General features: G+C 41.1%; 2 protein-coding genes across 3 annotated transcripts in view; both read left to right on the top strand.

The window, feature by feature from the left end:
- Positions 1-46,160: 46,160 nt before the first annotated feature.
- Positions 46,161-93,057, top strand: LRRC9 (leucine rich repeat containing 9). Its single transcript, XM_067295647.1, is given in 32 exon segments — positions 46,161-46,229; positions 47,692-47,910; positions 48,483-48,623; positions 50,021-50,084; positions 50,739-50,809; positions 51,812-51,994; positions 53,457-53,612; positions 55,619-55,827; positions 56,796-56,924; positions 58,487-58,663; positions 61,165-61,282; positions 62,655-62,790; positions 63,972-64,118; positions 65,116-65,237; positions 66,224-66,433; positions 67,840-67,959; positions 69,428-69,581; positions 69,584-69,618; positions 71,395-71,520; positions 72,416-72,553; positions 77,322-77,499; positions 78,570-78,790; positions 79,510-79,632; positions 80,150-80,280; positions 81,940-82,048; positions 82,438-82,577; positions 85,477-85,613; positions 86,201-86,418; positions 86,610-86,678; positions 88,340-88,438; positions 92,080-92,248; positions 92,882-93,057. Coding segments are annotated over 32 exon segments (4,479 nt in total). The 5' UTR covers positions 46,161-46,175.
- Positions 93,058-130,191: 37,134 nt separating this feature from the next.
- The window catches only part of PCNX4 (pecanex 4), a 15,965-nt gene continuing 1,977 nt past the window's right edge, over positions 130,192-144,179 (top strand). The window contains exons 1-11 of one of the 2 annotated variants that reach the window (XM_067295098.1): positions 130,192-130,425; positions 132,994-133,048; positions 133,751-134,477; positions 136,096-136,275; positions 136,367-136,881; positions 137,694-137,794; positions 137,950-138,072; positions 138,336-138,699; positions 141,427-141,530; positions 142,000-143,036; positions 143,601-143,787. In XM_067295098.1, coding sequence (XP_067151199.1) covers positions 133,789-134,477; positions 136,096-136,275; positions 136,367-136,881; positions 137,694-137,794; positions 137,950-138,072; positions 138,336-138,699; positions 141,427-141,530; positions 142,000-143,036; positions 143,601-143,787 — 3,300 coding nt within the window. In that variant the 5' untranslated portion in view covers positions 130,192-130,425; positions 132,994-133,048; positions 133,751-133,788. Of the gene's footprint in view, positions 130,426-130,974; positions 131,027-132,993; positions 133,049-133,750; positions 134,478-136,095; positions 136,276-136,366; positions 136,882-137,693; positions 137,795-137,949; positions 138,073-138,335; positions 138,700-141,426; positions 141,531-141,999; positions 143,037-143,600; positions 143,788-144,179 lie in introns of those variants that run through there. The other variant, XM_067295099.1, reaches the window with a different exon arrangement.

Here is a 144,179-nt window from a genome sequence, read left to right as displayed (position 1 = left end):
CCAGGGCAAATCCCCGGTGCACAGCAAGGTTTTAGAGAGGCAACGGCAAAATCAAGCCCTTGCTGTCACATGTTCAGTGGGGCCAGACCAATGACACTTTGAGGGCTGTGGCCCCTCTCCATTTGGTGAGCAGCTTCCTGAGAGTCTGGAAACAGGGAGCACAGGGGGGAATATGGGACCTCCCTGCTTCACTGCCAGAACTAGAGATGGGAGAAATTTGGGGGCTACATCGCTCATTTGTTGAAGAGCTCAGGCTTGATCGATCCAAATATTTGGAAGCTTCTGCCGTAGCTGGCAAATTATTTTAGCTGAGAGGAAAGGTTTTGTTGAAAAGGTCTGCCTTTGCTGTTCTGTGGTTGTGGCAAATGGCACAGTACTTTGTTTGTGTTCACACAGTGTTATTTGCCAAAACTGACTTCATTAAAACAGTAAAAGATTTCCAAACAGAAGTAAAAGGGAAATGGTGTGTTCAGCTGGGAGGGGGGATAATAAAACCCTGGGACTTACTCAAAACAACTTTTTTTCCTTTGTTTTCCTGAGAAAACTGAAAATGCTTTGTCTCAGGTCGACATTCAAAAATAGTATTTTCGTTATTTTCATTAATAATGAAATAACATAATAATATTTTCATTAATTCAGTTTGTGAACCAGAAGGAGACAAGGGATCTGCTCGGCAGAGCAACAAAACACTCAGCTTTGCTTGAGAAGCAACCCAAGTTCTTGGTTGGTGCAGAAACACCTGGAGGACCAGCAGCCAGCTTTTAAACTGGCACAATTACCTTTAGATTTATAACAGGAAAACAGGTAGAAGTGGTCCAGAAGAGTGGGTAGAAGCACAGCAGAGAAAAGACAGTATAGCAGAGTCTTAAAAGTCACAGAATAATTCAGGCTGGAGGGCATCTCTGGAGGTCTCCAGCTCTACTCCTGCTCAAAGCAGGTTACTTCAAAGTTAGTTTAGAGCCATGTCCAGGCGAGCTTTGAATATCCCTGAGGATGGCAATTCCCCAGCCTCCCTGGGTAGTGCTGGACCACCCTCTTGTGAGTATTTTTTTCTTCCTTCTATCTGCTCAGATAGATATAATCATTGCTGTTTGTGACTGCTGCCTCCTGTCCTCCAGCTGTGCCTATCCAAGGGGGCTAGCATCCCCTACTCCATCAGCATCCACCAGGCAGCAGCTGCCCCCTTGTCCTTCTCCTCTCCCGGCCAAAAAAGCCCGGTGCCCTCAGCAGCCCCTCGCACCTTGGGCCCCCTGCACCCCCCACTTTGGCTTATCCAGTTTGTCACCCTCTCTTACACCTCTTTGGGGCCCCACGCAGGACACAGCGCACCAGACACGTCTTGCTAAAACGAGGTCCAGTTGTGAGGAGGAGTATGGAGCGTCAGCTACATGGACCATGGAGCTGCATGGAGCGTGCGCATGAGCAGGAGCGTGAGCTGATTATGAGCTGGAGAGACGTGGGAGGCCACAGGTAGTAAATGGCAGAAGAACTTCTTCATACTCCTCAGAAATCATGTTTTTGCCCCACGGGATAATGTTTTTGACTGCAAGTCCCACACATATCCAAGCATTTACATTTCAAATTGGATGGAAGTGCTCCTCAATCTTGCAGGCAATGAGATAAAAAATACCCCCTGCTCAACACAGATTCAATGACATGCCTTATAAGCATCCTAAGAAGTCTAAAAGCATTGATTTGTGAAAGGAAATCCAAACATTAGGTAAAAAATACATTCATGGCTAATTGCTGCTTTTCAAGGTTTTACAAAATGGATATGTTCCCTTATGAGTGTAGAAAGCAATGTTACCTCAAAGCCATGTAATAAAAATCTAGGGAGCTATTAAAAAAATGGATTTTCTCTTGGGCTTATCATAGTGGTTGATGGGGGAAAGTAAATGTTTGCAGTTGCAAACATTTAATAATAAAATATTCCATACAGGCCAGCTTTTATACCCTTTTTCTCTTCTTTTCCCCCTTATTTTCCTCTGAGCTTTTCCCTACTCTGCAATATCACACAGGAACCCAAAACTGAGTAGCAAAGCTCTCACTGCATCATCAGGAACAAGCAGAAACCGAGAAGGCTGATCACAGTCAATGTCACCCTGCTACCAAATCAGCCAGATTTTGCTGCAGTGGGAACATAAGGTAAAATTTTCTCTTCGTGGGTGCTTGGAGAGTTTGCCCCACTAAACAAAACCTTGTCTGTAAGAGATGTATAGCATTCTCAGCTTCCAGCAACTGAAAAAGGATTTAGGCGTTCCCAGCCCTTCAAAATATCAGGCCACTTTGGTTGAGTCAGCAAAGCACAGAAAATTGAGCTTATTTTAAGCATGCACAGAGTGCTATTTGAGACCTTATTTTCCTACTTGCATACAGACTGAGATCCGTAAATATTGACAAACATGGAAATCGGGTCTTCATATTTTATGAAAAAAATACTAGTCTTACCAAATGGAAATAACCATCTGGCACAGCTTCTTCCAGCTGTTTTCCTAAACATTCTCCATTATTTATTCCCAAATGTATCTTATCTGCATGCTCAAAGGACTGACATGATACCATCCCGTGTATCAATGCCCAGCTTCAGATTTCCAAGCCTTTATTTCTTTCCCTTTCTTCTTCCTTGATCTATAATTCCTTTGGTCAGTAAGTGGAATCCATTCAACAAAAAGGATTGTGTTTTCGCAAAGAATTTGCCTTTTATTGTGTTTGCAGTTTGAGGAGTTGTGGCTGGCTTGGCAGCTTAGTTTGAAAGGACAGCTTGTTAATAATTTAAGTCAGCCAGTGAAAGGCAGAGATAAAGGACTTCTGGAAATACCCACATCACCAAGATGAATTTGCAACAATTCACTTGAGTTGGAAGACAATCACCAATGTTGGGTGGAATATCTGCTGGGATAGAAAATGAGCATGCTTACCTAGGGTTTTGTTATCCAAACAGATGAAGGAGATAAACCCTAGCCTTTGTACCAGATGGAAAAATATCTGTAACCTCGGGGATCAAGTAGATCAGATAACCTGGACTGTTGAGGCTGTACTAACCTTTATGATGTGAAAAGTGTCGCTCATTCTTCAATCCCAGCAGCTCACTCTGTACTATCTTACATCAGCAAAAGCCTGGGCTGCCAAGCAAAAGGAAGATCACACATGTCTTGCTTTATATTCATAAAACAGAGTTTTAAATTCAATTACAATGTGCTTCAGAGAAGCCTCTTCTGAACTCTGCCGTAGCTGAATACTTTAATGAAATCTTGAGAACAGACAGAGTCTTTCTTTCTCAAACTTCATAAATAAACTTCTGTTGAAAAATTGTTGCAACATGTAGTGTACCACGAATGCTAAAACTACCAGTATCCCCATGCTCTAATCTTTTGTGGATCTTGTTATTCCCCATCACTGCAGTACTAAAGAAGAGATCCAGAAAACAGCAAAAGACGTGGCATTGGACCAGCTGTATCAGAACCGCAACACCCGCTCTTGCTTGGCAGTGACAATTACAGCACCCCAATGCCCAGGAGGAAGCTAAATGTGCAAGAATCACACAAATAAAACCAAACCTGAGACTTATAACGGACATAAGAAAGCAATCAACCTTTCCTGAAGCTGATTCTGACTTCAGCTAATAAAACTTTCATAGATGGACACATACAATGCTGCCACCCAAATGTATCTTAGAGGTGAATCTTAGTATTATTTTCTAAAATTTGGTACAGAGAGGATGATAGGAACGTTTTTCAGTGGATATTACACATCTTTAAATGATTTTCTATCAGCCAAATCCATACCTCATTTTTCATCAGTGCTTGAGAAATGGTTTTCCTGGAAGATATGTTTGTCAATGACAAACTTGCATGCATCAGTATCAAGAGAAAATAAGCACCAAAACTGGTACAAACAAGCATTTATAAAAGATGTGTTTGCTCATCCATCCAATGAAAGATCCTCGTTAAATAATCATGTGACTCTCATAAGAGGCTACAATTAGAGCAGTACAACTCGCATTTCAAATATTCATGATCATTTCACCGAGCCCAAATATAAAGAGAATCATTTCCAAATTTGGTTAACAAGCTTATCTGAGGAAATGCTATTTTATTAACACCATATTTCTCAAAACTACTTTCATTGGTTATTTCCTTATCCTCAGAAGGGGTTGGAAAATTTTCATTGAAAGAGTTGGCTGGAAAAGGTCATTTCAGTAAAACTGGACTTTTTTTGGGGGGGGGCAAATTAGAGCTATTGCAAAGCAAATGTACTTCTGTTTTGGAAAATGTTGAAACTGAATGTCAAATATTCAGTATTTCATTTCAGGGTTTTTTGTGGGGGGAGCTTATTTTGCTTGGGGGGGGGGTTATGTTGTTCCTGTTGCTTTCCCCATTTCATCTGAGGTCCGTAGTGTCTTCAGAGCGTAGCAGGATGGGACTAACCCCAGCGCTGAATGGCACTGGTGGTCCTGAGGCCAAAGCCTGGCTTTTGGTGCCAAACATTCAACAGAGACGTTTAAGAAGACAGGCCCCAGGACTGAGTGAGGAACCCTGCCAGCAGCGCCCGCGCTACCTGCTCATTTTCCTTTCAGCCTGAGCTGCCTGTCTGCTCTTTCGGCAACACCCAGCGCGCCGCAGCTATATCACCCTCCATCGTCTCCAGCCCAGCCAGCAATTTTCCATGTAGTACTGTATTTTTTACACTTGACTGAAGGCCAGACAGAAAAAAATCAGGATCTTACTGAAGTAAACCATCACGTTTGTCTGTCACAGCCCACATTTACAAATCAATGAGGAATTTTCTCCCATTTTCCATTTACCTTAATGTTTTTAACAATACCAATGGGATCAAATTAATAAGCTTGTATTAGCCTGTATCATTTTCCCATTCCTGCTTCCTTGGATGTAGGCACTATGCTGTTAATCTCCAAGTATCCCTGCACACTTAGTTTTCTGTCATTTCTTCCTGCCAGGTCTGCATTTATTAAAAATCCTTGTTATTACTGTTTCAAGCTGAAGATATTGCTTTGTTCATTTCTCTTAAATCCATTGAATGCTATGTTTAGTTTTGTCTGCAGCAGTCAATTCACCCGCCCCCCGCCCCCCCAGGAAAACAGGGGTTTTCCTGCCAAACAAGCAAAAAGCCACTAAAAAAAATATTATCAAGAAAAGCCACAACACAAACACACAATGAAACACAAAAATATCAGCCATTCCCACTTTTCTGAGCCCCTTGGCTGGTGCACATTTTCAGAGCAAAAGTTGCTAGCTTGAACAATATGGGGACCAAACGAAAATGGGAAAAGGAGAAATTATTTCCTGCTGCCGTGACTCACCTCAGCTCATAGACTCCTGGAAAAATAGGGTTGGAAGTGCCTGAAGGGCATCAGCTAGCTCCATCACTGGCCCTGCACCACAGCAGTACTTGCGATGGCATCGGGGCAGGTGTCCCCTGCACCGCCCGTAAAGATCTCCAGCGATGGAGACTCAGCCATCTCCCCGGCAAGCCTTTTCAGGGCTTCTCTATCCTTTATCTTTTACGGTCTCCTATTTTTTTTTTTTTCCTAAATGACTGATCTGAACCTTTCTTGCTGCAACTGAAGCCACATCCATTCCTGCTCACCATGGGCCTGGAGATCAGACTAACTCAGGCTCTTTGCAGTAGGCTTTCATGTAATTTAAGACTGTTCTTGTTCTGTCCCCTGGTGAATCTCTTCTTTAGCTTAAACTGTTCTTTCAGTCTTTCCTCCTACATTATATTTCCCAGGCATCTGATCATCCTGGCTGCTCTCTTCTGGACTTCCTTCACCTATGTGCATTGCCCCTGAAGCACTGTACTCTGGACCGGACACCACACTGCTCCTGAGCCCATTTGCCGTTATCTTGCATGCAAAACCCACATTGCCATATCTCTGTGCGGTATCTGCTGTTTAGCAGCAGGAAAACAACACAAACTTTGCAGCATACGCTGGCTCACGTTCAGCTTGTGACCATCACCACCCCCAGTCCTTCCCTGATGGACCTTGTCTGCGGTTTCCCATCCTGTACTTGTGCAGTTGGCTGTTTCCGCTGAGATGCCTTGACCCTGCTGCGTGACTTAACTATTCATTCAGACCATTTCTCCAGTTGGCCAAGATCTTTCTGAGTTTTCACGGTCTCCATTGTACTTCCCTTGGGCAAGCTGTAGGAGCTTGGAGAGGTTGGCCAGCCTCAAGGGCTCTGGAGAGCAAGGTTGGCCCACAAGGTCCTGCTGCCGCATGGCACTCCTCTTCACAGTACTTGCACTGCCAAAGGTTTGTACAAACTCCTCTCTGCCTTGGAGAATGGAGATTTTATGACCTTCCAGTTAAGTAAAAGAAATAAATGAAAAAGTATAAAACATTCAAAAGCTTTTTTAAAAGTAATTATGTTAATGGCTTCAATTAAACAACGGGTATAAGGGGGATGGTTTTGCTAGGAAAGAATGTTTCTGAAGCTCGTGAACACAGGAGAAGCAGACCAGAAGGCACCTGCTGAGTTTTCCAAACCTAACCCCCTACCACTGCAGGCATCACATTACCTAATTCCCTCCATAAACTGATTGGGCACTTCTTGAAAGCAGTTTGGATTTTTCCGTCTTGCTACTCTGTTTTCTCTCTACCCTCACCTCTTCCCTTCCCCAGCCTCAAATCCAAGGACTCTGGGCAGCTGCTAGACCCAGGAACACCAAGGACTTCATACCATCTGCACCACTTCAGTGGCAAAGTCATTTGCAATAAAGAAGAAAGAACCTGCTTGGTATTAAAGCTCAGCAGCCATTAGATGGTCTGGACCAGGGGCGACTTCATTTCCTCTAGCGCACAGAGAACCAAGGTCACATTCATGTTGAGTGTGCTAAATAGGTGCTAACAAATCATACTTGTTAGTGCACTAGCTCTCAGATTTAATGGACATTTTCAAGCCGAGAGTAAAGTGTGTTGGTGTCTTTGCTCTTCAGACAGCATTGACAAAGAATAAGTCTTAAATGCAGGGTTGAAATTAAGCATCCTGACTGCGGTTGTTTGTGGTTTTTTCCTGACATTTGCTGGAAACTGGAGCTATTGCAAAAGAAATGCCATCCTGTGGGAAAATTTCATCTTATTTTCAATTTTATTTTCATCTCAAAACAAACAGCAAACCTTTCTGCAGAATAGAAAGCTCCACAGGAAAAATGTTTGGAAAGGTTGAAACACGTTGCTTCAGCAAATTGAGCTATGACAGTACAAGTGGCAAACAATGCATGGTACTTACAGGATTCCCTCTATGTTGTTCAGCTAGAAGGGTGAATGCATTTGCAAAACATAACTAAGGAGCCTTAATATGAGTTAAAAAAAAAAAACAGGTGGAAAAATTATCTTCATGCATCTAAGTAAAAATAGCTGACCTACATTTTTCAGGAGAGAGAAATGACTTTTTGGAGTCTCGGTCTGTGAGGCTTGCCAATCTGAGATGCTGGTGAAGAAGCTGAGACCCCTCTGGAGCAGCCTGGCCCTGCCTGGGACTTGGCGGACCTGGTTCAAGTTCAGCTTCAGCTGCTGGGGACCCTCTGTAAAATCTCACTGTGCCCCGGACGTCCCATTGGCAAAATAGCAGTAAAGATATTTACCTCCTTTTCAAAGTAATTTTAGATTTACAAAAAATCATGCACTGGTAAAGAAGCTTGATCTTAAAACATCTCAAAGAGCCCTGACATTTAAACCAAACACAAAAGAGAGTCTTTTTTGGAAGCGTAAGCCTTGATTTCCAAAGTGCCCAGGCAGCTCCTGCAGCTGATGGATGCTCAGACTTTGCTTTCATGGGCTTTGGGGGCACACTTGGATGGTTTAATAAAGCAAACCCCCATTCGTGAAGGCCCTAACTTTATTCTAGGGAACCATGATGTGACCTGCCTAGAGAATGACCCCTAGCCCAGGCGCTGCCGTCTTTGGGAAGGCGGCTGGGAATGCCCAAAGAGCAGCCCTCGGCCAGAGCCGACTCAGGGAGATCTCTCCCGGACACCCACATTTATGTTCCCCAAGAAAGCAATCCAAAAAATACTTGCTTCATCTTGCATTCTGCGTTTTTCACCCTCACTTGGAAAGCAAGGGATGATGTTGGCAGAAAGCTGGCTGAGAAAGCAAATGGAAACACGGAGACATTATAAAAGCTCCAAAACATTGCAGTCTTGCTAAACTCCTGGTTTCAGTAAATACCAAAGAATCCAGTGGGTTTTGGAGCTGGGGAAGGGGAAAACTGACTCCTAAGGAAAGTGCTGAAGGACATGACATTGCTATTTTTATCCCCAAGATGATGTTGATAAGCAGAAACCCCCTTTTCTGCACATTTGGAACAGCTGGACCTTTGCTAGAAGCAAACCCTCCCTGTCAAATATTTCTGTACAAATCAGCACATTTTGCAGCGCATTTTTCTCCCCTTGGCAGGGAGGGAGGCATCAGAAGTTACCACCCCTTTGTAATAACACCTAGCGGGAACAGCCAGAAGGAATTCCTGAAATCCTTATTCCTGTAGCCCAGGCTTTTCCTGACCTAGCAGAGGGACCGTGCCCACTAGCAGCTAGCAGCTGTAGGCAATTAGCTGCAGACTGAGGAAAGAAAACATAACATATTTTATATGAAGGTTAGAATAAGAGACAAGTAGTACAAAAGGGAGCAACCAAAGCCGTACTTTTGGGACCAGGAGGAAATCACAGAACTGTCTAGAAACAGATCCGGGCTCCTTCTGTGCAGATAGCATTAGAAATTATTGTGATGACAAAGGCAAAAGGAAATAGGATATTCTGTAAAAGAAAAGTAGCTGTTCTGCTATTCTGCATCTTCCTACTCTTGAGGGTGTAATCAGAACACATCTTCAGCATCGCTGTTAGCTTTCTTCCAGACCAAAGAAATCTCAGTGTAGCATTGAGCTCAAATTCTTAAAGATGATTCTGGAAAGCTTCCCAGATTATATATTTTCTGCTTTAATTTATACCTCTGAGGATAACGCTAATCAAGAAGGTAGTGAAAGCAGTGAAATACTCTTGGACCAGGGTTGATTTATTAGAGGCGGTTGCATTATTCTCACATTGAGAATGACGCTAGCATCCCCGCCTTGCAGAAAAAATCGTGTGTGCTGGTAGGTTATCAAATACAAGCTGACAATGTACTTGCACAGCAGATATGCCTAAGTGCATTGCACAGTATGTTTCATCTGCAAAACATCTAGCATGCTAGATGCTCAATTTAAAGTAGGTTAGAAGAACAATTCATTAAAAAGCAACAGCGGGGGGGGGGGGGCGGGGGGGGGCAAGGAAGCCCAAACTCCAAAATCTCCTGCTGTGAAATGATAAATTTCCTTCTCACTCTTTGTTCAGCCTTCCCTCCTCAGGTTGCTTTTGAATAGAGTTTGGATGTCATAGGGATGGACAACCATGGAAAAATATATGTAGATAGACAAAAATTACAAATGCCATCTTTATGGCCTGGCAAATCTACTAAATATTCCAGGGATTATACATGGTCTGTTTACCATGTTCAAAGTGAAAGCATATTGCATATATTTTACAGAGCATAAATCCCCAAGCCTCTCTCCTTAGCTCTGGCCTGTATTTCTACTGTACAGCAACTGAATTATAAAGGCTAATGTCAGAACGACTTTGAAGAAAAAAAAAGTCCCCCAAATGGCGACTGGCTTTTACAGTGACGGCTGCTCAGAAGATCCTCTGTGATCTCCAATGTTCAATGTTATTTTTTAAAGGAAAAAAAAATGGAAAAAAAAAATGCATGATATGGCAGTTGAAAGCAGAGAGTTTTACAGGCCATAATTAAAATTAATGCTCTTGAAGTATAATTAAGGTGTATTTGGAATAAACATCTTCCTATAAAACCAAAAGTAGATAAGGTACATTTCTAAACACTGCTGGCAGCCAAATCAGGTAAAACATGCTAATTAATTTGAGGAAAAATTGAAAAATATATACCCCGATTTCTATAATAATAACCCTAATCTTTTTTTTTTTTTAATCCCTTTATCTCTTGTTGAAAGATTTTTTGTAGAATGACGAGATGCTCCTGGCATCAGCAGAGACAGGCATACATTTTCAAAGTCAGACTTCCTATTTCACACGAGTAAAAATAACCCAGTTTTTACTCAGTGACTCCGCATTTGTGCACGCAAACTATTATTCACTTGCTTAGCTTCTCAGTCCTGCACACAATGCACCCAAAGAAACCCACAGGAAACTTTTTGAGTAGAGAATTAGATACCACCTATTAAAGATCGACTCCACATTGTCCAGCGATGTAAAAATCCCTATTTTGCCTGTAATGAAGACGCCACTTACCAGCCATTTTAATTCAAGGATTTCGGACTAGTGAAAGCGCTGAACAGAGCTGCTGCCTGGAACCTCCAGATCCCTATTTTCTTTCATGCACAAAGCTTTTGGAGGAGGTTGACTCCCCTGGGACCTCTCCTTCCTCCAGCACATCTTGGAGCTTCTCCTTCCATCCCTGAACCTTTCCTACAAATTAAGTACAGCCTGCAAATCCCAAATTATATGCACAGACATTCAGGATTACCAGGAAGTCATGAGAAATCAGTTCTACCTTCAACTGAAGTAGTGCTTTTGCTAGAGCAGTGGGGAAAAACAACAACAGCATGAAGGCTCCATCATGATATCTTAAAAGAACTGCAAAAGTTGCAAAAGAGAGGAACCGTGTTCAGCTTTCAGGCAGTCCCACATCACAGGCAATTATGTCAACTAAAGTATAGTGCTTAGCAATGTTCTAGTTTAGAGCTATTTGGTCAATGAAGTTTACTGAAGATACAAACTTTGTGATACCGGGGGGGAAAAAAAATGGTGAGCTTATGAACATGGCAAATTCTAAGACAGAGCTGAGCGCTAGCCAGAAGATGAATAAAATGACGAACTAAATCAGGATGTACACTGTTATGGCTATTCAGGGGGGCTGGGATGGAAGATATTTCAGACCTCTCCCTTTTTACTACAATTAGCTGCAAATGTCCATGGGTGCAGGGTATACCGTATAGCTACGCCTCTGTAGAGGGCAGTGAAGCCACCAGGGCAGCTGATGCACATCTTTAATTTCCAGCATGTTGCATCGCATGCCGTTGCTGAAGTCTATAGCAATGAAAATACCCTGAAATGCAAATCCTTCCTTATGCACACAATCAGCCAGTGCGTCTCTTTCGGCTCTAAATTAAGGACATCAGGGGAACAACCTAATTAAGGCTTAAGGAAATTCAGATGCCCAGCGCATCAATATTCACTGGAGAGACACTCTCCTGCAAAACCTCCTTACAGCCGCACAGGGAGTGGGTGGGGACATCACGGGGTGGACCAGCGCTGGGCTCCGGGGTCTCAGTTGGGATCCGGCCCTTCAGCTGGGACCTGTGTGGGGGCCGTGAAGTCAGTGGCAAAACCCCCATCCCGGTTGCAAGCCCCCAGTGCGACCGCTCGCTCCACTGCTTCCTTTCGAAGCACCTCCAAGAGCTTTCAAAGCCCAGCTCAGAGCAGCGTGCCAGGGGCCGGGCTCAGCAGAGGAAAACCAGAACAAACTCGGATGCCTCCGGCTGCCTGCAGACCCTTCCCTGCATCGGCACTGCCAGAAATCGAGGATGTAACTCACACCTTGGAAGACACGACGGAGCCCGGAGCTGAGATAACACCGCGGGCTGTGGAGCTACCCCGGTGCAGAGAGCCCCTTTCCCCGAACCTCCGGAGCTCGTTCCACACCCAGCGTCCAGCAAACGCACCGGGCTGTGGCACAGTCCTCAGGCTGGGAGTCCCTGTGCACGGAGGCAAGGGGGAGAAACCAATAACAGCAACTGTGTCAAGCTAATCCCAGAACGAACGGCTCCCTTTTATTATAGAACATCTCCTGATAATTGAAAGCTCTATCAAGGGCAGGTGTCTCATTACAGCAATGAAAGAAATACTCAGGGAGCTCTTTTAGCAGCTGTTATTTAAGTAAAGGTGCAAAAGCCTCAGTTTTGAGAGATATTAAGGGATAAAGCCCATATTCACTAGATAGCACCTGAATATTTGAAAGGGACAGGCTTATGAAGGCTGTAGTCATTTCCAACTGTTTTTAATCTCACCTGGGTTCATATGGTAGATTAAATTAAACAACAACATTATAATGATTTTCATCCAATGTCTTCTGCGAATGATAATTTTCACAATGTTGTATTGAGGTGGGTAAGTGCTGGTACCTCCATTTTACACAAAAGTGGCCTGCAGCACTCTGGTCTAATGGGGAATAATGCCACATTATCCACGATACATCTCGTACATCATTTAGCCCTAAATTCATCACAGCACATGCTTACCTTTAGGTATATGCTTAAGACCATCCTTATTTTTCAAAGCAGATAAGAATATGCTTATGTCCCATAAAATTAGCCAGGCTCTTATATACTTTAGTGAAACAAGGTGGACTGAAATCTGTGATCAAGGTCAGTCCCACACTATTCAGAGCCTTGTTTTGCAGGTAAGTGCCAAGAATTTGGCACTTGTCTCACTGTCAAATGCACCAGGTGAGAGAATTAGGCTGACCATGAATTAGAAAAGTCTCTAGAAACAAGAATCCTGTATGTTGGGCATGTTCCTGGGTGCTGAATCATGCCAAGTATACAGCAGCACGTATATTTACTTCCCCTAAATCAAAAAACTCATTGCAAATGGTGCTTCGTTACATGAAATGTTTGCTATGTCATGGCCTTCTTTTCTTTTGGAAACAACAACAGAAAAAAAAACCAAGAAACCCCAAACATTTGTAAGCAGCTCTGATGTGGTAGTAAGAGGATGCAACAGGAAAAACAGACACGAGGGTGTAAATGCCATATTAAAAATGAAAAGGCTCAGTGCGTTCTTAGCCTGTTTTGGAAATGCAAACTATTCAATAGGGAGAGCAAAGCAGGTTCCTGGGTCACCCATGTGAAAACATCCAGTCTCCTCTAGCAGTCCCGCCATACCCTGTCGATGACGCTAGACACCGGATCTTGGGCGTTTTGCAAGTCAGGACGGTTAATGCCCGCTGTTGGTCCCATTTGTCCCCATTTAGGTGCAGGGTGGTGGTTCTCGCAGGGCTGGCGCCTGGGCTCGTTCCCACAGGTCCGTCCCAGTGCGACTGCGCACCACCACGATGTCCCATGCAGGGCATGCATGGTCACGTCACAACCCACCCCTGAGTGGCTGCAGCATGGCCCTCGAGCATTTCATGGACTTTGTGTGAAAAGAAAGAAAAAAAACAGAGGCAGATGTGCCATCCTGGTCCTTACACCAGTGAGGCCTCCTGAGCTGCCCAGGAAGGCGGCCAAGGAGGTGGGAACCACAGCCAGGGCAAGGCTGCAACCTGCAAACCCCAGCGGTGACTGCTGCTGGGGCATCCACCGCCGCTCCCCTCCATGCTGTTCCTTTCCTCCCCGGCCCCTTGCCTATATATAAAACATTTAATTCCTGAGTGATTAAGATTAAAATAAGGCAGGTGAGTCACCCTCCCTGGTGCCGCTTGCCTCTTTCATCTGCCTCATCATCTTCCTCAACCCATCTGCAGCCCCACAGGAACGAAATCCGCCAGGGCAGAAATCAAAGCGGGGGATGGAGCCACTTTTGTCACTGCAGGGAAGAGGGCAAAGGCAGTGGCGTTTTGATCGGCGTGGATCTGAGAAACTATGTTGCTGTGCAGATTTTATGCCGGGAGAGTTTATGCTCCTCCAATAGCACTTTTCACCCCCAGATCGCAGAGCACCAGCTGGAGGAGCCCAACAGGAGTCGTTGCTCCCACTTTACAGAGGGGGGGGTGAAGGATGGCATTTCAGTTGGGAATTCTTTTTTTAGATGACCGATTGTGGGCTCTAATGAAAGGGCCACTCTGTCAAGCTTCGTGAGGATTATAGGAACAGAAGGATCCAAAAGGAAATCTGCTGTATTTCTCACCCTTTCTGCAAAATCTATTTCCAGGCACAGAGCGCCAGGGGTTAGAGGGAACTTCCACCAAATGATCTTGATCACCCTCACTCCAGCAGTACTTCAGAGGTTTTGAGGGACCAGTCCAGGAAATAGAGTAAAAAATAACAAATTCAGTTCCCTAAATCAGGAAGGAGTGAAATGTCAATTATAGAATTGGCATAAATATACATGAGTCCTTTGAAAGCATTCTTCCAAAGTGAGATTAAATTTGGCCTTAGTCGGCTAAATTTGAGCAAGATTGTCTGGCAATTGCGGACATATTTCTGAGCGGCTGCTTAGGCTCCCCAGTGAGTACGCTTAGCTCAGTGAATCCTGCCTAGCAAGGCTCTTTCTACTGTAACTTAAAAAATCAGGCTTTGGATCTCAGCCTTTACAGTACAGACGGCCTCGAACATCCTTGAATATGTCTCCCCACCCTGATGCCAAGTGTCATCTAGACAACTCAGGGGATGCCCACCCGGCTGCCATTCCAGAAGTGTTCCCATAGGCCCCATGCCGTATTTGCCAACCCCACAGAGATGTTCAAGATATCTAATGGTTTGTCATGTGGCACCAGACACCTCTCCTTTGGGCAACTGGATCCCACCTGCGACCTTTCTGAGGAGGCAGCTACGAGATGGGGAAGGATTGCTAGGGATGCCTGGACCAGCCTGAAGATCAAGAGCATCCTGGAGTGAGCAACAGCAGGCAGGACTCGCTGCCAGCCCTCGTAACCTCACCTATGGGGATGTAGGGACATGCCACCGCTGCATTTAAATCACTCTGCAGATATCCACCGGCGCACAAGACTGTGTCCAACTCTCTTGCCAGATCCTGCCACAGGAATCAGCATGTGAACGAGCTCCTGCTCTTTTTCTCACCAAACACACCTGCACCAAGGAGGTAAAGTCCACTCTAATCATTTGCCATTTCTCTGAAGGAAAGCATATGTATTTATCCTGGGAAATGCCTGATAGCCTGTGTCATATTTTTGGAAATAATTCTTTTCAAGGAATTTTAATCACTGTTGGTGTATAAAAATAAATAACAGAATCTGTGACCAGATGGTGTGTTGGGTGACATGGGGCTCTCCTCACAAACATGCAACTGCTCACCAGCCTTTCAGGACTGCCTATGTCTCCTGTCTTTGCAAGAGCTGCCTGCAAGCTCCTCTCATCCTGAACCAAATTCATCTTTGAGAAGGAGTAATTGGAGAGAGAGGAACATTTTCAGCAAAACCCAAGGGCCAAGTATAAATACAAGAGGAATCCTGCTTTCTCATCTTGCCCCTGTGCAGAAGCTGCTGGAGTCAATCTTCATCCAACAGGGCAGCTGCATAGGAGACAGAGAAGGTGTGGGATCTGTAGCTCCTTATCCCCTGTCTGATATGTCTGATATCTGAGCTTTCCTCAGCTTGGTGGGGATTTTTTTTCTTCAGTTCCAGTCATTACTGATTTTGGTTGACCTGAAGAAGAGGGATTGAAGTCCATTGCTTTTCATCGTTCAAAAACCACTCACAAGGTTTTGACACAAAGCCAGTTTGGTTCAAAGCTGGGCCTAAGGCCAGCTTGAAAATATCCCTGAACCTTTCAACAATCACTGGCTGTTTTTCACATTTAAAACAAAAAGCCAGATCAGGCAAAGTCTGAAGATTTTTAGGTTGCATGAAAAAACTTCTGTACAACTTGCAATGAATTCTCACTATTTGTTTTTAGTTATTTTCATGCTGGGACTTTCAGTATTCAAGTCCTGGTCTTGCACCAAAGAGTATAACAATATTTCTCACAGAAAGAAATGGTCCAAAAAGTGTGGAGGAAGATATGGGATGTGTCAGGAAGCTAGCTGGAAAACATACCAACTAGTCCACTCTTGTCTGGATGCCTCGTTCCTTGTCTAAAGCATCCCCAGCTGTCTCCCTGTACAGGGAGTATTGTAAGTCTATGATACTTGCTGGGGCCATGGATCTCTCACTTGGTCCATTCCTACAGCTTGGGAACATGCAGGAGTCACCCTCTGAGACGCAGAATTAAATAGTTTTCTGAAATACATGACAGTTTTAGGTATTCAGCAATATGTCACAGCTTCTTATTCAGCAATTCAGGAATAGTTAATTGCACAGAAAGGACAGAAAAGTGATTGCTTTGCCCAGTGAAGGGAGAGGGCAGCTGTACCAATTTAGGTAATCTAGAACAGAATCTACAGGTACTGCAGGCATGGATGGAAACGGAGACTGTGGGCATGGGGGCTTCTCTGGCTGCGAAACTGCTCTGCCTGGCATCGTCAGTAGACACGCATGCAAAAACACAGCATTTACTTTGTTAAACAGTGAAAACGTAACGTAAAATGTTTAAAACGTTGCTACTCTCATGATGTTGCTAATCAGACATCCTGTCAACCTGCAGCTAGTAAACACCAGAAAAGGTCTGTATTGCTCAGCTTATCTCCACCTCACCACAGTTTGACATGGGCAAACATGTCCAAAGCCCCTTTGCGGAGGATTCCAAAAGCAGAAAACTGTTTTCTGTCCTTCTCTTTCCCTTTTCCTTTTTTTTCTTTCTCTATTTTTCTTTTTCCTTTCTTTTTCTTTCCTTCTTTCTTTCCTTCTTTCTATCTTTCTTTCTTTCTCTCCTTCTCTCACTCCCCCATTCTGTTCTTCATTCTGGAAGTCTGAATCTCAGATGAGTTCAAGCCTGAAGACACTTTCATTAAATGTAAGCAATATCACAGTCATTCAACCTACCGGGCATTTATGCTGTTTCAGAGACCACCCCTCTTTGTTCTATACACTAAGATTCAGCATGGCCATATTTTTATCCACCAGCAAACAACAAAAGCTCTCAAGATCTTTCCTCCCTTCCTGATGCCATCACAGCAATGAGGCAACCCTACCTAGGGAGCCCGTCCCTGCCCTTCTTTACGCAAACAGCCTGCACAGAGAATGGTCTCGCAACACGAGCCATCTGCCTCCCGCTCCCGCAGAAAGCCACGTTTCACAACCTGCCACTCAGATCAGTGAGCGAGCAGCACAGCAGCAGATTTGCTGCCTGCCCAGAGCTACATGGCAGCAAAACGTTTCCCCCAGCAGCCGATGGGCGTTAGATCCCATTTTACTAACGAGCTCGGCGGCATCAAGCAGCCAGAGAGGCACCGGCGAAACATCCATGTTGAGAGCGCCCGCCCGCCCAGATGCACACGCATACCCTGAAAAAGCCACACAGCTGCGTGTCAGCAGAATAATACGCATAGTCATGCAGACGGGGCTGTTACTGGCCAGCTACTCTTTGTGCTGATTGACTGTAGGGGATTAGGGAGGACTCAGCCCAAAAACGCAGCTCCTAACGCTCCTGCAGCTATTGCATAACCGAGACTGAATCCCGTCCCAAGCCCTGACCCTCAACTTAGTCAACACAAGTTTAACGCTGTCAGGTTGCATAAGGGGAACATCTACTTCCCAGTGAAGAGCAGTCGAGATGGGATCACCGGCTTCCCAAAGGCATGGTTATTTGGATTCACTGATGGACAGGAAGCAGAAGAGGAAATGGGGAGATGTCATCAAGAAGGAAATAGAGCCACTTCCCCCCAAATATTTCTACCAGAAGCTGAAGCCTTCTGGGGCTCATTAATAGATGCGCACCTGGCATTAATACATGCGCTACAGAAATGAATCCTAAACCAAGGGAAAACAAATACATCCCAAAAGTAAACTGAAAATCACTGAACCTGAAAGCCTAGTTAAACTACATGCACCTTGAGTTGAATACACTTAAAAAGCAGAGGAAAACACTGCAACCAAAAAAACTATCATTCTTAAATGATGTGTCTCAAAACCATGCAGAAAACACACAAACACTTCAAAATAGTCCCTCCATTAAACTCCATATGTTGAAATAAAACAGGGGGCCATGCAGGAATTTCAGGCAAACAGGGAATAACCAGGCTAACTCCTTTGAATTCGGTCACTCCAGATGTGTGCAGGTGTAAGGCAAATGAGGACAGAGCCCCACCAGATCAGGCAGAAATCAAATGCCCTCCAGCATTTAACAGCAATCTGGATGTCCTGTGCCTGGCAAACTGCAAAGAGCTTCAGGGAACTTGGCTGGGTCCTGCACTCGCCCTCCCCCACCCCAGCAAATGCGATTATTTGCAAAGGCCGAAATGCTGGTTATTTTCTGTTTTCCTCCACGCGCTCGCTAACTCCTTAGCAATGTTTCCGAGGAGCCCAGCTGGGCGAGGAGCCGGGGCAGGGCCGCGGCCGAGCCAAGCGAGGGCTGCTGCCGCCGCGGCCCCTTTGTTGAGCATCCCCGGGTACCGCTGGCCTCTTACCTGGGGATGCAGTCGCCATGGCAACGGGCGGGTGTTCCCTGGCGGAGCCGAAAACCAGCTGCTCCCGCTGCTGAGCCCCAGCGCCATCCCCATCCCGCGGCGGAGCCCCAGCCGCGAACTGGTCCGCCCCGGGCGCAGCCCAGTGCCCGCCGGCGCCCGCCAGCAGCAGGTCCTGGGGGTCCGGCGGGGCTGACATGCTGCCTGCGAGGCGCCCGCGGGGCTCCGGCTCTCGGCTGCAGCGGGAGCCGCAGGAAGCTGCGGTGGCCACCGAGGGCTGGGTGCTGCCGCCGCCGCCGCCGCGCTGGAGCCTGGCCGGCTGCGGGGGACTCGGAGCCGCCGCCGCCGCTGCCGCTGTATCTCCGCTAGCGCTTGTTACGCAGGTGAAAATGGCTTGTTTAGTTGGAGCCTTGCAGCCCTTGCGTCACCCTGTGGCTGGCATATCACAGGGCAGGAATCTGCCCGCCCGGCTGCAACTCTCCCCCACTCAACTGCGCCGGCAGGGCAGGCAGCGGCTTGTGGGCGCAGGGGAGCCCCGCGCGCGCTTCCCTCCCCTCCTGCGCTCCCTCACGGCCTCGCATCCCATCCTCCGCATCCCCCTCGCTAAAGCATCCCACGGAGCGCCGGGGCGCAGCGCGGCAACGCGCCTGCTGCGGGAGCGCCGCTGAGTCCCCCGGCACCTCCAGGCTTCAGCGGAGAGGGGGAAGAGAGCCCCTGGCAAAGCGCTTCCGAAAAGCTTTCCGAGCCCCCTGCTCTCTCCAGCAGCCCCGCGGCCGGCAGGAGAAGCCGCGCTCTGCTCCCAAGCACTTGGGTTTGTTTACAATGTTGCCTCCTGTCTGTTTGCAGCCACGCAGGGGAGAGATGATCACAGCTCATTACAGCTAAATGACACTTGTCAAAATAAACTCACAGCAGGTGTCTGTGTGCTTTTCTCCCCCCCCCCTTTTCTTTTTATTTTTTGCACCATTGTATTTGCTTGCTTCCTGATTCACAGAAGTCAAACATGCTTACAAAGGTGGTGTGAACTGCCAGGGATCCCTCTTACTAGCAATAGTGACAGTGGCACCAGATGCAACAGAGTGCTGGAAGTGCAGGACAGGATCTGTGACACTTCCCAGGTCCACTGGGAACCAGTATCCTCACCGTCCTTTCACAGATGATGAAACAGAGTCAGGTAGATGTTATGGGCCCATTCTTACATAGCATGGAGCTCTGGCACCGACAGGTGAATGTAAGAGGTACTTACTGCCATGCAGAAGACACTGACCACCTTGCAGAAGGGAACTCTCCCTGACCTGTCTCCTGTGGCGTGACAAGTCAAGTTGCAAAGTGGAGAGTAATTGCCCCAGCCAGAGCAGTGAATCCCAGTCTGGTTCTGGGGCACAAACTTAAACACAGACAATTCCATCTGAACATGAGGACATACTTTTTCACTGTGAGGGTGACAGAGCACTGGAACAGGTTGCCCAGAGAAGTTGTGGAGTCTCCTTCTCTGGAGATATTCAAAACGCGCCTGGATGCAATCCTGTGCAATGTGCTCTAGGTGACCCTGCTTGAGCAGGGGGGTTGGACTAGATGATCTCCAGAGGTCCCTTCCAACCTCAGTGATTCTGTGATTCTGTGATTCTGTGATTCTTTGCCTGTCGGGGCAACAGATGTCCAGCTGTGACCTTGATGTCACTGGCATCCCTAGACATGCTAAAGACATTCTCCAGCTTCAGGAACCCATGCTCATGCTTGGGTTTGAGAACTTAACGCATTTCTGCTCTCCCCAGGCAAAGGGGAAGGAAATTCAGAGTGAGCCCATTTTGCAGGATGAAGAGCCTTAGAAGTAGTCTCAGGCCTTTCCATCTGTGTTATCTTTGTGGGGCATCTCCCCTCTTCTCTTGACTCAAGTCCAGGACTTATTTTTTGGAGCCATTGTGCAGCTGATGGAGTCAGTGCTGTTCAGTATCAGCTCCCCAGGAAAAAGCTTCATATATGTGCTCCTCAGCAAGGTGGGATGGACCAGGGACAGGGGGGCATTTTGGAGTTTTGCAACTGAAGTACCAAGGGGCCAGTGTGAGCAACATGCTCAAGATTAGTCAAATCACACTACAAGTAAAGTGACTGCTGTGTAATTTGAATAAACTCCATGGTGTAGAACTACGTGTGCCAAGTGTGACTGTAAACAACAGGGCATATTATCCTAGTTGGGGTTCCCTGCTTTAATTCTAGTGTGGAGATACTGCAGATTAAGACCAGCAAGATTTGGCTTTAAAAGGGAAATCGCATGATTATATCTATATTGCTCTGAAAAAGCACCTCTAGAGCAGGTATAAACATTTTATTATGTCTTCCATTTGCCCTCCAAGTGCTGCTGCCTTATGGGACAGCTTGTGCAAACATGACTCGTGGCACACGATTATTGAGTGTGCTTGTACGCACAAGGTCCCGTGGGCTCTCGAGGTGCTGCCTGGCCCTGTAGCCACGCTCGCAAACTCATGGTATAGGCTGGTGAACTTAGTACTTGAGGCAGGTCTCAACAAACAGTGTGGACCTAACCACCAATAACTTCTTTCTCGTTTTGAGCTCCTGAATGCATTTAATTACTGAATAGCAAAGACATCAAACCCACTTCTGTTTTTGCTCTGCTTTACGCACTATTTCTAGATCAGCAATTATTATATAGGTCACTTTAGTTTCAGGGCAACATATGCTTTAACACAGCATACAATACCATCTGGGCTAGAAGAAAACTGGTCCAAACCACTTGGCTGAAATATGGCTATACAAAGGGTAAAGACTGTCAGGGAATCTCCCTATGAGATACTGCTTTGTTAAAGCAATTACAGAGGTAAATGTCATGCAACGTAGTCTACCACATTCAGCCTTATTTTGAGTTACCTTCCAGGTAATCTTTACCCCAAAGTTACCTGAGACAGAAAATGCATGTTTGATACCAGCTTCAAGATATTCATTGCAGTAGAGGACAAGATAGGATATGGAAAGATTACTCATTGCCTGCATTCTTGCAGCATGCAGTGGCTTCCTTACCAACTTCCACCAGACACAGAGGCTGCAGATATGGAAGACGCTGCCTGATCCACTCCTCCTCGCAAACACTGATTCTCCTGTAATTCACACATAAAGCACTGAGTAACACATGCATCTCCATGGAACAATGGTGAAAATATGTGCCTCTAGTGTGATTAAGCTGCCTTATATGCACAGGCTCACTAGAATTTCTTCTGTTTTGTTTACATTGAGATAGGGTAGTGTTTGCTGCAGTTTGGTAACACATGATTTTAGTTATCATGTTCTTATTGCCAAATCCCAAATCTAAAGTTCACCACGAGCACTGGAGATAAATTTACCTAATACGTGGTTCCCCTTTGACATATACCATGTCATGCATGGCCTGTTCTCTGATCCTGGCGACTGTGATTCTGGCAAGATTCTGGTGACTTCAAAATTACTATTATTAATGTTAAGGATATACAATAGGTTTTCAAAAAGATGTCTTCCCCTAGAGCTTAATACACATCCTTGTTCAGACTCCCGTTCTCTATCACGTCGATGACTCTGGGGTGGGCCTATGATGCTATTTGTTTGATTCAGTAATGGACTAGGGGGCTCAGGAAAAACCTTGTAAGAGCACAGAGTCCCTGACAGCTTTGCTGTGTGAGCAATATGCGGTCACAAAGGTCTTACGACAATGCAGAATCATCAGAATTGTGCGTGCACACACACACACACACACACACACACACACACGGAATGATCCATTTCTACAGACTAAAAAGATTATCATGATCTGAGGGCTGCTGGCGCAAACATAGACATTGCTGTTATAGCAGGAGAATTAGAGGAAAAAGTATGGACTCTGTGCTCTGCTTATTGAAGAGAGATGGGGACAAGGAGGGATGTGTATGTAAATAAAGCAAGAAGGTGGTTTTTGCTTCAGGGTTCCCAACTGTAGTGCAACACAGGACTTCATTTCCACAGCTCCTGCACAGTCCTCAGGTGACCTGGAACAGTCTCATGCAATAGAGTCAGCCCAGCTCCAGTACCACTTAATATGGACTGGGGCATTGCAGGTCTGATTTCAAACCTTGGGTACAAACCCTGGGCTCCCACTGACTGTCACAGGTGTGGAACACATATTTCTGACAGCAAAGTTCAGGTCTGACAGTATGACTGAAAAAAAAATCATCAGGAACAACTGAACAGATACTCAGAAAGCCTGACTGAGCTATTTGGTATATTTGTAGACAAAATGTGTAACTCTGCACAACACTGGCTGTGGTGTATAAGGTTAGGTCACTAGAGCATTTACAGATCTTTTTTAAGATCCTTGCAGGAAGATTGTGCTGGATGAAGATTCAATCAAATGTGTGCGTCAGCTAGAGAATTTTGAGTTTAACTAATAGCTGCCACAAAGGAACAAAGCTGATTTTTTCCCATTTTCAGTGAGTTTACAAAAAGCTCCTGATAATTTGTATTGTATTATGTTGAAAACTGACCTACACAGGGCTCATCTATGTCTGTTCATTGGTATTTAATTATCTCACTCTTCCCTTTGGACATTATAAGTCTTTGAATGTATGAAGTCTGAAAACATACACATAAATTGCTTCTCCTTCCATTATAGCCCTTTGTGCTCTGGGGCTGATGTACGCTGCTGGGCCAAAGTGACTTTGAACCTCAAGGGGGTTTTTGGTCTCTGATGTAACATTACTGGCAAAGAGTATAGGACCTGGCAGGGTATATCAACTGATTCAGCAAGAGAAAAAACCATCTCCTCTTCCTTGAGGATTTATCTTGAGGTTTTAGAATAAATGGGTTGCAATGTGAAAAAGCAAAACAAAAAAGAAAAGAGGCTTCTGACACAACTAACAAACAAACAAAACAACCCTCCCCTACCCAAAAAAAAGACTCCAGCAGTCTGAACTAAGGTCAGCATTCAGTTCACGGTGTCTACACCACAGAGCAGCTGGTTTCTGTGTGTGTCCCATACCCCCACCCTGCAATCAGGCACACCTATGGGAGCGTCCAACAGCTCTGTCCAGGCCTGCATGCATGAATATCCCTCCCAGGCATGAAGGTCTGCAGTCAGATCTCCTTCAAACGCAGCCAGGCACCAACCCCAGGACCCATGCTGTGGGGTATATCAGGCACGCTCCTGCCCTGCAGGGACCAGAAAGCGATAGGGACTCCCAAGACAAGGCTGGATTCCTGATGAGAATAATGACTTTTTCTGGGCAAGACAAACTACTCAGGACTCTCACTGTGGAGAGGCAAAGAGCTTGGGAGAAAAGCTGACCTATGATGTGGCCTCTTCCTGCACCCGGGTGTAACTGCATGCTCCCATGCCAGAAGCTATCATCTTTCAGTCTGCCAAGCAGCTCTTACACAGTGTCCCTCCCCATGCAGCTCCTTGGACCTTTGGTTTTTATACCTTTTCCATCTTCAACACTACAAGGTCTGTGTGGAGAGCTCATTTACTGGAAATGATGTATGGCCAGGCAGCCTCTCCAGCACCCTTTTCATTTGCTCCTCCTGCAGCAATATCTGGAGATACCTGATCTAGATATATACCTCCTGCAGAGCTTCCAGGTATCCCCTGTCGCTGCTTCCCCCACAGCTCTGCTGAGTCCCACCACACAGGTTCAGATCCCAGCTCTGCTTTGTAACCTGGAGCAAGGCAACACTTTTCTCATTCCCTCATCTATTTAGGATATCTGTACACAGCAGTGTCTGCAGCTCATTTGAATGTATTTGAGCTCACCTTAAAATCCCTAGATTCCAGGAGTCCTGCAAACATATCTTCATTATTGCAGCATTCAGCCTGAGCAACCAAAGCCTGCCTGAGAAGCTAAATAGATGCTCCACTACATCACTCTCCCTAAGCTCCAGTGGGCAGTGCCTGCACCAATGTCTGTACAGCAGCTGGTGCAAACCTCTGCACGCTGCAGTCACAGCAGTGTCATGTGGAGATGCCCAAGCTATCTTCAGCCCAAATAGACTAGATGCTGCAATGACACAGGGTTGAGCATGTGCCAGTCTGCCCTGCTGAGACACAAACATTTTCCGTATCAGCCCCTGGATGTTAGATCAAATTTTCTCCTGAAATCAGAAGCATCCCAGTGCCAGGAAGGGAGCAGCAAAACTGGTCAACCCCAGGAAAGACAGAAGTTTAGAATAACAGCCTTTCCAGACAAAGGCCACAAACAGCTGTGTAGCGTGTTTGTTTGTGATGAATGATCACAGAGATGAGAAAAGTAGTGAGTCCAAAAACGCAGTGCCTAATATGATCTCCTGGGCAGGGCCATCTCTCATCACATGCTAAATGAGGAGACCCATACCAAATGAGGAGACTGGGTCACCTGGGGCCTCCAGTAACTGCAATACAGCAAATACCAGACTCCAAATACCAGCATATTGTACAATTTAACTTTCCTTCATTTTCAAAGCCCATATTCGTGGTCCTTAGCAGACAGCACAGTATTCCCACTCTGAGTTTTGCCTAGCTATAGCCATACCACAGCAGACTATAAAGGCCCTACCTGGCCCTTTAACTCCCACATCATACGAGAGCTTTCAGCATCTGTAGCTCTCCAGTTGTAATGAAATGTGATTAAAGGTGGTGCCTTCCCCGGGTAAGCCTGACTGACTGTTCAGTCCTTCAGCCCCTCCATACCAACAGCCGCCCCAGGAGTAGTGAGGATTACCTCTGCTTCTCTGAAAGGGGAATTTTACAAGCAAACCCAGTGACAGGAGCTTAAAAAACAAAACTGTTGACCATGTGAGCAGGCACAGCCATATGATGTGAATATATCAGGTGTTAGAGAGCAGAATATCCACCAGGCCTCTGGTAAACAGCGCCTGTTTCCCCCTTCTTCCCAGCTTCAATCTCTTGGTAGGGAAGGAGAGCTCAGCAGAGTAGAGGGGTGAGTAGGAGGGGGAGCTCTGCATATACAAGATACATTCTGTAGTGTCCTAGTTTCAGCAGTGTTTGGTAGCTGAATTCCCATCCAACAGCTATGTCTGAAAGGCTCTGCACTCACCTCTAGAATTTATTTATATTGAAATAACTCCCTGTCCTGAAGGACACTGGACCAGGAGCCTGCACCCGAATCTTTGAGCACAGCTGGTAGCATTATTTGCAAGTACATCCTCTGTGCGAGAGTAGCATCTCTGCTATTGCAAGTGTTGCTCACAAGCACCTCTAGAACAGTGAACTTGTTCTCTTTTTACAGTGCTTGTCCTAATCCTGGGAGCCTAGCTCACGGTTACTAAAAGAAGCAGCACTAGAACTGGGCCTGTCGGAGATCCTGAGCTGCATGTAACAGGACTTCCTTCTTCAAACCCGGGCAGAGCAGTTCCCAAGGCCAGTTATCACAGATAAAAATGATCAGTCTGACACCAGTGGGTCTGGTGCTAATTAGTGTCACTGTTAATGATCCCGTTGAAAAGAAAGGATTAGACAAGATATGTGAGCTCTGAACTAATCACAAAGTGACCAGAAGTTTATATGGGCAATAGTGCTGATACTGGGAAGATGCAAAAGTAGAACAAAAATAACAACAAAAATATTGACAGATCTGCTTTTAGGAGAAGCTGAAGAAAGTGAGACAAAAGTCTAGCCAGAATTGATTGACTTATACTGCTCTGAGCCAAGGTTTGTAGAAGAAACATATGAGCTTTGTATAAATGTCTGCCAGGTGAAACATTCAACTTACTTAAGGGGGCTGCCCCTCTGTAATCTTTGCAGAAGGCAACTATGCCTGCAAACAGATGTTTTGCTCTTCTGAACAGAAACTGTGGAGTTGATCCAAAAAAAGTCTCAGACTCATCTTCCATCACTGGATAGTTAGGTTGGTACCCAAAAGATAGTACTAGCTGCCAGAGAAGCAGAAACAGTTTTATGTATTCTCACCTCCTTGCATTTACATCAGGGTATTTGTCTGTGTGCAGAGGGCTCTGTGCACTTACAAAGCTCCACAGCAAGTCCATTATAGGTTAGCATTTGAGTCCTGATTTATGCTAATACAGTACATGCATTTATGAAACTCTGTGTGTTGATTACTTACCATTTTCATGTTTCTGGAAGTTCACAGATGTTGAATATTAGAGCTTGCATGCTGGAGAAAACAGAGAAATGTCCTGATAAACTTCCATTTAGAATTTGGCATGGCACAGGAGTTATAAGAGAATCAGCCTGTGAAGATAAGAACCACATCACTTTTAAAACACACAGGAGATTACACTTTTTTGTGTAACTGAGAGGAGCATTAGTCATCCCTAAGACCCAGAACTACTGCAATATGCAAATATTGACAAAACTGCAGTGAAAGGGAATGCATTCTTGATAGACATGACGCTTTGTCCCTAGAAATGCCTCTAAATGATTGTCAGCTGGTGGAGAACAGCAGAGTTTCTAATAGTTGCTATGAGGATACTACGTGTATGTGTATGCCATTGGTTCATCTAAAGATATGGTGCTAATAGGTAACAAGAGATCAAGCCTCATGTATAAGGTTGAGGACAAGTAAGACTGCTCCTGATAAAACTGAACACTGCAATAGTTGCCTCAATGTAAACCTTGATAGCTGGGTCATATATGCCCCTAATGAACAATAGGCTTGACTTTTCTTCCATTTTTTATAGCATAGACCTACTTTTCCTGGTTTGTATACAAATAAGAACCTAGAGCATCTTTACATAAGTCACAGGAACAAAACCTCTGCAGAGTCAAACTGTAAATCAAAATCAGACTCAGAACTTCCTGGATCTAATCACTCATTAAAAATTCCTTATTTGTGAGAAGGAGAGGTTTTCTGAGCAAGAGGCCATCACCTGTTCATTAGCTGGCTCATAACTAGCCAACCTGGAGCACTGCTACTCTGTCCCAAATCCTTCCTTGACCACAAATGCTGGACGTGTCTAGCTGCCCTTTTGAGGTGGCCCTACCTGCCTAAAAGTTAGGTTTTATAATACTCTTCACTATAGTGCCTAACTCTGTTATCAACTTAGCCTTTGCTGGTTGGTGCCACACACCTCATCTATGATAAGAGAATTGTCCCCTCTGTCTTGCAAGGTTAAACACAGTTATGAGGCATTTGGATGCTAGAGCCACACAGATACCTGAGGGAGGCAGGGACTTCATTCACCACTGCAAAGGCAAGCTGGAGCTGTTCTGAGACCTTTAGGGTTTTTTTATTTAAATTTATGAAAATTAAACTCCTGTTAACAGAAGTGCTATAGAACCAGGCTCTATTTTATACTTGTAATTAGTCCCGTTGACTTCAAAGAAGCTGGTTTTGTGTAGTATTTGCAGGGCTGGGATTTGTTTTTGCATTTAAATGATATATCATTTAGCACTTGATATCAGAACTTCAAAGGGAACATTATTGCTTTACATTTCAAAATCACTTTGTAGTGCATTCTGTATATCGCATTATTCAAACTGGAAACAACAGCCTGCAAATTCTTACCGACTCTACTCATCTGTGTCTTTATTTTGCGAATTAAATGTTTGCAATGAACACAAGCCTACATTCCCCAAACTCTGGCTGATGTCAGTGCTGAAAAAGCAAAACCATGCAGGATTAATACCTGATATAAATAACCCTTAAAATCATCATTTTTATTCTCAGCATTTTGCAGTGGAGTGGGTAGATAAGTAAATAAGTCTGACTACATGCTTTTATAACTTGTGGCCTGCTTATTTCTTAATATAATTGAATACTTTCAAAAATCAAAACCCCAGGTGAAAGAAGGGCTCTGCTGGTTTCCACAGCCATTGTGTAATTTAAGACACATTTTGCCAAAACGATGAAATCATGTACAGGGCCCTCTGCTGGACTGTGAAGAAAATGTTTCCTTCCCCAAAATGCACAGGTGAATCACTGCCTTGGAAAGTTCATAGGATGTGAAGTATCTAAGCCTTTGACCATCGACACTATGTTTATGAAAATAGGCAGCCACTGTCTTTGCAATAACAAAGAATATTTTGCCACTCACAAGCAACATTACAGGAAAGGTTTTCCAGAGTAAAACATAAAGAATTGGTCCCCCTTGTGCCCAGAAAGAAAAAACAATGTCCTATTCATTGTAATTTCCCTATCTAATTCTGATCACCTCATTATGATTAAACATAGTAGAATAATGGATAAGAAAACAAAACCTCTATAAGAGCCAGTGAAAACTGCTGTAGGAGGAAATGAGCTTTTGCCTGTCACACAGCTCAGGGAGTTGGGAAAAAAAATCCAAGGAATTGAAATTAGTACAATATTTGCCATGCTTTAGATTGGGAAGTGTTATAAACCCTTTCTAAGGATTGCACAGCCTTCAAGTGGTGAAAGGATCGGCTGTTCCCATAATCCTGCCATCTAGCTTGGGCCACATTAGCTTTGTGAGCTCTAAGACTTCAGTCAACAAGGGTCATCCTGGAAGTCAGGGGGAAAAAAAAGTAAAGTAACTGGGTTCCCAGGATGGCATGAAAAAGACTAACTGAACAGAAGGAGGACCATGATACTAACAGAAAGCATTTCTGGTCAGCAGTGTCTGTTCAGCTATTAGTAGAAGAAGTTTCACAACACCGTTCTGGACAAAATTAACCTTGGAGACACAATTGGTTCTTCTGTAACTTCTTGTGAAGTTCCTAAAGAGGCCTCAGAAAATGAGGGGAAACTTTGAGACTCTCCGGTCTATAAAGGCAGAAATTAGAAATCAAAATGAGCTGAAAACATAATGAGTGACCAGATGATTCAATATAGACTCGAAGACATAAAAGCTGTGAAAAGACTGCTTGAGATTTACCTTGTGGAAACAGTGGGGAATCATTCCCGATTCTGTTTTTTCTGACTTCTCAGAACTTTCTTAGCATCTTCTACTTGCAGCTGTTCTCTACCCTAATTGCCTTTGTGCTCACTAATGGTGGATATATGTATTCTTTTTCTGCATTTTCAACTGTTTACCATTTTTTATCAAATAAGTTTTAAAATAGTTCTGACTAATATGGGAACTGTGAAATTTTAATGTTTTAAACAGCACTGTTTCAAAATAGTGTTTTGGATTCTGGATTTGTATTTCCATCTCCTCAGCTGAAACAAATCAGCAGAATCAATAGTAGGTAATTTATGATTCTGAACCTGCATTTTTAGGGGGAAAAGTATTGCTGACAGTGTTTTGTCCAGTTTGTGTATTCTCAATATTGAAAGTTACAATGAGTGAGTACATGAAAAAGAAAAGTGAGAACTTGAAGCGGTTTTTACCTTAATTATTCATCCATAGCTCTTGGACAGAGCCCAAAATATCAGTGCTTTTAACAGTTTGGTTGTATATTAAGAAAAAAGGGTAACAGCTTGAGATCTGTTGTGTAATTGGGCATGGTCAGAAACAAAATGCCCTCCCTAGGGCATCCTCCTAGGATGAGACCTTACTAATATGGAAACTTGACTCCACTTGCTTGCAAGTTGAGATGAACAGATAGGAGTCTCGAGCCTAAAAACTTTGACTTTTGGTCAGTTTCTTCCTTTTTAGCAGCTACTGAAGAGAATCTGTTTCCCTGTTTATCTTTATTTGTCACTGGGCTCCAGGGGTTGAACCTGCAGGGTCCCGTTACATGACTCATGATGAAGACAGGCCAAATAAGATTGCCTTGTTCATTACACTCACCACTGCAGGACACATCATGACAGTATCTTGATTACTACTTTATTCAATCTTATTTTAGACAATCAAAATGATGAGTCATCCACAAGTTCCTTTGAGCAAATATGGCATAGCCACTTCACTCTCAGGAAGTTTGTGAAGAAAGTAAGTATTTCTTCTCCCTGGAACTTTTCTGTCCTTCAGATGTTTATGTTCTCAAATCTATATTCATCCAATAATACATAACTGCTTGAAATACAAAAATATAAGGGACTTTATGGCTTGCCAGGTACAGTCCTTTTCTATTTGAGGCAACAATATCATATAAACTATTCACTGTCATTTTAAAATAAGGTAGAGTGTTCTGTCCCTCTTATTCCTACTGGAAGGCTGTTCCAAAACTTCACTCCTCTTGGGGCAAGACAAATTCTTCTAATTTCCAGCCTAAATTTATTCATGGCCAGTTTACAGCCATTTGTTCTTGTGCCAACAGTGTACTTTACCTTAAACAACTCTTCTCCCTCCCTGGTGTTTTCCTTGCTGATGTATTCATAGCTTCCCATAAGTCACTCTCTATTTTCATTTTTCTACAAGTTTTAAACTCTGTGTAATTTGTTCTGTTCTTTTTATTAAAAGTCTTCTGAAACTAGATGTAATACTGTAGATGTGCTTTTACCACGTTTATATCAAAAGCGACTTCATGACATAATGCCTCTGCATACGCAGATTAAATTGACCCTCCCTGTTTCTGTTTCAACATACCATTGCCATTTCTTTTCCCAGATGCTGTTCACTTAACCTCTGGCTTTCTATGTACCCACTTGAATTTCTACCTCCTATTGAGAACAGAAATTTGGATGGAGGGGTACCAAGGTGTATCAACTTACAATAGAAAACAGATCTTTTAAAACTCATATCCAGCTTCCTTTTCGTGGTTGCTCTTCTTTCTCCCAGCTGGTGTTGGCTCCTGTTCTACAGCTGGATCATTTACACATTTCATAATGGTGTCTTTAATTGCTCATTTAGATAATGTAAACTCATTTATGAAGACTAGCTCTAATACAGATTTTTTCAACCTAACTCATCCTAACCATTGTCACACTGCATTATCCTTGTCATTCCCAGGAAACGCATCACCAGTAAGTATAACTCTGCCTTGTTATAGGCCTCGGTTGACTGTCCATACCTGCCTAGCAGTGTCTTTAAAAACTTCTCACAGGTATCAGCACACAAAAAATCATACTTCAGATGTTCCTTCAATAGCTTTTTGCCTCAGTGGTTCTCTCAGAGGAAAATCCCATGCCTGATGCCCTATGCTTCCCTTCCTAACCTACAGAAATAAAGTAAGAATTATAAATGGTCGTGATGGGTCAGGCCAAAGGTCTGTACTGCTCAGGATCCTGCCTGTGAAACTCTCCAGCTGCAGATGATTAAGGAAAGCGCATACAAACAGGGAAAGCATGCAGTGAAATTCTCTGCCCTCCTTCCTCAGTATATCTTTGCAGGTTTCCTGCAATCTGTGCTGAAAGACTTCCCGAGTCAGATATTGAAACCACATCTTTCTGCTTAACAGTCCTTAATGGAGGTATATCCACAAACTTGTCTAATCACATTTTTAATTCATTTATGCTTTCAGCTTCCATGACATCCTATAGCAACGAGCTCCACAATTTAATTATAGGCTGTTTGAAGAAATACTTCCTTTTGTTTGTTCTGAATGATTTTGTGATGTGCTCCAGATCTTGTATTGTAAGAAATAATGGCTATTGTTCCCTATTTACATCTTCATGCTGCTTGTGGTTTTATATACCTCTGTCATTTATCCATATATTTTCCAAGGTGAACACTTTATTTAAGCTTTCCTCATATGGAGATCATGTTAATTACTCTTCTCTGCATATTTTCCAGCTCTATGTAGATTTTTTTGCCACGGGGGAACTGGGGAGAGCCCAAGCTGCATGCACAATTTAAAGTGTGGATACACAGGGGATTTACTGCTGCAGTATGATGTTATGTTTTGTTGTCTACCCCACCTCTAGTGATTTCTAACCTTTTGCCTGCCTTTCGATTGCTCCCAAACACAGAACTGATATTTTCATTGGATTATCCATAATAACTGTGAGATCTTTTTTCCTGAGATATGATAGCTAATTTAGAGCTCATTAGTGTATAGCTGCAATCATGGCTGTTTCTCCTCATATGCAGCAGTCTGCAGTTATCAACATGGAGTTTCTTCTACTGTTTCACCACCCAGTGCCTCAAATTTTAAGAGGTCCCTTTTGCAACTCTTTGCAGTTAGCTTCTGTTTTTACCACCCTGAGTAATTCTGCATCATCTGTAAACTTTGTCACACTGTTTTTCACCGTATTTTCCACATCATTTGTGAGTATGTTGAGTTGCACATACCAGTACAAGTACCCCTTAGCCATTACCGGGAGGATCCATCCACTGAACAGTGTCCCCTCTTTTCAGCCATCATTTCCCTTTCTCCACTCTCCTGTCCCTCAGCTTGCTAAGCTTCCCCTCCCATTTCCCCTCCTCATACTCAGCTTGCTAGATGCTCCTCACAACACTAAATACCACCTCCAGCCCTTTGTTGCAACAAAAGTAATAGCCATCTGTGTCCTGTTGTTTTGGAGACTGTGCACTTCAGGGAGGATGGTGATACCAGCCTGCCTCTGACCCCAACTTTCCTGCAAGGGAGCATATCTGGATTTGCTGCGCTCACTGCTCCTGCACAGTAAGGACACTGGTATGTCTGGAGAAGGGCCGTGCGGTTGTGTAGAGACCGCACTGCACATGTGCAGCAGATGAGCATACAGTGCACACAAACCCTACGTGCACAAGGTGGCTCCATGTTTGTTAACTCCACCCAGATGCATTCATCTGTCTTGGGCAGTGTGGCGACTGAGAGGACTCCTTTGGTGCCAAAGGGTGAAGGCCATCTCTCATTGACTCTCTGGTGAGGCCTGGGTTTTGAGAGAGCAGCTGCAGAATGTGGTTCCCAGCTTTCTTTCTGGACTGGCTTGCAGGCAGGTCCCAACAGCTAGAGAGTCCTGCTGGAGTGGTTGCAAAACTCATTGCAGAAATTTGGCCCATCTCCTCCTCTTCTGGTGGAACAGTAGACAGAGGGGACACAGGCTTTACCCTCTGTAACCACCTTTTCAGTCTAGTTGCAATCCCTGAAATCTTCCTACAGACTATGAACTGCGTATAAACCCAAATGCAAAAAGAAGCTATTGCCTTCTGCCTCTCTTTCACCAACTAGGAGCTGTGATTTCTTTTTTGGTGACTGAATGTCTAGAGGCATCAGAAAGGGACAGAAAGAAGAAATTGGTCCTGCCAAGACTACTGCCAGTGCCGATCCCCAGTGCCATCAGAGAGCAGTGAATATTTTAACCACTGAACCAGAATATGAGAGCATGTTGCAGGCTGTTCGCTGCTTCTCCACCCAAACATCACCAACTTCTGGTTTTGTCTCTTACACCATAATCTCACAAAAGACCTCTCTAATTCTCAGGGAAATGTGTCATGCTTATCTTCCAGGCAGATGACTTCTATCATAACTCTAAGTGGAACAGATCAAGACAGCATGGACTATGTTTGGTATTTCCTCCCACAGGATGTTATATGGGTAGGAGGATCAGTATGGCCATTTCTTCCCCTGGAGTAGAAGTAGCATCCATCTGCATACTCCTGCATTCTCAGTAACTGATTTGCTTGAGGTTACATTGCATTATACTTTCTATACTATGTGTCAGAACAATAAGCCAGAGATTTCCTTGTTTTATCTGAAAGCTGAAGATTTCTCTTCACTTGATGAAAGGCCACTTTTGTTACAAGGTCTAATAAAGTGTTACTCCTCTGCCAGTGACAGTCCCCCCCACCCGAATCCATTTGAATTAAGTTTTGAGAGGTATCTGTTTCAAATACATGTTCCTTCAAATACAAGGAAGATCCTGGATTCTCACTTTCCATTACATTTTATAATTCTATTAAAAAAGCATTCAAATCTGCCCGGCAAGAGAGGATTAGTCTAACTTGATTCAGCTAGTTCAGTCCTCAGAGTTTCATTATCATCCCCATATCTAACATCTTCAGCAGTTTTTCCACCATATTTTATTCCATATTTCCCTACAAATGTAAACTAGCCTTGAAGGAGAAGAATCACTGCCTGAGCCTGTTTTTATTATCTCTGTGGCAGCACAGTCCTAGATCTGTCACACTGCAAGATGCTGTTAGTGTGTTGGGTGACCTTTTCAAAGCATCCTTTGTGGTTGACCAGTACCAAAGCCAAGTAACAGTAACAAATTAATTAACCTTTGCCCTTTCCTTTTGTGGTCTTGAGGCTGAGAACTTGTTTTTCAGACATGCTAAGACAGTTTCTTAAGGCATTATTCACTACATGCTACCACATTTAGTTTAGTACTAAGTTCATTGATGCCATGAGTCAGCAAACATTTTGGCATACACTTAGCTTTAAATATCTGAGCATTTTAAAGTCAGACTTGTTCTGAAATTTAGTGCAAATCTGGTTCTGAAGTAGCACTTTAGCCTCCTTCATGCTTTTCTTATTATTATTTCTTCTTATTATTTTCTTATTATTATAATTATTTTCAAACATCTTTGTTGACCACAAATTGCAGCCTGAAACCTGGGAAGAATTTACCTGCCATCAATGCTTAGAATTTTTAAACATATATGTCCCATGGTATGAAGTCCAGGGAGTAGAGCTGGGAACAGTGCAGAGTGTTAGTTCTCAGTTTCTTCCAGAATAACTATTTATCTTATGCTCATAGCCAATTTAATCTCACCAGATAAACTCCTTTATATATTTTTCTCTAGATTTCTCTTTTTCTTTCATTCTTGTTTTCCATTAAATATTTTCTGTTTTCTTTCTTCAAGACATGAACTCCAGGCAAAGCAATTTATCTTGGCTATTTCTCTTGTTTTTCTCCTCTTTTTATGTTCCCCTGAACTCCTCCTATTCTGTTCCGTCTCCCTCCATTTCTTGTCTCACAACCACGACTGTTCCCCATCACTCTGGTATAATGGCCTCACCTGTGATTTTCAATTCTATCTTTTCCCTTACTTTCTCTTTCTTTGTATAATTTCTTGTGCTGAATACCTGCCCAGAGCTGGGCTGGGGAGCATTTTAATACTGTGACTTCTTTCAGGATGTTTTTTCTCATCTGCAGAGAACTAAACCAAAGCCTTCCATAGTTTTACATGAAAGCAAGTGATCTCTTCTCAGTAGGACCATGAGGGTAGGTAAAACACTAATCTCAGAAAGAGAGGTAACGCTCCAGAGAAGTGTCAAAGCAGAACATCTTCAACCCCAAATCCAAAACACTGGGCTTGAACCAATAGTCTGGTAGTCAGGACTACCTAAGACTTAGCTTCAAATGCTGACAGGCGCCACACAGGCAAGAGTGGGACTCCAGACGGTGCAGCCCACAGAAGAAGGCTTTGCTCTGGGGTGCTCCCCAAGAGCTAACGAACCCGGCTGCACCACGGCCAGAGCCACCACACTGTGAGGTTGCTGTAGCCTAGGGGCACACCCTCTAACGACCTCATGATTGACAAGTCCAGACAAAGGAGAAGTGACACCGCAGACCCACACCATAAACATCTGGGTGCTGCGCAGTCCCCCAGAGAACGACCTGTTAATGGGCATATTGTTACCAACTGAGCAGTGTGGTGGGCTGAGCGCTAGGTTACCTATAGATATGCATATTGTCATTGACTAGAGCCATATGGCTTTTGTATAACTGTGAGCTGGCATCATTTTGACTGGCTATAAAAGAGAGTAAGCCACACACTTTTGTTGTGGACTCGGACCAATCGTCAGCAGCTGGCCTGTGGACCCGAGGATCCACCCCTGATGGCAACAGCATGGTGGGGAGAAACCGGGGAAAGCTGCACCAGAAGGGTGGCCCATAAGCGGCGAAAGTGGTCATAGTACCATACACCCATTGCTTGAGAATCCGGGGAAAACTATACCGGAGGGGTGGCCAGTCATTGTGCTGTGCACCCATGATTTAACTGTAGAGCTCTGATATGTATATATATTCTCAGTTCTATTATATTTCTAGCTTTACTATACTTTTAGCTTTGTTATAACCTCTTATCTCTAATAAATTCTCATACTTGACAAATGATGATCTCTCAAGTTCAGTGCAACTAACCCTGGAATCCAAAAGAATCTTGGACGCCCCTCTATTGGCGCATCACAAACGCCCACCTAGTCTAATTCATGGGCCTTTCAGCTAAAGTCTCCTACATCCTGGAATGTCCTTGCTATTGGAATACAGATTGTAATGAAACAGGGCTTTCATCATCTAAGGGCATGTATGGTCTATATAAATAAATATTCACAGGTTTCATAGATTAATGGGATGCAGCTCACTTCAAATACTGGAAATACATGAATGTGACCCTTGTGTTGGAAAAATGGTAACTTGGCCACCATTACCTCTGAGAGCATAGACAACACTGAGGCTTGTCTAGACAGCTAATTAGATCTTGAAATATAGAACTGGTTTATAATGAAGCATGTCTTTCCATCTTTCACTCATCTCTTGGAATTAATTTGGTCTGTGGTAAGCACAGTCAAGAAGCAAGTCTCATGTTCTGTCTTCGTTAGGTCTCCTCTCCCTTTTAATCCTGGAAGGTGCTGTTCCTGCCCACCTGTGTATGTTGCTGTTGATAACAAGCCAGCCTTTGCTACTGTTGCTCCACTTTCTTGCAGGGAGTTTGGTTTAGTAAAAGAAGTATCTCTTCCTGGATATACTGGCTGGAAATCCTCCCGGAGATCCACACCCATGATTTAGCCTACTCTTGGAATGAGTGTTGAAGGGCATTGGGCCATGTGGCCTTCATGTGTGTTTTCTGTTTTTTTTCTGGGGGGAGCAGTTGCATTGCTTTGTTTTTGTGGGTTTGTTTGTTTGTTTTCTTCCTACTCTTTTTCCAGTTGCATTTAAAAGACCAAAGAGCACCAGTTTCAGGTATGAATCTTGCAAATGGTTACAGAGATGGTAAGATGAAAGTCTGGGAATAGTGTGTATCTAAAATTCTCAACATCAGATGTCACAGAGACAATAGAAGCATCAGGGCAAAGACACATTCTTCACTCCAAAAAGACAGAGTCTTCTGAGACTTCTGACTCTTCCTCTAGTTTCCATATTCATCTCAGGAAGACTGGTATATTATACTGTTAAAGCAAATTTTCAGAAATATGAATGAAGTTTTTCAAATGCATTTCAGAAATTGTAATCCCTTGCTGTGAACAGAGGAAAGGCAGTTGTCAGGTCTCTTAATACTCAGGTGCACCACAGACCTGGCATGTCTACTGACAGAATCATTGTACGTTTCAGATGGATTCCGTCACTTGGGCTTCTGGAAATTCTCCTTTGCTTTGGCAATATCAGTAGCTTGACACATGTCATAGCACAGTTACTTCCATAACAGAAATTCATAGCAATCTTTCTGCCCTAGAATATTTTTATGTATGCAGAGAAGAATGAAAGATACATTTTTGCTAGATGTTTTCAAAAGAAATACATCAGTTGTGGTTCTCAGAACAAGGCATGAATTCTTCAATTTTTTTTGATTATATCATAAACAGAGCACCTGAAATCCTGAAGCCCTTTTCCAAAAAGTAGATTGTTTTATAGCAATAGAGGTTAATCATTCCTCAGCTTTCCCTTCCCAAAGTATAAAAATGTTTAGCAGCCTTTGGGATTTTTAGAAGGGTGTTTCAGTAACTTCTTCAGAATATTAACTTCGTGTTTTTAATAATTTTGAGTCACATCCTTCAGACTGTGTTATGATATAACATTTTTACAGCATGAACCTAGTGATAGATGAATGATTATGGGAAAAAACAGGTTGATGATTCCCTGTCAGATGATTTCAAAAATGGCTTTATGATTTGGAGGTTTTAGATACATTAACATGTTCAAAATTATATTTTTTTCTCTGTCACAATAATAAGTCAAGAGCATATTTATTCCATTTCCTGCTATCAATCTCCAATTCAGGCATCTGAACAAGAAAATGGATGCTTAATACAGCATAAAGGTCCATGAATTCATACTAAGAGTTCAGAGAAATGATGGAAACTCCTGACTTAAGTAGAGCATTAGAAACTTCCAGGTTCTCTCCTACAGCAAAATCTAAAAAGCAATGTAAAAATCAAAGTGCCATTGGACATACTGCTGTTTTCTCTTCCACTCACTAACTTTCTCTGCTAATCGGGATCAACCTTTGCCATTTGTCTTTGGTTTTGGAATTTCATTACTGGAGGCTTTTAGAAACAGGTTAAAAAATAAAAATATTAGTCAGGGAAAGTTTGGAAAGAGTCAGTTCTGCCTTGGAGCAAAGGAGTGAATTACGTAACTTATCAAGGTGCTTGCTAGTCTTGTTTCTATGACAGAGGAAAAAAGTTTGATGAAAAAAGAAATACAACAGAAAAGAAAATATTTTTTAAGATTTCCTTAAGCTGACTGTATAGGAAGACCATTACAAACTCAAATCCATGTTTTGATACATAAGTCTTGCAATATCTTTGTTCTATGAATTATGTTACCAGGTTTCTTCATCACAAGATGCAAATAGCTCAGTGAGGATCTTGAGGATTTTATAATATCAGATCTAGGATGCTTTTTTCATCATATCTCTCAGCCTGGGTGAGAGATCCATGCAGACAGACCAATTAAGGTATTATTTCATCCTGGAAAGCTGAACACACTTGTTCCAGTCCAGCAGGTTTTCAATTTCCACTGTGCCTCAGAGACAAAGAGATATGCCAGTCACTATGGAAAATGTGAGAGAAGAAAAACAGGTGGAAAATTCCTCATTGCTTTTCATTGCTGCTTTTGAATGCAAATCTTTTGCCCCAGATGTTAGACAAAATGTTGTAATGTTGCTTCTGAGGTGTTCTGGGAGTTCATGCTTCTTAGATACCTCTGGTGACAGGCATTACAGCGTGAATGCAGAATATAGTATAACAGCTTAAGAACTTTCTTGAATACTTTTGTTTGCTTCTCCATACAAAATTGTGGTCTTGATCTCTGTGTAACCAAGCTCTGGAAAAAGAATACTCGTAAGTATGCCGCTAAGGCCAGACTGAAATGATTCTTCCACAGCTTATCTGGTGTGTGAGGTTTCAAAAATTTTGATTCCCTGTGTGTAGAATAAACCCATCATGAGGTAAAAATATGACCAGAAAACAGTTCTGGCCTTCAGTAACCACAAAACTGGTCTCATTCCACTGGATTCAGTGGAGCTAGAGGAGTACACACGGTCTGGAACTTAGAGCCAAAATTACTTCCTTTGACACTTTGTGAGCTTATAATGAATGACAATCTATGTCTCCTGCAAGATTTACATTTGTTTCAATGGAGTTTGTTCAGGCCCTTGATGAATATAGGGAAGAGAAAGAGGAAAAGGATGGACACAGAAAAAGGTACTGTTCTCAAACTACTGGTGCAAGCAGAGTTTGTTCCCTTATAAAAATTGGAAATATTCACCACTAAGAGGAGAAGCCCACTCACATTTATTTACCAGGAGATCCTCTTTAGAAAGGATGAAGAATTTGACCCCCCTATTGGAGAAATGGTTTACTTCATCATTTATAAGCATTGAAAAATATATATTTTAAGCTTTAAAGAGCTTAATAGCTTTGGATTTTATGGATAGATTATAAGGAAGGATAGCATTAAAGACAATAAAACGTAAATCTTGAAATTTCTTTTTAAGGATTACCCATGAAAATATCCAGAAGGAGCTTCACAGGTGCTGATTTCGAACCTAACTCAGATCCCACTGAGATTAATGGCACAGAAGAATTCAGCATTGACACAGCACTACCCCCGCTAACGCTGACAATGCATGTTACAATACTTTGTTCAACCTCAATTTTCAGTGACTTGATCTCATTGTACCTTTCCCTGACAGACTCAAAAGCACTCTGCTGTCAGTTGTATTTTTCCATGTGTATCCATGTACAGTCATTCGGTTCAGCCTTAACCTTCCCTTCATTCGTTAGGGTCTGTTAGTGGTATATCATCAGGTTTGGTTTCCAGTTCTTGGATAAGTTTTGTGGACTCCTTGCCTGGAGTGAAGTCATGAAATGAATACGCTGCTGAAGGAGCTGTCTTACCAATGCCGTATATGAAAGAAAGATCCCTTCCCTGTGTTATTCAGTGTTCACCTACTTTATTAATTCATGGATCACGCTGCTCAGTTTAACCAGAGCACTACACTGGGAGCTCAGGCTGAAGCAGTTTGCTATGATGACCCCATATTCTTTTCCTGAGTCAGAGCACTTCAAGACGCGGTTTTTCATCCTATAGCTATTGCCCATATAGCCCCAGTGTATTAGCTTGCATTTAGCTGTATTGCTGGACTGTGACCATTTAATTAGGTGATTCGGACCATTTTGTAAGTGTAACTTCATTATTTACTACTCAACAACCCTGTGCCATCTGCAAATTTAACTGGCAAAGACCTATATTACCATTTAGATGGCCAATAAAATGATTAAATAGCTTCATTAAATTGATTAATAATCATTATAATGATTTTTCCCAAGAGATCTGCTTTTAAGCCAATTTCTAATCCATTAATACGTGCCCTGCTAATTCTATTTTATGCTACATTGCTTATTTTAAAATATTTTGAACAAGATTTTTTTTTTTGCTGTTTTTATGGTAATATTCCTTTGTAGGTACCTACCCTGCTTTCATTAACATTTCCTATTTTCAAGTTATGCTCCCTGTCGTTTACGCCAAATATTCCTATAAGCTCTGGGACAGTGACCCTGCCAAAAAATTGGCATACATCCATTACTGCGTAGTGCTATTTTTTGTTTGCATAAACTAAGTGTGCCAGGATCATGAGTCACTAGGCAACTGCTAATTTATAGATCAATGCTGAGCTCATTTCTGTCTGTTAGCATGACGTCCAGTCCTGAGCTGGCTCAAGGAGTTACTGCAATAACAAAAGATTGTGCAAGTAGTATCTTATCTATTGTTTTTACAAGCACTAAGGAAGTTTTATTGGTTTGGTTTTGGTTTTTTATCTCCCTTCATGGGACTTCCAACAACTATCCCCAAGTCAAAGTCATCAGAGATAACTCAGGTTTTCCTCCTGCATGTTATCAACAGATACATAAGTAGCTTGCCTTGTACCACAGGGAAATTTCATATAGATGCCCAATGCCCATGTCAGTTTTTATGGCCTGTCATCCAGAGCAGTGAGAAAGTGCTACAATCCAGATGCTCTAGAAATAAGCAAAATACAAAGCACAGACATACATATTCTGCTATATGCCCCTATTTACTTCATTTACCTTAGAAAAATGGTGAACAGTTTCCTGTAAAATCAGAGGAGCTTTAAATGCAGCAGAGAAAGCAGAGCGCCATAGCAGTGACATCTGTTCTGCAGCATGTGCTCTGTGGCATGGGGATGCAGCCAGGGCTGCTGTGGAAGGGCCTTGTCCACCCACAATTCGCAGTCAGGAGCTGGTTCTAGATAAAAATAATAAATATTATTATATTAATTATTCTATTGATTATTCTATTAAAAATATTATTGTAAATAAATATGAATATGCATTTAAAGAGATAATTCTGGATTGTCTGTGACCATTGCCTATCTCCAGTGACACACTTGAAACAACATGCTTTTATCCCATTCTGTCCTACGGGTCAAGCTGTAGCTACCCAGGGATACATGCCAAAACGCTCCCCAAACAACACCCATGAATGGCAGCGCCAAAAGCAAGCAAGCAAGTGCTCTTCTCCCTGCTCCACACTCGTGCTCGGGGTCATAGGACTGTTGTGAACACAGCTGCTGCATTACCACTGCTGGATCAAATCCTAAAGCCTTCCTCAGTCTTGTTTCAGCCGTACTTTTCTTGATGCCCCTGGTAGTCAGGACTCTGCATTAGCTGAAAACACGGGTATAACTAGCTTCATTTTTCCGACTACTGTCAGTGCTTATTCCCCTAACCTACCTGCTGTCTATCACAGCTGAAAGGGTGAAATTTCCTAAAGACTTAATGAGTAACCTAGTATTTTAAATACTTTGAAAGTCATCATGTCTCACATCAAAATGACTGCTAAAATTAGACAAAACAAACCAAAAATTACCTCATATATCTTACCTCACACTAAAAGCGAGTTTAAGTGCTTACAGTTTTATTAACGATACACCTGGAGAGCCTAGTTTCTAAAAATGTAATCTATTTTAAATATTTATACAAGGCCTAGCATCACTGCTTCTAGCCACTTAATCTGACATTTTATCTAAATATACACCAGTTTGCAGAGATGATACTGGAAGCACTTGGATTTTGAAATGACACAGTGGAAGTCAGAAATATTCCAGTGATACCTAGCAGGAGCAGCCAGAACTGCACATAGATTACAAACAGTATTATTTTAAGGCTGGAGACCTTTCTAGAAAAAAAATTTATGATGACTGCTTCGCATTCTCAGCGAAAACAAATCATCTACCACTCTATAAAAATATCAACAGCAGTAAAAGACAGAGGCAGAAATGCATGTCCACCATGCACAGCGACCCATGAGAATCTGATGAACATCAGCTTCAGAAGTTTCTCTGGTGGTCAGCAAAACTACAACAAGGACAGTTTCAAAAGTAAATATGCAGCAGCAAAGCACCATCAGCACCTGAACAGTTGCTTTGACTGTGCTATGAAATGGTTTCAAATTATACTGAAAGGCTTTAGCAGAATTAGAGCAGAGTGTGCCATAGCAGAAGGTGAAAGATAACACACTTAAAATGATTAATTCAGTCTGAGATAAGTTTGAAAATCCTTTGCATTAAAAGAGAAACCTAGCAACTGCTGCCAGACATTCTGAAAATACTATATATGCAAATATTATATGTTTTAACAGCTTTATAAACCAACACAAAATTATCTAGCAGTAACATTATCTAGGTCTTAATGAGCTGTGCTCGTGATTAATATTGTAACGCTGCCCTGCCTGTTTGCTGCAGTTGAAGAGATTAGGGATATTATGCATACAGATTTTAGGCAGCCAGAGCAGGTCACCCTGAGATGATTGAGTCACCTAGAAAGGACTGAAGGTGTTTCACCAAGATGTTGATTCTTATAATAATTCCCTTCTGGTTAGAGAAGAGTGCTTCCCAGTCAAACCGTAACTCCTATATCCAAATTAGATCATTTGGCTTTACTCACTCCACTAATAATGAGTCACTTAGTTACATGCTCAGAAACAAAAGCAATTGCATTTTGCTGCTGTTTATACCAATGAATATCTGGATTTGCATGAAATGTCCAGTTTTAATGCTTGATCATTCAGCTACTGCTTTAAAAATGCTAAGCAAGTCACAAAATGGTATCAGTTGGCCTAGACACAATTTACCAAGAGGGCTGCCCTTCTGATTCTTTGTCAATGGGATATAAAAGAAAAAGAGTCATTTGCTAAACAAGACTATCTTTCTTCCAGAATCCAGTATAAAGGCAGAACATGGGAAGGGAATATGCTCCGTTTAAGCAAAGCTACATATAAACTTCTCTGGAGAGGAAACAATCATAAAAGTGGATGATTGTTTGGGTGTTTTTTTTCCTTGAATTAGAAAGCTGCACTGTTTTCAGGGCGTTAACATCCCCTTTTTAATTTAAAATTGTTCCACTGTGTATTTGTTATATGATACGTTAATTTGGGAGGGCAAATTTGATGCCTAGATTTGCCTTTTTACAAACTTCTGCTAAAAGAAACTTGTATTTTTTGTCTCTGAGTAAGTGAAACGTTGCACCTGTAGACAGGGAAAAATAAGACCCGGCTGGAACATCTTTTACAGTGTAGAAATGGATGGAAGCTGCCTGCCTTATGTGGAACTGGAGGGACATCTGGTGACATGAAGAAACAATGCAAGTAAAGAGCTACAAAAGGGTTTATCAGCCTTCCTAGAACTACAAAAGCTGCTTGAGCAATTTTCTCCCCCTCCATGGAAAATGGTAATAAACATAAAACAGACTTTAACAGAGACCCTTGCAAGTTTTAATGAAATTAACCTCCTTAACTCACAAACCTGACATCTTTAATGACATTTGTTTCAGCAGAGATCCAATTCTCCGCTGCGAGATACTGCCATTGAAAAATGTGCAACCAGTCTCACCGCATGCAAAAAAATAAATTCAGTGATTATCATTGTTCTTAAATTGATAAAATTAATTCAGTGCAAATGGCTCCGTGAACACAGCCCTTTTGGTTTAAGAACGGCCTATTTTATCGCGCGCTCACATTCCTAATTGATTTAAACTAAGGGGTACACAGCAGTGTGTGGGAGGGCACACAGTGGGATCTGGGGTGCGTGTATGTGAGGGGCACACAGCTCCGCGTGTTTGTGAGCGTGTGAAGAGCGCACGGCTCTGTGTGTGAGGGCCACAGCTGTGTGTGTGTGAAGGGCACACAGCCGTGTGTGTCTGAAGGGCACACAACTCTGAAGGGCACAGCTGTGTGTGTGTCTGTGTGTGAGGGGCACACTGTGTGCACGTGTGTGTGCGCGCGTGAGGGACACAGCCGTTAGGCGGGTGCACGCGCGGAGGGGGGGGGGGCCGCAGCACGCCCTGCAGGGGGCGGGGCGGGGCGCGTCGCCGCGCTGCGCGTGCGCGGGCAGGAGAGCGCCGGCAGGAGAGCGCCGTGCAGCTGTGCGCGTGCGCAGGAGGGGGGGCGGTGCTACCTCTGCCCGCTTTTTCACCGCCCCCGCCCCTCGCTGAGGTAACCGCCATTTCCACAGCCCCGCCCCGCCCCCTCCGGGGCTTGCCGCGTCACGCTCTCGCCGCTGGTTGGCTGCCGCCCCGCCGGTGGGAGGGGGGAGGCGGTCGCCTAGGCGACGTGCGCAGCTGGCGGCGCTCTGGGCGGTGGGTCCGGGCGCCAGGTACGTGGCTCCCCTGAGAGGTCGGGGCCTGGCCTGGCTCCCGACGGCCCTTGGAGAGGCTCCTGGCGTGGCACCCCCGGCCTGTCCCTCTCCCGGGTTGCCCTGGTCCCATTACCTACCCCTTGCCCGCCTTACAGGGTGACCTGCCCAGCCCCAGCCGTGCCTGTGTGAGGCCTCGGCCCTCGAAAGGCAGATTGGGGCCTGGGGGCCCTGGGGGTGTCGCGGGCGCCCTGCTTTGTGGTGAGGTGCGCTTCCCTCCTGGCCCTCTGGCAGCCTGTGCCAGGCACCCCAGGGGCCGGGCATCCACCCTTGCCAGCAGTGGGCAAAACACGTGCTGTTAGTATGTGGAAATATATTATGGGGAAGTTACCCGTAGAGCCAGGGCTCCGGAAGCAGTGCTCACAGAGCTGTGCTATTAGTGCACATGCTGTCTTTTGAATGAGGTGGAAAAAATAGCTCTGGCTTCCTTCTGCTCCCATTAGAATCCCAGAGGAACCAGCCTCCACCCAAAAGCTAATTCCAGTCTAATATAATTCCCTCAGCTGTTGTAACTGGATAAAATATTCTTCATTTCCTGTCCTAAATCACTGGCTAGAGGAGCTGCGTGTCATTAAATACTGTGGCAGGGAGTCAAAGACAGCAGTGGTGTGGTGGTATATTAAGAGTGACTAAAATGATCTTTTGGGTTTAGTTTGTGCATGCTGCGGTTAATATACCATTTAAATGTTTTCAAAGGGAGAAGGAAGCTGCCTCAATCACTAATAAGAGGTTGATAGTGCTAAAGATTAATCATAGCAGCTGTGTGATTACTTTAAAAACATTGTAGCAGAGGTGTTACACTCTCAATTACATACAGATAATTTCAACATATTTTCCTATATGCAGATAAGCTTTTACTGAGGATTATTTTTGGTGAATTATAAATGATTTGTTCATTCATACTGCACCTTTGTTCTTTATGCAAATACAACTTACTGAATCCAATACAGGGATAAGTGGGTGCAATTCATCATCTTTCCTTACGGAGGTGGTGCAAATAGCTTATCCTGTAGTACTTTCTAGACTTTCAGAATCTAAAAATATTAACTAAAAAAGTAATCAGTCAAAATATTCCAGACATCTTCAGTTTTCTTCCCTTGTGATCACTACTGTGATTCAATGAGAAATACAGATTTTGGAACTAAGTCTGTTAGGAGTTTAGATCTTCCTTTCAAACTGCTTGGAAATCCTATGACTTATGTGGGTGGATACACAGCTGATAATTATACTGTCCTTTTTATAAGAAAATACTAAGAAATGAATAATCACTGTGGAGAACACAAGAGATGATGCAAAGTGATAACCAAAACCAGAACCTTGAGGAAATAATTAAGGAGCTGGTAAGCTTTTCATTCGTATTTGTTTTTAATTTTCTCTGACTTTTAATACTTCTATAAATATCAGTATGTCTTTGCTAAAACATTAGTTATTCTGGAATATCCTGGAGGTGGTGTAGGGCATGCATTAATAACGGTTTATGATGGTCTAAAGGTTTCAGAACTCTGGGAACACACTAGTAGTTAAGATGCAGAAACACAAATCTCTCAGGAGAGAGATACCTGTGTTCAAAGAGGATTTTTAAGGTACAATTCACCCTTTGTCGCTGCTTCTTGTGGCATGCCTTGCAGAATATTCATATATTGGAAGAAAAATAAGTTTTTTATATGAATTTGATCAAAATAAATCATGTAGTTTTGACTCAGTCATGCATTTTCATAGGCATTGGATAGTTATGAGCAGAATCGGGTGGCTAAGATGATAAAAATTTTACCTAGTATGAAGTGGTTAGAATTTTAAAATGGTGACCAACTCCGGAGTAAGGCACCTTAATTTAGGTGTCTGCTGATAGTTGTCTACATATGTCTTTGGTTTTTCAGCCCTCATTTTATCCAACAGAAATCTATGATACAATTCAGTTGCACAAATATAGCTGTCTAGTGCCATTTTAGCTGCCTCAAGATATCTAAGACACCACACAGGGCTGGGATATATTACAGAGGACATTTAGGAGACTGCACCCTTCTGGAACAGCAGTTGCAGGATACCCTAAAGCACCTGAAATAATAGCACTAGTTATCCTGTGCAGCCAACTGAATCCCATTCTTAGCCAATGTAGAATGAGTCAGCTTACTGTAAACATCTACTGTCTGTACACCAGAATGGCTTTCCAGGATCCGTTGGCTGTATTGGTTAGATCTCATGTTGACTAAAATGAGAGCTTTGACAAAGGGCACAGTTGTTTATACCTGATGTTTTGTGTTGTAATCTTAAGCTGAATCTCACCTTTAATGAAATTCCATGTCATCTTTTATGTTTTCCTGGCTAACAGCTTATATTGTTATATTTACTTAATACAACCACTTTGAAAGTGAAAAGCTACAAGACTGATAGAGCACACCATCTATCCCCTTTCATACACATACAGGGGTGTGTGTGTGTGTGTGTGCGTATACACACATATGCAAACACATATACTAGTTTATAGAGAAAGTTATACATTTGTGGTGGTTTTTAGTTTGCATTAAAGTTAGCATGACTGAAAATTATTTTGTTTTAAATTGAAGGTGTATTTTGAGGTTTGATTTGACATACTCATGCAATAATTGTGATTGTGAGCAGAAGAAAGCTACTTAACCGTCATATACAGAATGTGGCCAAAATTGCAAATACATCTGAGAGCAGAGCAAATTTTAAAAGACAGTTGATTTTAAGCAGTTAACTCTAATGACAGCCAGACATTCTGCTTCATAATGTATTTTTTACAACACAGACGTAAAACGAATAATTGCCTTTCATTTCCAGTGCACATGTAATGGATTATCTTATGAGAAAGTCGAACAAGAGGGACTAAAAACAACAACACTGGAGATGTTTTTCTCAGGTTATCCCCAAATGGTAGGCATGAAATATTTCCCAAATTTGACTACACTCACTCTTGTTGGGCAAAGGATTCAAAAGGTTTCAGACCTGGAGCATTGCCTGTTACTCAGAGAGCTGTGGATTGCTGAATGCTGTTTAGTGGTAAGTTAACTATGAATTTTATTTCTAGCCAGCTTGAGCCAATTTTAGCCCCTTACAATGATTATTTTATTCTTTCATGAGCAGTTCTTCATTTGTTCAAATAAGAAGGCGCTATTTTGAGAGAGTCAGGATCTGGCACTTCTTTAGTGAAGTATCCAAAAATCTCGTTATAGGCATGGATCAAATTACCTCTGTTGCGCCTTACAGGTTTTTGTATTTTGCAATATAAAGTTGTTGTTTTTTTCTCTTTCTTTAGAAAAAATATTTTTTAAAACTACAATAATTGCATTGAAACCTTTTTCAAGAAGCTGATTATGATGAAGATATTTCAGTGAAAATAATACTGTACTTAAAACACATCATTTATCATGAAGCATTGTAGCTTCTGTTACTTTTTCTTTGAGGGCTTAATTGAAAAGCTTTCTAAGTCAGTAGAATTCTGCTCAGTGGGTGTGGTCTCAAATTGTTTGGAGCTACCTTACTATTTTCTATGCAAGTTGATGGCATATGGACAAAAAGAGAGACATTTTGTTGTCCAGTGCTGCAAATTAATACCTCTTCTTCTATTGCAGAAAATAGACGGTCTACAAAAATGTGTAAATTTGGAAAAACTTTACCTTTATTGCAATGAAATTTCCCGGATTGAAAATCTGGAAGCCCTAACAAAGCTGAATGTAGTTTGGTTGAATAATAACCTGATCAAGAATATAGAAGTGAGTCTGGTGTCCTTCTTGTGATTTATTTCCTTCCAATCTGTATAATGTATATTATATTAATAGTATAGTACCTATGTGTATCTAATAAGTAAGGCTAATTTTTAGAATTATTGAACAGCAAGAGAGACAATTTAAACTCCAGAACACAAGAATTAAGGCTGAAACATTATTTGGAAATTAAAGTTTTCTGCATATACAGTGTTAATTAAATCATTCATTTTCTAAGACCTCTGTGATCCCTGAGCAGGAAAAGATTTATTTATTTATTTATTTTTAGTTTTCTTGTAACTGTGGATTTTTGTCTGCTCTTCAGTATTATGTGCAAGAATTTCCATTTAGTTTTTATTTTAGTAAATGTATGCTGGGTTGCAGGCACTGAAAGGATTAAAGTATTTGGATTTTTTTTTTTTCTTGGACAGATGAACTCATATTCAGAAGTTTTATCCTGGCTTTTCTTCATGCTGTCATATGAATATTTGGTTCCCCTCCTCCCTCCCCCAAAATTAGTACTCTTCATGCTAACCTTTCAAATGGAGGGTAGGCCAGAACAAGTGAGAACTCTGTGATCAGCCCTTTAGCATGTAAAAGGAGAAGAACTGTATAAACATCATTTCTGGCAAAAGACCACTTGGTGCTCCGAAATACCTGATTTTTACTGCCCCAACAGGGAGACAGGAGTGCTGCATCTCAGTCCTCTTACCCTTAGGAGAGTCATGAAAAGAGGCGGAGGGAGATACCTTACCAAGATAAAGGTAGTTAGAGCAGAAGGGGATGCTGACAGGGATGAATGAGAGCAGATCTTCGGGAACCTTGGAGGCCATGAAGAAGAGGAAAGAGAAATCGAAGCTGGGCACGAAGAGAAGGAAAGAAAGGAGAGACCTAAGAATTACAGCTGACAAAGAACAAATCTAAAAGCAATAGAGTGCTTCCAAAATTATTTTTTATTAGAGAGGACACAACAAACACTAGTGGCATTCCACTGCAAAGAACTGCAATGTCATCGTGGAGAGAAATGACTGACATGAGTGATTTACTTGCCATGGTATCTCAAAGTCAAGACATGGGCTGCAGCCAAAAGCTAATGAGTACTCATGATATGGGGCATGATCTGTTAGGTTTCTAATACACAGTTGTGAAACTAAGGAGCTGGGGAACTATGTTTGTTTTCACTGCAGTATCATTTACAAAGGCTTTCTAAAATAATTCCCATTGGGCAATACATATTCTCCCTTTCCATGTCAAAAGAAAGCTGTAGTTTAAAACAGAGGCTAACATTGTTTAGACTCCAGTCAAGTCTGTTTTTACATTTGAATGATCTGCCTCATAGCCTACAGGCTCTTCAGCATTTGCAGTGCTGTATTTGATTAAAACTGTATTCTTTAAAATATTCACAGGGCTTACATACTCTGCAGAATTTACAAGAGGTCAACCTTGCTGGAAACTTAATAGAAAAAATAGGTAGGTGATGTCTGTCTGGCATTTCTAGCATGAGCATTCTGACTACTACCAAGGATTCATGTACATGGTTTGATCTTTCTTTCATTCTAATAAAAATAATCCTACCAACTTGCGTGGTTCAGAATTGTGTCCAGCGTACTCAGTCCTGATCATCCCAAAGTTAGTGTCAAAACTCCCTAGGGCTCACCTTTGTTTATACCAAACTCTTTGTCATTGCTGTAGCCATGTCAAAGGAGACAGAGTACAGGTATTGGTGGGATATGCATATATGATGCATGATTTTTTTTTCTTGTTCACTGCCTTTAGTATACAGGGCTTTTAGATTCAATCTAAATCATGCTTGTTTGTTTTTTAATGGGAATGTAAATCCTTGCATTTCTAAACAGATACTAGAGAATCTATTTGTTTTTCTTGATTTATCTTTATCTGCAATAAATAAATAAAATAAAAAATCTTTTATATACTATCCCTGCTCTTTAAGTGAAAATGGAAAATCATATACTACTTTTGACGTAACTGTTAATGAAGTATGCATTTTGGGGAGGGGGGAGGTTATGTGGCTAAAACTAATCTGCAGGATGAAAGTGCAGATATCCAAATGGACAATGCAAATAGTTTTTCTTAATTGTTGTTTATATTGGTGTTTAATTTTAGGAAATTGTTTGGACTTCAATATACAAATAGAAATATTAAACCTCTCTGCGAACAAACTGTCTTCCTTCAAGGTATGTTCAGAGTTCACATTTGATATTGATGTTTTTAATTGTTACTAGGAGAAGACCTGAGTTTTTCTTATGATATTAGAGAACCGATAACACACAGCTGTGACAGCAGTTGATTTTAAAAGGAATACAATATTAACTTTCACTGTTTTCATAAGGTTTTTAGATCTCTCTCTTTGAAAAATTTCTGTTCCCAGATATTCTTTGTAACAAGGGCTAGAAATTTGTTAGGAAATACCCATTGTGTATATACAGCTCTTTTATGCTTCCTGCCCAGTGTGGTCAAGTTGTAAGTCTTGAACAGGGAGGAGAAAATATATTACATTAAATGTAAAAAAAAGTTATCACAAGTGACATATTAAGTTTGAGAATATAAATATAGTCAAGTGCCAGGGTTCATAGGATATTAGCAGGCATTATGCAATTAATTAGTGAATTTCTTCTGGGAATTGAGAATGTTAAATTAGCCATAATGACATTTACCTGGCCATTTTTCGCTTTAGACATGTAGCCCTTTGTGATTTTCCTGGTGTTTGTGAAAGTGCTCTAAATCTAGGCTTTGTGGAGCATTCAGGATTTCGAAAGTTTTGGTGTCGGTGGTCTGACATTTTTATTTCAAGCATGAGAAAGATCAAGTCAGGATTTTGAGGTTTGATCACTTTTATAGTTATTTCTTCACAGAGACTGACCTTCATTTCCCAAATATCCTTTACTTTCTTTTGCTGAAAGGTTTTAGTTTGTTTTCTCAAGAATTTGTGCAACCACCAGAACAAGTGAGTCTCTAAAGTTCTACGTGAATCTTAAAAGATATGCAAAGTTGCAGAAGGTCATGTTCACAAATGCTCTTGCATCTGTACTACCTTCCTTCCTCCCTCTTTCCTGGTGCATTCTTCATTCAATATAAACCCATATAATTAAAATCCCAGTTGGTCTTAGTGCTAAAATTAGGCTTTTTTAAATACAGAGTATTGGCATGTTGTTGTAGCATTTTCATTGTTTTTTCAGGAACTCACTAATTTGTCAAGACTACCTAATTTAAAAGATTTGGGCCTAAATGATCCTCAGTATGGGCCCAATCCTGTTTGTCTTCTCCATAATTGTACTATCCATGTGCTCTATCACATACCTCAGCTTCAAAGGCTTGATACATATGACGTGTCTCAAAAGGAAATCAAGGTTCTGGCAGAAGTAAGTTCAGACTTTACTTCGTAGGTGCACCAGAAGGATGAATGAATTCATTACTGATGATGAGCTCCACTACATGTCTTTCAGCCAAGATGGGTGCCTTGTGTTACTGCTTAGTACTATGTTGTGTTGTCAAAATTTGAGTTTTATCGTGGATCTTGAAATTTTTGGTGATGGGATGATAATGTGAGACTCTGAGTTTAAAAAAAAGAATACCATTAAGCACAATAGAAAGGAAAAAAGAAAACCTGAAGTTTAAGGGTTTAGAAAACTCCTTATGTAATATTTTGGACTCCTGCAACTTCAGGAGTTGTAATCTGTGTTTTTTGACTATTTCCAATTGGCAGTAGTGTTGGACACTTTTTTTCCTGGATGTTAGTGTATTGAAATAAGACATTTTGTCTCACTGAAAACTGAAAGTACACAGTTATTACCAAATAAATTTTTAATTACTCAATCTATTACGTAATGCCAACACTCTACCTAGACTGGCAACATTTTTGGACTATTGCTATTCAATACCAAGCAAAAAAGGCAACAAAAAAATTGTGCATGAAGTCATATTTAAAACAAAGAACTTGTTAGTCATTTCATGTACTAATAACCTAGTATCAAAACCATGTGGGACTAAAGGACATGAAAGAATTCACTGAAATCACAGAGGCAGATCTTGTGTTTTCAGACATTCCAAGTATTCTACAACAAATGTTACAGGTTCGTGTTCTGTTGGCTTATCTTGTAATGGAGTTACTTTCACGTGTCTTGCTGTCAAAGGAGAGCGTTTTTAAATCATGACAAATTTAACTTGATACTTACGAGCTTAGGAGGAAGCTTTCTGAATGGATTCCACTGTTTAGTGAAACAAGTCATAAAATGTGTTTTGGTGTGGAATATTACACTCAGCCTTCTTTGTGTAGTTGTTGGCACCCATACGACTGCAGAAACATGACAGTTAATTTGCCTTACTTCAGTAAAAGGAGTTCTTGGAGACAAAAGTTGAGACGCATGAGAGAAAGCATTCACAACAGCAGCTGTTCTCAAATGAGAAGTATGATTTTTGATTTATCCAGAGCACTGAGTTCATTTTCTTAATGATGTTATCAAGCAGTGTTTGGATATAGACCAGAGCTAACTGAAGCATGTGGAATGAGTCCATAGTTTGATCTTTAATTACAGCATAAACTTCTTAGTTACAGCGTTCATACAAACAGTGGATTACAAAACTGAGTGTTTTTAGTTTTTTATTAAATTATAAAAACATGTTCATAGCAAGGCACAATCCAATGATTGATGTTCAAATACAGTCAAAATGAAGTATGCTGTATCTGAAATGATCTCTAAAAATGTTAATGGAATATGTGTAACAATAATGCTGTGATTTGCTGTATTCTTCAGAAATAGGATACATGAATGGTTGCATCTTGTTAACAACTGATGAATAATTTTCTGTTTTTCATTTTTAAAGACCACAGTTATGAAAAAATAAAAGTACTATAACATGCATGTAAAAAGCATTCATAGACAGCTCCATGACAGGCTTGAAAAGCTAAAAGAAAGCAAAAGCAAACTGCAAAATTTGCCAGAAAATAAGATAAAATTGTTCAGCTGCAACATAAAACATGTAAGTTTAAGTAGCTTGAAATGTCAGCAATGTGTCACTTAGAAGAAATAACAATAACTGTTGGGAAGAATGATGGATTCTTGGATGTTAACATTCTTTTAATAGGTTCATTCATTCAGATTCTGTCTGGAGTAGATGTGTAACTCAGCCCAGAATACTTGCAACCTGATTGACTCATTGATGTCAATTAAAATCTTAATTTTTTAAAAAATTGATCTTTTTAGACCCTTAAATTATTTTAGCTCCAGGTTCATTAACACCCAGCAATTTGTACTCATATTTAGCTATAGGAAAGAATTTTCATAACTGAAATTTCTCTTTGTGAGGAAAACTTGATAAAACTTACCTTTAATAAAATATTTTATGAAAACACATCAGTTTTTACTAATCTTTGTAGTCTACGACTTTGTAAGACAGAGTTTCTGCTGGAAAGATAGCTCTTCTTCAGAATAGCCAAAAGCTAAGTGTCTAGGACGTTTAATGTATTGCAAGGGATACATTTCAAGTCTCAGTCCTGCCAGGTTCATAGTTATTTGAATCTGGTCTCTCACACGTTAGGTAAATGCCTTGATCAATGGTCTTTTAAGTGGAAGGGCCCCAACGTGGAAAGCTTAGAGATCCAGCAGACTGGGTAGGATACTCATCTAGTGTGGTAAACTGAATTTCAAGTTGCTGCTTTTATTTATCCAGCTCAGATGTTTGCCTGGAACTTCCCTGATGAGTTCCCAGATTATGAGTATTGCTTATTCTGTTTGGTACCATGAGAATTTCTGAAAGGTCTGTGTTCATTCTGATATAGAAAACTTCTGCAGGTTGGAAAGATCTTTATCATGCAGGTCTCAAGTTACTCTTTTTTTGATTTCCAACTGATGAATTAACCCTTTCTTTAAGAACAGTATAAGCAACGTAATGGATCAGAGTCAAATTGTGGTTGCATCAGTACAACTGCAACAATTCTGAAAAGAAAAGGTCTATATCACGGATTTTATATACAGCATTTTGTAAACATTCCTAGAAGGTCTTTAATGCGCTCTGAGTGAGCTCTTTTCACATGTGTCTACAGACAAATAACTGAAAAACATATTGCTGATTACATAAGTCTGGCCCCTTCCAATATTTTGATCAAGAGTCAACAGATCAAGATCTCTTGCCAGATCAGGCTAATGCCCTTATTGTCCTATCTTCCTCCTGTTGCTTACCATGTATCAGGCTCTCATGCCTATGCAGGCATGTGCTTCAGTGACATTATCATTTTGACAGGAGAAGTGCTCATAATTGGTGCGTTTGTGAGTATTTAAAATAATATTCACATCGGGATGTGTAGGCAGAATGAGACAAGTTGCTTTTTTTAATAAGTGTTTTATGGAAGTTTTATTTTTAGGAGCCAAATCCTTGCTTGTTATTAAAAAGGCATGAGAGGTAGTTTATTCTCTTGTTTAACTGTCTCAGCTGTACAGTGTCTTGATTAATCCAGAAGATTACCTCTTAGCAAAGAACACAGAAAGGATTTTAACTTTTTTTACTCAGCAATCGGTAGTTATTACACCAGTGATCGAACATGGAGAGAGAGAGAGAGAGAGATGAACCCTACTGTTAGCTGTTTGAAGTTAGAAAAGTTGCAGTTCCATGTTAACTGTACCTTCTAATTCTTTTCCTTTCTGAGGCTTGCATCGCAATGAAGTCATGTTAAGGGATCAGTCTTGCATGAGTGATGCAATGGTCTAATTGATGGGTATAGGACCAGGATTTCAGCCAGGATACAATAGAAGAATGTGTGCAGTTGCTCAGAGCAGAGCTGTCCTTTTGGCCAAGTAACTGAGCTTTTTCTACTGACAAATTAAGAGTATGAATTTATTAAACTGATTTTCTGATTTGATGTTTTCAGGTATGCTTTTTAGTACATATCTAGAATGCTTATCTTTTGAGAGAACATAAATAAGATAATTTTCATGCCATACTTTAACTTAACCTCTTGCCTCTGAATCCTGATGCATTCTTTTTGTCAGCTGGAATGTGAACTGTCTGAGCTGCAAATGTTGGGTCAAACATCAAATAATAAATCTCTAACGAGTAAAAATCTGGAAACTGAAACTTCAGTTCATGACAGTGATGATGCAGATAAGGCTGCTGAAGAGTTCAGTCTTGAAAAGGCATTCTTACAAAAAATAAATGCCCTGAAGGAAAGAATAACGTTCTGGAACAGAAAACTGGATGAGTATGTTTAGTGAATTGTATATGAACAATAATTTAATGTTTTCAAACATTAATAATTGAGTGTGATGGTAGCTGGTAGTTAGGAGATTGAAGTAGGAACTCATCTCGCATTTGTTTTAGATGAGGTCCAAACTGTGAGTACTGCAAATGTCATTGAAGTGGCAATTCTTATGTGATCTAAATTGTTGGATTCGGTCCAGTTGCTAGCAGACAGATGTTCCCATTACAAAACTTGTTGCTGGGGATCTCAGTAAATAGGAAAAGGGTTGAACAAAATATCTGGGATGGATAGTTTTATTGGACAAGTGCTTGGTAAAGTTTTCTGGGCCTTTAAACACTACAGAGATCCAGCAAAATGCTGTGATTTTTTTCTTCGCTGTAATTCCAACATGATTTTAATAGTTTATTATTCTTAATTATGGCTTGGGACTTCATGAGTGAAATTTAACCTAAAGGCAATGGCCAGCACAAAGATTATATGCAGTATAAACCCATGAAATAGGGTATGTGGATGATATCAGTGATGCCATAGACCTAGTGTTGAATGTCAGCACAAGTCTGAAGCTCTGTCAAATTTTTTGCCTTGACTTGTCACTAATCTCGGTCTGGTGGCTCACACTGCACCCAAGTCCAGCAGGGTTTCATTAGTGCTACGATTTAGACTCACACTTTTATGAATATTAAATAGCAAACTAATAAATTCTCATACTCCAAGAGGTAATTTCCTTAAATTAAGGATTAAAGCACAATGTTGGGGCTGAAGTGGATGAAGCTTGCTATGATGGATCAGTACAGGATCTTACTATCCACAGTTGTAATCTGGCATAGTCTATCACTTTCAGATTTTAAAAAATAAATAGTTCTGTCATTATTCATTTGTTTATATTCACTCTTTTTAAAAAAAGCAAAATTAACTCATGTACTGTTGTTATGTTGTTCCAGGAAAAATTCTTCTTGTTTCTTTTCCAGAATTGAAAAAAATTACGAGGTGGAAATTAAGAAAAAGAAGAGTTTTAACTTGGTAGTACAATTCTTGTTGATGGAATTGGAAACAGTGGGAAACATTCACTTTGAAGAAGGTTTGTCAAATAATCCCTGGTAAACTGTTTGAGATACTCCAGCTTAAACCCTGTTTCTTATGATTCCAAGCCAATCTTTTTTAACAAAGCAAATTTATTACAAGGATCTGGAGTGTTCTGAAGCAGCAGTGCTCCATTTAGATTCCATTTACAGACAGCTGGTGAGAAAGGAAACACACTCTCCCCTTTCCTTCTCTTGGCTATGTACTAGGCTGAGGCTTTGAGTCTACAAAGACTGATTATTTGTTGCCTTTATTCTTCATTGCCCATTTATGAAGCCCTTGATTTAAAAATACACAGAACAAAAAAGAAATAACAAGCTACCCAATAGCTTTTTAATGACAGCGATAGTGATTATTCTGAATTCCTAGGCAGCTTTGCTTGTCATAAAGAAGCATTAGAAATTGCTCACCTAATCTTTGTATGAATAACCTTGACACTCTGTTGAGGGGAGATTGAAATTTAGGTTGGCAGTATTTCAAGGACTGTTTTCTGCTTGAGTACTCCAAGATTGTCCACCTCAGCTATGCCCTTTTTTGTGTTCAGGGATGTTTGTTAGAGATGCAGGTAGTTCTGTGCTTACAGGTTCCATTTGAGGTTATTTTTAAATAGCATTCTACTTTTAATGCCACTTTCTCAAGCTAAGGATCTTTTTGTTTTGGCAAAGAGAAATTGATATATGATTCTTGTAAGACTGAAAGCCAGACCAAAGGTGTTTGCATCAGTAATTCTAGCACAGAATCTTTTTGAGAAAGAGTGATGTTTTTATGAGTTGTAAAAATTTTTACTTTGTTTGCATATCTTTTTCTCTTTTAAGAAAACCTTCCACTGATTGAAAAAGGAGGGAGCCTGCTGCATTTCTGGATTTTGTTTCTTTTTTCAAAGATGGCTGATTACCTCATAATCTTTAAGGAATCTTGCAGTACCAGTTGGAAGTACAGGAGTTTATTATCTTCCTGTTCAGAGGCAGAGAAAGGGGGCAAGGATTTATTAGGTTACTTGACTTGTGTACCAAAGGGAATAGGTGGTAGAAGAGAATACTGAGTTTCTGCTCCTAGATTCTGGGCTAGCCGGAAGACCTCCCCTCCTTTCTCAAGTTTGACCATAGAAACCTTTGTAGTTTCTCACAAACCATGCTTGATTTATGCATAATTGTATTGAATATGGGGGAACTGCTCATTTGTATAACGAAGAAGGATTTAAACAGATTTTAAATACAATAGCTTTTCAAATGAGTAGGTCCAGACTAATGAGGATAGAGATGTCTTAAAGACTATGAATTCTCCAGCACATGATCAGCCCTTGGAGGTTTTAGTGCAAATAGAGAAAAGAAACATGGTGAATCACATATAATTAAATATTGATGTTGGATGCTTAATTTAAAATGCAATATTTGAATAAAATGAGGTAAACTCTCCAGTTGAGAGAACAAACTTGCAACAAAATGAAACAGGCTTGAGGTACGGCTTGTGATTCTTTCTTTTGAATAGTAAACAGAAAAAATGTTGTAGATTGCATTGAAAAATTAAGTGCAAAAACAGAAGAAGATATTATTAACTTAGTGCTCTCCTCTGCACACAGGTTTGGTTGCTGTTGTGATCTAATTCAATCACGGTATTGTTTCTGGGACTTCAGAACATATGGTATCATGGGAGTGAAAATAAATCGTGTCTTTAGAGTGCACAATCAAATTCTGAGGCTGAAATTTGAAGAGAAGTTTCAAACGTTTCTGGAGAAAGAAGTTTTCAGTGCCGCAGAGTAAGTGTCTAAGTTTTAAGAGCTCTTTAGTGTAGGACTGGCATGTGAACAAAAAAAACCCTCATGATTTCAAAGGATAGATCTGTTTTTCAAAGTATCACATAATTTAGGATTACTAAGAAGTTTTACCTAGGTAAAGGTGGCTTGAAGATCCGCAAAGTCCCTATGCCTGCTGCTTCTGTGACTGGCTTAAGATCTTCAGAGGTCTATAGCTTAGTAGAAAATACCAGGCACGAGACTTGGTTCAAATTTGTGTTGTTAAAATCTGGATCTTACTTCATCTGCTCCTAATATGGTTGTGAAAGCAGAGTAAATATTGTCATGAATGGCCAGATTTCTGAAAGCAGTGATAGATGAACAATGCAAAAACCACCACCCACCACTACCAACAAAAAAAGCCCATCCAAGTACATGTGCATCTGTATTTGTTCTGTATCACAGGAGAGCACATGCATGTATCTGTTAGGACCGTCACTAGGTGAGTTTGTATCCCTGCAGATGAGTGTAGGTTTTTCTGTGCAGGTCTCAACTTTTGAAATTTGTGTAATTGTAGTTATTTATTTCACTTCCTTCCAAGACTCAGTCTGAGACTCCCGATGCAGCCACGATCTCTAGTGTAAGCACTGGGAACCCTCTGTCCAAAGCAGCTTATAGAACTGTGTCAGCAGTGGAGCAATGGTCTTAGTGCACCTGGTTGCCCACTTATGGCTATGAGACAGAACCCTAGTGACATCCAGTTCTTTCTTTGCATACTAATCAGTTTCCTCACTTGATGTGTCTGTATTTAAGTAAGTTATGGTTATTATTATTACAATTAATATGGTACTTTTCATCTTTTTATGTACATTTACTATGTACGTGTGAACATTTATATATATAAATGTGTATGTGTTGTGTGTATGTTTATAGAAAAATAAAACAGATTAAATATAAACCCATGGTGTTCAACATAGAGGGTGAAAAAGTCCGGACATAGCTCCCAGTTCAGTAGGTCCTGAAAGCCAGAAGCTGCCTCTTAGAGAAATATGATTTTATCATTTTTAAATCAGACTGGGTCTTCTGGCTGATAGCTCCTGCAGAGCTGTGAGCTTGGAAGGAGCTGGAAGACCTTGTCAATCATGAAAGCAAAATCTTATCTCCCTGAGGGGCAGCAGCTGGGTCACAAGAGTGCCCACTGAGCTCAGGACATTTTAGCTCCTATGCTCAAAACAAATTTCCTGGGATTCAGTGCATGCCCCTTCTGAGATGCAGTATTTCAATTAATGGCGTGACATGACTCAAGATGCATTTTTTTTTTTCTTTTTTGGATCTGGGACCTGTATAGCCATGATAAACATTCAGAGGTGGACAGAGATGGTCTTGTGGATCTTACTACCTTCCAGTTTTTTTCTTATAGATCTTTAAAAGTTAGTTCCTCTGTTGCTGAAACACTACTATTTAGCTTGTGAGAGCCCTGAGACCATTCCAGTACAATGTGAAACAGATTTGTTCACCCCATGGTCTCCTTTACATGAGGCTGCAAATGCAAAATAGCTCTCCCTCTTATAGCTTTACTTCAGATTATTTCAGATAGTTATCTTTATTAGACGATTCAACTACCCACGTCCTGCACTTCATTCTGGCCAGAGTGCAGTCAGATTTTGACACCAGCTAATGTTTTTGGGGCCCTCTTTATTGCCTAGAGAGAACAAAACTTTCCAGGAAGCTCCCCGGTGCAGCCTGTATCATGCTGATAGGATATCATCCAGGCTGAATGAAGAACTATCTAACTGTATTAGCTCCTAGTATGAATTAGCCAGATTAGATCCATGCATATGTATTAGAGCCCATTCCAGCAGATCTTAGGCAGTTCATGTCCTGAGAAGCCTACTCATTTCCAAGGAACTATATACGGATCTGTCCGTGCTTTCACTCAACACTGTTCTTAAACTGAAACCTCAAGGTCTGATGCTCATTTTGGCAGAGAAATCCTTCAGGAATTAATCAAATCCTCACAGTAACCTGCTGACACTCGGACTGCAGTATGATAAGTCATCAGAAGTGGCATTTTTATAGACTAATTTTTTCAAGGAGAAAAGAACAATTATCAATTATGTAGTATTGATATAGAGTTCTGGATCTCCTGTCAATATAGATTCTACTATTCTCTTTCCTCTTAGTCTACTGCTACCTTCCAGCTAGGGATCTTCAGCAAAGTAAAGACTTAGTATTTCAGAGGCAAATAAAAATAGATTTTTTATATGGTACAGGAAATGGAGACTACTCTTACCGATTATAGAGAGGCAGGAAGAAACAATTTTGTCTTGCAAGTGATCTTTAATGTAGAACACTGTGAACATCAATATTATGGAATTTGTGTTGATTACAATCAGTTATTTTTAGTGAATACTGTGCAATGCATAAACTTTATCTGGGCAGAATGTCTATTCTTGCCTTTTGCCTGCTTTTGCAACAGAATAATGAAAACCTTTTCCTATTTTTTTTTTGTTGTTCTTATTAAGAAACTACAAAGAGAAGGTGGACTATCTCTTTTATGTATTTAATCCTGAATTGCCAGTTAAAGAAAAGCAGCTGCTACAAATACTGGAGGATGGTTTCCAGAGTCTGGAAATGCATACGGTGTGTTGGATTATGGACAGAAGAATGCTATTGTTTAGTAATGGATAGCACAGCAGAGAGCAGACAGAAAAGTGCTGCTGTCTTTTCCTCTCTCCTTTCATTGTTTTCCTATTCATTTTTTCTTCTGTTTTCTTCCTCTCTTCTTGTCCTATTTCTTCATGCTACATCTGCTTCATTCTTCACATCTTTACACCATCTGCAGCAAAGGCATGATTAGTTCTTTTCCAGTTTTTCTTCTCCTCTTCTCCTTTCTTTGTCCATTCTCTTTTTGTTGCAGATTGTCTCTTCTCACTCACCACTTCTCATCAGTGCCCCAGGCAGAGTTTGCAGGGACTGATGCAAGGTTAGTTTGGAAGATTCCACAAAAACAGCTGCATCACCTGTATTTGCTGCCTGTGGAACACATTGAGTCATTGTTTTTTCCAGTCATTTATTTTATAATATTTATTTTTATTTGTTTGCACACAATATTGTTTTAATACTTTGTTCTTCCTCCCTGCCAGTGCTAGCACAAAGCCTGCCTTGGGTTTTCAGCTCTCTCAGTCTCAGTTCTAGTCATGTAACATCCTGGGTCCTGTCTTACAGACCTACTCCTAATTCTAAATCACTGCCTCCTTTTGTCCTTAATCCTAAACTGAAACATTGTCCATTTATTTCTGATATCCTCAGATGCTTAACTCTAAATGTAAGGTCCCTGCTGGCAGAGATCTTATTTGTCAGCTGTTCTAGTCCTGGTCATAACCCTAAGAACAGTCAGTCCTGTCACAGTGACCCCTTCCACCTTCAGACTGAAAAATAGCCAAATGGAAGAAATGCATGATTTCATGATGTGTAAGAAGAGAATTTCGAAATTGAAAAAATGCATTTTCGGATAAGGAATTTTCATTCTGACTTATGAAGGAAGAGAGTAGAAAATAGGAGAATTAGTTGAGACCAACTCTTCCTTATCTAGTCTCCATTGTTTTCCTTTTCCTCTTTCCAACCTATTGCACACCCGCCAGAGATCAGATTTTTGGGTGGCAAGATTATATCTTCAAATACAGTATTTATTGTACTGTTCTGCTTTATTTTATTTACATTTATTATATCCTGCTAGTTTTCGGAGTTCCCACTGAGATTACTTTCCATGGCATAACATGCTACACAGGCGTACAGGAAGATAGTCCCTATCCCAAAGAGCTAACAATCTGATTTTCTTGTCTTTTTCTCTTATTCTGTTGAACCTATTTTGTTCTTCACTCTTCACTTTCCCCTCCTGCTATCCCTTTTAAAAATTCATGGGTATATTTTCATGCTGTTTAAAATTGTTGACATTTTTAAGGAATGTTCTTAATCAAATACAGATACTTGGACCTTGCTTTGATCTTTGCAGTTGCCTAACACAAAGGAAGCTGTTCTTCTCTGTAACAGTCTAAGCATCTGTGAATGCCCCAGAATAGAGTTTTTGAAACAACAAGCCAAAGCTGAAGGCAAAAACAGCAGTGATCCTGCGGTGTCATTCAAGCATGGTAATTCAAAAGTTTGGAAAGATGTAAAATGGATGGCCTTGTATCAGTAATTGCTGTATCTTGTGTTTTAAGTCTTAAGGACATTTTGTAAATATTATAGGTGGTCGTGAGGTAGCATATGCAGCCTTGAAGGGACCTTTGAAACTTTGCTGAAATCCAGTGACATTTTTGTTTTTTAGAAAGCCCTACAAAGTGCTTGGGCTTCTGGGAGTGAATTTCCAGACAAGAGTTTGAAACATCTATGGGAGATGTCTTAATCCGAGAAATAATTAGATATGTCTAATCTTTTCTAGATCCAACATCTCACAGAAAGGGGAGAGTGAGGAAAGGCACAAATACATTGAGCTAACCCGTGTCCAGGAGAGGACACTGAAGGGAAAAATAGCAGCCAATCTCTTTTCAGCCTGGTTTCCTAAAGGCAAGGGATAGGCATTCATGCTGCGTGACTCTGTCACTGCAGTGGCTTAGGAATCATCACATTTCATCCAAATTTGAAAGAGGTTTAGAAGTCCCGAAGGTAATTAACCATTCAGAACTTCTGTGGAACTGTGGCTTAACCTAAATTAGGACACCTCTCCTCCCACCTCTTCTCCTCCCACCTCTCGTCCTCCCAAAGCAGGAAGGAGACATTTCTCAGCTTTCTTAAGGTTCGTTTAACATCAGCCAACAGGACAGTCAGCATAGACTTCCTGGCCAGTCTGCCACCATATATAAAGCTCTAGGCTAGCCTCTGCACGTATTATCTTTTGCTTGGCCTGAGTATCATAAGGAGCTTGGAGGAGCTTGGTTTACTACAGCTTGGAAAAAAAAGGTTGGAAGACACAAGTCTGAAGGATACCTAGATTCATTGGTTTCACTACCTGTGAAATTACTTTTATTTCTGATATCACTGGCTTTAATATTAGCCAGTTATAAATGTTGGATTTCACTATGTAATCATTTTTTTTTCCTCTCAGATGTATTTGTTTCATGAAAAGCATAAACCCAGAATCATAATATATTTAAATACGTATTATATATATAAATACATATCTGTAAAACATAGATCCCTGTTAGACCATTCATCTGCCAGCCCAAGATGTAGCCTGCTCCTTACTGCACTAAGCACAATTGTTTATTATCCTGCTCCCAAGCTAGAATTAGAAGCATTAATATTAACTGTCTTTTCTTCCTGCACTTAGGGAAAGTGATAATTGCAAAAGTTTTCCTTGGCCACAGTGCTCCAGTTTGTGCAATGAATCCCATCTGTCAAGTCAACTACCCAGGGGCTAATTCAGTATTCAGACCATGGAAATGCCTAGAAAGTGATGCATCTACTTCTGACAATAGTATGTATCTGTAGGCGCTTGTTAGCATAAAGTTAAGGTTAAATCAAGATTTGTATTCTAAAATCATCTTTCATGTATTTTGGATTGTGTCAAGCGATTTGATTCCTCAGAAGGCAGTCTCTGCTCAGCTGAAATGCATGTTTTCAAAGACAATGACAAGCAAGAAGTTCCCCATCTTAATAAATATCATGCTAGTTTAGTTCATAAAGTGAAAGCAAGCTGTGCCACACTGCTATTTAGCCTTTAGTTCACCCTAAGAGTAGCCTACTTCATGTAGTTTCATACCCACTCTTTCTTTGTACAGCAGGATTGAATGAGTGTTGGAAAGGGGTGATGTACACATACCACAGAGATCTTCACTTTTAAAATCCACAGTCCTTATTTTTAAGCAAAATAAAAACAGATAATGCTGGGAAATACACTGTTATAAGTAAGCAAATTAAATCCTTGTATCATATGTATCGTGTGAGTGATAGATTCTGCTTTACCCTATTTTTTTGCAAGAGAACACAGAGTGGGAACTGAGTAACAGTTTTACCTGTTCACACTGATGTGCCTTCCAAACTTTCTGGTTCTAACAGGGAGCAACAGCTGTCTCTTTATATAGGAGTTGGGATTGCTTCTGGTTTCTTAGAAGAAATGGAAGCAGATTTGGAAGGTGATCACACCATAATATGATGGAGTAGTTTTGGACACTGCAACAGTGAAAGCAGTGCAGGAGAGCTGTCCATGCTCTCAGGATCTAAGCTAGTTCTTTTGCAGGCTGCAACCTCCATGCTGGAATCTGCCAGTTGCATTTTCTACATGAGGCGTTAGAGAGCCGCGTTATACTCCTCTACTAGCCTGCTTGATTCTGCAAGGCAAAGTCAAATGGTAGAAAGGAATAAAACTGAAGCATTTTCATGGAAACAGATACCTTTGATTCATCACATCTTGAAATGAATACCAAACTTAGCTAACAAACAATAATATATTTATTTCATTTCCTCTACTTTAGAAGTGTGGTCTTCACTGGAACAGAGAAAGTGTGACTACAGGCTTCGGCAGTGTGAGTGGTTTGTGTTTGATCATGACCTAGTCCTGCCAGAATATGTTGCTGAGTTTGAGTACGTTACACTGGTATGAACTTTGTTTTCCTTAATGTGATGTTAGAGGGAAAGCTTTAGTTTTCACAGATCAAGAAAAAAAAGCAAGTAGTTAAAATTAAATTCTGCTCTACTCACATGACCTGACTAGTCCAGGTTCAAGGTTTGTTCTCTTCTGTCTATTGTATGAGAGCCAGATAAAACTTTCATGGAAGTCAGTGAGAAACTTTCCAGTCATTAAAGTGCGAGTTAGATAAAGCTCTGCTTTTGAAGTCTTAAAAAGCACAGCAGAGATAGGAAAGATCCTCTAAGTGTCAACAAATAAATGGAAACACATCTGAAAACTAAGTCCTCTCTCACTAAGAGCTCTCTTCTCTGAGGTGCCATGAAAGGTAAAGCTGGTGGTATTGACTGGGTAAACGATCTTGTTTTCATGAGGTCTTGAGGGAGCAACTGATTTTTAGTTGTTTGGTTTAAGTTGTGTGATGTGCGGTTTTGAAAAAGGAAAATATATTTTATCATCAGCTGGGATACTGAACACGTTCTTCCATGATTTAAAAGAAAAAAATTGCTTCTATTCATTTTTGTATGCCATGTAGTGCTCTGTTTTTCACTCATCTGCTACCAAGATGCAAGGCCTTACTTCAGGCTCCAAGTCCCTATGTCAGGTAGAAGCAAGAGTGTGGGGAGGTAGGATGTTCAACTCTGGGGAAAGGAAGAGGAAGAGTGAAGAGTGGAATTCAGTTATGCATCAGCTCTGCCTGGTCCCATGGTCCAGCTGTAGGTTCCTCTGCTGTGATTCTTGCACTTCAGTGCGTAACTGTACTACTTAGTCTCTAGCCAGAGTTCTGTGTGGTATACAACAGCCCATACAAACAAAAACATCATGTAATACACTGTGATTATTAGGCAGTTAACCTCAATTTTTAGCAGATCAGTGCCACAGAAAGATGATTCCCTAACTTGTTTTCTATTAAAAAAGAAAGTTTACAACTTTCAAATGCCTTTTATTTTAAATAGGTCAAAGATCAGTCTCTGTTTTCTACGTACAATGTAATTGGGGAAGAGGGAAAGAAAAGAACAGAAGGATTTATTCTGTCTCATGATTTGCAACGTGATGATGAAGTTTTGAACATGCAACCACCAGTAAAAGCCAGGCCTAAGATTGCTTACTTAGATGAAAAAACAGTGCTTTCAGTGGCTAAGGCCAGTATTTTCAGTCAGGTAAAGGTGAGGAATTGCTGTCAAATTTACAATAGAAACAATGTATTATATTATTGATACTGTGTTGTTCAGATTTCCCTGTGACCTAAACCAAAGTTAAAAATTAAGGTTTCCATTTGGGCTTGACTCTGATGTTACTTACATTTACTTGACATCAGTAGCGTGATATTGAACAAACAGAAGTTGTAAACTGGTATGAAATCAAAATGCTTTCCCCTGCCTGTGAGTTACTATACAATGTGAATTACAATTGTTGGACTGAATCCTGATTGTATTTCCTATTGTGTAGAGCACAAGTAATTTCACTGAAAAACAGCTTACATTAAGTGGATCTGAGAACAGGACATGGCTTAAACTATCAGCCTTCCCTTTGAATTTTCTGGAGTACATGAGTTTACAACATTATACTGACTGCTCTTGAAAAAGATTTTTTTTTTTGTCAGATTTGACTTCAGAATACAGGTATAACCTAGGGAAAAACATCAAAACTGTGTAGCAAGCTACAGATTTTAGCTTCAGAATTTGTTAACGTTGTTACAATAGCAGCACAGAAAAGTGCTTATTCACATGGGTATTCATATGCTTAATTCTGACGCTGCATATGTAGCTGTTGTGTGACATTTCCAGTAACCCCCTTTTCTGATGAAGTAGCCCTGCTAAATATATGATACTTGAAATTGTAAAATAGTTTCTGCACTGTCCCATTTTTAACTCTAGTTCATGAGCTGATAGCATTTCCTATATTTGCTGATTATGTTTTCAATCCTGTTTTCTTAAAGTCTCCAAATGAACCTTTTCTTTCCTAAAGCTTATTTAGAGACAACGTTAAGAAAGAGCAGAATAACAATTTTCTTCCTGTTTTACCAAAGTGCTATCTGTCAAGTGATCTGTATCTGTAGTGAGATAATAGCAATTCTTCTCTCACTTTGCCTTTTCCTAAGTGTTTAGCCTCAGTGGATCTGTTGCTCATCGTTACTGGGCTCATCTCTTCCCATACTGCTCTCTAATAATGGAAGAGTTACCAGTTCCTTAGAGTCACCAGGATTTCCATTAAAGAGATGAATAATTTCCAATAAAGAGATGAACTGAACAACTGTCTTCCTGTTCCTTTCTCCTGTGAACAGATTGTCTGTCTGACTCTCCATCCACCCAGGCCACTGTTATTTCAGGGAGAAGTTACAGAACAAATAGTCTCCAAATAAGTGAAAAAGAGTCATCATATCCTTTAGTTATCTTTTCACTATTTTGTGTTACTTTGGAGTCATATTTTATAGTCTTATGATTTATAGGATTGTATTTATGTTTGCACTCTAGCAGTTGAAGCTTTTTCATTTTAAAGGCAGCTTTGGAGTATTACAGAACTTGTTTGCACATCTGATAAAACCATAATTTCTGCTGTACTTTCTGCCTAGGTTTTGAATTTGCATGGAAACAGCCTGAGCAAGCTACAGGACATCACTAGACTTAAAAGACTTCAAAAGCTTATCATCAGCTTTAATGAATTTACTTCCCTAGATGATATTTATGACTTGGTGAGACATTAAGCTCTAAGTTTTTTAAGGAACATTATCTAGATTAATATTCTTGTATGGGAAAAAAATCTATACAAGTTAAACTTAGTAACATGACAGCAAATCCAAAATTCAGTGTCCTCAAACAAGTTCTTACTCCAGGTTTGTAGCAGTGATAGGCAAGACCATTTAAACCTTTCCCAATACAGATACCAAATACTGTGATAATGTTAACCCTTCTGGACAAAGAAGTATTCCGGGAGCAGGATGATAGCTGGAGAGAGGGTCTCTTTCTCCTTAGTTGAACTGATCTTCTACTTGAGGTCTTGAAATCTGTCCTTGCAGACTTCATGCTATATGGAGGCTGGAATGCACAGTGGTACTGTAGGACCCCTTGCTCTTCCATGATCTGTGATAGTAGATTTACCCTAGCACAAGCTTCTTCTTCAACCGTAAACACAAGGTGACTCCACTCCACTCTTCAAACAGCAGCTCTGTTCTGCACTACTCTGCAGGCCCAGAAGTGGGATGTCATTGCCTGGGCAAAGGGTGTCATGACAATTCCCTCCAGGCCCTTTCCCTCCTCAGTGCTCAAGTAGAGAGGCCATGTAAGGCCTCACACAGAAGATGTGAGGAGCAGAGGTGGGAGCGTTGTGGGCTGGGCTTACAGAACAGGAGTGGGCCAGGAAACACACGATGGAACAGAATGGGGTACTAAACTAGGATCATGAATACTGAGATAGTGTTAGCAGCCAGAAGTTTTCATGCCTGTTGGTATTGTCTCCAATTCGAATCATGACATTACAGTGGTATCACTTTTATCACATTGTAATGGCCATTTCAACCAATAGATCAACACTGAATGGGACACCTGAATTCTGTTCCTGGCTTTGCCACTGGCCTACTCAGTGATTTGGGCGATGTAGCTTTTCTCCCCCTTGCCCCCTAATATACAGAGTGAAATAATTGTAAAATGTATCAAAATACAGATGAATAATAATAATAAGCTGAACTATTTAGGCCTGAAGCAGAGTGGGAAGGGAAGTATTCACCTTCAGCCTGGGAATGCCACACAGCATTTTTTCTTCCATGGTTGCTTTTGTAGTCTGTAGACTGGAATAACAGTAACTGCTGTTAAGTCCTAGGCAGGACTTCTGGGCTTTCCCATATATATCACTGCAAATTCAGGGATCCAGTTCCCAGATTGCTCTTTTTTCTGAGGTTATTTGGTGCCGGTTAGGAGGCTTCTGATGTGACATGGTGTGCCAAGGTGTTGCCTGAGGTAATGGCTCCTCTGTTGTCCTTAGGGGGACATGAATGGAGCACTCTAGACCTCCCTATGCAGACCCAGTAGTGAGCAAGGAGAATCCCAGGCATTAGATGTAATTAAATCTGTTTAAATATTAAATGTGTCTGATTACTTTAACCAAAGTTTCTTTTGCTACAGTTTTAGCCCTACAAATATCCTCAAACCTGTGTTGTCTTCCAGCCCAACCTGGAGTATTTTGATGCAAGCCATAACCACGTGATTACTCTTGAGGGCCTTAGGCACTTAAGAAAACTGCAGTTCTTTGACCTGAGCTGGAATCAGCTGAAAAAGACTAGGGAAGAAATAAACATCTTACGTGAACACACTCCCAACTACTCAGTCTTGACATTGCACACAACCCATGGCATAAGGTACAATATCAGTGCTTGAAATTCCTGGGAAAGCATTCTAACCAGGACCACAGTTATATCATAAAAGCTTAAAACCTGGTCTTGTTCCTTTTTTATTCAAAGGTCCTTGCAATGTAAGAAGCCTTTTGACTATCTTATGGCTGCTTTGTTCTCACATGTCCTTCACCTCTTCTTGTAGTCACAGCCTAACCAGGCGGTAGTGAATAAGCTGTGTGTCATTTTGTTTGGAGACATCTCCGAGGCACAATTCCTTTCTTTATTGCTTCCCGTAAGAATTAATTTTATTGGTGGCTGTGCCAGACATAAAAAGCTAAGCCATGACTTTAATTTTGCTGGCTCAGCTGCACGGAATAAGGGATGGGAGCAGAGATACTTCCCTGACCTTGGGGATATGTGTATATACTGTTAGTCTTTCTGTTACTGCACATATCTCTGTGCAGGAGCACAGCTGTGCTGGCTGGAGCCCTGGAGAGAAAGCCAAGACTCAGCCCTTGTACAGACTCTCTGTCAGTCCCCACTGCATCCTGCCCAACCAGCCTCTGGAACAAATGTTTGTCTCTGTTCTTTATTCCCTTTGAATCAGTACAGTTTAATATTGTTTAAAAGGGCTCAATCAGAATCAGCACTGTTAAACCTTGCAAATACAGGACACTGAAAGACTCTTAGAAAGTCTTTTTTAGTGACCATTTAATCCTATATTTAATATTTTGTATAATTCTGTATAATAAAGTACCTTTCTTAAGCAATTTGAACAACATCCTAACCTGGGAAGCAGAACTCCATTGGAGCACCCAAGAAGCATCCAGAAAAATGCTTCCTGTTCTGTTTGGCCTCTCATTTAAATTTCATTGATGCTTATCAATAGATACTTATCAATATATGCTAAGATATAAAAGGAAATAATAAGAGCTACCAATTCTGGTTTGTGGTTCTTTGCTGTTATTACTGAGTTTTCTAACAGATCAAATTTACAATGTTGTTGTGCTCTTTGCCATCAACTCTGTGCATCAACACTGTAACTCTTGAGAGTTAAGAAGTGACCAGAACTGTCCCTCTCCAGAGTTCTTAGGCATCCAACCACAATGTCTAGTTGATTCAGTTCAGAGCAAAGCAGAAAATCCTTCTTCCCTCTCAGAGGGTACATTTGCTGATCTAGCTCATAAAAGATTACATTTGGCTTATTTGGCTGTCAAAATATATCTATATTCCACCCACAAGCAGAGATATTGTTATTCTTTATGTGAGGAGTGTGTATTTCATGTATTATATTTAAACTAGTGGTCAGTTCAGCATATTCTGTATGTATAGGCTAGATCTGTGGTGATATCTTTAGGTTTTGGTGACACCTCTGAGTTCCTTAAACATCTCTCTACATGTCCTATGAAGCTTTCTTTGTCTTTTGTAATACTTCTGGCTCATAAGTGAAACTCCTAGATTATAAAACAAATACTAAAACATCTCATGTGTCAATTAGCTTTGTAGGATCACTAACTTTCTAGTTAGCCCATGTGACTCCAGAGCAGTTTATTCCCATCAATGTCACATAAAATCAGGATAATCAAAATTAGCCTGAAGGTGCCGTATCTCATGTATTTTTGGCATGCTACGTAAGCAGGGATGACACAGTGACTCTGCTGAGGATTATGGCAGAGCTCTAACTTTTGACATCCATGAGTTGACAGTAGGCTAAATAGAAAGGAAATGCAAATCTTATTCTGGTATGTAAACTATATTGGCAATTTAAAAAAATTGTAACACTTTATTTCTTTCTTCAAGCCAGCTTCATTGCGTTTGAGTGTCATTGGCCGATTAAAGGCTCTCACTGTCCTAGATGGAGTACTGATTACTGACGAAGAAGCTGCGGAAGCATTACACTATATTGCAAGATCAAATATAACCCGGGTTTGATTTTCCATTTTGCTGTAATTCACAACAAGTGCTGTGTTTTGTCTTTGCTCCTGGCAGTAGGTCAGAAATTATTTACTAAACACTGGCCTTCTAAAGAGCTTTGCTAGTACCCAAAAATTATATCCTGGCATGATACTGGAAACAGTCATGTTCAGGTTCTGCTGAATTTAAAGTATAAGAAAGTAACTGTGTTTGCCAAATAGAAACAATGGAGAGAAAAATAACAGGCTAAACCAATTATTTTATACTTTTTTTAAACATGTAGACCCAAATCCTGGACATTTGTTTTAAAGTCCTTTCACAGGGTAAGTTTGCAGAGTATTTTATGAGCAGAAATGAAATGATTCTCCCTAACCCCTGAGCACAAACATGTCCTAATTAAACACTGGACTATATCCCAAAGCACTCCTGAAGCCTAGTCAGAGTCTAAGTTAATGCACTCAGTGGGCTATGTCAGCTTGAACTGAGCATCATCATACTATTGCAACTTTTGTATGGTCAGAGCACAGTTCCAGTGAGGTTATGGCTGCTCACAGTGAATGCTGAGTAAGTTCATGTCTTTCTGCAAAGAGCTGGATAAGTATCTTCACAGCTAATCAAAGGAAAACAGACTCTAGTTACTACAGCATATTTTAGTGTGGTCTACCTTTTCTGTTTTACATGTTGAAAACTCTAAAAATTTTGTATATGCAAGATGTATAGGAGTCTAGCAAATCTAGTAAACTTATTAGATCTATGATTTGCTATGTCTACTAATATATGTCCTTCCTCTTCCAAGAATCACAGGATCGTTAAGCCCTTTCTTATATGTTAAGATGTGGACTGAACAGAATGTCTAGTTATGTTATCTACTTACTGTAAGTATTTTCTTCTTTTTTTTTTTTCTCAGGTATCTCTGTTAGAATATTCTAGGACTGATGAAGAAAGCCCACCCGTTCTTAGTGTGCTTCCTTGCGCTAAAATTCTGTCTCAAATTAGCAAGAACAAGGTGGATTCACAGGCACTTCTTAATAACTGGTATTCAATGGTAGGGCTGATGCTATTTAGTGTACTTAGGCTAGCAGTTAGATTAATTTCTGTAAAAGTTTTCTTTTGTGGTCTTAGTTTTATGAATTGGTGCTTTTGGATTAAGATATATTCTTAAGCACTTTCAAATCTAACCAATAGTTACATTGTCTCTGGGGATGGTCATTTCCTGATACCTCACAGAAGGTCCAGGAGACTCTGAAAAGGTCATTTATTAAGTAACTTCTTTGCAATTCAACTGCCTTTTTAGCATTAATATATTTTAAAACCAGAGGGTGCTATTAGGATCCTTTAGACTTATTTTATGCATAAAGCAGGCAAGAGAGCCTTGTATGGTAATTTCTGCATCAAGTTCATATCGTCTGTTTGAGCTTTATCAGATCTTATGGAAAAGTATTCAGTTTGGGATTAAATTCACCTAACTTTGGTCATCTGCAGTGTAAATACCCGCCCTTGAACTAGTCACCCTAGGCTCCTCTTAGAGTCAGTGCAGAAACAGAAATACCTTTGGGACATGAGTCGCCTGACAGTTTAGAGGGGTACTTTAGGCTGAAGTGAATTGCATGCTAACAGAGAGCCTAGCCAGCCACCACAGATGCAGATACCTCTGTTGCTGGCATCATTGTTTGCTGATATGAAACTGCCTCTTAGTATTGGTTTAAAGATTTCAAGTAACAGTGAATCTACCGTGTTTCTCCTGTCTCTCTACCATGTCTACCAATCTCTCCTTCTTTCTGATATGAGTTTGACTACGATCAAATTCCATCCGTTAAGTCTCATTTTGTCTCTTTCTGATGTTTTAAAGGGTTATTACTAGAAGTCCATTCCTTATTTAGCCAGATCATCCCACTCTATCTTATCTTAAAGAAACTAACTTAGTTAGCTTCTTAAAAGTCTCATTATAAAGTGTTTTTCCAATTTTCATGAAATTCTTCTAGCTCCTTTCTGAACATTTTCCAGTATCTCCTCATCCTTTTTATATATGGCCTCCTGCAAAATTAGACAGTCTTCCAGCACTGGACTTATATACCTAGAAATAATTCTTCTTGCTTACGCCTACTTATTAGTCCAAGGATTAAATATAACTGACGTATGTGCCCTTTTAGCAACAGAACAAGCTTATATTCATCTGGTTTTCTGTCATTAGTTCTAAGCCCTTTCCAGTGTTTCTGAGATACTTTCTTCTTGTGAGTGTGACTTTCTTTGTTCCTAGCCACATGATTTAAAATTTGTTCTATGCAGATATATGCTGTATAGGCCACCACGTTGGCCATTCTAAAATTGTTCTTTATGGCTGGCCTGACCCTGCCAACATCTTTGTGTCATCTCCTAATTTACCAGGAAGGACTTCTGGGGAGTTTTTTATCAAGTCGTTGACAAAAAGAATTTCCAGCAGAATGCCAATAAACATATTCTATAAAATGATGATTTTCTTTCTAGACTTACTTTTTGAGATCCATCATTTAACCAGTTTTTATCTATTTAACAAAAGTTACATTTATTTTGAATATCGTTATTTTTATCACATTATCAGGGAGAAGATGCTAGTTTTATCAATACATTTATAATTTTATCAGAAACAATTTTATATTAACTTTACTTGTTTGCTGTGCACCATACTGGCACTCATTAATAAAGCCATTAACTTTTATTTGTTTACTGTGTTGCATATCAGCCTTTCCGGGATACCCTATTCAGGTCATCCTATTTATCCTTAATACTGTTATAGCTTTAGTCTATGGTTTAGTCTGTTCGTAATCTTCCAGAACTTCCCAAGTACAGTAAGATTTTTATAAGATGAATTTGACTGGCTCAGAGTGTTCTTCAACTGGTTCATTAATATCCTTGATTGAAAATTGTCTGCTTTGAAAATGTCAGCATCAGTAGTTGCAGTTTTAGATACTTTTTAGTTACTGATGCAATACAAAGTATTTCTTTATCCAGTTAAATTATGAGCATCTCATCCTGAATCTTCCCAGAGACAGAAAAAAATATGTTTTGAGATTATCCATCTCTTCTATATTTTGATTGACCATTTTACAATCCTGAGGTGATATCAAGCCTATATCATTGCTTGAATTTCATTAGGCCTTGATGTATTTATGTAGTCCTTTCTTATCATCTTTGATTATCTTGGCCATCAAATTGTTATTGATATTCTTTGCTTTCCTTTTCAGCTATCTGCATTTCTAACAACTGTTTTATTCTCATTGCTGTCGTTTTCCCTATTTTTCATTTGCTTCTGTACTAGAATAAATGGGCCATGGTCTGAACCACTAGGACTCATGAGTGTTTGATTTAGTCTTTTAGCTCTAATGGGGAAGATTTTTTTTTAACTGTAGATGAAAGAGTTTGTAATCCTGAAGTGTTTAGTGTTTAAACCCTTTCCAACTAGCCTTCATATTTTTTAATTTAATTTTTTGGCTCACTCATTTTGCTCTGGAGTGGTTTTGGCATTGAAAATTTGCCCTTTTTAAAGTTTTAAGGTATGTAAAGAATGTGCTTAATATAAGATGCACTTATGTGGGGTTTTTAGAGAATTGTCTTCTGAGACAAGACCAAGTCCTTAATCTACTTGCTTTGTTTAGGGATTTGAGGATTCTTAAATGCTCTGAAAGTGTTTCAAAGGAGAGTGTCAGTGAAGCTTCAAGAATATTGAACAATTTTTTAGAGAGAGAGGATGCTGGTGACAAGGATAAGAAAAGAACCAGACAGACTCAGGAAACGGCAGCCAGCTCCTTTGCATTCTGTCTCCCTGATCAATAGAGATTGGTCCTGAGAATTCTTCATTAGAAAATTTAGTAGCTATGCTCAGCTTATTTATTCTGGCAATTTTGAACCCAATTTTTTTCTGATGTCACAAAAGCATAATGTTGACACATGTTGAAACATTAGTTTTCCTGGTAAATTGTATAAACATGAATTCCATAAGGCACATAGCCACACAGTTTTCTAACACTGAGCCTTCAAATATATCCTACCCTAAAATTTAGAGATTAAGCATATTTCAGTTCTAAAACCTAATAAACTTTACCACATGCATGCTGAACTTTCTTTATACCAATCTGTTTCTTGCAAATTGGCAGGATTAAAACTTTCACAAAATTCTAATAAATATCAATATGAAACCCAGATTGCAAGAAGAGAGTCTAGTAGGTCTAATTTCAAACCAACAAACATTACCAACATACAATAACCCTTTGAACATTATCTCTCACCTTGAAAGACCACCTAAAGTTATAAACTACTTAAGCAGTTACTTGATGAGCAGTAGGACTTGGTTTGGTTTAGCACTGTACCTTGTTATCCAGTTATCCTGTGCTTAGTGAGGTCTGACCTCTCAACAGAGGTCTCTCCCATCTAGCTGCACATTTTCATGGAACTTGTAGGAAGTCAGCCCTAGTCATCTGACAGATTGGGTTGAAACCCACCTATAGGTTTAAAAGTTAGTGGTAAGACTAGTGGACTGATGCACAGAGAGCACAATCACATTAGCGTGGTTTCCTTAGGAAACTGGGCTAACAAAAAGCCGTAAGAGTCAGTGAAGGAAGATCCAAGGTCATCCTAACCTGTTCTGACCCATCATCTGAAATCATGTTAAACTACAAAGAATAAAAGGTTAGAAGCTCCTCTGTCAGTTCAAATTGTTGTGTAAACTCTAGACTAGCTAGAGGAAAACATATTTCTGTTGATGAGCCTAGCATTCTATTCTGTATGCAACAGGGAATTCATGTTTATAGAAATTGCTAGGCAAATTAATGTTTTAGCATATGTCAACATTATGCTTTTGTGACATCAGAAAATGGATTCATTAAGTGTAAGATAAATATTTTTGAAAATGGAATAATAAAGCCAAAAATGTTCTTAAGTCATCAGCAAAGCCAGTTTCATGGCACTGAATGTTAGTGATTTTTTGTCTTAGGCTAGATATGACACTGGATATCCTGGGCCCCTACAATACAGTTAGAATTTTTTGAGTGAATCTCTGCGATCTTTTCTTCTCCCCGTCATGCAGTGATTGGCAAGTCTACTGCAGTGTCGTCAGTTATTTCCTCAGAAACAGGTTATGGGTAAGATCATTGACAGCCCTGTCTCTACTGCAAGGTATATCCTCTGTAAGAAAGTTCTTTGACTCAAAAATATGTTTTTGGTATCTATATTTACTTGTTTGCTTAGGGTATTTCAAATAGGAAAATCAGTGAAGTTGTTAGCCAATGATAAAGAGAAAAGAGTACTTAATATATTTATCAAAAGTATGAAGAATTATAAAGATAGGATGAATTCTGTTCTGGCTCTGCACTCAGCCTCTGCTAGACTAAATAATAATCCTTAGATTTTAGGCTGCAATCTTGATTCCACTGAAGTCCAGTTGTAAAATGAAGATTTGTAAAGCAGGCTAGCCAGTGAAATAATCACATTACATTGATACAAGGATTTAAATTGACCAAAACTATTTAAGATCTAATGCAAACAAGAAAAATTGACTATGTTTAGATAGCAGCTAAAACCACATAGGTACATTTGGGAACTGGCATACTTATGTTGCAGAGTCCTTGTTTTTGGTGGATAAGTTGAGCTTTTTTGAGGTGTATTAAAGATGAATAGCTCCATTATCTAATAGGGAAATATCACACCCTGAACCCAAGAAATTTCCATTGATATCAGTGTGAAAGGTACGTGAAAAACCTGAGCACAGAATAGGTGGAATTAAATTATGGATTGACTGACTGGCAGTTTTCTTTCAATTCTAACACTGAGTTTTATTACAGATCACTGTCTTAGATCTGGATGATCAACATCTCGTCAAAATTTCCAACTTGGAAAAATTGGAGCATTTAAGATGGGCATCATTTAGCAACAATAATCTCACTCAAATAGAAGGTCTAGAGTCTTGTCTTAATCTTGAAGAACTCACTTTGGATGGAAACTGCATTTCAACACTAGATGGTACTATATTTATCAGGGTAGTGATGATTTAGGCTGTTAAGCTGGGACACAATAGAAGTATGTTTTTATAGTGAAATGTTATAGAGCAGGATTTCTTATTTGCTGCCAATGATGTGAGTTTTTCAAATATTGAAAAATCTGATCTTTAGTTTCTCAGTGCATCTTTAGCAGAAATTAAGAAAGGGAGTAAGGCAGAACAGTTATCTTGCAGCAAAATAAGTATTTATTTTTTAAATCTGAGTATTTATATATGTTTACTCTATGGCTGATCTAATTGCTGTTGCATAAATGTTATATATTCCCCACATGTAGCATGGCAGACATTGTTATTGTTACTAATTTGAAAATCAGGTGTCGAGTCTACTGTGAGCTGTGAATTCAGTGCAAAGGTGCTAATTAACTTCAGTCCCCCTTCTAACTCCCAATCCATGCTTCCAGATGTGATGCTGGTAACTCCTGCATTCCCATTTCAGTGCCACAGATTCTGTTTTACTTTTGGACTTTGATGGGGAGCTGGATTCAGTGCCTCCACAGCCATCGTCCTGCTCCATTGCATGACTTGGCACAGTTGCATGACATGTGGCATGACTTGGAGATAGCTCACATTCCTCTGGAGAGTAGAGTTGCATCTGCCCTGGTATAAGATGGGAGGAAGGTCATCCCTGATGCATGAAAGAAGTCAGAGAGTCTACTGAAAGCCTGTAGTTTGAGAAAGAAGCGGGCAGCTGATGCCACGTACAGACATCTTTGCCACTGTTAGGAAAAGAACCAGTTAGCCAGGTGTCACCCCAAGAATCTGTGCCACTGGCAGATGGGTGAAGATGACCATGAGTAGGCAGGCTTCTCTGAAATATTTCTTTGGCCTTGTCCTGCTTTGAGTGGTGGTAGCAGGGGTAGCTTCTCTGCAGAGATCTTCAGTGTATGAACAAAGAGGGCTATCAGCAATCTCTTTTAATTCTGTTTGCATCAGAACCCAGTAACACAAGCTTTGTAACTTGTTTTACCATCTATGTCAGACACCTTTTTATACAAGTCACTTTACGCTAAGTATGTCTTGTTTATTTTTCAAGGAATTTCAAAGCTCACCAAACTTACAAGACTTAGTGTAAATAACAATCATCTCACCAGCCTGGAAAGACATGTGTTTCAAAATTTGTCTCATCTTCATTACATCTCCGTTGAGAACAACAGAATCACTTCTTTAATTGGTTTAAAGAAAACCTATTCCCTAATAGAGCTATACATAAGCAATAACTTTGTTTCTACCAACCAAGAGATACACCATTTAAAGGTAAATATGGATTTACTATTTCAAAAATTAATTTGATTTTTATTATATTAGAAGCACAATCTTTCCCCGCTTGGAACTGAAGAAGTTATACTTGAAAACATAATCGAAGGTTCTGCCCATGGGTGCTACATTCATCCATGTTTACAGTTGAACCCAAAGTAATTAGAACCTCAGTCTAATCTTTTTTGATTGAGTATGCTCATTCCTGAGAAGCAGGTACTCAACCTTTAGCTGGATTGTGTCCAAAATTTTCTGCACAGTTAAATATCATGCATACATGGTAGGCTAAATAAAGCCTTACAATCCATGGAATAATTTTGCGTGTCAAATAAGAAACAGCCACGCCTGCAGCAATTTTAGTTCTTTTTCGCTTGCCTGGAATGCTAATGTATTGCAAACTTTGTTGGCTGGATTCAGACACTCACTGGAGACTGAGGTGCTAATTCCTATTTATGTTCAGACTACAAAACTGTGAGAGAGCACAAAGGCTTTTAAGGGAATGTCAGTATAGTTTACATTCACTTGAAGGGATTTTTTTGTGGCTTAAGTGATGCAAAGAGGTTTTAATCTAAATGTAAAGTCTGGATTTTAAGTGATTTCTCATTTTTGACTCATGCAGATGACAGCTGAAGAAAAAGCTGAAAACAAAATAGCCTGAATGCCCCTTTATATGGATATTTTAAAGTGATGATATTAAAACCAGTGTTTTTTCTTCTCAGGGTTTAACTAATCTGATAATTCTGGACATGAATGGAAATCTAATAGTCTGGAAACAAGATAACTACCGATTATTTGTATTATTCCATCTTCCCTCTCTCAAAGCCTTAGATGGCATTGCAGTAGTAAGTTATTCTGTATGCAGATTATTACTGTAACTTTTATTAAAATCATTCTTTTATAAATCAAGACTTTGCAGATCAGACTGGCCAATATCATGTGTGGAATCTCTTCATATACTCCATAGTACCCCATTGTCTGTTTCTGTCTCTCCTTAGTCTTCTTAGGGTAAAGTTGTCTATTTTGTAATAGCACCTAGCATAACGGGGTTCTTTCAGGAATTTTAACTGTAATTATGGAGCATCAACACTTCTAACACCTATGAAATCAGTGTACATTACTTACAAATCTATATTTCAAACGAACTCAGAGAACACAGACTGTCACCATGAATTTGTTCCATAAGAAAACAGCTAGGTCTGCTGATAAAAAGCCAAAATAACACTTGTTAAGTTACTTTGATTCTAAACATTTTTATTTCTTTGATTTACCCTCTGGGCTAAAATGTTTCTTGCCTATACTGCTATAATAGTTCTAGATCTGCATTAATGTAGCAGGCATCACTTCAAATTCATTTAACAGGATCCAACAGAAGGAGAAAGTGCAAAAGATTTGTTTGGAGGCAAACTCACCTCTGATATGATTGCAGATAGACTGGGACATTCAGACTTCACAGAAATGCAAGAATTAAATTGGACAACCTCTAATATCAGGTGCAGTAGTTTTCATAAGTGCATTATCTGTTAAAAGTAGCATCTGATATCATGGTTAGAATGTGAAAATCTAAAGCTAGAACCTGTATTTAGCAGATGTGGCTGATATCCCCTACTGTTTGTAGGTAAAGTTCTCTTGACTGATCCATAAAATGAGAGTAATTTTACATTGCAAAGGATTATTTTCCACAGTTTCACTGAATAAAGGTTCTTTCTCTAGATGCTTCCATTTTTCATTCAGAGAGTGGTGCTGCCCGTGCAGTTTGACAGAAAATGTCTAGGATAGATAGGGTACCTACTCCAGGACAGTATCTAGAAGAGAGATTCTATTTTATCAAAACTCATTTGATCTGATTCCTTTCAACCTAAATTTGTTCAAAGCGAGAACAGATATGTCATATTTATGTGCAGTACTGCTTCTCCCATCTTCTGATTTCTTAAAGAGCTGTCTTGTCCATCATAGATCTACAGGAACTTAGAGCAAGAATGACCTGTGAATGGTTGCATTAAAAGCATCCTTAACTGATCAGTAGTATTTGCTGATAGTGTGACAGTCACTGTTCCGCAACAGAGGATTTTACACAGCAGTAGTCACATTTGCCTACAAGCCATCATCTCTGATAATAATAATCTTTAGGAAGGTATTTCTGTGGCTTGTAAGTATATATCTGCCTTTTTGGAGACATATTTGGATTTTATTCTTCCCCAGTATCCTGCATCTGTCAGTACAAGTCCCTCACTTTAGAACATGTGAAGACAATTATCATGGCACAGTCCACAGTCTTCATCCTTTGATCTTAAATAGCCTAGAAGGCTTTTAGCAACAGTGGCATCACCATACCAGGAATATCAGTGTCTGTGGTCTGATTGAGATAGGTGGGATCTTGACTACAACTCTTGTTCACAAAGAAATTTTAACTCCTTAGTTCAACTCTTGGTTTCAGAAAAATATTTTAGACATGGGAACAGATAAGAAGTATTTAAACACTCTTGTCAAGTTTTTTTTTTTCCCCAAGGATATTCATTTCCTTGAGGCTTTGCTGTAAAAGAATGTAGCCAAATGTTATAACACTGGCTTTGCGCCTTTTAAGGTATTACAATTGCAAGTCCTGAATTTCTTGAAGAGATATATCAACGGTACAGGGGTGAATTCCTTAGAGTTACTTGGGGAATGTCTCTCTGACCATTAGAGTATCTTGCTTCTACCATTACGTTGCAACAGGCATCTTGAAAGCAGGCTCTGATGCAGCTGCAATATGCAATTACAACCTGTGGGGTGTTTTGGCAGGCCCTGGGGGAAATGGAAAATAGAATACGTCATTTGAGTGATTGGCAGCTCCAATCTGCCAATCTGGAAAGTGATGAAAACAGCCCAAGAGGGACAGAGCTGGTTTTCCAGTAACGTGCTGTAGAAGCAAGCAGAGCAGACTCTCGCCTTCAGCGTCAGAATTAAGTCAAGTGTTTACTACTGGAAAAACAACTGTGTTTTTGTTGTGAGGTTTTCATTTGGGTGTTTTTTTCATAGGAGTATGTTTCATTTCTTTCTTACACAAAAGCCAGCATGTTAGGGATCTGCTTATGCTATATATCTCCTGTATATCTTATTTAACTGTGTTGTCTGTATTCTAAATCCATAATTATGTTCTTTACTTAATTCAGAACTGTAGAGCTGGTGCCAGCAGACCAGTTTAGAAATGTCTGCAGCGTGAATTTACAGAACAATAATCTCACATCTTTCAGTGGTTCAATCTTCCTGCCTAATGTCAAGGTGGGTTTGTGACACAGTCTTTTTTATAGCAATAATACTAATGATAAACTGATTTCCTTTGATTGAAAAAAAAAAAACACTTTAATCTCCTTTATTCAACTGTTGTTTGTGGGTTTTGTAACATCAGTAATCAGTCAGCACAAAGCTGGTGAATAGGAAAATGTACACTGTGAATTGCAACTGTTGTTGCAGTTTTACAATATTGTTACAATAAACTGATTCAAAATCAGTGAATTGCACCAAACTTTCTAAGCCCTTAGCGCTTCAGATTGAGCAATCATCTTTCTAAAAATCAAATTTCTGAATCAGAAAAATGTTGTAATTGTCTGTTTTGCTAATATGTTAGCAGAGCAGCATTCTGTTTCGTTAATTATGTTTGTTTTGTGCAGGTGTTGTGTCTGAACTACAATCGTATTGAATCAATACTGCCTGGACAAAAGCCCCCAAATCAGGCAACAAATAGGCAGCAGCTGTACCAAAAGGTGACCTCTAGTGGCTATGGACAGCAAGGACTTTCCAAAGGAAGGAGGTACCATCAGCTTTTAAAATATATTTTTCTCTCTCCTTTACTGGGGAGGAAGGAGATGTCTTCCATGTCAATAGCTTAGGATCTCCCTCTTTTTCCCTTCTCCCTTGAAGAAGCCCAGTAGCTGCTTGTACTCATTTTGCACACTTACAACCTGTTTGATACAATCTGGTTGGCTTTCTTTCCTAGGTTCTTTGTGGACAACTGGTTAGGTCACTTCATCAAATTAACTATCCCAGTATTCTGCCATCTGTTCTTTGGATCCTGTTGCATAGGTGGGTAGGCATATCTTGAAGGTTTTTCACCTTCCTACAAAGGAATTCATTTCAAGTAGGGGAACCATCTACCTCTCTCTAGCCACTAGTTTGATCTGGGAGAGCATGGGCAGGTATCTGATCAGATTGATCACTGATATCCTATGTTTGCAGTCTTTAGTTAGATTTGCATAACATTACACTACAGAATTTTATCAGTGTGAGCATTATGCTGAGACGTTATTGCACTCCTTTAAGCATGATCTGGGAAAACTGAGCAGCCTTACACTGTATAGTGTTCTGATGGCAGTCACAGCCACTTACTAGAATCAGTGATCTCAGCTGATTCACGCTATAGTAGCTTTTATAAGCTTTTTTTGCATATTCATCCAAAGTTCCTCTGCAATATTGTATCTAGTCTAAGCGGTCATTTATCCTGCCAATAAACCTCCTTTTCTTCTCTCTTTTTATAAGTGGTATTCTTTTTCTCATCCTCTTAAAGAGACATTCATACTTTTTTTTTCTCCTTTTGCCATCAACATTAGGTCAGTCTGTGTCCTAAAGAGCATTTTCAAATCACCTTTCAGTCTGCATTTCTCATCTGTGCAGTCTGTTAGGACTGAAACTTCTGGGATCTGTCAAGATTCATTTACTCAGTTCTTCACAGATAAGACAACATCCATAGCCAAATTTGGTTTTATCCTATCAGACAAGGCTTGTGAAGTCACTGTGCAGAGTTCCCTCTATACATTGGTTAAGTTTTATAAAGTGACAGTGACAGAGCATCAGAGAATCCTGCAAAACCTAGTTATTGGTTTTCATATTTTTCAAGAGCTTGCTCAGCTCTTCTTGTCTTCATTCTTTGCATATATTCAGCATTGACATTGTTTTATTTTTTCTCTGGGGTGTGGGAATAACATGAATTTGTTTCAGATTCTCTGGAGAAAAATGACAGGGACAGAAGCACACATGGTTATGGGCTTTTGGGGTTTCCTCCATAATAGTGTGGCAAATTTCTGTGCCCATTTTGCTCATGTTACACATCTGCTCCTTCATGAGAGATGAACATTCTTTACACAAATTGGGAACTCAAAAAGGGCTTGAAATAATAATTTATTTACTACAAGAATGCCCCTTTTGTTGATAGGTGGGATCTTTTTACATGAATGCCTTCCCACTTCCTCCCCTTTCCCTTTTTAAATATTGACAAAATGTTAGCTTTCTTGCAGGCCATTGAAACTTGGCTGATGTTCCCAAACTTAGTGAAAGTCAACATAAATAATCCATAATGTTTCTCAGCCAACTTTTTCAAACGCAACTTATTCAGAGTCTCTGATTTAAACATGTCAGAGTCTCGCTCTGTAGCTGCTACTTAACAACCTTTAAGTCAATACTGGAATGGAAATGATTCCATTGTCACTGTATGATATGAATAGTATTGCCTGGGGTTTTTTTTCCACAAATGCAGAGCAAAAATATTTAGTGAACACTTGTGCTTCTTTGCAGCTGTATTGATAGTTCTATTGTCTTCAGGTAGCAGTGGTCTAACATCATTGTCAGGGTTGTTTTTGTTATTGATATACTTTGACTCTTTCTTACTGTCCTTAATGCTACAAGCCACTGGTGTCTCCTTACGTGCATTTGCTCCTTTCATCAATTTTTTACAGATTTTTATTTCCTGCTGTCAATTTCTTTATTTTTCCATTTGTTGTAGCTATTTTTAATTTTTTACTAAGTAGGTACTGGCTTTTTAATGACTGCTGTGTTCTTTTTTAACTGTGAGTCATTCTAGGAACAAAAATGTTCTTAAACCTTCTGCTGTTCCTGTTGACTCTTTATCCAGAAGTTGAATTAGCTCTCAGTTTTTGTAGGCTTGTGAGATAAGTCTGTGTTAAGCACAGAATATGTATTTTACATATTTACAAATATTAACACAAGTTAATATTACATATTAACATCCAGTTTGGATATTGTTTTGTTTGTGCTGTATGAATGTAATCAAGTCATGACCACTAGCACCAAGAGTTAGTGGTATCACGGAAATAGAGGTTGCTCAGCACATTGTGTCATTAGCTGGTCGTAAGGAAGTAACAAAGCTAAAATTAAACCCCCTTTTTCCCCTTGTCTTTCTTAATCTAATACATCATGCTACCTAGTTACGTGTCAGATGCTGCCAAAATGAAGCTTTTACAAGCAAATTAGTGGAACACTGCATGTTTTTTTATTTTGCCCTGCCACCATCCAGCTGTTGGGAGAAAACACCAAAGGTTGCCAATAAATATTTTGCTAAATTAAACAGCAGTTTCCAGCTGTTTTCTTTTCATGTCCTCAGACTTCTGCGAGCGGAAGAGTGGTTTTCTATGTTTATTTCATTTTTGTGGTCTGGACCCAGAAACCTCCATCTAACTTTCGCAGAGTCGAAGTTTGTATATGGAATATTTCCAGCTCCAAGTAGTAGATTTCTTTCAATTTTCATCAGATTTTTGGCAGTATATGGTATAATTCCTATGAAACCTGATCCAGCAATTAGTGAACTTCTAATCATTCATATATACTTTTTGTAAATGTTTTTTTGGGTGGGAAATACTGAAGCTCTTTTGTCCAAGGAAAATTATGGCCTTCTACTCCTGTTTACTTTATTGGTTTAGGGATGCAGTATTTGGTGGAAACCTGCCCCCAGTCATGCAGAGTCTGGAAGTTCTCCATCTAGGCTACAATGGAATTACTAACATGGCCCAGCTACAGCTTAGCAGGCTAAAAAACTTGAAACTTCTGTTTTTGCAGGGTAGGTAGTAACGTCTTTTCTGTAAATTCATTCAGCCATTTTACAGTGTATCCCTTATGTCCAGTCTTCACTCAGTGTCTTGGATTTGTAGGGGAGAGTCTTCTCTGGTCCTGACCCCTTTAAGAATTATGCCCTTACTTTAGTTCTGGCCCTAGTTCCAAGATATTCTAGAGACAGAACAGTAAAATTCTTCCATACTGGGTCACTGTGCCTCACTTGTCTTTTACAAGGGCAGAGCAGGGCAAACAGCATGGAAGAGACATGTTTGTCAGCTTATGGCCAGCAAGTTGATCCATACTGAGGAAATTTTCTGTTCACTATAAGCAATACTGATGATAATGATTGACCTAGGTCTTGTTCCTCAGGTGCCCAGATTTTAGTTAGGAAGATATTTTGAATTAAATAGCGATTGCCCACAGATAGAGGAAATCAGTGACACTGGAAGACAGTGTGTTTGAAGTGGTCCAAAACAACATATAGGTAATTCAGGAAGTTCACAAACTGCTTTTGGTCAAGATAACTTTTTGTTAAAAAGGAGTACCAAATGCGTTAGAGATGATTCCATGCTTTTACTCTTGGTATACTAGGAAATTTTATCAGTCACATTGAAGGACTCGAAGGCCTCCAGTTTTTGCAGGAGTTGGTATTGGATCATAACCGTATTAAAATGATTTCAGAAGGCTCCCTTGCTAAACAGAATGCTCTTTTGGCTCTTCATCTGGAGGAAAACCAAATACGAGAATTGAACAGTTTGCAACCTTTGGTAAAATTACAGAAACTTTTTCTGAACTTCAACAGAATTCAGGTACAGTGCATTTTTGTAAAAGGTATAGATTCAGTGGGCAAAAGGTTGTGGACTGTGTTCGGGCAAAATTCTCATTCTCTTCTATGGCTTTGCCTGAGTAAAATTACCACTATTGTCCCCCAAATATATATACTGGCTGTAGGATTTCACAGAACTCTTGATATATGGTTTATTTTTTAACTTTTGGACAGGAATTATCTGAACTAGAAAAACTTGAAGTTATTCCCAGTCTTAAAGTGCTCTCAGTACACGGAAATCCAGTGAGTAAATGAGTTTGCACTGTGATCTAAATCAGATCTATATTCCAGTTTATACACTGGGTATTTACCCTTTCTAAATCATTAAAACTATTAAGAATTTCTCCATAAATAATGAATTCCTACGTATCTGCTATTATTATGCTTTTTTAAGATTGAAAGCTTCATAGTATGCATGATGATCACATTGCCTCACTGTGCCTGTCTCAGTGCCACACTGTGATCAGAATGCACTCATTCTTAGCACACTATTCTTCATAGTGCTGCAAGATAAATTTAAAATGTATGTGCTTGCATGAGTATGTTGCAGTGACGGGCTGTCCTTTCAATATTCCAAAGCAGGTCAGATATGTGAAAACAGGACAAAGAATGTTAAAGTATTTCTGAAATATTTGTTTTTATTTTAAAATTGTTCAATAGTAATCTTTTTTGTTGTTTTGTACAACACTCCCAGAACTGTCCCAAAGGAGAATTTTAGTTTCTTTTTTCCAGCCATGCTCCTGTTTTTCAGTGTAGTATTGTGGGTTTGCCTTTTCTCTCCCTGGGAACAAACCATTGGAACACTGTTAAGAAGAGTCTAACCCTTCTGTTTTCATGGATATATAGCTGTGGGACAGAGGATGGCTAACCCTTCCACAAAGTCAGAAAAGACATTCCTAGTAACCATAAAGGGGCAAGTGGAGCTCAATGGGGCCAAATGTGTGAATAAAGTTTGTAGAAGCTTAGCTTTAGGTATTGAAGTATTTTGGTACTACTGAGCTTTAAAGCAACATTAAGCATAAGTGGAAATCAAAAATACATTTCTCATTGCTGGCTTGAAAACAAATGTGGCTTTCTAAATCAGAGCTGAAAATCTAGTTCATGGTGCTTGTTTTCATAAACAGACCCTTAAAGATCAGGCTGAAAGCCTGAGTTCTAAATGTCCCTTAATTTTTTTACCATAAACCTGCAGTTTTTGACCTAAAGCTCGGAACACAGGGAAGAGAGAAGGTAGGGGCAGGTTGGAGCAGTGATACATATGATACAGTCATGTACTCTGTTTTCAGTAGCTGACTCAAAAGAATCGTTTTTGGACTTGTGACATTTTTCAAACTGACTTTCGAAGAGTTATAGAGAAGGGAAAATGAACTGGCTTCTGAAATGGATGATAAAATGATAGGAGCCTCTCCAGCAAACTATGAATATCACCCAGTAACGGCAAGAACAGTCATGGCAGAATTTCTGTTCCCAAGGAAAAAAGCAAAACAGATTCCTCTTGGGAAACTGTTGTTCCAGGGTTTCCTTCTTTAGAACTGCAAGCCTAGACTTCTCCTGAAGTGGATCAAGGGAGTGGTCTCAGCTGTCTTCTATACAAAGTGGCATTAAGAGGTACATCTCAGAGTGTATTAGTAAGCATCAATTAGTACCCATCAGTGGGGTTTAAGCACCTGCCATTAGGAGGTATCAATTTGCCCACAACATGTCTATTTGTCCATGCAGTTATTCATGGCTGCTTAAAGTTGAAACCATTGCTCAAAGGTATATAGTAACTTATGCCCGGTTGGATTCTGTTTCTAGGAGAATAGCATTGATGTAAGGTTTTGTTCAGGTGCTCAAGATACTCTCAGATTGTCTTCTTGGACAAGCATCCCATTTTTAAGTTAATTTATATTTTCTTTATACAGATTTCTTCCAAGAAGAACTACCGTCCTTTGCTTTTGCTTCGACTGCCAACCCTGCAAGTGTTAGGTGGAACTGCTGTAAACGCAGAAGAGAGGATGCAAGCTGACTACCAGCCACTGGAACAAGTAAAGCAAATGTTGTAATCAAACTCCAAGAACAGTATTCAGGTCACCTATGATGGGTGTCTAATGTAGTTATCACAGCATTAAAATAGAATTTTTTCCTTCTATATTGCTTCAGAGAGTCTATCTCAGGTTTTCTAGTAAAGAGAAAGACATACTACCTGCTCCTTCTCTTCCTCTCAGAACTTAGTAAGAACATATGATAGATTCTCTCTATCATCCTGCCAAGCAGATGCCTACTATTTGGCTGTTGCGTCACCTTCACTGAATTGCCTATAATAAGCATTGCAATACAGACCAAATATTTAGAACATAAAAGACCCTTTAGAGTCTCAGGCTTATCTCTCTATAACTATAGATGACACCATGATCTTACTGTCCAAAAATGTGAAATTTACCCCCAGTAGTAACTTATATTTACCCTGAGGTTCCATGCACATCCACTCATTTTCCCAGCAGGGTTCACCCTCAGCGCATATGCTTAAGAAGTTGTACGGCTTTTGGATGGGCTTGACTACAGATAGAATGAGGTCATGGGGAGAAATTCCATTTGCAGGTGCAGTTCTGATGAGCCAAACCCCCATGCACAGCAGATGCATACCAGTGTCATGCAAGTATGTCCATGCTGAACACAAACATACATATTTAGAAATACCCATGCTTTCAGAGGGTATAAAATATGAAATGTATTTTTTTTTATTTTTATAAAAGCTTCAGAGGAACCTAATTCTCTTACCTCATAATGTTATTACATATTGCAGTATCACAGCAATACTGCACAAAGGTTCTAAGCTATAATTTCAAGGTACACTATTCACCATTATACCTTATCTGCCCATTTTTTCTTGATAAATGGGATTGTTGCCAGACTTATTCCAGTTTCTCTTCATGCTGATAGTTACCTTCATTATTCTTCTCAACAATATTTTGTTAATGCAATATCATCTTCTCTGGTCTTGAAAGATTCTGTTTTGTCACATCTGCATCCATTGTAGTTTCATCTTACCTCTCACTGTCCTTCCTCATAAAAGTACTTTCTCCCTTTGTGGTTCAGTTTGGTCTGTCCCTAGGCTTCCTATTGAGAGTGGAGTCATCTCCTAACCCCTTGAGATGCAACTGCATACCTTGAGCAGAGCAGTATTACCAGTCATCAACATCCACTTGTTCACTGCCATATTTCTACCACTGCAACTCCTTTTGTTGATATGGGGCTCCATGGACAAACTGCATTGTTATGCTCCTTCAGACTTTGCTCTGAAATTCTCTCTGACTATGAAACCAAAAGAAAACTTGACAGCAGTTGGGCATCTGCTGAGACCAGACTGTCACACTGACCAGTTTTATTTCTCATTATTTTCTTGTGCTCACCCATCTGTCAGTCTGTCTGCATTCATTGGGTGTGTTTCATCTCATTTTACAGTATAAACTCACTGGAACAGAGAATTTTACAAGGGTTCACTATCAGGTTTTCTAAATACAATAGTAACAATAACAACAGCAAGGAGTCAGAGAGGAGCCTGGACCAGCATGTGCTTCCTACAGACAGAAGGTTCATTGTCTCTGTGATTCTGTTTATCACTAAGATCCCACCCACTGAAAGAGTTTGTTGTCACCACAGCAGACCTGTGTTTTTTCTATCACTGCGTGAAACTTCTCCAGAGTTTTATTTGATGAAAAGAATTCTTTCCTTGTGACTCAAAAGACTGTTGTATGCATTTTAACCATCCGTTTCCCCAGAAGGTCCAATGGAGAGTAATGAGGTGATCTAGAGTCTGTTCTCGCTCTGTATTTTGCAAGCCATTCCTCTCTTCAAGTCTCAGTTTCGTATTTGTGGAACACAGTAACCATTCTTTTACACATTTGAAACCTAAGTACTAAGGATGACTGAAAGCATCAGCAAGATCAGCTTTATTCTCCTTTCCTCATCGCCCTGTCCAATTTTTCCTCAAACCTCTTTGCATTGTGCTTTGCAGATGAGAAGCACTGCCAGTAGACACCTACACCACGATGTTTTTCTGCTTCAGTTATCTCCTTAAACTAACTTACTGCCAGGATGCTCTCACCGTACCCAGCCATGTCTAAGCTGTTGCTGAGCTGCGAATACTGCTTGCTGCGCTGAATTTAATCTCTTTGCTAATATCTTATGCTGCCCAAATCTATGTGTTATGTCCATATCGTATCCTTAGACTGTAAGTTCTTGTGGCATAAACATGTCATTGTATACCCTTTAGTATGAGACTAGCTTCTACATACTACTGCAATAAATACTATTATTTGATGCCGTTATTAGTGGTATCTTCACTGGTTTGTCAGCTCTCAGTCTTAACATTGATGGTAGGACACTGCCAAAACCAGATGATAGGTTAAAATCCTGTACACTTGGGTTCTGTCTGGGAACATCATCCCTCAAAAATTTGCTATCACAGATGTCTGTCTGGCTACATTAATATCTCTCTTTGCAGATTCAGGACCTTAGTAAGTTAGTGTCCTAGTGAAACACATTTTGCCACTTGAAGCCACAACGCTTGTATACAAGAGTTCAAAGCACTTGTGGATTGAGTAATTTCGTGTGTAAATGTTTCATTTCAGAACTGACCTGTACTTTTATTCATTGGACATCACTTGAATAAAAACATGGCAGAATGAGTAAAGCAATAGAAGCATATTAAGACTATATCTTTAGAGAAATCTCTGTTTTATATTCAGGTTCAATGAAGACGTTATACCTCATTAGCTACAACAGAACTGAGCCATTTTCTCATTAGATCATTCAAGTGGAACAACACAAAAGATTTTTCAAGTTTGTCAGTTGCATTTTAGTTGTGCTTTTTAAAGTGCTTGTTAGAAAGCAAGAATTGAAACCGTATGGTATTGTTTAAGCTTAAAAAGTGCTTTTGATGTTAAGCTTCAAAAGAGATTTTCCCAGCAGAAGGTAGGTTAGCACTTTATTTAGTACTGCTTTAGGTTGACACCAGAGCACTCTGTACATAATATTATTTTCTTTTTTCATTCTATTGATTAAATCTCCTTAAGGTTTTCACTGCTGAATTAGAACTGACTTACAGGAGGCAATCAATTACCATTGTCACTGTACTGTACTCAGTTTTAACAAAATTAGGAAATCAGCAGTCTGGCACACAGCTTTAAATCAATTGCTACAGGAAGCTGTGTTCACATAGTGAGACTTATGAACTACTAAGTATTTCTAAATATTATAAAGATCCTCCCAAAGCTGAATTTTTATCAGCCCCTTGCCAACCATCCTCTGTAATTGGTTTACATATGAAAATGTATTGTTTTCCATCTTTTTCAGTAAAATCAGCTCCAGTGCTTTACAGTAGGTTTGTTCTTGGAAGTGTTCACAATTTTGTTCCAAGCATTTGAGTTTTGTAGCTACTGATGCTTTTTAATATATACAATTTGCATAGCTTCTGTTTTTGTCCAACAACTCATCTAGAAAGTTCAATAGTAAAATCTTAAGCTGATGACAGTACTTTGAAGAACTGATCCTTTACTGACAAAAAGTTGATCATTACTGTGTTATTACTACAAACCAAAAAAGACATTTCTATCATAAGGGCCAAGACATTGAATCTTTATTTTTGTCTCTCCTTATCAAGGGTTTCCAAGTTGCAAACTCTCCAGAAGCCTGTGAACTTCCTGCATTGCCAGCAAACTTTCCAAGATATTTTCCTCTCAGAATAACAAATGTGAATCTGAATGAAAACTTAAACCGTTTCTTTGGCTCTGATTTTACATTTCATCACAAACTTGAAAAGCCTGTACTGTGTCAAATAAAAGTAAGCATAAACAAACATAAAAAATATGCATAAGCCAAGTGTTCCTTTCCTGAATACTTCATGTAGTTATACTCCCTCATGCTAGATATTACATGGCCCATATAAAACAGTTTTAACAAGGGCATTTTGATCTTCCCAGGGTATCTTGCAAGCAAATCTGTAATTAACAAATTTTATTTACGTTTAAAGCAGTGAATATTGCAGCAGGTATAATTATTTTTTGTTTTGCAATACATTTACATCCCTGTAAGTTTCTAACAACCTTCCCACAGCTGGGAAATACATGTGTTTTCAGGAGGAATATATATCTTTTCCAGGTGTTCTTCACCTTAGTTTTGGATCTTCAGATTCAGTCCAAATCATTGATTGAAGAATTAGCCTTTCAGAGTTTTCAAAAGCTTTACTTTTTTAATGATTTATTTGTTTATTAAACAATGGGCACCAATTTCAGTCTGTAAATTAAAATTTTAACCGTGCTAAAACCTCAAAGGAAATGATATAAACATCATTGTTCTGGCTAGGAAAATTAGGAGGAAGAAAAGGGGAATGAATGGCATTCTTGGTGATTGGTAGCTGGGAAAGGCTGTGTAGGGAGAATATCCATGTGCATTTTGTGTTGCAGATAAGTCTAAGAACCCAGGAATTATAACAAATAATCCTCGAGGCATCCATGCAGAAAGAGTTCTTTGGCAAGCCAAAGGAGCAGCAGCTAATCTTCTAAATCATTTGGTGCACCACAGTGCTACTTCTCGAACCACCCAACTACATCAGAACAACGGAGAAAATAAAGGCAGGTGAGGCTGCTACCAGACTGAAACACTGCTTTTCTTTTTCTTGGTTTTGCATCCAAAGCACTTCTCTTCTTCCTTCCTTTGCCTCATGTGCGAGAAAATATTACTTTTCTTTCTCCAAATGCTGCCAATTTTTCTTTTCCTCAGTTTCCAGCTTCACCAAAAATGTGCTTTTTCTCTTTCTTCTAGTAAAACTCACAATGCATCTAGAAAGACAGAGGAGAAAACAACTTACAATTTTGCAATTAGAACAATGACTGTAAAATGGGGTCAGCTGTTGAACAGAAATAAGCTTGTATCACCCAAATCCCTGTTAGTCCTGTTCTATTGCTAGCTCAAGACTTTTGGGTTTATTCTTTGTTTTCAGTCTTGTTTTGTTAAGTAATCAAAAATATTAAGTACAGGAGCAGGAATGTAAGAGTGAAGCTGTTACTGTGATTAAATATGTCTGAATATTGTGATACTGATCACAGTATCTTGCTATCATTGAGTGCCAGCAACTGAAATGGGCCAGCGTGTGATGAAATATTACACCAATTTTTCTTATTGTATCAAATATTTCTCTACAATGGGGAAATGAACAGACAGGTTTGATGCTGTGATTTTTACATTTCCATCTTGATTACTTAAATCTACTATCTGAAGAGATTCCTTCAAAATCAGTTGTGTAGATCAGTGAGATGATTCTTTGTGGAATCAATACGAACAGTTGCTTTTCTTGAAAGATTCAGTCCCAAATGAGTATTATTCTTAGGCATATTTCATATATTATTATACCTATAAACCGTGGTATAAGCCTTTTCCTTGCTAGAAAAATGTGTTAAAAAACTGTGGGTTTTATTTTGCCAATGAAAAAGAGACAGCTATTTAAGGACTTGTTCCCAAAGATGTTTCTCGCACATCCTTCTGCCATTGGTGTTGCCATATGCACAAAGGGGATAGGAGCAGTTTCCAAAGTCTCTAAAGTGGTAAACAGTTCGAGTGAACCTTATTCTACCAGGTAGTACCATGCTGATACACGTTACAGATAAGATAGCAATAATCAGAGGAAGTGACATTACTCATCGTGACTGATTTCCTCAGGGAAAATTCCCCCTAAGCGTAGATTTAAGCTGGCCTCTTCACAGGACTGAATTCTACCTTAACTGCGTACTATCCAGAATGCTTTTACAGGGACTTCTGTTTCACTCATAAAGTGGGTTTTTCTGACTTAAATGTGTGACTCCTTCCCTGTGTTGTGGATTGATCCACGCACATAAAAAAAACACATGGGCACCATGGATTTTTAAATAAGGTAGGTGAGAAGGTGTAGCAAGAATCCTCTTTGACGAGGTGTGTTTGCCTTTCTTCACATGCTATGTGTTCTTTCATCTCTTCCCATTCCCCTCAGCGTGTCGTAACATTACAAAACTATACATAAAGAGTCTGTGAGGTTCAAATTTAATCTTGCTTTTCATGAAATCCAACATGCAAAAATTAGAAGAACACAGCAAAGGCATCCAGATCGTCATAAAAAATGTTTTCCTCTGATTAAGCAATACTAGTGATGTCATCCCAAATTAGATGAAGTGGTGTTTTAGGACAAATAGGGACTTTTTTTAACCTTTCCCCTCATGGCATCACTTCAGGCAGAGTTTAAGCTATTCATGTATCTTAACTGTATACTTCCTACCTTACTGTGGTTTTCTTTGAAGTATTATCTTCCTTGAGTTTCTCAAGTTTAAAACACTCAGCTTGAGGATAGTTTTACCATCTCTTAGCATTTTTACATTTGTTACTGATATTTACACATTAATTTCTATTTTAATGGAACCTTTTTTAATAATGAGAAATTCATACAACCCTAAATAAGAGACCAAACAAGAATGCTGTTATTCAATTTTCATTATTTCAGATACATGGGATCTGTCTTTAGTCCCTATTACTTTTTAATTTTTAGCTTCAGGGAAGATTCACTGATGTATCAAAGCAGGAAGACTGCAGTAATCATTTCAGCTGTGTTTACAGTTGCTTTGCATCACCAGAAAAGTGCAAAGATAGGAACTCATGCATCTCCTCCTTAATCTGTAGTCAATGAGTTAGTTTGTATTGTAATGTAAATTCAACATGGACCATGTATCTATGTAGGAAGGAAGATCCAAGTCTCCTGAGTCCAAAAAGTTTCAGTTTTAAGGTTTCTTCAGGTCTTTTGACAATACTTTTTCAACGCCAAAGTCTGCCCACTGTCCTGTTGCCTTTGCTCCATTGATATTCAAGGTACCATGCAGCCATGAGATCTTTTAAGAGAGCTACCATTCATTTATCGGTGTGGACTTTAATTCACTGTGTCCAGTCTCTTGTGCTAGTGAGTCCTGGAATTGTTGCATGAAAATTAGCAGTGGATGCCACAGAGCGATTGGTTGATGTACCAATATTAAGACAGTTACCCTTTGGAGTCAGCTGAATTCTTGCCCTAAGTCTATATGTGACCTATTTAATCAAAACACTTGTACATGATTTTTATTAATAACTTAGATTTACTGCCACCTAATTTATTCAAGTGTAGTCTATGTATAATGTATATATTTCTCTTGAAAGTTTAAAATGCATGTGTTTTTCCTCTTTTATGATCAGAAAAAGAAATGACTCATACAGGAAGGCAAAGCTCTTGAAAGATACAGTTTCATTTCATTTTATTTCAAAAAGTGACAAAAGGGTTTGCTTGCGTTTTCTTAGACTATTCACTCTTTCAGAGAGCTCATTTGTGTTTGGGGAAGGCATTCTCTGCTTCGTGTACAAAAATAGGAGTTCGAATCCCTACTTACTCTGCAAAACCGAACTTTGCTTTATCAGTGGACTCCCCATGACAGTACCCTGCTTGTAACAGAGCTTCAAATTTGTTTGCTTTTTTGAATATTAAGATATTCCAGCCTTCAGCATGTCCAGTTTTCATTATTGTAGTTGTAAATCATATTTCAATAGAAGGCAAATTCCACTAAAAAGAGGCAATCAAAAAGAGGTATTTGAACTGGAATGGAAACACCTGTGTTTGAGAGTGTTGGCTTTTTATCCTTTGATGGCACAAAGCAGTAGGGGATCACTCCATCCATCAGCTGGTTGTAGATGAGAGTGATAACAAGACAATACATTATTATCTTACGGAGTTCTTTCAGGTCACGTTCTGGGACACAGGCTCCCTCATGTTGGGTCTGTACGGTTTTCATGCTGTGATTATGTAACTGGAGCAGCTTTAAAAGCTTTCTGAGTGTCCAGAGAAGTCAACAAGTTAGACTGGACTGAGTTAGCAGATGCAACAGGATGTTTATGAACTACAAATGGCATAGTGCTCTGCTTGTCACTTGTGAACCACCGGTTCATGTGGGGAATATGATAGTTGACTTTCAGTGGGATTGAAACTAGTAAGATATTTAGGTCTTGCAGGGCCAGCAAAGCAATACCTAAGTATGTTTACAAATCTGGCCCTAAAGGACTTCAGTATCAGATCTTCTTTATGAATCATCTCTTCTTCATTAAAAAAGTTATTAAAATGCTTGAAAAGCACATGGGGGTACTAAAATACATGGCGAAATCTAGGCCTGTCTGTATTAGTGACAGAGCTCCAAGTTACTTCAGCAAAGTCCTGATTTCATCCATGAAGTGTACATAATAAAGCTGTTGCCACCACAGTACCTGACTTAACAGGTTATTAATGTCTTAACTTCCCTAAATTAATATATCTTTTTTTAAAGCAAAGTCTCTATGGTTTGACTTTGAATTGTTTCTTTTTTTACAGGAAGCCAGCCAATAGTCTCTCCAAGCTAAATTGATCGTAAGAGTCAATAACATCTGTGAAAATGAGAGAAACTCTGGGAAAAATTCTTCCTGAGGATTGCTCCACAAACTCAAGTGGTGTTACAGGAGGGAGAATTTGGCCCTTTGTACTTGCATTCACAATCACAGTATAAAAATGAATTATGAATGAATGAAACATGAATTAACTAATAAAATTCTTGAATTCAGTGAAGCAAGCATTCTGCACATGTAGAATATCTGGATCCTAAGGGACACAAAGAGATCCCTTCGGCTTGTTCTGTTTTCACTCACCCTGTTATAAATCAGTAATCAAATTCCTGAGCTTAGCTGACAAGAAGTCTGAAGTCAATATGATTTCTTCAGATTTCCACTGGTGAAATGGAGGGCAGTGTTTGATCTCTCCACCCTTACTCCATACTGTTTGTTTTTTTTCCCAACAGCCTCATGATCTGAATTAATTACTCTTCAGTTTTAATACACTGTGAAAATATCATGGATCGTGGTATAATGAATTTTCTTGTAAAGTTAAGGAAGAAAGTAAGTCATCAGTATGTATTGAATCAAGGTTTTATGCTGGTAAATTTACAAAGCAAGTTTTGTTTAGCCGTTCAGAAATACAGTTGTAGGTAATAACAAAAATCGCCACTTGGTTATAATACATGCACTTACTATATCTATAGGGCTTTTCATATGTATGTACATATACATATATTTGTGTGCGTGTATGTGTGAACAAATGTGAACACTGATACAAGGAACAGTAACAAAAGTACATCTTATGGACTTCAATATTGCACTTATTTTTTAAAAATACAATTAATTTTCAAAATTATGTTTTAAAGTATATCACAGGGTTGCATTGGTATAAATGACAAACTATCAACATGTTATTGTAACTGCTGATTTTTAGTAAAATTGTAAGTATTTTAGTGTATTTTAAGTATTTTAAAAGTAAATGCTAGTAAGTTACCATGTTATTCTTTAAATTAAAGTGCTTAGAAGATTTTAGAGTACTATCTCTAATGTAAGAGCTTACTTCCAGACTTAATATACTTTTCATAGCATTCACTTCACATATCAGGTCAAATTAAATGGCTACTAAAGTTATTGTGATTTTTAAATTTCATAATTTGCATTTGTTTAATTTGGAAACAAACATCATTTTCTGTGAATTACATGTTTTAATTTTTGTAATGAAGAAATGATTATGTTCATTTAATATATTTTTGATCTGAAAGAGGGATTAGCGTTAGTTTATTTACAAGTAGCTGGCGGGTACTAAGTACAAAGATTGTTACCAGACCGCAGACATTCATGTTTCGGTCAGATCCCCTTCTCGGCCGGTAGTTTTCTTTGTCTCGTGTGCGGTTTGCAGGACAGCCACGAGGTGTCTTTGTTGCACTGTGGATTTTCTGGATCAGGGTTACCAGCGCGTGTTAACAGTACCTAGGATAACAGAGACTCTCCTCTGACTTCCTCCAAGTTAGTGTACATTTGTACCAGCCTAAGAGATTACAGTCAAAGGTTTAGGTCCCCTTTTGAGTTTTAGAAAACCAGGAAAGACCTGTGTAGTGCTACAGAGCTCAACAGGGGTCTGTGAGGACAGCACAGCCTACCACATGTCTTTGGGACCAGATTAACTTTGTTTTTTGATGAATTTTGTGCCCTGACTTCTTGGGAAATAGGTCAGAGTGTCACTGGTTTTATTTTTTGTACAAAGAAATTGGATCACTTACGTCTAACGGTCACTGCCTGGCTGTTAGCTGCTAGCAGTCAGGTTTGGTCGTTGCAGGACAGGTGGAGGGAGCTGAAGAAGGACGTAGCAGTTGTGTTCAGGGAGAGCAGTTTTACCTCTGCAGCGAGCCCCAGGGAGAAGGAAGCATGCGAGTGAGTAGCTGGTGGAGGTAGGGGAACAGCACAGAAGGAAGATAGCCCCTTGTGAGTGAACTGGCTGTGAAAGTGCTGTGTTGAGGAGAAAGAAGAGCAGGACTGCTCATGCAGCACGTGGTACCCATGGCCTCATGCTGCAGATCCCTGTACGAGGTCAGTCACGGCCCCCCCCCAGGTAACAATCTGCTTTTAAGGCAAGACTTCACAATTGGCCTATTCACAGTAGGGACAAGGGGAGGGGAAAGGGGCGAGAGTGACTTCATACAGTTCTCTGCAGAGACTGCTCAGTACAGCTTTTTGCTCTTATGCTCTCCTCACAAGTTTAAACCCTGTAGAAAGCCCCTGGTATAATCCGCATGGAAATATCCTGTGCCTTAAGGCAGCCAGAGTTTCCTAAAGGGCTCTGAGCTTCTGTGGCATGCGACACCCATCCGAGGTGGAGAGAATTGCTCTCGCAGCCTGCTACAGGAGAATAACTGCTCTTTCCGTAGACTGTAAATGCACAACTTGATGAATGCCAAATTAGAAATGTGTGGGTACCTGCTCTAGCCTTCCTTCTTTTCAATTCTCTGGACTTACCTATGCTTGTGCATAATTTTTTTTTTTTATTTCCATGTCTTTCAGGGATTTTAAATTCTGCCTTTGCCTGTTGCCAGGGCTTTTTAAGTGTAGAATTTTGTAATGGAAGCATAATTCTGTTCTTGGAGGTAACTGCACTCCATTAAAACACACTTTCAACATCTCCTGTTTTAGCAAAAATTTTCCATTATAAGTAACAGTATAATTAAAGATAGTTAAATGCAGAAGCACCATAAATATACAGGGCATTCACATTACAAAGCTGTTAGAAGAGATCTCTTCATGTCTAGGACACACTGGTACAACACTGGAGATTTAGTATCATATATATCAATTCCAGAAAATTCAAATTCAGTGAGAAGTTTCCTAAAATTTACATGTTTTCTCCCAAAATTAAGTTGATATATTTAATAACATTTTGTTTGATTTTAATCCATGCTCCTTGTATGCAACTATGAACACTATGAAAGTGTGGCAAAAGGGGCTGCAGCAGAAAGGAGATAAAGGCCTTGAGACTGTAGTGTTATATCCATGCTTCTGGTTCTCTGGTGTAAAATTTGGGGATTATTATGAGACTCTAAATTATGTTGGAGTATGAAGGGTGATGGAGGTCCTTCTCACCCCAACTGAAGTGTGTATGTTTGTGACAAGCCACTCTGCCATGGCCTTTGCAGTGGAGAGGCATTAGTAGGGTATCACCACTCCCAAACTTACCAGTGCAAGCCCAGACGTGAGTGGTCAAACGTTTCACAGACATTTGGCAGGAAAACTATAATTAGGTTACTAAATGGAAGAGGGATAAACCTTCAAGAAAAATGCCAGACAAGGATTTAAAGGCTAGCAGTAGAGACACGCGCAGTGCTTTGGCTGGATGCACCCAGGATTGTCGGGATTTACTTATCAATCTCTTCTATGGGAAGGATCTCAGAAGAAAGCAAGCCTCCTCGGAGCATCTTTGTTGAATCTCATTCAACAAGCTTACTTCCACTGAAGGGAACGAACTTGCCTCTGCATACACCATGAGGAAATTTGGCCCAGTGAATTTCAGTGGTGCCACAGAAGAGAATAGTTTTGATCCTATATATGCATTGAAATCAATGGGACATTTTGCCTGAAAAAAGAATGCCGGAGTGGCCCTTAGTTTTTTTCTGGCTTCTGAGTCTAAAGAACAGTGAAGCCTCTCTTTAAATGCCATTTGCAGCCAGACTTGTTACATACAATGTATGTAACATGCAAAATACAAAATGAAAGCTTAGAGCCTGAAGAATAAAGACAGATCTGCTACAGAGGCCTCACTTCTGCGACTGTCCCCTGGACAGAACTGTGAATGTAGGAGTCTGTCTATTGCCTTGTTATATAATTTTGTATAAAGTTGATGGTTAAAAAAAAAACAAAACAAAACTTTGAATTTCCCCATCTGTGTTTGCACACAGGCATTTAAGAGGTACTGGTACTGTACCATTTCAATAGCTCCCGTCTGTAAAGCGTCGGTTCTTTTCATCAATCATTTAATTCCTCTAAGTGGATGTCGCTCTTCTTCCCATTATGGATTTCTCCATTGCTTCTACGAAACATTATTTGCATAAAAGGAACTAAATAATTGATAGAGGATGTGAGCAAGAGCTAGCACACATCTTGGTAGAGGTTTGCTGGTAATCCCAGTGAGGCTAACACATAGCTCATAGCTTGTTTAATGGGATGGAAAGTGACAGGGTTTTCTTGTACCTCTGCTATAGAACTCATAGCTTCTGAATGACCTCCTTGTACTTAGCTACTTTTCTTGTTGATCTCGCTGCTCCTTCCCTCCATTAACGGGAGAATTCTTAAAGGAAGTGATACAGTATGCTACAATTTGTGTTCACGTACACCATAAAATACTGCCGTATTTGAGGTCTGGGGTTTCATTCTGTTGCTTTTATAAAATAAAATAAAAAGGAACAACAATCCTAAATGGATTGTGTTATTAAAGGCAAAATCTGGCAATAGCTTTCATTTGCAAGTTTGTTTGATGTTGAATTCAAACCTGAGTTTGATCTTGGGGATTTTTTTTTCCTTATTAAGACTTTTTTGTTGGAAAGAGTCTACTAAAACTGTAATACTCAGAGTATGCAAACTAGTTTTGATAGTGTTCTGTAACAGAAGTGATGTACTGAAAGTCTTCTGCATTTTAGATGTCTCCACTTAGCAGGATGACTGTCAAAATGAATATATCCATTTCTGAAAAGAAAAAAAAAAACACACAAGTAATATGTCTTGTAAATAAAACATGATTGACAGTTGTCTGAAGAATTATCTAAGAATAAATTAAAATCCAATAATTATTCTTTTAGAGCATTACAAAATTCTAACGTATATATTTTTAAGGATAAGCAGCAATATTAGGAGAGTCTGGAAACAGCTGGAACGATTAGCATTTTGTTTGGTGAGGGAGCTGTCTCAGCTGCTCTGACAAGCAAGCTGCCATTTTCAGTGTAATCACTTTTGATTCTAAAGCACTTGCTTTGCTTTTAACTTTGTGCAAATCCTTCTTGATATTTCTCTTTTTAAGGTAAGATGTATTTCCATATGTCCGTAAAAGTTTCCCTGACAATTCAGCATGCTGTTCAGAATGACTTTTCTTACTCCTGTTGGGTGTTTTCTGAAATGAGGTTTCTTTGTTTATTAAGTGTACATGAACATAATGTAAAACATACTTAATATCCTTAACCACTGCACAGATGTTTTGTGCTGAAAGGAGACTTAAAGTTTCACTGATTTAATTAACCTTTCTTTTTCTCCCACTTGTAAAGCAATTTCTGAAGAACTCTTTCTATTCCTGACAAAATATGGTGTTCTGTGGTATAAATATTTCTTTTAAAAAGAAATAGCTTTCGGGAATCTCTGAAGAGGAATATTTGAGAATTAATTTTTTTTAAAAAAACAAAGCTATGAGAATTACTTTTTTTAAAACCAAAGCTATGAAAATAATAACCGTGATCGAGATGTTTCTGTTCATTCTGCCATTTTCTCTCTTCAGAACTGTGCCTGATGTTTTGGGGGGGAAAAGGTTTTCTGTGACAAAAGCTACTGCATGGCGTATTTTATTAACGTCTTGATATTTTATTCCCCAAAATGTTTTACATGTGCTTCTTCTATTCTCATAAAAATAAATAGCAAACAAATATATATCATCAGTAGCATTTTTAAATTTCAGTTCTTCTTCCTTCCCATCAATTTGGCTGAAAACAGGTATTTGCAAACACTGGTAGCCTAATTTCTTATGGCCTTTCATTTTTTATGAAGTGTTTTCAAAAGACTTCAATCAACCTTAATGGTGCGTTTTTAGTTAAGGAAACAGAATGGAGAGAAGTCAATTTAAGCTCCCCAATGAACAAGTGTGTACAGAAAAAAAGGCATAAATGGGTTTAGAAAACAGAGCCAGTACAAGCAAAATGCAGCGAGCAGAGCGCTCAGGGAAGCCAAGATATAATGGAAAGAGTAAAATACTGCAGAGCTTTTTAAACTATATACAATTGGAACAATGGACTGGACCCAGACATCTATGTTAAACTGTTAGAAGATAGGTGAAAAGCAAGCTGCAATTCTGTAACTGGGGCTGCAGAATACTAGAATGGAAGGGCTTAAAGCTGAAGCAAATGAATGTAGGGTAGTTTAGCCAGACAGAAATCAAGTCAAAATTGGCATATTTCACTGTTTAATTTACCATGTTGAAGAACTGTCTGCTGGCTTTCTGTATTAAAGGACTATTAGTACCAGCCTCTTTAATGAAGCTGCTTTTATGCCATCTCTGAAATAATAATACCTTTTTTGCACACCTATTTTTACCAAAATACTTTAAAAGCATTGGGTAATTAAGTAACGTAGCCTCTGTGGGAATACATTAGCTACAATAGCTACAAAATATATAAATAGAAATACACCTGGGAAACTATTACCCAGTGATTGTTTAATTGTCTCCCATTATTTAAACATGGCATTAATAATACATATAATGTATTTTTCCAAAGCATCACAACCTCACTGGTAAAAGGGTAAGTACATAAATATTAAAAATCCAAAGACTAAAATAATTCAGTTCTGCTAAACCAGACTTATGCACACTCTCAGTTGTCTGGGTCCACTCACCTATTTGAAACAAATTACTGTACAGTGTACCAGCAATTATTATCACTTGTATCGTAGTGTATCAGTTTATACTTTGCTTTTATGCATGCTTACAGCTGAGTGCAATTGTTTTTAATGTCTGCCTTACAATATGATTCAATCCATTTGGGTAGCTTAATGCAAAGATTTCGTAATGTACACAAGGATGAGTAGCACTAAGGCAACGAACATAGTACTCTATTCTTTTAACGGGAATGTCAACAAGAAGAGGAATTAGAGAGGAAATCGTTGTAACTCCAAAAGAACATCTGACTAACCACTACAGATGACATGTTTTTTTCCCTTTTTATCCTCTTCATGATCCATAAAGGAGGATTTTTCCAAAACAATTAATTTGGTTGCTGGGTTCTTCTTAATTCTAAGGAGATTTAAAACTCATCTACTTGGAGTCTGTCTCATGGAGCTAGACCCACAACCGGATTACACTATTCCATCGTATGGCTGTTGTTAGCCCAGTTGCTCCTATGTGGTACATAATTGGACTGTTTAAAAAAAAAAAAAAAGGCATATATAAACCCCCAAGTCTTCTTTACATTAAGCCCACTGGCACCTCCAGCATTTTATTATTTGCATTACTTTCTCCTCAAAATAAAAGCTCAGCCATCTGAGAGGAAACGAGTTTCAAAAAAACTTCTTCCAAGTAGCCTTGATATACAGTCCTCAAAATAAACATTCATGCTCTAGATTAAATCAGTCAGTAGACAGCAATGTGCACTCCAATCCCACAGCAAAATCGAGGTTTAAGATAGATGTAAACTGGCTCTTCTTTGTGTCTCGTGGTGGAGAGCATATGGCAAATTTCCACTTAACAAGAATCTTGGTCTGCAATACACACTAAGTCCCGTGTTAATTCTTTTAATTATTCTCTGTGTTTGCACACACACAAGTATGTGTGTTGTTTTGTTTCTTTCAAGAGAATTAGTGACCTTAAAAAAGCTGAGAAAGACTTAAATCCAGATTCACCTCTTATAACACGGACTCAGTGCAGGGGTCACGGTAATGTTTTCTTTTTCTCTGCCTGTGGTGCACAATGTTCTCTGCTTGATCTTTGCACACGAGAGCCAAGATAGGGCCAACATTTAGATGATGTCTAAACTGACAGCTGTGGTCTTGGTCCTCTGATCACCCAAATGAGAGACCTCTTGAATACAGCAAATCCACCAGCAGGCCTTGGTGCATGTTTCCTTTATGTGGGAACTGTAGAGGCTGTGGAAGATGGAGGGATGTACCAAAGTCTTGTCCTGAGACGGCATTAGAAGCATTATTGGGTCCACTAGTTTGGACATGCTGTTGGAGTCCTCAGATGAAGATTTCATCCTAAAATATAACGTATAAGTTCAATTGCTTTTTTTGGCTGCTTCATACTCTTAATGTTCTTTCAATGTATTTCTTTCTTTTTTTTTGGTAATGTAATGTAGGCATATAATTTTTATTAAGCTTGTAAGCATCATCTATAGAAGCCCCAGAAGTGCAGCTGCTTGCTCATCTCAGTGCAAAATTAGCAGGTACTGATAGGTTCTGATAGAAGAACAAAGTTCTTAGCCAAATGCATTAATGGAAAGGTCCTGTTTGCGCCATGAGTTTTAAAAAAAAAAAAGTTTATATAACATACATACCAGTATTCATTAAAGACACTGCTTTACGGTTTTTCTTTGCCAACAAAATAGACTCCTGGTATGTTATTTTGTAATTGCCACTCAGTTCCCTTGACATTAATCTGATGATGTGCAAGTGTGATAACAAAGTTCCAGATCAACTAAATACACTCGTCCCCTCTGCAAAGATCAATAACACAGGGATGTCTGCCAACGTCATTTGTTCTGTCAGCCCCTTGCTGCACTCAAACAGATTGGCCTAGCAATAAATAAGTGCTCTTATCTGGTAATAGCTTTCTGATTTAGCAAATCTAAACCAGATCCAAAAATGAGAAATCTGTGCTCTTTATCTGTCCTTTCACTCATCCTGTTCCTTTCTAACCAGCTGTGACTGGACAGGATATTGAGTGCACTGAATGCACTCAGTCCATTCTCTTTTTCTTTCTTCTTTTTCTTTTTTTTTTTTTTTTGTGCTGACCTTTTATCACTGTTATTCCAGGGTTAAATATAAGCTGAGTTCAGACGCAAATGAGTAACCTGTGATGACTCCAGATCTGACTGTCCAATATGCATCAACACTGGAAAAATACTGGTGCAATTCATTATTTTGAAAGAAATAATAATCAATGAAATACAAAAAAATGGCAACAAAGTGGTGTTTGAAATGCAGCTTGGGCTGATTATTAGAAGACAGAATATAATACAGGATAGAATATCGGCCAGAGAATCCTGTGCCTATTCTGCAACCAGAAGGGATGAAATATTGTAAGTCAACTGCAAAAGGGATGCTAATGTACATGAGGACCAGTCATGCAAATTCCTGCTTTTACCTATGCCTGAATTATTTAAATTAATTTAAATGCTTGATATTTGGTGTGCTAGACAAATAGCTGTTTAAAGCTAAATATTTAAATTCAGAGAAATTCTTTTGAACTGCTTTCTTCAGAAACAAAATGTATTGGCACCAGAGTTTCATCTGTGTGTTTCAGGGTTCCAGCTTTTAGTAAGTCAAGAGTCCAAGTTTGCCCTGTCTAGTAAATGCTGCCCTTGTCCCAGAAAAGAAGTCATCCCATGGTGCCCCTACCCTGACTGCTCCTCTTTGGAGAGGAAGGCTGAAGTTTGAGCTTATGATGAATTCCAGCTTCTGAATTCAAACTATTTGGCCTCCCTTTCTCTAACTAGAAGCTTTGGCACTCCATCTGCTGTTCTGCTCAGCAGTGTACGGGATCTGGTTTTGCCCTAGCCCAGAATAACAAAAGGGAATTTTGTTAAGGCATCCCTTATTCTTGCTCTCTCCAGGGCTCAGAGAAAGCCCCATCTTCGTTTCCTTCTTTTTGTACATCTCAAGCCAAATCTAACATTAATTAACAATACCCCTTCCTATACCTGTTTTATTTGGTCCATTACGTCATCTTGAACCAACAAACTGCGACATTTCCTAAAACAGAAGTTGTTTTTAAAAAATTCAGGCTGGCCAGCTGTTTGGCATGTCCCAGCTGGGAGCGCCGCCTGCAGAATCCGCACTTGCTGCTCCTCCACGGCCTCGGTGTTGCTCACCCATCTGTCTGCGTGGCATGTCGCCAGCTCTTCCATTGGCCTGATCTTTATCCCGGGTACCAAAGCAACATGTATTTGCACTGACAGTCTTAGTAACTGCAAGTGTCACTTCTTCTGCTAGAAGTCCCTCTTCAGTGACAGCATTGCTTTGCTTGCTAGACTGCTATCTCAAGTTGGTATTTTGCTCCCACTGGTCTTTCAGCTCTATTTTAGAAATAGATGTAGAGATATTAATGTATAGCCATAGAGTTACTAGTGAATAGACAATAATAAAGAAATACTGCATTTTTATCTTGCTTCCACTATACATCTACATATCCCTCCAGTTAAGAAGTACACATTTGAGATACATGAAAATATTAGAAAAGGTATTATTGTATAATATAGAAACTAAGTCATGAAACTCCCATTGATTATATTGTGATAAGAATTTGCCCTTACAGTATTTTAAATATATTCTTAAAACTTTTTTAAAAGCAAGCAGGTTAGGACCTGACTTTGCCGTCATTAGATGAGCAGGACAATGCTCCAAGAGAAGTCGCACTGAGATGAATGAGGTTTCTGCTGGAAACACTATTCATCGTGAGTTTGAGCACCAGCATTAGGTTCTGAACGCAGCGAATGTGGCTTTTCAGGTTTTTTTTTTCTTTTGTATAGTTCCATATGTGAATGATGATTTAGATGGACTTCTTTCCTGACACCACACTGGAGAAGGTTTCTTGTTGGGTTCCTTTGCAATTTATAAATAACAAATTTCTGTACCTCTCTCGGAAGCAGCCTGTTTACTTTACAAATTCCTCTTAATTTCAGTCAGCATATTTGCTCCGCAGTCCTCACACATCAACAAGGCATTGTTTTTTCCTTCAAAGATCTAGGTAGCTTTTGTTTTGGATGGAGGAAGGCAAGTATCAGGCTGTCATTTCACCCACATTTTATCTCTCAGTTAGTTGTTACACAGTGAGAAGTAAAAGCTTAAATCTTTCATCCTGAAATAACTGAAAATTTTTATGTCCTTTTTATCATTTTTGACATAATAACTTTTGTTTTATTTTCAGGACTTGGCTGTCCATACTGATGTATTGTGAAATAGATGCATGGCTTAAGTATTAGTTCTTCTTTCCTAAGATCAGCTGGTTTAGGCACAGTTGATCATATCTGTGTAGAGATAACTCACATTAACTTTGTATTAACTAGCATTTTAATTAAACATTTACATTTAGAGGCTTTTTCATTTGAAAACAAAGCAAACATCTTTTTAAGTGAAAAAAAGTGCCTTATGCAAAGAAAAAAAAACAGTGAGGTGAGATTGACATTGATACTTCCTTGGGAAAACTTCCTATGGCAAAGCTTGGATCACTTCGACATATACAGCGCAGCCCCTCGGAGGATCTGATGGTTTTCACGACAGCGACCAGAAGTCGGGGCTGGTTGCGGGAAGGGTTGCTGGGGCTGGTCGGTGGAAGCACGTGGAGCCCCCGCGGCTCCATAGGGGCTGGGGGAAGCAAGCGGCTCTGCAGGTTGCGCTTCCTGCGGGTCCAGGGCTCTTGCAGGCTGCAGCAAGGAGGAGATACAGAGCCAGGTGTTCACAGCTGAGCCCTGCGCCTGAGACGGTGCAGCCCTGCCCTGCCGCTAGCAGGTGCCCCTGCTCAAAAGCCATCTGCCTGGTACGTGTGTTACCTAAAAGAGCACTGACATTTTAGTAAAGAACTTAATGCAGTATGTTCATCTTACTTCAGAGTTGCCTCTTGTTCACAGCAGTATGAACACCAGCGAGAGTTACTGTATTACCTGAAGGACATGCAGACCAGCATTTGCAAAAAGGGAAATTTAAGTCACCTAAATATGTATTTAAGCAACTTTAAAAACTGAGGTGCTCAATTCATAGAGTATTCTGACAAACCAAAACAGCTACAGGAGCTCTGAAAGCTCCGTGTGCTCTTGTCATGGCAAAGAAGATTACAAAAGGGAGGCAACTTCAGCACTTCCATAAATTTCCGAATTATGTACTAAAACCTCTCTGTGCTTACCAGAAAGTTCTTGTAGAAAACAGCGCTCATGGGCTGCGCGTTCAGTACAGGGATAGGGTTTTAATTAGACATGAATATGGAATAAGGATTTAGAATTAATTCCAAAATTCCTTATTTTCATTCTTTACATTTAAATGTTTTTTTTTAGCTTGCTTATATTTTCTGTTCTTCTCTTACTACACAGTCTAAGAATCTTCATCAGATTAAGCTTTAAAAGAAAACACATGCACAGCGTAGCGCACAGCTTCTGTACTGTGCGGAGAAACGACGTGAAACCTGCAGCAGCAGAGAGCTATCCTAAACCACCCCACTAGTTATTCTGGTATTCAGGCTCTGTCAGTCTTCTTCGGGGGCAGTAATAACATTATAATGGGACTGGTAGACAAAACTGTCAAATTCTTTCCAAGACAATCTTCTAGGCTCATCAGCATAGGCAATCATTCCTTTCACTTCTAGAGTAATGGGAAGAATCTAAGCAACATCTTTTGATTTGAGTTGGACTTGAAAAACGACATAGCTGGGGGCCTTATTTTAAATGCAACGAGACTGAAATGTAAAGTGCAATTTCCCATGCAGTCTGTGGAGAGAATGAGGCACTTGTCCCAGTTCTCTTAATTGTCTCTGATTGCTGTTTGTGTAGCACAGTCACTTCCTCATCTTCAAAATCACCTTCAAGGGCCCCAACATTTTTCACTTCACTGTTTTAAATCAAGAAGGGCTAAACACCAACCCATTCAACCGTTACAGCTCTTTTATGTTATTTATGTGTTTTATGCTATTAGGCTTTAAAATTTTGTTTATTTAATTGGCTCTAACAAGTACTTAAGTAACAGTTTTGAGGACACATCAGTGGGACTCAGCACATGTTGATTAAGTTGTGCTTAACCTGACAGTTAATATTTTGTACCATTTTCCCAGCAGTTGTTGCTGTTATGGAAGAAGTGCTAATTTTCCAGAAATGTTTAGAGCTTGATTATTACGTTGGCTCTTTATTCACATGGCTTCATTATTTTGTTGGCGCTGCTCTGTGAGACATGAAGTAGTGCTATTATTTTTACTCACAACTCCTTTCAGTCTCTTGCAATCATTTAGGCACATGCGTGACATTGCTCAGATGAGTAATCCTGCTCGCCTTCAACGAGACCGGTCATATGAGTAAACCCCATAAAAAAGTTGTCCACCTTCAGAAGTGACCAGAGTGTTTCCTGACTTCACTCATACACTTGGAGAGATCAACAAGAAACAGTAAAAATCATCGTCATATGTCTCGTCAAATCTTCTCTGTTAAAGTAAACAGTTTTCATTCAAAAGAGAAGTTCTGTCAGCTAGGAGCCCTAGAGACTCCTCTGTGTCCTGGAGCCTGAAGCAGCCAGATAGCTAAAGGAGGAAAAGGTCAGGTCGTGGAAATTTCCAAAAAAGGTTGCAGGTGAGTAGAGGCCAGAGAGGTCACTTTGGCCTCTAAAACAAGAGAGGCTATTTTGGTCTGTGAATGCAATATTAGAAGCTGGTACTCCTGAGCTAGCCAGGATAGCAGAAGTCCAGCTTAGCTTTTTACATCAAATTGTTCATGAAAGTCAGCAGGAGTTGGAGATAAACTATTCATTTTGTGCATATCTAAGTGAAACTCTCGGGAGAGATCTTTGTGGTCCTGCCAAGAAAACAAGTGGAAACATTTTAAGAATGGGAGGAAGCATTTATAATTGAAATCACCAAAAGCGTATTTGGATTAGTTAATTCTACCAGAATAAAGACGCCACCTTTCCTTAGACGAGCGGGTGGCCCAGAGGAGAGCAGAGGAGGACGCGAGGCTGGAGGGGCTGTGACGGTCGCCCCAGTGCACGCTGGCATCCTGGTTTAAAAGTGGCACCGTTGGGCCTCCGTGCTTCTGATCCTAAAGGCATCCTCGCTGGACCGGAGAGTACCCAGGAAGACCCGCCACCGCGCTCCTCCCCTTCTTCCTAAGTTGTCAAGATAATACCAGCTTTTGTCATACCGCTGATGGAGACGCAGCTAAAACAATGTCTCATACAACCTAATATTCACCCAAAGGGCTTCCAAGCCTGTGTGTTGAGTAGCTCTGACTCCCTAGCCGTGTACTTGCAAATGAAAGGCAGGGCTAGAGAGAAGGTTTTGTCTGCTTCCGTTCACTGAAGAAATAAGAAGCTGAAATACTTACTGGATGTTGCCTTATTTTGTCACTGCTTTTGATGTTATGATCCGCGTTACCATAGCACCTCTGTCCAATCATGGATCTGAACCCTTTGGCGCTGGGCATGGTTCCTGCCCCCAGGAGTGAACAACAGGGCGAGAGACCGCAGATGGGCAGAGACCAAGAGACCGGAGCGGAAGGAAACAATCAGATAAGCCAGGTTAGCCTGATATTCGGGGGAGCGCACAACACCTGCACTTTCACCCTACAGAAAATAAGACTCCAACAACATTAAAGACAGTAGAAATTTCGGACCATTTAAGCTAACTTTTTTTCCCACAAAGAAAGTTAATGCTACACAAAACGCGATTTTTTTCTCTAAAGCCCCTAGTGTAGTGAGAGGGAAAGGGAATAAAAGACAATTTTAAAATGAAAGCTTTTGCTTTAAATACGGCATTCAAAACGAAAAGTATTAACTGTTTTTCATTCTCTGTCTTTAATAACATGTTAAAGTGCTTTTTAGCAGTACTTGTGACAGTGGGAATAAGTCAGGGTTAACTTGGCAGAAACCCCAAACCACACTTAGCTGTTCCCTATTGTAACAGCTAACAAAGGTTTTATTAAGATTTTACCCCTCGTTGGGCCCAAGAGTCCCTCTTTTCAACACAACAGGAGCTTTGAGTCTTCAATTTACAGCTCTGTGGAGGGGATTTATGTCTTCAGATTGAGAACGTTGTTCAGAATTTGCCTACATTTATTTCCAAGTGTCCCCTTCAAAAAATTATCTATGAGAAGCAGAGATTTATGGAAAAAATATATATATTTTTTAAATGTATCCAATATGGGCACAAAATCAACACATGAAAAGCCTTCCAAACCCCAAAAACTGAGCTGCAGCATAAAAGAAGGGATGGAGGAGGGGCTGCAGTTCATGAAGTCTGCGTTCTGTAAGAGCAGCAGCGGAAAATCAGGGCAAAAAACCCTTCCTTGAGAAAATCTTGCTCCCCTGGTGCCTACCGGTTCAGGTGCCTCAGAAAATCACAGCTGTCCTGTTATCAGGAGTAAAAAAGGTGTCACACCACTCGCTAAGAGAACCAGTTGCATTCATCAGCCCAGCGTGCTGGTAGACCTTGTGGCTGCACACGCTCTGCGTGAAACACCTCTGTGGGGTGGTAGAGCCTCCGCTGGTTCCCGTTTCTAAAGGTAAGCGCATATAAAACACCCTGTGGTTATCCGGACTGGAGGGAGCAGGTATCTGGGTACCCATGATACAGGGAACTTCTGAAATAAAGAAAGCGAATTTTTGTCAAAAGGACATAACAAACTGCTTATTGAATGTTACTGTTGGGGCACCCAGAAGTAGCAGGAGGTCAGAAAAGACCCAAACTTTAACAAAATACGGCCAACAATTGCCTCCTGTGTCCAGTCTCCTCAACCCCCCAAACTAGCATTGAATGGGATCAGATAGAAATAGCCTGGAATGACTCCTTAAGATCTTGTGAAAAGATGACAGTAGAGGCTGCATAGTGAGATTAAATATATCCTAGTCAGCAGGAAGAGAGATAAATAGCAAAGCAGCAGCACCCACACTTTACACTGCTCTCAGAGAGCACATCGTTGCCCCAAACGCTTCAGTTTCAACCCTACCCCAGTCCAAAACAAAAGTAATTAGTTCAATAACTCTTGAGGACCCACAGTATTGCCAATACTTGTCCCCCGAGGGCAATCTGCTATTACCTGGCAAGAGATGTTTCCAGAACAAGCATCTAATAGTCACTTTTAAAGAGAAACCTAAAGCTTGCAGTCCTTCACAGTAAGGTGGTGACCACAGCCAACATGTGTGGCTTCATCCCATGCGGAGGGCAAAGACCTCACTCACAGACTTTCCCCACAAGTGCAATACTGCATATTTAACTGGGGACCAGAGGTTCCCTCTTCCTAATAGCCAAGGTTTCCCAATGCACTTCAATATCCAAACATGTCGGCATTTTCTAATGTATTTTGTGTTAAACTTCAAGGGAGATTAGCATATTGTGAGAAATGCGTTCTCTTCCTTCTCGCAAGCGGAGGACATTTAACCTTGCAATGATCCGGGCTCTCACGCTCTTGGGAACTGCACTACTGTGCCGTCAGGGCACTGGGAAGAAGAGTTCCCCATGCTTTTTTGTCCTTTCTAGTGTTTTATATTGTGGAAAAGCTGGAGGTAAAGGGAGTGGCATGCATTTATAAACCGGAATCCAAAAAACACTGACTTTGCAGGTAGTTATACCAAATTTATTTTTTTTTTCAAAGCAAACAGCAATTTTCAGCCTCTTTGCAAAAAGACCTGTGTTTCTAATTAGTGCTTCAGCTGCTGTAATTGCAAATAAAGCCGGCTGCTCTTCTACCTCGAGAGGGCACCACAAGACAGTTTAAAAAAACGAATGGAAGCAGACAAGCTTTACCTCAGGCACCAAATATTCCTGCCATGAGAATGTTTAATTACAGTAATTAGCAATAATCGCATAAGCACCAAGAGCTTCCCTTACCTCCCTTCGCCCCTCCAAAGAAAGGGGTCTGGTTCATTAAAACCTCCGCTTCCTCCTTAAATCCCAGGTCCAGGTCATGCACATCTCCTGTAGAGACCTGAGGACTTGGATTCTCCATTAAAGCTTCCTAGTATGACTGCTGAGATACCTGGTCAACATGTTCATCCCCAAAGTACAAACGCATTATCAGCAATCACCTGACTTCAGAATGGAAATTTTAAAAAGGGGAAGAAAATCTTAAATGCTAACAAGGCTTATTAAACAAACTAAAGCCTATCGTTAGCGTCACTACAACTGTTTTCTGTAACAACTCTGACCTAGTTACAAGGTATGAGCTGCGTCTATGAAGCAGGATTTGGGTTTGTTTTTTTTTAATAATTATGTTTTCTCTCCTACCACCTGATATCCAACAAATTGAGACTGACACTACCCAATTTGCAGGGGGAAAGCTGAAGTTAACAGATTTAGTTAAGGCCAGATCAAATCACATCTGTTTAAAGAAAACAATTTTTCTTTTTTTCAGCCTGGAAGAATCTCAGTCCAGTGGCTTAAACCCAAGCCTGTTCTTCCACCCGCTGAATCGATGCTTTCCTCCCAGCGGGGAGGTGCAGGGCACCGGGCTTGCAGGGCATGCAGGCAGCAAGGCAACACCAGGCAATGGGCTGGGATACGTTCAACTGCACAGGGAGCTGAGCTGGGAGCTAATGTCTGCAGTCCCAATCTCTGGGAACACAAAGAGAGTCACGCTACCTTGTTGTGAAGACCCTATGCCCTGGCCTGCTCGATCAGTGAAGGTAGGAGTGAACAGTTTAATTGCAATTATCCTAAGATAATTTTAGCAGCACTTCTACTTCCTTTCTTAGCTACATCTACATTAATGGTTAATGGTGTTATTCTGGTTGTACTCCTTATTGACAAATCTAATTTTTGATGTTATTGATAAATTTGCAACATAAAAACTCAAGGAAACCAAAGAAATTTCGAATCAAAGAAGTAAGTTTAAAAAGTAAACAATGTTTATCTGTTAAAAAATATTCAGTGAGTTTGAGTAAAGAAAGAAGGTTAGAGGGCTTTGAATGGGCTTAAACTTCTCAGTGTAGATGAAAGAGGCTTGAGTACTTCTGACCTCCAAATGGGTTGAAAATACAGGCTGCCTCCGACACAAAGGCATATCCATTATTGAATCCCCAGAAGCCAGGATTATGCTCCCAATGTCCTTAATGCACTGTCTGAGCCATCCATTATAGACCGGAAAATGTGGATCAAGGTAGGGCCCAAAACAGCAAATCTTCCCAGTTGGTTTTAAATCCATGTTGTTAATCAATGACTATCCAATGTGAATGGCAAAGGTAAGGGAGGAGACCAAGAGCCCTGTCACTCTGCTCCATGAGGCTCTTAAGTCCCATTCACCCCCCAAATAACAGGTAAAATGATAGAGGCAGAGACAAAATTGGACAGATTCAGGACATCTGGCAATCTGATGGAGTTACCAATCTGTGACACTTCACAACCAGCTTTTTTTCTAGATTTTGCATACTGAGGAAACAACATGGATACTCTCCTTCCACACCATGGTGAGCCAAGGACAGAATCGGTGAGCTCTGGCTTTTGGAAATTACAACCTTGCAGAGAAGATATAATACAGAGGAAACTATGAATATGAGTTATTTAAATACACAGAAAATAAACGATTCATTCATAACCAAGTGGCTTCCATTTACACGCTTACTTTTGGGCAGGATTCCTGTCACTAAAACAGAAATGCTGTCAATACAAAATTTTAGGACTCAGATTACAATACATAGAATTAAATACAGAGAATTAAATACCTGCAGTTCACAGAATCACAGAGTCACAGAATCGCTGAGGTTGGAAGGGACCTCTGGAGATCATCCAGTCCAACCCCCCTGCTCAAGCAGGGTCACCTAGAGCACATTGCACAGGATTGCATCCAGGCGCGTTTTGAATATCTCCAGAGAAGGAGACTCCACCACCTCTCTGGGCAACCTGTTCCAGTGCTCTGTCACCCTCACAGTGAAGAAGTTTTTCCTCATGTTCAGATGGAAGTGTCTGTGTTTCAGTTTGTGCCCGTCGCCTCGTGTCCTGTCGCTCGGCACTACTGAAAAGAGTCTGGTCCCATCCTCTCGACACCCTCCCTTCAGATACTTGTACACGTTGATAAGTTCTCCTCTCAGCCTTCTCTTCTCCAAGCTAAACAGGCCCAGCTCTCTCAGCCTTTCCTCATGGGGGAGATGCTCCAGTCCCCTAATCATCTTTGTGGCCCTTCGCTGGACTTGCTCCAGTAGTGCCACATCCCTCTTGTACTGGGGAGCCCAGAACTGGACACAGTACTCCAGATGTGGCCTCACCAGGGCTGAGTAGAGGGGGAGAATCACCTCCCTTGACCTGCTGACAACACTCTTCCTGATGCACCCCACGATACCATTGGCCTTCTTGGCCACAAGGCCACATTGCTGCCTCATGCTTAACTTGGTGTCCACCAGCACTCCCAGGTCCTTCTCCACAGAGCTGCTTTCCAGCAGGTCAACCCCCAGCCTGTACTGGTGCATGGGGTTATTCCTCCCCAGGTGCAGGACCCTGCACTTGCCTTTGTTGAACTTCATGAGGTTCCTCTCCGCCCACCTCTCCAGCCTGTCCAGGTCTCTCTGAATGGCAGCACAGCCCTCTGGCGTATCAGCCACTCCTCCCAGTTTTGTATCGTCAGCAAACTTGCTGAGGGTGAGTTCCTCTCTCTCTGTATAAACTTACAAAGCTAATCATTTTATGGATTGCTCTTGTCCTCATTTCAGATTTCTGATAGCATCCAGCATTCAGGATGATGACATGGTGATATTATAGATGTGAAGGTCATGAGGAAAAGAAATTAGATAACTTAGATAACTAAATATTTGTGGATTTTTGTGGGAAATCATTAAGTCTCCACTCCTCCCATGTAATCCCAAGTGGTTCTTCACAATGACTTACAATGGGTAAACAGGAATCTGATGAAGTTCTGCAAAGGGAAATGCCAAGTCCTGCACCTGGGCAGGAATAACCTCAGGCACCAGTACAGGCTGGGGGCCAACTGGCTGGAAAGCAGCTCTGCAGAGAAAGACCTGGAAGTCCTGGTGGACAAATTGAACATGGGCCAGCAATGTGCTCTTGTGGCAAAGGCCAACAGTATCCTGGTTGCATTAGGGAGAGCATTGCCAGCAGGTCGAGGGAGGTGATCCTCCCCCTCTACTCAGCCCTGGTGAGGCCACATCTGGAGTACTGCGTCCAGTTCTGGGCTCCCCAGTACAAGAGGGATGTGGCACTACTGGAGCAAGTCCAGCGAAGGGCTACAAAGATGATTAGGGGACTGGAGCATCTCTCTTATGAGGAAAGACTGAGAGAGCTGGGCCTGTTTAGCTTGGAGAAGAGGAGGCTGAGAGGAGATCTTATCAACGTGTACAAGTATCTGAAGGGAGGGTGTCGAGAGGATGGGGCCAGACTCTTTTCAGTGGTGCCGAGCGACAGGGCGCGAGGCGACGGGCACAAACTGAAACACAGACAATTCCACCTGAACATGAGGAAAAACTTTTTCACTGTGAGGGTGACAGAGCACTGGAACAGGTTGCCCCGAGAGGTGGTGGAGTCTCCTTCTCTGGAGATATTCAAAACGCGCCTGGATGCAATCCTGTGCAATGTGCTCTAGGTGACCCTGCTTGAGCAGGGGGGTTGGACTAGATGATCTCCAGAGGTCCCTTCCAACCTCAGCGATTCTGTGACTCTGTGATTCTGTGCCAGGGATGGCCGTGCAGGTGTGCCTGGTGCCAGCGCAGGGTAGCAAGGTGCCAGCCAGAGCGACGCTCTTGGGGCCGGGAACGGAAGGCCTGGGGGGGGCTGGCGCTGCGGTTTGGGAGATCTGCAGTGCACACGCAGACTGCCAGGCGGGCCAGCCGGCGTTCAGGCTCCGTCCCAAGCGACAAGAGCATGCTGGCCAAAGAGCCCAAAGGAGGAAAAAGGGCCAAAGCATCCTGTCCAAGGGACTTGCCAAGCACAGGCTTGGTCTTTCAGGCTGGGGGGGCTGCTGGCTGCTGCCGCTGAGAGCGAGCCCCGTGATGTCGGCGCAGCGTCCCTGTGACTCCCGTGACATCACGCCTGTGAGGCGGCCGCAGAGTCGGGGCCCGCTCACTTTGCCCCACGCTTGCGGCCAGGCGGCACGCGAGGCGCCGAGGGCCCATCGGGGTGCGGCTTCGCGGCTGGGGCTTTGCTCTGCGGCCAGCAGCGGTTCTGCCTGGCGGAGGTGGCGGCTGCGGACCCCGCAGGGCTGCTGTCCTGCAGCCGGGGTGCCCAGCGGGTGCCAGGGCGTTGCACAGCCCCGAAGGCTCCCGGGGTGCTCCTCGCTCTGCAGGGGCAGGCTTTTGCCGGTGACCTGAGCTGCTCCGAGTGCGGCAGGTAGTGTGTGTGTGGGGGGGGGTGCGTGGGGTGCTGGGGCGGCTTGGAGCTGCCAGCTCCTCTCCTGCCAGTGCCGCGGGGCAGGCAGCAGGGGCTTGTCCTGTGCGCGGTGCAGAGCGCGGCTTCACCCCTTGGCAAGTGGAGGGGCAATCAGGGCCCTGCCCTTGTGCCCTGCCGGCCACGCGCCGACAAACTCTGCCCAGCCACCAAAAAGCGCTCCAGAGCTCTGCCAGAGACCTGCTCTCTAGCAGCTTGTCCCTCTCTGATCCGGCAGCAGAGGCCAAACGTCTCCCACCCTGTGCCTTTGCCCCATGCCTCCCTTGCCCTCCTTGGCTGGCGAGACCCTCTGCCCAGGAGCCCCCCTTGCCCAGGGGAAGCCTTCCTGCAGGAAGCCCAGCACCGCAGGTGTGCAGGGGGGCCTTTTGCGCCGACCCCTTGCCAACAGGGCTCCTGGGGGTTTTCTCGGCCCCGAAGGAGAAGATTGGGCACCTCGGGAGCTCTCGAGGTCGGCAGCTTTGCTGCTGCTTCTGGCTCAGCCTGCGTGGCTGCTCATGAGCTTTGCCCCCCCCTTTCTTTGGTAGCACTCGACGTTGGCAGCAGAGGACTTTCCAGAGCACAGCGGCTTTTGCCCCGGAGCCAGCGTGAGCCAGGTGCCCGGGGCAATGCGGCCGCACGCCTCTGGAGAGCAGATGTGCCCCATCTGCCTGGGCACAGCTGAAGACGTCGCCTACGTGGCCGGGTGCCTGCACGAGTTTTGCTTCGGCTGCATCCGGCAGTGGTCCGCCACCAAAGCGGAGTGCCCGCTCTGCCGGCGGCCTTTTCGCTCCATCCTCCACCGGGTGCAGGGCGACGACGACGTGCAGGAGTACCGCGTGGCAGGCTCCGAGCACGGCTCTGGGGCACGCCAGCCGCGAGGAAGACTTCCTGCCCGCCTTTTGGCAAGGAGGCGGCAACGTTCTTCCGCCCGCCGGCACAGGAGCTCCTCCGTGCCCCTTTCTGCCTGGGGGCCCTCGGGGGCACGCGAGAGGGAGCGAAGCAGGTCCCCGAGGAGGGACCGTGATGGCCACCGTCAGTCTCAGCCCGCAAGGGCCGACGACTCCTGGCTCCACACGGTCAGGGCGGAGGAGCGGGGCTCGGGCGACCACCGAAGGCAATGACAGGCCAGCTCCTAGCTCCGAGTGCCGACGCCAGGCCTTCTCGGGGAGGACCAAGTGGTGACACCGGAGAGGAGGCCACGAGAGCTGGCATTGCTCCTGGCAAAGGCACCGAGCGGTGGCAGATGATGGCAGCGGAGGTCCTGCAGCCGTCCTGCGCGCAGGCACTGGGAGCACGCCACGGAAACCCGGGATCCACGCTGCTCGCCCTTTGGCCATTGGGGCAAATGCATGCTTAGCCTCTTGCCAAGTCGTGCTCTTGTGAAAAATAAACAACGATGTCCCCCACGCGCCAGTCGCCTCGCGCCAGAAGGGGTGTTTTTGTCGGGCAAGGAGAGGGGCTGGGCGCAGAGACAGGCCCTGCTCTTGGGCGGGAAAGGCGCTTTCGCCACTTTGCAGGCTGTGCTGCCCAGGCTGGGTGCCGGGCGGGTGTCCGTCGGCACGGGGGGACGCTGCCCCGTGGGGAGTGCTGGTGCCAGCGCTGCCACGTGCTGCAGCTGTCTCCGGAGCACGGCTCCACAGGGAAAAGGAGTGGCAAAGCAGGCGCCAGGGCCTGGCCCTGCAGGGCCAGCCCAAACACCGCGCTCCCCCAGCTCGGCCTTCGCTGGCGCCTGGCAACCCCGCAGCAACCTGGCTGCCGCTGCCCGGGGCAGCCGGCGCAGCACAGCTCCACGGCCGCTGGCGCCCAGCTGCCGCTGCCGTTCCCTGCGCGGCCGACCTCGCGGACAGCCCCGAGAGCACCACGCAGACCTCTTAGCCAGGGGCCTGCCTTCCTCGGCTTTCCCGGGCGGCCTTTGGAGCACGGGGGAGTCCTGGCAGGGGCACTTGCTCAGCGCTGGCGCTCCTGCACCCGCCCTTGCCATTGCCGGCCAGGGCTCTGTCTGCGAGGGCGAAGCAGGCCTGGGGCTCAGCGGCCGCCCTCTTTGCTGGCGACCGCCGGGCACTGCTGAACGTGGGGCTGCGTCGCCTGCTGTTGCTCTCTGGGTGCTGCCGGGCAGGTCGTTTGGGGGAGCCGCTGCGATCCCGGGCTCCTGCTCAGCAGGGAGTCAGCTCTCGGCCAGCATTTTTTCGGCTGGAGTGTGCAGGGCAGCAGCCTGACCTGGGAGCGGGGCGCTGGCGCGGGCTGTGTTGCTCTTGCCCCAAGTCTCCTCTCGGTTAGTCGCCAGGGGCTTCTGCTCAGCACAGGCGATGATGCTCTGTCCCTGAAACGAAGTGCCCAAAGCCCCTGTCAAGGAGCACAGGCCTGACGATACAGGATGCAGGGGCAGGAGAGGAGGAGATGGTGGCGAAATGCCCCCAAGCATCGAGTGACTTTAAACTAGGAAAGATGGGGGAAGGGGAGAGTTTTAATGCCAGGGTAGCTGGCAAAAGACTGCTCAAGTCGGCATGCCTCCAGCAGGTGAATGCAGCCAGGGAAGTGCGCATGGGATGTGGCTATGGAGGATCCTCTTTTACCCCTCCTGGGAAACCTGCATGCTTGATCACCTCCCTGAAATGCCTGTACACCAATGCACGCAGCTTGGGGAACAAACAGGAAGAACTAGAGATATGTGTGCGGTCGCAGGGCCATGATCTCATTGCCATTACAGAGACCTGGTGGGATAGCTCGTATGACTGGAGTGCTGTCATGGATGGCTACGTGCTTTTTAGGAAAGACAGGCCAGGAAAGCGAGGTGGTGGAGTTGCTCTTTATGTGAGAGAGCAACTGGAATGTATTGAGCTGTGCCTAGGGGTGGATGAAGAGCGAGTTGAGAGCTTGTGGGTAAGGATCAAAGGGCAGGCTAACAGAGGTGACACTGTTGTGGGTGTTTACTACAGGCCACCTGATCAGGATGAGGAAGTTGATGAGGCCTTCTACAGACAGCTGGAAGTAGCTTCACGATCCCAGGCCCTGGTTCTCACGGGGGACTTCAACCACCCCGATATCTGCTGGAAAGACAACACAGCTAGGCACAAACAGTCCTGGAGGTTCCTGCAGAGCATTGGTGACAACTTCTTGACACAGGTGGTGGAGGAGCCAACAAGGAGAGGTGTGTTGCTGGACCTCGTACTAACAAACAAAGAAGGACTGGTGGAAGATGTGAAGGTCGGGGGCAGCCTTGGCTGCAGTGACCATGAGATGGTGGAGTTCAGTATCCTGCAAGGAGGCAGCAGGGCACCAAGCAGGATCGCAACCCTAGACTTCAGGAGAGCAAACTTTGGCCTCTTCAGGGACCTACTTGGAGGAATCCCATGGGTTAGGGCCCTGGAAGGAAGGGGCATTCAAGAGAGCTGGTTAATATTCAAACATCACCTCCTCCAGGCTCAAGAGCGGTGCATCCCTATGAGTAGGAAGTCAAGCAAAGGAGGCAGGAGACATGCATGGATGAGCAAGGAGCTCCTGGCAAAACTCAAGCAGAAGAAGGAAGTACACAGAAAGTGGAAAGGGGGACAGGCCACTTGGGAGGAATATAGGAACGTTGTCAGAGTATGCAGGGATGCGACGAGGAAGGCTAAGGCCCGTTTGGAATTAAATCTGGCTAGACATGTCAAGGACAACAAGAAGGGCTTCTTCAAATGCATCAGTAGCAAAAGGAAGACTAGGGAAAATGTGGGCCCTTTGCTGAATGGGGTGGGTGCCCTGGTGACGAAGGATGCAGAGAAGGCAGAGTTACTGAATGCCTTCTTTGCTTCAGTCTTTACTGCTCAGGCCAGCCCTCAGGAACCCCAGACCCTGGAGGCAAGAGAGAAAGTCTGGAGAGAGGAAGACTTTCCCTTGGTGGAGGAGGAGTGGGTTAGAGATCATTTAAGCAAACTTGACACCCACAAATCCATGGGCCCTGATGGGATGCACCCACGAGCGCTGAGGGAGCTGGCGGACATTATTGCTAAGCCACTCTCCATCATCTTTGAAAGGTCATGGAGGACAGGAGAGGTGCCCGAGGACTGGAAGAAAGCCAATGTCACCCCAGTCTTCAAAAAGGGCAAGAAGGAGGACCCAGGGAACTACAGGCCAGTCAGCCTCACCTGCATCCCTGGAAAGGTGATGGAGCAGCTCATCCTGGAGGCCATCTCCAAGCATGTGGAGGAAAAGAAGGTGATCAGGAGTAGTCAGCATGGCTTCACCAAGGGGAAATCATGCCTAACCAATCTGATAGCCTTCTATGATGGAATGACTGGCTGGGTAGATGAGGGGAGAGCAGTGGATGTTGTCTCCCTTCACTTCAGCAAGGCTTTTGACACTGTCTCCCATAACATCCTCATAGGGAAGCTCAGGAAGTGTGGGTTAGATGAGTGGACAGTGAGGTGGATTGAGAACTGGCTGAATGGCAGAGCTCAGAGAGTTGTGATCAGTGACACAGAGTCTAGTTGGAGGCCTGTAGCTAGCGGTGTCCCGCAGGGGTCAGTAGCGGGTGCAGTCTTGTTCAACTTCTTCATCAGTGACCTGGATGAAGGCACAGAGTGCACACTCAGCAAGTTTGCTGACGATACAAAACTGGGAGGAGTGGCCGATACACCGGAGGGCTGTGCTGCCATTCAGAGAGACCTGGACAGGCTGGAGAGGTGGGCAGAGAGGAACCTCATGAAGTTCAACAAAGGGAAGTGCAGGGTCCTGCACCTGGGGAGGAATAACCCCCTGCACCAGTACAGGTTGGGGGTTGACCTGCTGGAGAGCAGCTCTGCGGAGAAGGACCTGGGAGTGCTGGTGGACACCAAGTTAAGCATGAGGCAGCAATGTGCCCTTGTGGCCAAGAAGGCCAATGGTATCCTGGGGTGCATCAGGAAGAGTGTTGCCAGCAGGTGGACGGAGGTGATCCTCCCCCTCTCCTCAGCGCTGCGGAGGCCACAGCTGGAGTGCTGTGCCCAGTGCTGGGCTCCCCAGTACGGGAGGGACATGGACATACTGGAGCAAGCCCAGCAAAGGGCCACAAAGATGATGGGGACTAGATGATCTCCAGAGGTCCCTTCCGACCTCATCCATTCAGTGATTCCTAGCCAGGTATTTTTGCAGGTTATTGATGTATTTTGCAATCAAACTGTATCAACAAACTCCTACCACTGGTAGACCTGAACTGGTTGCTAGAACCACACTAGCTAGCTGGAGTCAATGGCAGTTTCTGTTCAAAGGCCTGCCAACGTAAACATTATTTTCATGGAGCTGGAGCCCTGACAGTGGGCTATATGCTGGATTTCTTAATGTGGCTGAAGAACACCGACACCCTCAGCCACAGTAATACCCCAATGATGAGAGCTGCCTGTGACAGCAATGGGAAGAGCTGGCTGAAATGGTGAGCCTGGACCTCAGGCTGGGCTGCACCAGAAGGGAAACGGGGGCTATGAGTGCCTTACTTGGCCAGAAAATTGTCCTGTGACCTGAGCATGCGCTAGAAAAGAACTGCAAAGACCCTCACAGTGCACCCAAAAGAGAGGCCTGGGAAATCTGATGTTCTTGTACTCTGGGTAAAACCATCGGCAACACCCAGATCCTCCTGCCCATTTCCTAGTCCGCCATTCAACCTGGGAAAGGCAGCATTTCGTGAACATCCATTTAAACAGAAATATTGTGCTGCTCGATTACCGCAGGTGGAGTGGGAGTAATACCTGGGCACCAGAGCAGGAAGTGATAAGGGATAAGCAATACCGAACACTCCCAGGAAGGGACGGGTTGGCATCCGCGGGTAGATTTGCTGGGGCAGTAGAGGGAGGAGGACGAAGGGGGCAGTCGTCTCCTTGACGGAAGAGCCACCTTGCTGCGAAGCTGCTCCCCACCACCATCCAACCTGCCACATCCAACCCCGCGGGCGGGTACGGGACATCTCCCAGCTTGAGGGAGGCATTTAGCTGAGCTTCTGTGTGAAAGTGTTTAAACCACTTAGCACATGGGGAGACAAGAAAGGAGAGAGAAATGAGGATAGGCTGGTCCTTGCCTTTCGTTTCCCAGTTATATGACGAGGTACTTGGTGAAAAAATGTGGGAGATTTCATTGCAAAACTCACTGATTTGGGGGAGAGGGGGATTTTTTAAGGTCCAGTTCATAGAAGGCATTTAAGCTTTCATTTTTTTCAGGCCTAATGATTCCAGAAAAAGCAATGAAAATATAACTCCTAAAGACTCAAAATCCAGAAGCGATACTACTTAAATCTCAAAATTGTACAGCCTCGTTTTTAAATCAGTCACACAAGTTCAGGGAGGATTTCTGCCTAATTATTTATTGAGCACTTGTGGTTGGAAATACTATTCTAAAGCACATCTAGTGTTTACCAAAGCCCAATTTTAGGCTTTATAGTGTGGGTTGTTACATCAATCACAGGAAGTCATTCTAACATGAATACATGAAACAGAACACTGACTTTTTTCTGGGCTTAGGGTTTATAGATTTAATTGTAATGCCTATCTGCCCCCTTCTATATATATGACATGAAAAAAAAACAAAATAGAACTGGACACTTAGGAATGATTTAGTCTAAAAAAGGCACATTTTTAATCAAGGTAGACATGGTAATTCAAATAGACATATTCAGGAACAAAATTAATCTTTAGGCTGACATATCTTATAATTTCTTTTTTGTCTCTAAGTGTTGAACTAGAATGTATTTCTAAGCATACTTGTGTTTTTGTTGTTCGCTTAGTAAATTAACAGATGGGAGAGGAAGTCCCTTGCATTTTGTTACTGCTGAAGCAATTTTCACTTCAAACCATGTTATTCTTAATCCTTGCTTTCTTGTCCAGTTTTGCACATCAGATGTCTATAATTGCTACCCTCCAGATTGCAAATACAGCCTGTTTATTTCTCATATCCAGGACAGGAGCACAAGAATAAAGGTTGACTAAGACAAGTATAATTGCTATTCACTGGAACAGTTCCCCAAGATCCAAATCTAACAAAGTTTGTAAGCATATATTTAACTTTAAACATGTGAGTACTTCCATTGCCTTTAAAAGAACATGTTTTATGCTAAGACTTCTGCAGAAATTCTCATACTTAAATTATGCACAGGCCAAAGTACTTCACTGGATGGAGGTTTGACCAGCTGGCAAGCTGAGCAGACCTACTAGACAAAAGCAACCCTCTTTGTCTTTCAGAAATTAAATTAATTCTCCTATCGTTTTGTACCGTAATGCATTCCTTAGACTCAAACTTCAATTTAAGATTTAAAATGGATGATATATGACACACACATTAAGTGAAATTTCAGATATACGGTTTTCTAACTTGCAGAAACTGCTCTACTGGAAGTGGTTCCTTCTAACTAAATTACCTAGGAAAAGTCAGAATTTTACTGATAAGTATGTCAAACACTACAGCTTCTGTTCAGAGAATATCTAAAAACTCATCATGCCCAGCTCTTGACAAAGAACAAGAATTCAATTCAAACTGAAAAGAGGCAGTCCTGGGAGAGGTTCTGACATTCAGAAAGGGTAGGAGGATAAAAGGGGGAGAAAAATGACAGACTCTGTCTGCATCATTACTAAAATTAGATCATTTCTTTTGTTCTCCTGAACCTTCTGCTCTATTTGCCAAGAATCATATTAGCAATAGAAACTGTGAGAATCTGTCCAACCTCATTAAAGAAGTTGGACACAAAGAAATTATGAAAATCCTTTTTAGATTTACTTGCACATGCAAAGAAAAAAGGCAGAATTTTAGAACTCTGAAAGAGTAGATTAAAACCCATGTCAGAAAAACTGGACATCAAATGAGCAAAGCTCAATTAACAGTACTGCAGTATGCTGAGCACCAGCACAGAACCAGTGAGTACTTTACCATTTATGTCTATATATATCATTTTACTGCTTAGGGCAGACCTAGACAGGCTTAAACACAGGCATGCTCACTAACTGTTCTCAAGAGCGATCAGTTCACCCCAAATGTTCCCATACTGCCCAAGCAAACTATTCAATATTGCCACCTAACAGAGCTCTGAAGGGCCAGCTCTGCTCCTGGGAAGCGTTTTGATACCTGGTTCACGTTCCAGAGCAGTGAATCTCTGTCGTCTTCCCCTAGCACTCAACACCCTCAACTCAGTCCTATTCACTAACTCTTGTGATTTTAGCAGATATTAGACAAAAGATATTAGACATTAATTGCAGCCAGGATGGTGAAGCACGTGGTTGGATGTTCCAGGCTTTTAGCTGTTGTCTTAAAAATGTATTTGTTTATACAAAGTGGGAGATTCATTAGCAGGTCTATTGGTCTGTAACACCATAGGAGAAGGGGTGATTGTGGTGTGTAAGACACCATAGCTGAGCTCCTCAATATTGTGGGAATTTCCCTTGATAATCCTCACACTGAGCTCTTCCCTCACTGGTCTCCTTTTCTGAAGACATAATTAGAAGCAGCAGGTAAGCACTAATTAATACCTTAAGTCAGGCACACAAGGGAAATTCCCTTCTCCCTAGGTGACAGGATCAGGCTCCCTCTCTAGCCCAGTTTCAACAGAAGAGCAGAAAAAGGCTTTTCCATAGCCTTGCTCATAGCCTCATGGTTAGGATTTTTATGGCCAAAACAGTGAGTTGGACCTTTTCAGGCTAAGAAGGGTCCTAGACTTTCTGGGGTGGGGAGCCACTAGCCTACTTTGCAAAAGGTGGTTGCTGGTACCAGCACCACTGCATTTTAGTTCTTCTTAGGCAGGTGCCTGCCCTGCCAAGGTATCACTGCTCTGAACGGATGGAGGCACCTTAGGTACAACCGTGAATCAGACACACTCAGAACAGCAGCTCAGACCTGCTTCTGTAGGTGATGTTTCCTAATGGATAACATTGGCAGCTCTCCATTTAGTGAGAACTGAAACATCTTCTAGAGACATGTACTTCTCTGCTCCTAGTCTTGCAGGAAGCCCAAGTGTCTCACTTAGATCTCTGAATTAAATTTTTGGGCCAAGCATATTTTTAAGGGGTTGCAAAGTTGGATGCCGAATTGTGTTCTCAATTGGGTGAAGTGTTGATGGACAGAGGATATACTGGCTTGCGTGCAGACGATATAAACTCCAATATTACCATAGCGACTACAAATTTTCCTTAAGCTTTAGCAGTAAGAGTTTGTGTTTCCATAGCAGAGTGTCTTGCACACTATCTGTCTCCACTCATAACCACAAAGTCTACTTTGGCCATGCAATGTGGAATAAATGACAACTGTGAAGTCTGTACAGCCACAGAACTGTTACACCCTGTCAAAATAAAGATACAGAATATCCCGTAGTCAATCCTGGATTGTCACTTATGATTCAAGTAGCACACAAATTTGCAATCTGTAATTCTTTCTCTGTCCCCTTCTCCTCAGATCAGTGATAGATTCTCAAAACACAGCAATTGCAAGAGACTTCCAAGGCAAGTGAGTCTTTCCCAAAACATAAAATATTTAAATAGATTGCTTCCATAATCAAGAGGTTTTTAGCATTAACTGCAAGAAGAAAAAAAAATGGTAAATCTAGCTTTGTTAAACAACAAAAATAATTTGGCTCACAGCTCTTGACTTTAAGCATATCCTAGAGAAACTAAGAAGGGACCAGGGTATCTTCAAACTCACAAACTGTTTCACCCTCCACTGGCAGCAATACTGGAAGAAGAACACAGTTCTTCTCATAAAATCCAAACCATATACTATATAAAACTATATGAATAAGAAATACTTTTATATTGCTTTAGTGCTATAATAGATAGATATCAGCTGTGAACTTACTTGAAGTATATGCTTAGCTATCATACAGGAATAGAAGCTGCCTGGGAGATGAAACTTTAGTTGATAAAACTCATTATATGGATGACTGTTATGCTTAAAACTGTAAAACTTTTAATGTTAGTTCAGAAATGTCATCGAAAGTCTCTGCCCTCAGGAAAACATAGGCATCTTTCACACGTAGGAACAGGCTACTTTTTTGTAAAGTAGATGGGTTTATTTTAAAGGGAGAGTCATCCAGAAAGATGCAAGCTTCCTAGTAGGCCATGTTTCTCTGCCAGCCTAAGGCCACATTGTCTAAAGGAATTACTTCCAAGGGAGCCACAGAAAAGTAGTCATGGACAACGTAGACCCAGTAGTATGTAGCTTTCCAGAAAGCCACACAGATAAACAAAAGATGAGTTAGGTATGGGATGCAGAACAAAAAGATTGAGTAAAATGAAGAGTTGGATTTCACTCTGACATCTTCTGTTGCAGAATGCCAACTTACACATCTCAAAATGGCAAAAATTAAATTTGGGCATCAGGAAAAAGAGAATAAATAAATTCCATGATCTGATTTGCAAGTAACCTTTTTTTTTTTTTTTTAACCTAGCACTAACTGTCTTTAAAAGAGTAATTTCCTACAAGGTCTGTCTTCGTTAATAATAAACACAATTAAGCATCCCTGTTTCTATTATTCTGTACATCCCTGTATATAAAGATGCATTTCAAAACAAAAATCACTTCTTATTTTTAAAGAGGAGAAATGACAGTAAGAAAAATACTTGCTACTGCCAGTATTCATTGTAAACAAAGTAAACACTGAAAATATGGAAATACACAAGATGATTATTTGGGGATTCAGGACTAACAGCCCTTCCGCAAACTAAAAAGAAGCAAGCTAAAAACCAAGTCCCAGCTCTGCAAATATTTTGTGTCTATCTTTATTTTAGGCAAATGAGCAGTCCTATTAATTTCAATGGGATTGTTCACATGCCTACAGTCACACGTTGTGTGATAATCTGCAAAAGACTGCTGGAGGTAGGCTGAATTTACCGAACATAGTTCATTTTGTTAGCAGGCTTGCATTTTATACGACCAAGACAACTCTTAGAACTCTTAGAGAAATTAATTAGTATGTTCCCTTTCTTAGTAATTAGCTTGGGGTTTGCATTGACAGAAATCCTGATTTATTCTTCTGAGCAAGAGAGAAATCATAGGAAATGAGAACAGGCAAGAAGCTTTCTCTCACTTTTGAAACACAAGCTGCAGAGCTTGCAAAGAAAAAAGCTTATGTCTGCTTCCCCTCTGCCTTGTCACTTAGGATTTACCTCTTCCAGAACAGAATTGTCATCTTTACAAAATTATAACTGAATTGGTAAACTGAGACAGGGATGAGACTCATCAACCAAAAAGTAAATACCTGCTATAGACCTTTAGTGTATTGTACAGATAAGCTATTTGCCTTGGAATATCTATGAGGCAAACCTATACTTAATTTTAATAGGATTGCAAGGGACATTTCAAGGACAGGGTAAATAAACCTTAGTCAAGGATCCTGGACAAACCAGACAGTTTATTTAAGATACTTGTATTTGTCTTCTAGTTGGCGGGACTCTTGTATCATTTGTACCATTGACCTTCATTTAAAAGAAACTCAGTAAAGGTAAATCAGCATTTTTCTTTGGTAGTGTTTCCAAGGTTTTACACTGGCTACCCCAGTCTAAATGCCTTTTTATTATATTTGAAGACTAAAGATTAACACACCTACAGAAACATTATGATGTTCCTGTTAAGAATTACATTGACCTCAGGAATCCCTTTAGCATATCCAAAATTCTAAGTGTTAAAATTTACTAGCCATTTACATTAAAATGGTTATAAATGTAAGAATTTTTAGTGTTTGATATGACATGAATGTTAAGATAGACATATGCATATTCTGCTGACTACAGTGAGTTGTAAATTTGAGTATTACTAGATACAGATTACATCAAGCATGCTCACTGTATTAAATATTGCCAATGTTTCATGTGTGTGATTTGAAGTGCAAGTGGTCCTGCAGTATTTGGAATTAAATTTCGATTTGCCAGTGAATGCTTAAGGTTATTTAATATAAAAGAAAACTGAGGCTGCGTTTTCATATACTTGAGGCTAGAACTGATACTCCCATCTTGAATTAAACAGAGAACGACCATTAACATTCAAGATTAAGGAAACTTTTAAGAGTATTTTATTTGAATATAACACCAGAATGCTTTGCATTGAATATTAACGTTAAATGACACAAAGCTCGTCCGGCGAGACGGAGCCCAGGAGCTGCCGCGCGAAGAAGCGCCGAGGCCGGGCACCAGGCGCCCGCGGCGCGGCCCCTCCTCCCTCCGGCAGCCAGAACGGCCCCTCGCCTCTAACGCTGCAAAAGAAAGCGGCAAGTGACGTGGGGGACGCACAGCGCCGAAAAGACGCGATTTCGGAGGGAAACGCCGCCGAAGAGGAGGGGGGGACGCCGCCCGCTCCCGCCGTGGCCATTTCCCCCGGCGGCGCGGCCGCCGCGCGCCCCGCCAGGCCGCGTTCCCTCCGGCGGGGAAAATGGCGGCGGCCGAGAGTGGGGGGGGGAAAGGAGGCGGGAAGGGGAGGGGGCGCTGCCGCCTTCCGTCAGCTCCGCTCGGCGCCGTCCCTGCGCTTTCCTCCGCCCCGCCGGCCTCCGCGGCAGCGGCGTGCGGGCGGAGGGGCCCCGCCGGCGGGGAGGAGGGTCCTTGGGGGGAGGGGGGGCGTTCCGCCATCTTCCCTCCTCCTCCCGCCGCGGGCTGCAGGCTCAGTCCTGTCCCCTCCCCCCCGACCTGCTCCGAGCCCGGGCCAGAGGTAGGTTCCCGCCTCGTAGCGGCTCTTCGCTGCGGGGCCCCTCGCTGGAGCAGGCGGCGGCGGCCCGGGGCCTCCCCGCGGCGGGGAGCGGCGGTCGGGGCGGCCCGGGGCCCGGCCGGCGCTGCCCTCCCCTTCGTGCCTCCGCGGCCCGGGCACTGCCTGGCCTTCCCTCCCCTCCGGAGTTAAAAACAGCACAGGCACGGGGGCTTTATTTATTTATTTATATATATATTTCCCCCCTCCCCATGTAGAAGATTGGGGGGGGGGAGGCTGGTTTGGGGGGGTTTTGTTTGTTTTTTTAACGGGGTGACAGCCCTTCTGGTCAGGTGCAGAGGTCTCCTCAGGTAGGAGGTGGTCCGCGGCGGTTCGTGCCGGCGGTCGCGGGGACGAAGGTCTGCGCCCGCCGCCCCCGCTGTGCCCCCCCCCCCTCGCCCGTCCCCCTGCAGCTGGTCTGCGGCACGGCTGGGTCTCGGGTGGGGTCTTGGCGGGCGGGAGCAGCGTGGGTGTTTTGGCAGGTGGGCGCACGCGGGGAGCAGGGGCATCGGGGCTGCTGGCAGGCAGTTTGCAACCGCTATTTGGTGTCGCGGGGAAAGACCCCCCGGTAAGTATTTTTAAGCCGTATGTGCTGCAGCGGCTTAAATGACGGAGGTTTCTACGCAGGTGATCTGCTTGAAATAAAACCAAACCGCACTTAACTCACCATCGGTGCCTGTGAAGAAGGATGATGTTCATTTAGACAAAAATTCCTGCCCTCCGGGGATTTCCGCCTGGTTTTGAGCACAGTTTGCTTTGTTGCCCTTTATGCAAAACCCCCCAATTTTGGTTGCACAGAGGGGATATTGCAGGAAGAACGTTGAACGACTTTACAGCGTTAAAGCCCTTTCTGTCACCTAAGTGACAGTATCCCAGTTGCTTAGCTCCCCACTGGTGCTGACAGACTGTTGTGGCTCCGGCTGTTTGGGTAACCAGGCGAGCTGTCGAAGTGAGGCCAGGCCTGTGTGTTAGGAATGCGCGTCGAAGCCAGGTCCTGTAAACACGTACCGATGTGTGGAGCCTCGTTGCTAGGACTTTGCGCAGGAAGAGCGAGACGTGCCCACGCGCCCCCTTGAAGTCCTGACGTGCTACCTGACTGCTTGGGAGCCGGGAGGGTCACTGACAGCACCGTTTCCATGTTTATTGAGCTCAAGTCCCAGACTTTTCATTTTATAAATAAATTCACTTCTGTTTATGGTACCTTTTTGGGTGCTGGGGTGTAGCCAAGTGGAACTACGTTGCTTTTGTGCATCAATTTTTGTGTCTCGCACCAAGATGCCTATTGTTTATACAGAAACCGTAATATGAATTCTTTGTTAACATGCCGTTAGCAATGTAAACCAACAAACAAGAATGCAAACTAGAACTTGAAACACAAATAGCCCTTTTTAGAGAAGGGAGGAAGTCACAGCCGCCAGAAAGCTGTTTTTAATGGGAAAATGTTGCACCTTTGGGTTTTATGTTTCCTTTAAAACTCAGCTTCCTTTACATACATATAAAACTTCTACAGCATGTAACTTCTTAGTTACTTAGTTTCATATGTATGCAGTCCTTTAAACGGTGTTTCTTTTTATAAACAAGGTTTGGCTGGATTGTGAATTTTTTAAGTTATATTTGAGAATTATTTTTGCTCGGGCGTGTCCCTGTTACATTTTCAAATTCTTGAGCCAACTGCAACAAATTCCACTCTCCAGTGTCAACACGGAGAGAGTGTTGTTTTCTTTATGACTGACTGGTGCCTTTGCCTTCACTTAAAAGACATTGAATGGCTTGGAATGGTATGACCAAAAAACCTCTGTTTTCAATTCCAGTTTGGAATTTTTACAAGTCAAAAAAAAAAAACAGAGGTGTATATGGATAGTAGTTCAAGAGTGTGTAGAGTCCTGCTTTTCATTGTGGAGTATAGTGACTTAGTAGACCCGACAAGCAAATTTCCAAGCATGATAATGCATATGAATGGCGGCTAATATCTCTTATTTGCACTGTTTCTAACTTAATCCCATGATGACCAGTATTTACCTGGAGCCAAGTGATTGAGGTCTGTTTAAATGTAAGGAGAAAATTGTGCTTTAAAGCACCTAAAAGCATTCAGTATTATAGAAAGACAGGATCACAGTAGTTTGGAAAGTCTGTGGCAGTTACGTGTTTCATTCTTACTATAGCAGCAGTGATGGCTAGTAGGAATTTGTCAGGTTATTCATGTCCATTAGAAGGAACACAGCTTCAATACTTGCACATCTTTTGATGCATACCAACATCTCCTTTTTTATTATTAATGAAGAGCTTTCACATTACATTTATTGTGCTGTTTTTTCACCCTATGTCTTAGCTTGAGTATTTGCGCCTGTCATCCATAGGTTCTTGCTTTTGTGACTAGAAGCATAAGGTTATTTTTGACTATTTTAATTACCTTCTTACAATCATTATTTCTACGTTGCCTGATCCTCTGAGTGGGTATTATATCTGATCTCTATTTGACACTGCTGATTGTAAAGGTTTACAGATGTCTCTTTTCTTTTTTTTTTTTTTTTTCAGTTTTCTCCACTGACGTATAGAACAGAATATATGCTGATTGTGCTACAACTTGCAAGTATTGCTTTTTTATTTTATATTTAAATTACATGCTTTAGGAGACAGAAGCTGAACTGTTTATTTTATGTCTTGCGTGGTACAGTAAGATCCTGTTCTGTGACTAGGCTGTGTAGGGAGGATGATAAAAATGCTGATGTACAAAAACAATTTTTAAGGCTTCTACTAACTTTTTACAGTTAATGTATTTCATAAGGCTTTGATTTTTGCAGGGACATGAGTGTGACTGTAGCCTTGCATTTATGTGGATATTCCCTGAAATTAGTGACTGTTCTTCTACTCAGCTACTTGTATATGGAGATCCTTAACAGGATTAATTGGAATTGGAGGTCCTTAGCAAGAAGTGATTGCAATCAGGCTGGATGAAAAGCATTTCTGTTTTAGGAAGGTTTTGTTGTGTAGAAATGAGTTGATTTTATCATCTCCCAAGAATAGTTTGTGTGTTTTATTTGTTGCACAAAGCTTTAGATCATTAATACATTCTTTATTTTTAAATATATTGTCTTTTTCCATTTTAGGTGTTTGCTTAGTAGTTGTATTCTAGGAAAGTCTATAGATGCTTTAGGATAATGTCTACTAACACTAACAGGTCAGAATTCCACTATGACTCGGTAAATGAAAATAGGACAGAAGAATTTACTGGTTAAGTTTTGAATGCTAGATCTAGTAATGCTGCCTTCTTTTTCTTCCTGTTCTCTTACAGGAAAAATGATATTCATCCAGCATTCCTGAGTAATAAGAATGGGTCCAGATGTACCCCTGCTGAATGATTACAAACAGGAGTTCTTCTTGAAGCGCTTTCCGCAGACTGTGCTGGGAGGTCCCCGCTTTAAATTAGGCTATTGTGCCCCTCCTTACATATATGTGAATCAGATTATTCTTTTCTTGACACCATGGGTTTTGGGAGGAGTAGGAACACTTTTGTACCAATTGGACATTATGAAAGACTATTTTACTGCAGCACTTTCAGGAGGACTGATGTTTGTTACTGCGCTTATTCTCCAAATGACAAATCTGTATGCAAAACAGAAGACAGTGACAGTAGAAAGAATGCAAATTCAGAATACCCTAACAGATGAAGATGAGTTTGAATTTTCCAGCTGTGTAGGTTCAGAGACAGTAAAATTTATTATTCCTGGCAAGAAGTATATAACCAACACTGTGTTTCATTCTCTTCTGGCAGGGGTATTGTGTGGGCTGGGAACTTGGTATTTGCTGCCAAACCGATTAACTTTGCTCTATAGTAATATTGGAGGAACTGTTATCGTTTTTGTATTTGGATGGGTGACTATATGTATAGGAGAGTATTCATTAATTATAAATACAGCTACTGAAACGGCTACTTTCCAAGCACTGGATACTTACGAAATTACTGCTCTGATGAGACCTTTCTATATTTTTGTCTTTATTGCAGTGGATCTTGCACACAGGTAAACTTAATACAGCATTTAGCTAATGAAAATAATGGTTGTTATATATTTTTTGGTATAAAGATGAAATGATTTTTCAGAGGAAAACTTACTTTGAAATTCTAATCAGCTGTAGAGCTCCAAAAGAAGCCTAGAAGAGTATGCAGTAGAAACTGATGCTCTATTTTGTACATAAAAAGTTCTTTAAGTTTTATAGCATTCTACATAAGTTAGGAAGATCCTCAGCAGTTCTAAGTTACGTACGGTTAAAATTATTTTCTGCAATGTTGATTTCAGTATTATTCTACAAGAGCATTTGCATTAACATCCTTTTTGAAGGTATGTTCTCAAAAAACGTGTTCCCGATCTGGAACCATAGATCTAAACACTGCAGACTTCAGGAGCACTGGTTCTAAATCCAGATTTCGTCCTTGAATATTTTCTAATTTAATCTCTCTAGAAAGCGTAAATTACAGGCAAAAAAACCCCCTCATGGAACTTGGATTTAGTGAGTGGATAAGCAAATATGAACCTTGCTATATCTCTTTGTTGTATGGATTTTGAACTTGGATTTTTAAATGTAAGATGTAATACACTAGAACTATATCAGTTTACAAGTGGGAGATTGTTTTATCGTTCCATTTTTCAGATGAACGTTTTGGCCAAAGCATTCACAGAATCTGTTAAAGCACAATGGGTTTGGCTTAACTTCATGTGTTCTTTCTCCTTGTCAGGTGATACTTATGTCACTTTTACATGTACATATTTTATGGTTGGGGTACTTCAAATGCATTTTAAAAAGCATGTTTGATTTTGCTAGTTTTGCACTTGGAGATGTCTTTACCCCAGTTGCCCCTTCAATTATGAAATGAGAATTATACACAGGATCTTGGACCCCAAATTCTTCTACTTACTTCATGAGGAGAAACTTCAGACATTCTTTAAATTCCTAACAAAATTCTTTTGAGGATTACTTATTTAGTAAGAAGTAAAGAGAACCCAAATATCTTAGTAGTCCATCTTTTAAGTTAATTATCTTGTCTGTAAATAGTGTATGGCTTGCAATTTATGCAGACTTGTAATACTGATCTTTGTATTTTTACAGAAAGATACAAATACTTTTGTGCACAAAGTTACATTTTTATATCCCTAAAGAGAGTTTATGTCCTGATATACAGGCAACATGCCAGTTCAGTGTTAATTCTTATAACTTGTGTTTTGGGCTTACATAAATGTTGTGTTCTTGTAATTTTAAAATAACACCTTAGCACTCTTGTTAATTGGATGAGGTCTTAGAGCCTCTGGACCCTTTTTTCCCCCAAGTGTTTCTTGAGTGTATTATCACAATAGTATCAAAATAATTAGGGTGCTTAATTCACTTGGCTCATCTAGGTAATTTGAAGGCTTTGAATCTTTTGAATGAAAAATCAGCCTGTGTTCTGATGTTCTAATTATTGTATTACTGCCCCAAGCAGAAACTTAAAAACTTTTGTCCTTATTTTTTCTTTAAAGAAATATCCATTGAGTTTACGTAATGTTTATACTTCTGGATTTGCTGTATTAGTTAAACAAAAACTGTTTCCATGTGTCAGCTGTCTTTTCCTTCACAGAAGTCAAATACATTTCTTGTTTTATCTAGGTTTGCTGTCAACACACCTGTTCTAGAACAGACGAACCAGATTTTGCACATCATATTTCTTTTTCTGCCAGTCTTATGGGCAATGGGAATTCTGCCCCCGCTTGATGCACTTTTTCTATGGGGAATGGAACAACTGTTGGAGTTTGGACTAGGAGGTTCACCTCTGTCAAGTAACACAAAGTAAATTTTGTTTATATAATGATGAAATGTATCAGTATCATTTATAACCTTTTTCTTTTCAAGCAAATCTTTTTTATTTTCTCCTTCACAGGTTATTAGTAATGTTTCTCATTTCTGCTGGAACAGCAATAGCATCGTATTTCATTCCCAGCACTCTCGGTGTGATCCTCTTCATGACTGGATGTGGGTTCATACTGAGTCTTAACCTAAGTGAGATTGGTTTTGCCTTCAAACACACCATGATCAGCCACTTAGCCTCCAGCAAGTCTAAAAATATGCACAGAGGTCTTAGAATACAGTTTGGGTGGAGGGAATTTATTTTTTATTTGACCGTACTGACATTCGCTCTCATAGAAGCTAGCCTGCTGCATCAATTTGCTGGTTTTTCATCTTTTTCCAAAGCCAGTCCTCAGGCTGTAGCAAGTTACATTCTGATGATATTACTCATACTTATGTGGCTTCTTAGAGAGATTCAGAGAGTGTACTTGTTTGGAATCTTCCGAAACCCCTTTTATCCAAAGGATATCAGGACTGTGACTGTGTTCATGGAGAAGCAAAGAAGGCTAATGAAAGTTGGTGTTGTCAGGAGGATTTTACTAACACTAGGTAGGAATACCCACTATCTGTTGTTTGTTAGATGATGATTATAGGAAGATTGAAACAAACTAGAATTACTCTGTGTGCAAGGTTCTATGAATGAACTAAGAAAAAGTAAATAGGTAGAAATATTTATTGATGTTCTGCTGAATTGCATTGAGGTCAAAATTACTGGCTCGGAATATTTGAAAGTGATTAGCGATATATTTATTTTTTAGAGGTCAACCTAAAAAGTTGAGCTTTTTAAAAGTCCGGCTGAGAAACCAAGGCCTTTACAAGGATTTTCGTTATAACATCAATATTCACTTTTGAGAAATCACTGTTGTAGATTTTGAAAAAGATAGTAACAAAAGTGAGTTGAGAGTCTTCAAGCTGACTAAATACTAGGTTCTTTCAACTTCCTAGTAAAGGGCACAGTCCCCTTTCTGGTAAAGTTAGTGACAAATTTGTTTACTGTGGGGGAACCAAAATTTGGTCTAAATTCATTTAATTTCATAAAGGTGTGGCAGTTTGGGGAAGTGAATTGATGAATGCTCTTCCTATATTTATTTTTACTTATTTGAGTATTTCCATTATCTTCAGGGAAACAAAAAAAAACCCAAAACAATTAAACATGGATATAAAAGTTTGTAATTTTGGGCCATTAGTGGAAATATGCTATTTAATATTCTGGAGGTGTAGTAGGAAGAGGAATTTGCAGTAATTACTTGATTGGAAGAGTTCTCTTTTTATGTTCAGATTTCCATTCTGCACTGCTTACCTCTGTAGACTTTAATTATTTTTTTGCAAAGAAATTGATGATTATTTTATTTCAATTACAGTGTCTCCATTTGCTATGATAGCGTTCTTGTCACTTGACCGCTCCCTACAAAATCTTCATTCTGTGTCTGTTTGCATTGGATTCACAAGAATATTTAGGATGGTAATTTGAATTTTAAATATGTTACTCAGCCTAAGACATTTTTTCTTCTACATGATTTAAGCATTAAAGTGGCTTGGAAGAAATACTCCAGGTCAAAAAAGCTAAGAAAAGATATAAACATTTTTAAATGTGTGTCTGACATATCTCTCTCTTAGGTCTGGCAGAATACAGAGAATGCTCTACTGGACATAGTGGTTGTGTCAATAACACAAATATTGGTGTTTAATCCGGACGTATGGTGGAACAGGAGCCTTGATACAGGAATCAGACTCTTGCTGGTAATTGTCATCATGTAGATTTAAGCAGATAGTAGTCCCTTAAATTCTTAGTTTCCTTTCCGTGCCTCAGTACAGAATCAGGGTCTGGGACCTAGTAAATCAAGACTAAAAAAACTATATACTCAGACATTGTCTCTAATATCAGTCACTGATAATCTCACTTCATTTCCTTAAAACTTGCCTAGATAGGCAGCTTTAGTAGTGCTGGGTGTGATAAGACACAGAATACAAATAAATGTATGCGTGTTTCATCTGTCTTGCAGGTCGGTATCCTACGGGATCGACTACTTCAGTTTGTCTCAAAACTGCAGTTTGCCATAGCCATTCTTCTGACATCGTGGACGGAGAAAAAACAGCGTCGGAAATCTACCGCCACCTTAATCACACTCAACATAGTTTTCTTCCCGATCCTGTTGACCTTCATTGCCATCTCTGCACTACTTTCTTCTCCTTTGTTGCCACTCTTCACGCTACCAGTGTTTTTGATAGGCTTTCCGAGGCCTATCCGAAGCTGGCCGGGACCTGCGGGCGCTACAGCGTGTGTTTGCTCTGATACGGTGTACTATCAGCAGATGGTTCCAAGCCTGGCTGTTGCTCTTCAGTCTGCGTTAGCAGCTGGTAGCCTAGGTAGGTACGCTAACAACACTGTGAAGGAATGTAGTTAACTATTTTAAGAAATGTCATTTTACTGGAGAATAAGAGAATCATAGCGTTGGATTTAAATTGAGTTTCACAACATAGGTTAAATGTAATATTCGGAGATCGTTCCCTGAGGAAAAAGTGATCACCTTTCACTGTGTTAGGTCTTGTAAGAAAATAATTCTGTATTTTTTTTCCTTTAAAAATAAGGAGAAACAAAATTATGATGAAACAGTGTTTATCTTTCTATACTGAACAAGACCAGATGGTTTGGATTCATCCCACTTAATTATAGGCAATAAATTGAGATGCCTTCGGAGCACAGGTATTCTGGCTGCTCTTGACAGTCAGTGAAGAGAAGGAAGGGGTGTCAAAACTGCTCTTTGGGAGTGTGTATGTATGTGTTTTTCTCTTCAGTGGTCCCATTCTTCAGGGACCAGCAGGTGATTTGGGTATGTTAATTAGGTAGGATGAATCTGGACTGATGTTTGTAGCTTAACCAGCAGTAAACAGTTGAGACCAGAACCAGTTGATGAGACTTCATGGCACATCTTGGGCAGGCAGTTAGTTTAGGGTTGTAGTAGCACGTTCTGGTCTTAAAACCTGTGGAAGGCATCATCATGGGTATTTCACAAAATTACATAAACAGAGGTGAACAAATACTGAGTCTTTTTCTCAGCTGGCGACACAGTAAATGCCAAAATTGCGAGATCATTTTCTTGAGAAACAGCCTTTGTGTAACCTAAATAGTCAAGACATCACTGCTCTTTGACAAGAGACAAATATTTACACAAGCCTTGTAGAAAATGGCTTACAACTATTTAAAGACAGTGGAAGTTAACCATAATCAGTCTTTTCTGAAGAAGAAATCCAAGCAGTTTACTAGGGAACATTTGTGCAGTTTTGGTACTGGCGGAGAGGTATTAAACACAGAAAACTTGGAAGCTTCTTTCCACTAAAGGAGAGAGAAACATCACTTTGCCTACTGCATCAGTCAAATATGTGTGTAGGGGTGTGTGTGTGTATGTATATGTGTGTATATTTATTTATTTATATGTTTTTCCCAGTTGCCATCTTGACCATGTGGCTGCATGTATGCCTCAAATTAAATGATTTAAAATATTAGTCTTGGGGAAGAAAATGGTCTTTTTAATGGAAAAACCTGTGAATAAATGTCTTCAAGCAAGAAGTAATTTTGTGTTCTCAGATGAGTTAAAGATGAAGAGGTAGTGCTTTGCGTGTCTCTGTTTTAATTTAAAACCATACTCTTTTTCTCTGTAAAGGTGTTTTAGTAACTTTGATAGTTAGAAGGAAAAAAATTAAAATCTTGTAAAATGTTAGCAAGAAAATGCACTTCATTAGCTCAATGAGATAGAAAAGGTTACTTAAAATTTAACTATAGCCTAATGGTTGGTTTCACTGATTTCATCTTAGTGTTTTAAAACTAAAATTCTCTGCACACTGGAGTGATCACTGGACATGAGTGAGAATAGGAGCACGTCATATACTGGCAGCAAATGTACCTTGCTGTGCTTAGGAGTAGCACTGTTGTACTGGAGGAGGTGACAGTAGGCAATAACTTAAAAGAATGACAGTAAAAACAGCAATTGCTAGGAAATTTGGCGCTGTTCTTTTTATGGAAATAACAAGAGGGAAACAATACCATGTTCCTCTGGGCATAAGAATGATCTAATTTTTACAGCTAGAGCCAGTCTGTGGGATTTTTTGAATACTAGTTCATTTGATGTGTGACCAGAAGTTGTTCAGGACTTAGTTTTCAAATTCCAGTTAATTTTGGGTCCCTCTATTTTTGGTGATGTCAAACTTAAGACCAGGTTGGTGGTTGTTTTGTTGGGGTTTTTTGTTTGCTTGTTTGTTTTCAGAGGTGCTTAAGAAAAACTGCAGATGATTTCTATTGTATCTGCTGTTGGTGTTCAGTGTCTATGATATTGATTCACAAATCTTTAAAGATGAGCACTCAGAAATGGGTGCTCATTAAAATGTAGGTCTTCATTTTTCTGATGATTTCTCTATTTATGTATCTGTAAAATGGGTGTGATATTACCTCGCTGGTAAGCCAGGACTTAAGCAGAACTTTGAAAATCATTTAAACTCTGGATTTTGCATCCTACAGAAATATTTTCTAATCGTTGTGAGATAGGGGCAAATTAATTTAGGAACTGGCTATGGAGGTACCAACTTCTCTTGAGTTATAGTCTTACTTCTCCTATAACAAATAAACTCTGTACTCCACAGTAAACAGGGCCATTAAGAAATCCACATGCTAGATGATTGTACAGTCATACGAATTTTAGATCTCCAAATACCATCAGTGGGAGCTGTGCATTTGGAAATGCAGCCAAAGAGGATCTTTAATTGTGGAAATCATATCCACAAAGGGAATTGAGGGTGGGGGTGCTTAACTCTAGCCCAGTTTGAATTTTGTAGGCCCGCAGTTGGGAGGGTGAGGGAGGAGGGGCAGTTTTCTACAGCTTTTCCAAAGACAGCATTATATTTTCAAGATCTAGCTTTGCAGCTAGTTTGTGTAAGATTCTAGGTACTAGTTAGCCAGTTTTAGTTGACTTTGACGTTGATTTAAAAAAAAAAAAAAATGTATGCAGATGAATTCCTCAGTTGGCATGTTAAAAAAGCTTTTATCAGTGTAATACCACACTATAACCAGACTATAAGCTTTTTTTTTTGCTCCTTGTCTAGGTCTCTCTCTACCCGGATCACATTACTTATGCCGTTTTCAGGACAGACTGATGTGGATATTGGTGCTAGAAAAGGGCTTCACTTACTGTGGTGTTAATATTAAGGTAACTGCATGCTGAGGACTGACTTATTACTTGATATTACTTAATCTTGCAACTGACATGCTTTTTCATACTGTTTTTAAAACATATAAACCACGCAGATGACTTATGAAATCTAAGAAGTCACAAAAAAGTCGAGATGATTAGAAGGTGTGAAATTATTTCTTATTGTCTAGCTTGTGACATCACATCTTTAATAAGCTGGCTAAACCAAATCTCTATGAAGCAAAGGGTTTTTTTGTTTGTTTTTAAGACGGAGTTATCGTATCTATGCCGAATACTGTAGTGAATGCTTTGGCAGTGATGCTGATCTCTAGTTAAATTTGTAGGTAACTCAGTTCTGGAAATACCAACAATGGAGCCTATATTCATTTGTTGAGAAAAATTTTGTTGCAAGAAAATAGAGCTTTGTGGCATGTAAGGATATGTACTGGTGAAGACTAAAACCAAATTGTTCTCATTTATGCTTTAGGGACTAGAATTGCAGGAAACATCCTGTCATGCTGCTGAAGCTCACAGAGTTGATGAGATTTTTGAAATGGCCTTTGAACATCAGGAGCACACAAAGATTGTCTCTCTTAATCACCATTTTGGAAACATTTTGACTCCTTGTACTGTTCTACCTGTGAGACTGTATTCAGATGCCAGAAGTGTGTTGTCTGGAATAATTGACTCTCATGAAAATTTAAAGCATCTGAAAGATGATTTCATTAAAGTGCTTGTATGGATGCTTGTTCAGTATTGCTATAAAAAATCAAAAAAGTGGGAAAACCTGGACAGTGCAGACAAGAACAAAAAAGGATCATTTCCAGAAAATCAGCATAGCAGTGCAGTAGAAAGATCCAGGCCTCTGAGGGATGAAGATAGCTTTAGTGTTGATACGATTGAGGACTGGACTGATGATAGTGACATTTTTGATCTTGAACCCAATGGCAGAGTGAAAGATAGAAAAGAAACCAGGCAGTTGGGAATTACACCAAAAACACATTTGTCTATTCCAGGGTCTGTAGAAACACAGAATCGAGATGTCCTACAAGAAATGTCACCAGAAGATAAATTATACAGGGCTGTTGTGCTTGGGCTTCCTGCTGTAGACAAAGGAAAACAGCGAGAAGTTTTACCTCTGGTTGAATTTAGTTGCTCCTACTCAGAGCTATTAAGCATCCCTGCAGAATGGAGAACAGCCCCGGTACCTATGTCCAAAGTCAATGAAATGAGGCAGAGATTTCCAGAAGAATGGTACCACTTCATTTTGAGTCAGCTGGACTTTTTTCATCTGAAAGAAAAGCCTTCCAACTTACTTGAAGACCTTATGAAAGATAAAGCTTTGAAAGATTTATACATCCGTGGTGTCTTGTCATGTTGTTTTGGTCTGTTTGGACTGGATAACACCGTGCCTGCCCCGAGCCACGTGTTCAGAGCGTACACCGGTGGTATTCCGTGGTCTGTTGGTCTGGATTGGCTAACCAGCAAACCAGAGCTATTCCAACTTGCATTAAAAGCATTCAGGTAAAAGAGTAAAATTTCCTGAGATTATAAAAATGATATCTAGAGTCCTGTGCTTTGAAAGTAAATATCACTTCACGAAGTGTAGTTCATTTTTAAAAGCATGCAATTTAAAGATATTTGTAGCTTCTTGCTGCATAAATAATATTGCTTGTAGCCTCAGGTAGTGAAAGTCATGATATGGAGGAGACCCTTTCCTCCTTCCCTTCTCCACTGGAAATCCACTGTGTTAAGTAGGGAAAAATGACCCATTGATCATTATCCAAATAATGTAAGAAAATTGTGATGGAATTATGTTTTGCACTTTCCATTATCAGGCACTGGTACTAGTGTTTGAGGTGAATGAAAGGTGTTTAAGCAAATGTGTTTTTACATCACCTGTCGGTGAGCTAAAGCATGCTCGTACTAACTTCTAGTGACTCAGCTGACAAGGAGTAACTTAAAAATTTAATTTACTACTGCTTGATAACATTTGATGGTGTATTCCTGCCTTTTGTAACTCAAAGAGGGTTTCTTTCTTGTATCTTCTGCAGCAGTACTTACAGTATGGCTCTCTCTACCTTTCAGATACACTTTCAAACTTATGGTTGACAAAGCAAGTCTGGGTCCAGTTGAGAACTTCAAAGAGCTAGTTAACTATCTGGAAGAATATGAAAATGATTGGTACATTGGACTAGTGTCAGATCATGAGTGGCAGCAAGCAGTTCTTCAGGAAAAGCCGTACCTTTTTTCTTTGGGGCACGATCCAAACATGGTAAGGAAAGAAATGGCTAGTAAGCAAGATCAAAGTTTGTTTTTCTTTTCCACTGCTTGTATTTTATTTTATTGTCTCCCAAAACTTGAAGATTGTGCAGCCAAAGGTTATGTTTGTACTAGACAGGAGCTCACATCACTGTTGCTGAAAATCATAAGGCATCTGTTTCAGATGCGGCAATATTTGCTGATTGTTTTTCGATGCAAGTATTGAACCAAGAAGACTTGTTGATACGCTTTGCTGTTCGTAAATATATGCAACAGCACAGACTGGTGGCGTCTGCTCAGTGCATGTGGTACTAATTCAGGGCTGCACGTTCAATCTTTAGACTGTAGTCAGCTTCATTTATTGCTGCTGAGTATTAATAGGGTCATTTTTCTTAGTATGTTGAG

This window comes from Apteryx mantelli, chromosome 4 (assembly GCF_036417845.1).
Source record: "Apteryx mantelli isolate bAptMan1 chromosome 4, bAptMan1.hap1, whole genome shotgun sequence".
In the NCBI taxonomy this organism is placed as follows: domain Eukaryota; kingdom Metazoa; phylum Chordata; class Aves; order Apterygiformes; family Apterygidae; genus Apteryx; species Apteryx mantelli.
Note: the sequence above shows the minus strand (reverse complement) of the source record. Positions and strands in the feature narration are given on the sequence as shown.